Source organism: Epinephelus lanceolatus, chromosome 3 (genome assembly GCF_041903045.1).
Source record: "Epinephelus lanceolatus isolate andai-2023 chromosome 3, ASM4190304v1, whole genome shotgun sequence".
Classification (NCBI taxonomy): Eukaryota; Metazoa; Chordata; class Actinopteri; order Perciformes; family Serranidae; genus Epinephelus; species Epinephelus lanceolatus.
Genome location: NC_135736.1, coordinates 508189 through 652367, shown reverse-complemented (window position 1 = coordinate 652367; position 144179 = coordinate 508189). Strand labels below are relative to the sequence as shown.

The 144179-nt window shown below is 42.1% G+C and overlaps 1 protein-coding gene and 1 long non-coding RNA gene across 6 annotated transcripts; one reads left to right on the top strand and one right to left on the bottom strand.

Moving 5' to 3' along the window:
• The first annotated feature begins 15775 nt into the window (after window positions 1-15775).
• Window positions 15776-27820, top strand: LOC144459398 (uncharacterized). The gene is made up of 2 exons (XR_013488379.1): window positions 15776-16484; window positions 24628-27820. It is a non-coding gene; the product is annotated as an uncharacterized LOC144459398 (long non-coding RNA).
• A 24386-nt stretch (window positions 27821-52206) lies between these two features.
• Window positions 52207-134375, bottom strand: pcdh10a (protocadherin 10a). 5 transcript variants are annotated; one of them, XM_078163319.1, is made up of 5 exons: window positions 131236-134371; window positions 130351-130409; window positions 129686-129792; window positions 54554-54714; window positions 52207-52422 (listed from the first exon to the last, which is right to left on the bottom strand). In XM_078163319.1, the coding sequence occupies exons 1-5, from the start codon at window positions 133780-133782 to the stop codon at window positions 52369-52371; spliced, it is 2928 nt and encodes a 975-aa protein (XP_078019445.1). In that variant the 5' UTR covers window positions 133783-134371; the 3' UTR covers window positions 52207-52368. The 5 variants fall into 5 exon arrangements, 3 of the variants coding, with proteins under 3 accessions (XP_078019445.1, XP_078019439.1, XP_078019458.1); XM_078163313.1 differs by having other exon boundaries at window positions 54331-54714; window positions 131236-134370; XR_013488370.1 differs by lacking the exon at window positions 52207-52422 and having other exon boundaries at window positions 54331-54714; window positions 131127-134374.
• Window positions 134376-144179: the final 9804 nt, after the last annotated feature.

Genomic DNA, 144179 nt, shown 5'->3' with positions numbered 1-144179 from the left:
CAAAAGTTTTAGACGATTTTTAGAGCTCTCTCCAGTCTAGCGCGCAGCTTTCCGTGCAATACACACCCATTATAAACTGACAATTTCTCCACTTTTGCTCATGGTACTTTGAGAGGCACAGATGAAAAACAGTAAAAGATATGAAAAAGATGAAAACATGAGTGAATAGATGAGACCTGTGGCAACATTTGAGAGTTGGAATGGAGTCTGTAGCACAAAGTATGGAGACGCTGTAAAGGCTAGAAAAAGCCCAAAGATTGGTCTCTGTCTCCCCCTGCTGCCATTCATTTCCTATGGGGCAGCTTTCGAAGAACATCAGGACGTTTTTCTGACATCTCACCTTATGGAACCCATAAAATCCAAACTAAGCGAGTAATGAAAAAGTTACGAATAACTTTTGATTAGAACGAGTTGATCTGTCATCTGTGCAAGTTTGAAGCCGATTGGATAAGCGGTGTATGAGAAGAAGATTTTTTAGGAAAGGCAGTTTTAAGGCAAAATCTTACTTTGAAAGGGCAAATAGCTCACTTCCTGTTGGATTTAGGTCAGGGGTGTCAGCGCGTGATTTTTAGGTCTTCATGAGACGAACACGCCACTTTTGGTTTCATGTTTCTACGATGTTCCTACAGGCCGTGGCGGCCATTTTTGTGTGCCTAGGTGGCGCTAGAGAGCCCATTTTGGCACTTTAGGGGTTAATGTCATGATTTTCTAAAATTTTTCACCAGTTCTGATGTGCGTGCCAATTTTGGTGAGTTTTTGAGCATGTTTAGGGGGTCAAATTCCAGTTCAAAGAGGCGGCGGGAGAAAGAATAAAGAATAATTAAAGCTGCAAGCAGCATTTGGCGGGACCTCACACTCGCGCCCGTTTCGGCCCCCAGCTTATGTCGTCACTGTGAATTATTTAGAAATATCAAACATGTTGCCACAAACATCAGAAAATCCTTACAGAGCTGAACGTTTTGATGTTTGAATGCTTTCTGTAGCTGTAGGTATGGATAAGTGATGTCACGATATGCAAATTAGATGAGTGAATTTATTCCCATCAGATTCCTCATCCTTTATTTTGAGGAAGAGACAACAAAAACAACACAAAACAAAATAAATTTACTATGTAAATATGTTCAAAATGTTGTTTTACTGAGATGTATGAAATCCAATATGGCTGCTGCCTAGTGTCATCACAATATGCAAATTAGATAAGTTAATTTACTCCCATGACAAACTTTGGGTCATGATGAATAGTTTTCTCATTTACAGTATGCCTTTATCTCTCACCACTTTCAAGCCACAGCCTTTTGAAATGTTGAAATGAAAATGGAATATTTTCCTCAATAAAGTCTGGCACCTAAAGGGTTAAAATGGAGATTGTGCCCCTGTCATGTCTGCATGTAAGATTTAGACACACACACACATCATGTTTCTGTGAGTTTGTGTGTGACAGCGGTTGCCATGGTGATGAAGTAAGTGCACCTGGCAGAAGAGCAGAGAGAGAGAGTGACAGAACACAGAGAGACCTGTTTTAGTGGAGATTTAACTCCTCGAAGAAGTTCTTCCCATTCCCAAACCGCTGGTCCAATCATCAAAATAATGTGATCATGAGAGAGATAAAGTTATACAGAAGATCTGTTTAGCAGCAGTTGAACTGGTATGTGTGCGTCTTTAAAGCCGACACAATAAACGGTGTAGGAGGAGATGTGTTTTTTTTTAAGAGCACGTTTGAGGGGAAATCTTACTTTGAAAGAGGAAATAGCTCACTTCCTGTTGGATTTAGGTCATGGGTGTTAGCGTGTTATTTGTAGGTCGAACACTCCAGTTTTGGTTTGATCTTGATACGACATTCCTACGGGCTGCAGTGGCCAGTTTAGTGCACCTATGTGGCGCTAGAGAGCCCATTTTGGCACTGTAGGGGTTAATAATGTGTGTGTTCTGTTTCAAATGAAGTTTCTGCTGCTGTAATCTGTCCTTTAAAGATTGTGAGACACACAGACCAGAGAGCCCTGTGGCTGTGTCTGTGTGTGCAGCCGTTGTCATGGCGATTAATGACTTGCCCACACCTGTGGCAGACACAGACACGTCAGGAAAGCAGATCACCAAAGGCTGTTTATAAAGGGATTTAACTCCTCGAACAAATGCTTCGCATACCCAAACCGTTGGTCCAAGCAAGAAAATAAAGTGATTTTGAGAGACAGCCACGTCTCGTGAACGCGCGTGTCGCGTTTTATATTTCTTGAGTCAAAAATGTGGTCAGGGGAGCGAGTTTAAAATGTGTTGCACCCCAGCTGTTTCCAGAAATTTCTCCTCTGAGTTTACATGGGAGTGAATGAGAAAAAAATCAGCGCTCCCTTCGCTTTGGAGCACCTCAGCAAAAATGTGTACGTGTGAGAGATTCCATGTCAACATATCTGTGAGCTGGACAAATTTGCCTACGTTTTGTGGTATAAATTGTGTCTGTACAGTGAAAATTGTGGCCATGGCAGCGAGTTAAAGACAAAAGTTTTAGACGATTTTTAGAGCCCTCTCCACTCTAGCTCACAGCATTCCATGCAATACACACCCACTGTAAAGTGAGAATTTCTCCACTTTTGCTCATGGTACTTTGAGAGGCACAGATGAAAAACGGTAAAAGATATGAAAAAGATGAAAACATGAGTGAATAGATGAGACCTGTGGCAACATTTGAGAGTTGGAATGGAGTCTGTAGCACAAAGTATGGAGATGCTGTAAATGCTAGAAAAAGCCCTAAGATTGGTCTCTTTCTCCCCCCTGCTGCCATTCATTTCCTATGGGACAGCTTTCGAAGATCGTCAGGACGTTTTTCTGACATCTCACCTTATGGAACCCATAAAATCCAAACTAAGCGAGTAATGAAAAAGTTACGAATAACTTTTGATTAGAACGAGTTGATCTGTCATCTGTGCAAGTTTGAAACCGATTGGATAAGCGGTGTATGAGAAGAAGATTTTTTAGGAAAGGCAGTTTTAAGGCAAAATCTTACTTTGCAAGGGCAAATATCTCACTTCCTGTTGGATTTAGGTCAGGGGTGTCAGCACGTGATTTTTAGGCCTTCGTGAGACGAACACGCCACTTTTAGTTTCATGTTTCTACGACGTTCCTACAGGCCGTGGCGGCCATTTTTGTGTGCCTAGGTGGCGCTAGAGAGCCCATTTTGGCACTTTAGGGGTTAATGTCATGATTTTCTAAAATTTTTCACCAGTTCTGATGTGCGTGCCAATTTTGGTGAGTTTTTGAGCATGTTTAGGGGGTCAAATTCCAGTTCAAAGAGGCGGCGGAAGAAAGAAAGAAAGAAAGAAATAATAATAAACACACCAAAAACAATAGGGTCCTCGCCTTTGGCGAGGACTGCTCTGTGAGCAGTCCTCTGCCTTAGGGCTTGGTCCCTAATAATAATAAACGGAGCAAAAACAATAGGGTCCTCGCCTTTGGCAAGGACTGCTTTGTGAGCAGTCCTCTGCCTTAGGGCTCGGTCCCTAATAATAATAAACGGAGCAAAAACAATAGGGTCCTCGCCTTTGGCGAGGACTGCTCTGTGAGCAGTCCTCTGCCTTAGGGCTCGGTCCCTAATAATTAAAGCTGCAAGCAGCGTTTGGCGGGACCTCGCACTCGCGCCCGTTTCGGCCCCCAGCTATTGTCGTCACTGTGAATTATTTAGAAATATCAAACATGTTGCCACAAACATCAGAAAATCCTTACAGAGCTGAACGTTTTGATGTCTGAATGCTTTCTGTAGCTGTAGGTATGGATAAGTGATGTCACGATATGCAAATTAGATGAGTGAATTTATTCCCATCAGATTCCTCGTCCTTTATTTTGAGGAAGAGACAACAAAAACAACACAAAACAAAATAAATTTACTATGTAAATATGTTCAAAATGTTGTTTTACTGAGATGTATGAAATCCAATATGGCTGCTGCCTAGTGACGTCACAGTATGCAAATTAGATAAATTAATTTACTCCCATGACAAACTTTGGGTCATGATGAATATTTTTCTCATTTACAGTATGCCTTTATCTCTCACCACTTTCAAGCCACAGCCTTTTGAAATGTTGAAATGAAAATGGAATATTTTCCTCAATAAAGTCTGGCACCTAAAGGGTTAAAATGGAGATTGTGCCCCTGTCATGTCTGCATGTAAGATTTAGACACACACACACATCATGTTTCTGTGAGTTTGTGTGTGACAGCGGTTGCCATGGTGATGAAGTAAGTGCACCTGGCAGAAGAGCAGAGAGAGAGAGTGACAGAACACAGAGAGACCTGCTTTAGTGGAGATTTAACTCCTCGAAGAAGTTCTTCCCATTCCCAAACCGCTGGTCCAGTCACCAAAAAAATGTGATGATGAGAGAGATAAAGTTATACAGAAGATCTGTTTAGCAGCAGTTGAACTGGTATGTGTGCGTCTTTAAAGCCGACACAATAAACGGTGTAGGAGGAGATGTGTTTTTTTTTAAGAGCACGTTTGAGGGGAAATCTTACTTTGAAAGGGCAAATAGCTCACTTCCTGTTGGATTTAGGTCATGGGTGTTAGCGTGTTATTTGTAGGTCGAACACTCCAGTTTTGGTTTGATCTTGATACGACATTCCTACGGGCTGCAGTGGCCAGTTTAGTGCACCTATGTGGCACTAGAGAGCCCATTTTGGCACTGTAGGGGTTAATAATGTGTGTGTTCTGTTTCAAATGAAGTTTCTGCTGCTGTAATCTGTCCTTTAAAGATTGTGAGACACACAGACCAGAGAGCCCTGTGGCTGTGTCTGTGTGTGCAGCCATTGTCATGGCGATTAATGACTTGCCCACACCTGTGGCAGACACAGACACGTCAGGAAAGCAGATCACCAAAGGCTGTTTATAAAGGGATTTAACTCCTCGAACAAATGCTTCGCATACCCAAACCGTTGGTCCAAGCAAGAAAATAAAGTGATTTTGAGAGACAGCCACATCTCGTGAACGCGCGTGTTGCGTTTTATATTTCTTGAGTCAAAAATGTGGTCAGGGGAGCGAGTTTAAAATGTGTTGCACCCCAGCTGTTTCCAGAAATTTCTCCTCTGAGTTTACATGGGAGTGAATGAGAAAAAAATCAGCGCTCCCTTCGCTTTGGAGCACCTCAGCAAAAATGTGTACGTGTGAGAGATTCCATGTCAACATATCTGTGAGCTGGACAAATTTGCCTACGTTTTGTGGTATAAATTGTGTCTGTACAGTGAAAATTGTGGCCATGGCAGCGAGTTAAAGACAAAAGTTTTAGACGATTTTTAGAGCCCTCTCCACTCTAGCTCACAGCATTCCATGCAATACACACCCACTGTAAAGTGAGAATTTCTCCACTTTTGCTCATGGTACTTTGAGAGGCACAGATGAAAAACGGTAAAAGATATGAAAAAGATGAAAACATGAGTGAATAGATGAGACCTGTGGCAACATTTGAGAGTTGGAATGGAGTCTGTAGCACAAAGTGTGGGGACGCTGTAAATGCTAGAAAAAGCCCTAAGATTGGTCTCTTTCTCCCCCCTGCTGCCATTCATTTCCTATGGGACAGCTTTCCAAGATCGCCAGGACATTTTTCTGACATCTCACCTTATGGAACCCATAAAATCCAAACTAAGTGAGTAATGAAAAAGTTACGAATAACTTTTGATTAGAACGAGTTGATCTGTCATCTGTGCAAGTTTGAAGCCGATTGGATAAGCGGTGTATGAGAAGAAGATTTTTTAGGAAAGGCAGTTTTAAGGCAAAATCTTACTTTGCAAGGGCAAATGTTTCACTTCCTGTTGGATTTAGGTCAGGGGTGTCAGCACGTGATTTTTAGGCCTTCGTGAGACGAACATGCCACTTTTGGTTTCATGTTTCTACGACGTTCCTACATGCCGTGGCGGCCATTTTTGTGTGCCTAGGTGGCGCTAGAGAGCCCATTTTGGCACTTTAGGGGTTAATGTCATGATTTTCTAAACTTTTTCACCGGTTCTGATGTGCGTGCCAATTTTGGTGAGTTTTTGAGCATGTTTAGGGGGTTAAATTCCAGTTCAAAGAGGCGGCAGGAAAAAGAATAAAGAATAAAGAATAATAATAATTAAAGCTGCAAGCAGCGTATGGCGGGACCTCGCACTCGCGCCCATTTCGGCCCCCAGCTTATGTCGTCATTGTGAATTATTTAGAAATATCAAACATATTGCCACAAACATCAGAAAATCCTTACAGAGCTGAACGTTTTGATGTTTGAATGCTTTCTGTAGCTGTAGGTATGTAGAAGTGATGTCACAATATGCAAATTAGATGAGTGAATTCATTCCCATTAGATTCCTCTTACTTTATTTTGAGGACGAGATGACAAAAAAAACACAAAACAAATGAAATGTACTGCGTTAATATGTTCAAAATGGTGTTTACTGAGATTCATGAAATCTAATATGGCTGCCATGTAGTGACACCACAATATGCAAATTAGATGAGTTAATTTATTCCCATCAGATTCCTCTTCCTTTATTTTGAGGAAGAGAAAACAAAAACAGCACAAAACAAAAGAAATCTACTGTGTGAATCTGTTCAAAATGCTGTTTTACTGAGATTTATGAAATCCAATATGGCCGCCGCCTAGTCATGTCACGGAATGGAAATTAGATGAGTTAATTTACTCCCATGACAAACTTTGGGTCATGATGAATAGTTTTCTCATTTACAGTATGCCTTTATGTCTCACCACTTTCAAGCCACAGCCTTTTGAAATGTGGAAATGAAAATGGAATTTTTTTTTGCTCAATAAACTCTGGCACCTAAAGGGTCAAAATGGAGATTGTGCCCCTGTCATATCTGCATGTAAGATGTAGACACACACACACATCATGTTTCTGTGAGTTTGTGTGTGACAGTGGTTGCTATGGTGATGAAGTAGGTGCACCTGGGAGAAGAGCAGAGAGAGACAGACAGAACACAGAGAGAGACCTGTTGTAGTGGAGATTTGACTCCTCGAACAAGTTCTTCCCATTCCCAAACCGTTGGTCCAATCATGAAAAAAATGTGATGATGAGAGAGATAAAGTTATACAGAAGATCTGTTTAGCAGCAGTTGAGCTGTCATGTGTGCGTCTTTAAAGCCGATACAATAAACGGTGTAGGAGGAGATGTGTTTTTTTAAGAGCACGTTTGAGGTGAAATCTTACTTTGAAAGGTCAAGTAGCTCACTTCCTGTTGGAATTAGGTCATGGGTGTCAAGGCGTGATTTGTAAGTCAAACACACCAGTTTTGGTTTGATCTTGATACGACATTCCTACGGGCTGCAGTGGCCAGTTTAGTGCACCTATGTGGCGCTAGAGAGCCTATTTTGGCACTGTAGGGGTTAATAATGTGTGTGTTCTGTTTCAAATGAAGTTTCTGCTGCTGTAATCTGTCCTTTAAAGATTGTGAGACACACAGACCAGAGAACCCTGTGGCTGTGTCTGTGTGTGCAGCCGTTGTCATGGCGATTAATGACTTGCCCACACCTGTGGCAGACACAGACACGTCAGGAGAGCAGATCACCAAAGGCTGTTTATAAAGGGATTTAACTCCTCGAACAAATGCTTCGCATACCCACACCGTTGGTCCAAGCAAGAAAATAAAGTGATTTTGAGAGACAGCCACGTCTCGTGAACGCACGTGTCGCGTTTTATATTTCTCGAGTCAAAAATGTGGTCAGGGGAGCGAGTTTAATATGTGTTGCACCCCAGCTGTTTGCAGAAATTTCTCCTCTGAGTTTACATGGGAGTGAATGAGAAAAAAATCAGCGCTCCCTTCGCTTTGGAGCCACTCAGCAAAAATGTGTACGTGTGAGAGATTCCATGTCAACATATCTGTGAGCTGGGCAAATTTTCCTACGTTTTGTGGTATAAATTGTGTGTGTACAGTGAAAATTGTGGCCATGGCAGCGAGTTAAAGACAAAAGTTTTAGACGATTTTTAGAGCCCTCTCCACTCTAGCTCACAGCATTCCGTGCAATACACACCCATTGTAAAGTGAGAATTTCTCCACTTTTGCTCATGGTACTTTGAGAGGCACAGATGAAAAACGGTAAAAGATATGAAAAAGATGAAAACATGAGTGAATAGAAGAGACCTGTGGCAACATTTGAGAGTTGGAATGGAGTCTGTAACACAAAGTATGGAGACGCTGTAAATGCTAGAAAAAGCCCTAAGATTGGTCTCTTTCTCCCCCCTGCTGCCATTCATTTCCTATGGGACAGCTTTCGAAGATCGCCAGGACATTTTTCTGACATCTCACCTTATGGAGGCCATAAAATCCAAACTAAGCGAGTAATGAAAAAGTTACGAATAACTTTTGATTAGAACGAGTTGATCTGTCATCTGTGCAAGTTTGAAGCCGATTGGATAAGCGGTGTATGAGAAGAAGATTTTTTAGGAAAGGCAGTTTTAAGGCAAAATCTTACTTTGAAAGGGCAAATATCTCACTTCCTGTTGGATTTAGGTCAGGGGTGTCAGCGCGTGATTTTTAGGTCTTCATGAGACGAACACGCCACTTTTGGTTTCATGTTTCTACGACGTTCCTACAGGCTGTGGCGGCCATTTTTGTGTGCCTAGGTGGCGCTAGAGAGCCCATTTTGGCACTTTAGGAGTTAATGTCATGATTTTCTAAAATTTTTCACCGGTTCTGATGTGCATGCCAATTTTGGTGAGTTTTTGAGCATGTTTAGGGGGTCAAATTGCAGTTCAAAGAGGCGGCGGGAGAAAGAAGAATAATAACTAGAGAAGCAATTTCTGAAGAAATTGCGGGTGTGAATGCTGCGAGCTGAAGCCACGCTGCAATGCTGCCTTGAATACAATGAAGTTTGAATGATTTGAATGTTTGAAAGTTTGTTGAAAAGCTGACTCCACACTGAATAGCTGCCTTTAATAAAATAAAGTTTGAATGATTAGAATATTTGAATGTTTTACTGAGATTTATGAAATCCAATATGGCCGCCGCCTAGTGATTCCACAATATGCAAATTAGATGAGTTAATTTACTCCCATCAGATTCCTCTTCCTTTATTTTGAGGATGAGACGACAAAAACAGCACAAAACAAAAGAAATGTACTGTGTAAACATGTTCAAAATGCTGTTTTACTGAGATTTATGAAATCCAATATGGCCGCCGCCTAGTGACGCCACGATATGCAAATTAGATGAGTTAATTTACTCCCATCACAAACTTTGGGTCATGATGAATAGTTTTCTCATTTACAGCATGCCTTTATCTCTCACCACTTTCATGCGAAAGCCTTTTGAAATGTTGAAATGAATATTTTCCTCAAATAACTCTGGCAACTAAAGGGTTAAAATGGAGATTGTGCCCCTGTCATGTCTGCATGTAAGATGTAGACACACACACACATCATATTTCTGTGAGTTTGTGTGGCACAGCGGTTGCCATGGTAATAAACTAGGTGCACCTGGCAGAAGAGCAGAGAGAGACAGACAGAACACAGAGAAGAGAGCTCTTTTAGAGGAGATTTAACTCCTTGAACAAATTCTTCGCATACCCAAAGCGTTGGTCCCATCATGAAAATAAAGTGATGGTGAGAGACAGCCACTTCTCATGAACGTACGTGTCGTGTTTTATATTTCTCGAGTCCAAAATGGGGTCACCAGAGCGAGTTACAAATGTGTTGCACCTCAGCTGTTTCCAGAAATTTCTCCTCTCAGATTACATGGGAGTGAATGAGAAAAAAATCGGCGCTCCCTTCGCTTTGGAGCCGCTCAGCAAAAATGTGTACATGTGACAGATTCCATGTCAACATTTCTGTGACCAGGACAAATTTTCCTACGTTTTGTGGTATAAATTGTGTATGTACAGTGAAAATTGTGGCCGTATGAGCAAGTTGAAGAGAAAATTCAAGTATGAGTAGAGGGCTGTGTGTGTGTGTCTGTGTGTGCAGCCGTTGCCATGGCGATTCCTGACTTGCCTGCACTTGAGGGGCACACACAGACAGCTCATGAGAGAGCAGAGGAGCAAAGGCTGTTTTTAATGGGTTTTCACTCCTCGAACAAGTTCTTCCCATACCCAATACCTAATAAAAGAAATCTACTGTGCAAATATGTTCAAAAGGCTTTTTTACTGATATTTATGAAATCCGATATGGCTGCCACGTAGTGACCCACAATATGCAAATTAGATGAGTTAATTTACTCCCATGACAAACTTTGGGTCACGATGAATAGTTTTCTCATTTACAGTATGCCTTTATCTCACACCACTTTCAAGCCCCAGCCTTTTGAAATGTGGAAATGAAAATGGAATATTTTCCTCAATAAAGTCTGGCACCTAAAGGGTTAAAATGGAGATTGTGCCCCTGTCATGTCTGCATGTAAGATGTAGACACACACACATCATGTTTCTGTGAGTTTGTGTGTGACAGCGGTTGCCATGGTGATGAAGTAGGTGCACCTGGCAGAAGAGCAGAGAGAGACAGACAGAACACAGAGAGACCTGTTTTAGTGGAGATTTAACTCCTCGAAGAAGTTCTTCCCATTTCCAAACCGTTGGTCCAATCATGAAAATAATGTAATGATGAGAGAGATAAAGTTATACAGAAGATCTGTTTAGTAGCAGTTGAGGTGGCATGTGTGCGTCTTTAAAGCCGATACAATAAATGGTGTACGAGGAGATGTTTTTTTAAGAGCATGTTTCAGGCGAAATCTTACTTTGAAAGGTCAAATAGCTCACTTCCTGTTGGAATTAGGTCATGGGTGTCAGCCCCGTGATTTGTAATTCAAACACACCAGTTTTGGTTTGATCTTGATCCGACATTCCTACGGGCTGCAGTGGCCAGTTTAGTGCACCTAGGTGGCGCTAGAGAGCCCATTTTGGCACTTCAGGGGTTAATAATGTGTATTTGCTGTTTCAAATGAAGTTTCTGCTGCTGTAATCTGTCCTTTAAAGATTGTGAGACACACAGACAGAGAGAGCTGTGTGTGCGTGTCTGTGGGTGCAGCCGTTGTCATGGCGATTAATGACTGGCCTGCACTTGAGGTGCACACAGAGCTCATGAGAGAGCAGATCAGGAAAGGCTGTTTATGATGGGTTTTAATTCCTCAAACATACCCAAACCGTTGGTCCAATCAAGAAAATGAAGTGATTGTGAGAGACAGCCACTTCTCGTGAACGCTCGTGTTGTGTTTTATATTTCTCGAGTCAAAAATGTGGTCAGAGGAGCAAGTTTAAAATGTGTTGCACCTAAGCTGTTTCCAGAAATTTCTCCTCTGAGTTTACATGGGAGTGAATGAGAAAAAAATCAGCGCTCCCTTCGCTTTGGAGCCACTCAGCAAAAATGTGTACGTGTGAGAGATTCCATGTCAACATATCTGTGAGCAGGACAAATTTTCCTACGTTTTGTGGTATAAATTGTGTATGTACAGTGAAAATTGTGGCCGTATGAGCGAGTTCAAGAGAAAATTTCTTGATGAGTTTACAGCTGCTCTCCACTCTAGCGATGACATCACCCACTCCAGCTCACGAAATACACACCCATTATAAATTCTGAGAAGGGCTGAAAACTTCATGTATTTTAAACTGACTTTGTAGAAAAACTAAAAGAGATATTGAAAATTTGAATTAGTTCCTGAAAGTCGACGGCAGCGTCAACGTTTGAGAGTTGGCCGAGGTCCCTAATAATAAACGTTACAGGAACAAGAGGGACTTTTTTTTTTTTAAGATTTTTTTGGGGGCTTTTTAGCCTTTAATATATAGGGCAGACAAGTGTGAATGGGGGAGAGAGAGAGGGAGTGACATGCAGTAAAGGGCCACAGGCCGGAGTCGAACCCAGGCAGCTGCGGCAACAGCCTTGTACATGGGGCACCTGCTCTACCACTAAGCCACCGGCGCCCCAATTCACGCCCACTTTGACCAATCATTACCAAACGTGGCGGCTGGCCTTAGGACTGACCCCACATCATGTTCACCAAGTTTCGTACAAATCCAATCAATTTTTAAATGATTTAATCTTTCCGTTCTTATAGCACCCCCTATTTGCTGATTTGCGCCAAATTTGGCAGTAAAGCCTCTGGACAACCTTTTGAACAACTGACTTAAGTTTGATGTTAATAGCAGTGACTTTGACAAAAATATGCAACAATATGTGTTTTTTAGTGAGCAAAAAATGTGTTTGTTTATAACTAGCGCATTTTTTGGACTACCAAAATTCTGCAGCTCAGACAAAATCTGTAGGAGGAGTTTCAGTCAACACCCTCACAGTGACATGCCAACCATGGATCTCACATTTAGTGTTGATAGCATTTAATTTGACCGAGATACGGAACAGTGGGCGTTCTTGTAGCTAGCTACAAAAATTTGTTTGTTAATAATTCGCACATTTTTTGACCGAGCAAAATTCTTTTCTCAATTCTTTTCTCACAATTTTGGCAGGAAAAAAGTTGGGCGGAAATGGGCGTGGCCCCTAATGATGAACAGAGCGATTACAATAGAGTTCTCACGGACGACTTCGTCGTTGCTCGGGCCCTAATAAACAGCGCGATTACAATAGGATTCTATGGACGATTTCATCATCACTCGGACCCTAATAATAATAAACAGCGTGATTACAATAGGGTCCTATGCAGATGACTTTGTCATCGCTCGGGCCCTAATAATAAACAGCGTGATTACAATAGGGTCCTACGGACGACTTTGTCATCGCTCAGGCCCTAAATATAGCAGTGTGAGCATAGAGTGTGAGTCTGTCAGTGCGAATGTTTCTTCAATCACACAAGCACAGATGAGTGAGTGTCTGCTGCATGTCACATGCTGACTACAAATGCCCTGTGTGTGCCAGACCCCTACGTAAAGCCCTGCTCAGCCTCTAGTTCTGCACACTGCTTTTTGATAATCACAGCGATTTTTACAAAGCTTTTATTAACTTTTCACTCCTGCAGCTTTCAGCAGCTCAAAGGAGAATGGAGTCATGAGAAATCTGTTAAATTGCTAACAAAAAAAACAAGAAAAAAAAGACAAAAAAACAAAACAAAAAAAAAAATATATAAAATGTTCTGCTCTAGCCTATATCTGTTTTGTTTGTTAGTTCTGTTAGTTTGATAAGTTTATTTTTTATAAGACTAGCTTTGGTAAATACTGGCTATAGTGAGGTTATTGTAATTATTAGGTTCAAATTTATTTTTTTATTCATATTATTTCATATGTATAGCTGCCTAATGGCCATCCAATAAGATAAATGTTAAGATGTTGATTGTGCCTGGATGAAGGATATTTTTATTTTATTTTTTGTTAATTTTATTTTTTCAGTTTTCCTCCCTGAGGGATTGCCACCTTATTGTGGTCAGGGGGTTTGTGTGCCTCAGTGACCCTAAGAGCTATACCAGCAGGAGCTTAGTCTTCAGGTGGGACACCCAAGTTGGACAGGTCTTAGGGTAGAGGCCTGACAAAGTGCAATCCATTTATTTAGGTTGGGGGTTGGACACACAGCTAACAACAACCCAATTCCATGTAGAAAACACTGTTATCAACAACAAAACAAGCGGCGAGCACATTTGAGACCACAGTGCTTTGACACCCTCTATAGGGCACTCACACAGTGTCCCCACATCCTGTGAGTGAGTGAGTGAGTGAGTGAGTGACCTTTATTTGTCAGCTCTACCTATGGCAAAAATATGCTGGAGCATGATCCCCCCTGAGTCTGAAGAAGGGCACCTGTGGCCCGAAACGTCACTCCAGGTTGGTGGAATAAATGCACCTAAAGGGAGTTGAACTGTGCAGACTTTTCTTTGTCTTTTCAGCATGATGCCCATTCACATTTATGACTGCCCCCTCATATATGCCTACCTAGAACTGGGCTTGGTTGTTCCCCCTTGAGGTCAGGGCGTGAGTCAGAGGCCTGATTCCGTCACCCCAGGTTACCAACTGATTACTTCCTGCCCAGAATATAGAATGAGAGGGGATGGTGGGTGAGGGCAAGACATTTCAGGCCCTGTGAATGTGTATGTGTGTGTGTGTGTGTGTTTGTGGTGTTATTGGAAAAGCAGAGTAATAGGGCTGGGCGATATGGCCTAAGAAAAAAAACTCAGATTTTTTCACAACAAATCCGATTCACGATTTAAATAATAAAATTTAAAAAATTAATAGGTTACACTTCTTTCTCGGTATGAGACACAGGAAACAATTGATAATGCTGAAACAATAATATCGGTGTGTCAACACTACGCAGGCATTTTAAATCATTGGGATGATCTAATCTGACGTGCTGGAAGTTGTTATTGTCTTGCAGGAGCTATATAACCAGTACAATTCCAAATGAAGTGAGATGCCCTTGCAGTGTTGGCATACTAATATTGCTGATATTTCCCTGTGTCTCATACTGAGAAAGAAGTTTAACCTATTTTATCAAGTTGCTCACACCAGAAGAGTTTGGGTGAAGTCAATTTAAGTCAATTTTGTGTGCTTTTATACAGGTAATGGTGGGACATCTGGGACTCTATTTTGAAGAGGGGAAAAACAGGAAATGTTTGGTCTTAATTTGCAGGTGTCACTGTGTGTGTGATAACGTGGCACATCACTTGTTCAGCAAGTGCAGCCCTGGCTCCAGGTTGTTATTTTGCACCTCATATAAAGCATAAGTAGCCAACAGAACCCTATGCTACAGAAATACCTGAATAACAACTGAAGCGCATCATTATCCACTCCTATCCTGTGATTTCCAAAGACCATCAGGCGAGATCCTGTTCTCATAATTTCAGGATATTTACTCAGAATTAAAAGATATGGCGTCAAACTTGTTACTCGTCACAACATGAGCTTGAGCTCTGGTAAAGCTAAAAGGTCAGATTTCTCCCATTACATTAGTGATCAAAATTCAAAATACAATCAACATGGTTTCATGGTCTAAACCGCATAGCAGTGATCAAATTAACAGAAAAAAAATACATAACTCTCTCTTACAAAAACTACAGTGTTTAATTTGAACATTACACCTGGTACAGTAAACAAGTCAAGTCACCTTGTTTTTCTCACATCACCAAAAGAGTACATGCAAAGTGTATACTCGAGTAATATTAACTGGCCTACCCCAGTAGTTTGTGTTTCAAAGTAAGCAGTTTTGGAGGGAGGTTTTTTTCCCCAATCCAAGCATGACTACTTGAATGAATCTGAGTGTGTTTGCCATGCATTTTGGGTAATCCAAGTGAAGGGCAGACATAACCCAGACTGCCTGGGGAAAGTCTCTAACATTGTCCATGACAGTACCTCCCTCAAGTACGATGGCAGTGGAGATGGGCTAGAAGTGCACTGCATTCAGACCCTGCTGCTGAGCAAATTCGTTGACACCTCAACTGTCACTGAGGCCAGTGCTTCTTCTGTCTCTGTACCCTGCAAAAGAAGCACACAACTACCTATTGAATCTGGTCTTCTTTTGGGGGGGGGGGTCACCTGGTGCAATCACCTGGTGATTTTTAAGTTGAGCTAATTTTAAAGACTTTATACACTGTTGGTAGACAATGTCTTTTCCAGCTCATCCAAGAGGATTTTTTATTGCCTCTTTAGCTTAAGAAGTAGGGCAATTTCCTCAACCGATAAAGAAACACCCAATTCTTCAGTTTATCACAAACATTCAAACTCAAAATCCCTAAATTTGGAGATACATGAACAGAAAAAGAATGAAGAAAAGTCTCAGTTAAATGTAGTGGGGTGAAAAGTACAATATTTCCCTCTGAGATGTAGTGGAGTAGTACAAGTTGTTGTGAACAGAATGATTTTATGTGTTTTACTATAAGTTGTGTTTCACTATATAAGTTTTAGATGTGTGAACAATGAGAATACTGAGATGATTTCAGCTGATCTAAATGTGTTTGCTTTGCAGAAATGGAGAAGTACAGGAGAGGAAGAGACATGAAGTCTGAGGAGCACATACCGCAATGCTTAGATAATTAGTTTCATATATGGTAAAAAAAAATAGAAAGTGATGTACAGATAGTAAGGTACAGCACGCGTAGGGAGTTGTGTTGTTCTCTTGTCTTTCAAAACAGGAACCACGCCCGCACCGTCAGCGGGAAGGAGTCAGATTAACACGAGGCAGGGGCGTGGTGTGGCGAAGGAGGAAGTGGAACCGCCAGTGAGAAGAGGACAACACCTTGCATGCACAATGACTCATGTGACGCTTAAATACACTGGGTCAGGAAGAGATAGTGGGTCAGACTTCGTGAACTGGCACATTTTGTTGCTTGTCAGGGAAAGAAGTTGAGACCCAGAGCTCTGTAATTTTATTCTTTTACTGCTTAATAAACTACATTAACTGAGACCGAATATCTTCTCCTATTGCTTCATTAAACACGCAGGACTGAGCTCACACATAGCACACTGGAGAGTAGGGCGAGCCTCGAGTCTGACAGATTGGTGACCCCGACGTGATGGAGATGGAGGAGTGACGGGACAAAAGACATTCAACAGCAGAGGACAGCAGTATCGTGACAACACTTGCCGCGGCCTAAAAAGAAGGTAAGCAGACGCCTGTTTTATCGAAGTTCTGCAATTGGAAACGCTAAAACTTGTGCTGTCATTGTACTAAAGTCTCCTAGTCTAAAATGTAAAGGAATAAAATTACCACAAAACACAAAAGTATAATGCCCCGGGGCAGAGGGTGAAACGCCCTGGAACAAATCATAAATTTGACTCCCATATACGAAACATAGTCAACACTTCAACAGGACAGGGTGAAAGGCCCTGGAGCAAATCATAAATTTGACTCCTAAATATGAAACATAGTCGGGTGTAAGGCCCTGGAGTAAATCATAAATTTGACTCCTAAATACGAAACATAGTCAACACCTAGACAGGACAGGGTGAAAGGCCCTGGAGCAAATCATAAATTTGACTCCTAAATATGAAACATAGTCGGGTGTAAGGCCCTGGAGTAAATCATAAATTTGACTCCTTAATACGAAACATAGTCGGGTGAAAAGCCCTGAGATTAGGTTTTCCATCTAATCTCTAAAAAAGAAAAAGACGAGTGTCTGGAGGTCAATAAGCTTGGGGAGGACCCATAAGGTTGCTCCTTGGACAGCTGAGAATATAGTCTGAAGACACGGGTTGTCTGAGGTTGAAAGACCTTTGTGTAGATTGCTACAACACAAAAAAGAGGTTACAGAGTTCTGCGGGCAGGGGAGCGTTTTCCATGTGATCCCTAACACTGAATACTATCGTTCATGTTGAGACATCTATTCAATGGTCCGCAGAACCACCCTGATATTGGGAGTGTAAATAAAACAGTATTTTAAATAAGGGAAAAGTGTTGTGTGGGTGGTTTACCGACAACCAGCTATTTTACGGGACGAGAGAGTTGTGTAGAGTCTATTAGAGGTGACTCAAATTCCTGCTCTCTCAGTGCCTGAGCGGTGGTTGTGTTCTGTGGGGAAGAAAAAGAGGAAGCTGTGAAATTTTGCCTTAAGATAGAAGCCAATTGTCGCCGAGCCATAGGCATCCCGCACCCTCCTAGGAGAGCGGTGTAGAAGCTTGGGTGTGTCGGCCTGCAACTGGTGGAACTTAAGCAGCGAAATCACAGCGATAGAAGGGGAATAATAAGCCCGCGTGGACTGCATTGTAGAGTGGTCACGTGGCACAAAGCATTGTGTACAGTTTTGTTTTTTGAATAATAAGCCCGCGTGGACTGCATTGTAGAGAGGTCACGTGGCACAAAGCACTGTGTACAGTTTTTTTTTTTTTTATTGTGTGCAGCAGTACCTTACTGGTAGAAACAAGTCAGAGTGGAAGTGGGACAGAGAAACGTGATGATCGGCGAATTCAACAGAGACTGTCGCGAGCAGGGAGGCTGCCCTCCCATGCTGGTAAAAACTCAGTTTAGGGAAATTAGAAAACAGTTGTTGTCAGGAGTAGAGGATAAGCAGAGACAGGAAGTTGGTAGGGTGTTTGATGAGCTGTAGAAGGCATTACAGGCACAAGGTGAGTTGCCTGGGGATGATGAGGCAGGAGACGTCACAAAGAAATTGCAGGCTGCAGAAGTAAAAGCACGAAATGATTTGGAAGAACACGCTAAAAAGGAGAATGAACCTAAATTTATAAAGAGAAAATGGAAAAATCAGAAAGAAATGAAGGAGCGCAAACAAGCTCTGCACCATCAGATGGCAGTTACAGCCATGGCCTATTGGAAAAACACAGACAAAAGTCACAAAAAACAAAACAAAGATAAGCAACCTCTGTCTGCTCCTGCACCGGATCCAGCCTCACCACCACCAGAGCCCACCTCTAATAGGTTGTATCCTGAGCTACCCCAAACACCCACAGCTCCAGCTCCCCCACCATATTCAGGGAATAATATGCAAATGTCAATGTTGATGATTAAAGACGGTGTGCTTAATACAGATGTGATAGGGGAAGAAGAGTATGTGAGGGCCAAAGAGGAAGTGATGAAGGAAATAAGACAGGGAATAGTGCAGGTGGAGGCATTGAGACAGGACGTGATGAGTATTGTGGCGGGCGCGCAGAATGTGCATCAGGAGACTCTGAGATCCGTAGACAGGAGTAGGGACATGCAGGATGATGTGCGCAGCATAGAGAGCAGAGACAGCAAGAGAAGCATGAAACAGAGCCCTCTTTCCTCCAGCACCCCTAAAGTGGAAGCAATGGAGGAGGAGCCGAGGCCACTAGCAGAGGCAGTGTTTCAGTTGAGGGCACAAAGAGAGAGGTCACATAGAAGCAACAGAGAAAGGAGAAATGAGGAAAGGATAGAAGAACCAGAGGAGTGTTCTGAGATAGAGGAGATGGAGGAAAGTCAAGGATGGTCAGGGTCAGACTCTGAGGGCGACTATGATACGAGGGCTGTAAGACTAACAGGAATAATGAAGTCAACCAAAATGCCACACAGTGCTGCGAGCTCACGTTCAGGTCATACACGTTCTCCTTATAATCTCTGACAAAATAAGAACAAGCCAAAAGCATTCACCATGCCACTCCTGGAAAAGACCCCAGGAGGAGGAGAGGTATACCAACCCTTCTCCTTTACGGATATGCACTGCATCCTAGATAAGATGCCCCCGCCCTTAGAGGGAGGAGGCCCCTGGATGGAGCGTTTCTGTAAACAAACCATGGGTCACAAATTAGCATTAGGAGACTGGAGAGCGCTACTGGGACAACAGCTCTCCAGCTGGGATTTAACTGCACTTGAAACGTTGGCAAAAACAGTTAACTTAACAGATAAAGAGCCATTCGCCCACCATGCCACTGCTATCGGTTGGGCCATGCGACAACAGTTTCCCATTCCGTCTGGCGCCATGCACACGCTCACGTTTCACATCGAACCTGACGAAAACGCCGCAACATTCCTTAGCAGATGTAAGAACACATGGGTAGATGTGGCTGGAGCACACCCAGGGTCTTGTGACCTACAAACCACCCTGTTCAGAAAGGCCATTTTAGAGGGACTGCCCACGAAGGCAAAAGAATCCTTAGAGAACAACCCTGACCTTCCTGGCTGTTCCACTGAACAGTGGGAGAAACACCTCACACACCACATGAAAAAACACAGAGCTAAACAGGCAGAAGATAAGGAAAACACAGACTCAGCACAGGTTCAGCTGCTCAAACTTCAATTGGAGGATGCACGTCGTAAAACGAACGATGTGAAAAAAGACAAAAAATCAACCAATCAAATGGTTCAGCAGCCTCAGCCATCACTCACAGTTACCCCAGATCTTTTTCCAACCCCTGAGTGGGTAGACCCTCGCCTTCCCCATTGGAGCGGCTCCCGAGGTGGTATAGGAAGATTCAGAGGCAGGGGGGGAAATCGTGGTGGCCCAAGAGGGGGTCAGGGCGATGGGGGGTGCTTCCATTGTGGAGACCCGTCGCATTGGCAGGAACGCTGTCCACACCAGACCTGCTCATGTAATGCTGACCCTGAGTGGTTGGAGGACAGGATACACTGGATGCGAGGCAAGCAGCTCAGACCTCCCAGGGGTGGTGGAAACAGACCCCCCAGGGGCGGGTATCAGGGACCACCCAGGGGAGATTATCAAGATCATGTGCATCAAGCACCCAATGCCACTGTCGCTCCACAGGGTCAATATCCTCTGATGATGTGGGAAGATTCCCAAGGATATTGACGGGGCCCAAGAACCCCTATGCGGGAGGGGCTGGCAGACCCCTACCTGCAGGGCGTAAAATTAACACCCGCCAAGCGCCAATGGTGGGTAAAAAATGAGTTTGGCATGTAAAACAAAAAACATACACCCGCCAGTGGCCGATGGAAAATTTTGAATTGCATGTGGGTTTTTTATGTGCTTCGACCATTTCTGCCAGCTGTGTCAGACCATTTTGACCCTCACGGCTTATTGTACGTGTGCCGGGAACACATGACATCAGCTACCGGAACCCCGGGCATTTTATGGTAACTTCTGAGCAAGATGTGGCGACATCTGCCGTGAAGCCACCACCAGAAGAGGAAAAACAAAGATGAACATGTTGGATTTGAACAGGAAGAACAGACAGTTAAACGGAGTACAAATGTCGCACTGCATTTTATTGAAAAATGGAAACTAGACAACGCTGGCCAGCCGCGGTCATGGCTGACCTACGACTCCCACACCAACACGATGAGCTGCAGCCTTTGCCGCAAGCACGCCAAAGAAACACAGAGGACAGGGTTGGATTTTCCTAAAGTTGGATTTTCATATGAAAAACGTAAGGTAATTATTTAAGTCAAACAAGGAACGATTTTTTTAATTTGGCTGGTGAAAAATATGTTTGGCCGGTAAATTTTTGGAGGTCACTAGCCAATGGCAGATGAGGTAAAAAGTTAATTTTATGCCCTGCCTACCTGCGACTGAAAGTACTGAATCAAGAACTGCCTTTCATGCTAGGGCACGGTATTCCACATTAAACCTCCCTGTGTCGGCTACTCACATGTCATCATCAGCGGTTGAATTAACTGGGTTCTCGGGTCAATCAAAAAATCTGCCACTCACAAAACCACTCACCACTACCATACTCCAAGCAGATCAGACATTTCCACACACATTTGTTTCCTCAATGGCATGTCCTGTTAACCTTTTGGGCAGAGATGTGTTATTAAAGTGTGGAGCCTCCATCCTGTGCAGCCCAGACGGACTGATAGTGACATTCCCAAACGGGTACACTGTGAACTGCTCATTATCAACTGTACATTCCTCTTCACAAATGTTGTTATCTGCAGACACATCCACCACAGCTGAAGGACAGTGGGCAGATATCTACTGGGGCCTCCTCGAGCCAAACACCACGGCAACTCCTGGGATTTGCGCTCTCTATCAGTCATGGCGCCCTTGGGTTCAGTCATTAAATCCCTATTCCCCTCCTCCTGATCCCTTCCATGTAACACTCTATTATGATAAAAAAGGGGATGAGATGTATCAGCAAGCATTTTATAATGAAATTGAAGGTAACAGGTGGGATATACAGTCGTCCTGTATACTGGTGGGTAATGAGGGAGTGGCTGCAGCTGTTGACCTCGCTTCAGAACAGCAACATTGGTATGAGGGGGAGGAAGAAGCCTCCCCTCACATATCTCTGGCAATCCATGCAAAACATCAGGCCAAAGACTTGGGCCCTATGTGTAAGAGGTTAATGCAACTCACTGATTGGATCCGCACCGAAATTCCTCAGGTGGATTTCTCACCCTCTGAGAAAGCATATCGCATCAGGCAGGGAGCTACAGACAAGGCAATCCTGGAACACCAACAGATAGAGAGGTTTCATGGTAGGGAAAAGACTGACCATCCAGATGCAGAACGCATGTTACACACACTTCCTGACTCTCTCTGGTCTTCTGGGCCCACTGATTTGGGCTACTGTGCACAGGTCACCCCCATTACATTCGATTTAAATGATTGGACACCGATTTGGCAGAATCAATATCGTCACAAGCCAGCGGCTGAGGCTGGTATTGCAGATACTATAGAGGGTCTGTTACAGGCTGGAGTGTTGGAAGCCTCAAACTCCAGCTGGAACACACCCATTCTTCCTGTGGAGAAACAGAATACAGGCAAATATCGCATGGCGCATGATCTCAGACGCATTAATGCAGTAATCTCCACGCCCACAGTACCAGTGCCAAACCCATACACCGCCATGTCTAGCCTGTCCCCAGAACATAAGTGGTTTTCCTGTATAGACCTTGCTAACGCTTTTTTCTGCCTACCTCTTGTGCCGCCCCTTCGCGACATTTTCTCATTCACTCATCGTGGTAGTCAGCTACGTTACACCCGCCTCCCACAGGGTCTCATCCTCACACCTGGTCTTTTCAATCAGGTTCTCAAACAACAGCTGGCCAAATTGCCACTACCAGAAGGGGTTGTGGTAATCCAGTACGTCAACGACATCCTCTTGGCTGCACCCGATCCCTCCACCTGTCTAGAGGCCACACGCTCTCTCTTACTACGCCTACACCACACAGGGTTCAAAGTCTCTAAAACCAAGCTACAATGCTGTAGGCAGCAGGTCTCGTTCCTGGGTCGCATAGTGTCGGCTAAGGGCACGGCTATGTCCCCGTCACACAGAGAATCGATTCTGCATCACCCAAAACCACACACCGTGAAAGACATGTTGTCATTTTTGGGCCTCACAGGGTACAGCAAGCACTATGTGGCCTCTTATGGCGAACTAACCCATCCTTTGCGTGCCATGGTTAAGACACAGGGCATGCGCAATCTTACTGGTTCCCTGGTGTGGACCACTGACGCTGAAACCTCATTTATCTCCCTCAAACAGGCACTCTCTACTGCTACTGATCTAGCCATCCCCGACTACAAGCTACCGTTTTTTCTTGACGTTTCTGAAAGGGCACATACCACCTCTGGTGTGCTTTTTCAGAAAAAAGGGGGAGGCAGACAGGTGCTGATGTATGCAAGCATATCCTTAGACCCAACCGAGGAGAGACACCCACCGTGCACACGACATGCAGCAGGAGTGGCAAAAATTTTGCAGAAAATAGCACACATAGTGATGGGACACGCACTGAATGTACTAACAACGCACAGCATAGTGGCATACGTAAACTCAGCGGCACTGACCATGACATCACTCAGACAGACGAGGCTGGAAAAGATCTTAAATGCACCACACATAACATTCACACATGAAGGTGTAAACATGTCAGATAACATGGGAGAGGGCGAGCCACACAGATGTGAGGAAAAGGTGCAGAAAGACACCAGGGTGAGAGAAGATTTGCAGGCGAAGCCCCTGACTAACGCAGAGGAAACACTGTTCACAGACGGATGCTGTTTCAGGCATCCAACTGAGGGACTGAAAGCAGCATATGCAGTGGTGAGACAGACAGAAACAGGGTTTGAGGAAGTCCTCATGGAAAGGGTGACAGGGAAAGAGTCCTCGCAGTTGGCTGAGCTCCAGGCAATGATTGCAGCTCTAGAATGGTCAGAAGGGAAGAGAGTGAACATCTACACAGACTCTGCATATGTTGTAGGAGCAATCCATGTGGAAATGACACAGTGGATCAGATCTGGTTTTTTAACAGCAGCAAAAACCCCCATTAAACACGAAAAAGATATGAAGAGGCTACAGGAGGCATTGATGAAGCCAGCACAGGTAGCAGTCATTAAGTGTAAGGGCCATGATAAAGCAGGGATATTGCTAGGGGAAATGAGGCTGCAGACAGGGCAGCCAAGAGAAAGGCAGGATATAGTCAACAGTATATCATGCTACAAACAGAGAAAACAGTACATGATCTCCTGCCACCATGTGATGTAAATATGTTAATAGCAGAGCAACAGAAAGCTTCTCCACAGGAGCTTACAGTCTGGAAAGAGAGAGGAGCAGTGAGAACAGAGGGTGTGTGGAGGTCTCCGGACGGAAGACCAGTGTTACCCCCAGGGCTGATGAGATCAGTCCTCCAGGAGGCTCACGGGGTGACTCATTGTGGAAAGATGCAAATGGTGCAAGGTCTCACTCATTGGTGGCACCCTTTTCTGCCAGCCATGATTGAGAATCACATCAGAGAATGTCAAATATGTACAGAATATAATGTCAGACCCACAGTGAAACCACACCAAGGGAAATTTCCTCTCCCTAAACTCCCAGGTCAAGAGGTCATTATTGACTACACAGATATGATAGAAAGAGTGGGAGGACACAGGTACCTTCTGGTGGCGGTGGATGCATATACCGGCTGGCCAGAAGCCATACCTGCCAAATCAGAGGATGCAAAGACAGTAATCAAATTTCTGATAAATCAATATATCCCCAGGCACTGGTTTCCCAAACGAATCAGATCTGATAACGGGACTCACTTCAAAAACAAAGACCTACAGCAGGTAGAGAAGGCATTGGGGCTAAAACACAGTCTATCATCCTCAGTCACAGGGCAAGGTGGAAAGGATGAACCAGTCTATTAAGGGAAAAATAGGCAAAATCTGTGCTCTGTGCTGTGACTAAAATGAGCTGGGTAGATGCTCTACCCCTAGCTCTACTGTCAATCAGGAGCTCAGTGAACTCATTGACAGGGTTCACGCCATATGAACTAAAAACAGGACACCAGTTCCGGGGACCGGGAGCTGGGATCCAAACTACAGAAGAAATAGAAAGCCCTATGCATTGCATTGTATGTATTATGACCAACTAACAGCATTGGTGTCAGCTTTCTCCAAACAGGTGACCACAGCTCGGGAGGGAGCAGAAGGGAAAGACCCCCCAACATCAGAGTGGGTCCTGCTCAAGGTGATCAAACGAAAGTGGTCAGAGCCAAGGTGGACTGGTCCCTACAAAGTTGTGGAACAGACGTCCCACGCCGTCAAACTCCAGGGAAAAGGTGACACATGGTATCACTGGAGTCAGTGTGCAGTGGCAGACACACCTGCCCGAACACTGGAGGACATAGGAGACACTGAAGATTTAAAAAAAAAAAAAAACACGGCTGACTCACACAGACATTTATTCATTTAGCTTAGCATAAGTGCGGAAGAGATATCCTGTGATCAATGTGAAGGTTTGAAGCTCCTTTGAAGCAACACTTTGCCAAGACTACGTTTGAGTAATATAAAGCCAGGATACAAGAAAGACTCGCTTGCAGCACATTTACACTCCATATTTACTCTTATATTTTACACGTTTATATTTACCTGTTTGCAATACAAAATAAAGAAATGAAATTGTTGGGATTAGAACCACGCCACCATAAGTGGTGTGTGTTGGGAGTTGTTGTGTTAACCTGTGTCATTGTTTTACCTCTGTTGTATTATAAGTCTTCCCTCAGAGACAAAGCCATACAACCTCCACGAAACTGAACCAGGAGAAACGCACCAGGGAGTGGAACGTCAGACTCCTGCATAGCTAAGTATGGTGGAGTAGAATTGACATACATCATGGGGCAAAGTACAGGGTTCCAGTTTGACTTGTGTTCCATAATAGACTGTAAAGGAAAGGATCCAAATTGGAGGGGGTACGATGTGTATTTATGTATGCTAACACATAAAAGCAGGTGGTGTCCAATCTGGAATTTCGTGCTCACGTGGACTGGTGTGACTTGGACGCCCAGGCCATGTGAGCAAGGACAACTGTGTATGAGGGACAGGGTGAAATTGCGAAGACAACAGTACCAACCACTCCAAGGCTCACATAAGCAGAACCCAATATTACTCAGTGTGTACAACCTGACACAGAACCCTCTCCCACACAGTCCCTGTAGCACAACAAACAGGACAGCTTATTTCATCCTAGGAGTAGACCACCCAGGTACAGACACTATGGGACTGATTAAATTAACACTGTTGAATCCTCCTCCCCCAAACAAGACCGCTCCGGCGGCTACCGACAGCACACTGAAACCTGAACCCCAACAGAACACAGGCGTGATAAACACTGACTACTCTAAATTGACCCGCAGTGACATAGTCAGATTGGCCACAGGCTATGGAGACAAAAACCTATGGTTAGACTGGGTGGCGGCTGGCAGCCCCTTTGTATCCTGACACAGACCGTACTGGTTTTAACTGTATGATAAAAATGACCATGCATCCTGATCCAGACGGCTGTAAAACCCTGAGTTCTCTGTTTCCGCCCACAAAGAATCACACCATCCCACCAACGTTTAGTCCCAGAATCGCCAATTACACTTGTTTCCATAGGAACCTCTCCACCGAGGTAGTAACTGATATGGGACAGATGCAAGCTGACTGGTGCCAGAGAACACTGAATGTGAGTACGTGGCAGAACACCAGCAGCATGGTTCAGGCCAGAGGGGACCTGTTCTGGTACTGTGGAGATAAGACCCTCCACTTGTCCCTGCCATCCTCCTGGGTTGGTACGTGTGCACTGGTCCGACTGGCTGTACCCCTGGTCCTGTTAGGGATGAGGGATACCCAGACCAACTCAGGTAGACAGAAAAGAAATGCATTTGATATGAGCCAGGGAACAACCACGTATATGGACGCCATAGGTGTTCCTCGCGGGGTCCCAGACCAGTACAAATTGGCTGACCAAGTGGCCGCTGGTTTTGAAAACATACCCATACTAGCTGCACTGTTTCCCATCACCCCTAACAAAAATGTGGACAGAATTAATTATGTGCATTACAATGCTCTTAGACTGGCCAACAGCACTAGGGACGCAGTCAGGGGACTCTCTGACCAACTGGCAGCCACCTCCCTGATGACAGTACAGAATTGAATTGCGTTAGACATGCTTTTGGCATAGAAAGGGGGTGTCTGCTCTATGTTCCAGGGCCTCTGCTGCACCTTCATCCCAAATAACACAGCTCCAGACGGGTCAATAACTAAGGCGCTAGAAGGGCTGTGCACGCTCTCTGAGGAAATGCATGAACAGTCAGGTATTGATAAACCCCTGGGTGGTATCTTTGAGCAATGGTTCGGTAAGTGGAAAGATTTAGAGGTATCGGTATTCTTGTCTCTGGTGGGAATGCTCGTGGTGTTAGTATTATGTGGTTGTTGTTGTATCCCACGTATCCGGTCCCTCTGTGAAAGAATCATAGTGTCAGCTGTGGAGAGAAAACATCCACAGCCCCCACCATATCAGATGACTCAAATGGAGACGGCCACCCTGTTAGGAGGGCCGCCTACTGATTCAGATTCGGACTCAGATTCAGGAGAAGACAAGGTGTGAGTGGTCTCATGTGTATGAGAACAAAAGGGGGAGTTATAACTTTTTGTTTCAAAAGAAACAAAAAGTGCAGTAATCACAAGACCTAAAAAGGGGGACCTGGATACATTGGGACTGAAAAAAGTGGCCTCAGTCCTATAAGGCCAAAAGGGGGACTGTTGGGAATAGAATGATTTTATGTGTTTTCCTATAAGTTGTGTTTCACTATATAAGTTTTAGATGTGTGAACAATGAGAATACTGAGATGATTTCAGCTGATCTGAATGTGTTTGCTTTGCAGAAGTGGAGAAGTACAGGAGAGGAAGAGACATGAAGTCTGAGGAGCACATACCGCAATGCTTAATTAATTAGTTTCATATATGGTAAAAAGAATAGAAAGTGATGTACAGATAGTAAGGTACAGCACGTGTAGGGAGTTGTGTTGTTCTCATGTCTTTCAAAACAGGAACCACGCTGTCAGCGAGAAGGAGTCAGATTAACACGAGGCAGGGGCGTGGTGTGGTGAAGGAGGAAGTGGAACCGCCAGTGAGAAGAGGACAACGCCTCGCGTGCACAATGACTCATGTGACGCTTAAATACACTGGGTCAGGAAGAGATAGTGGGTCAGACTTCGTGAACTGGTACATTTTGTTGCTTGTCAGGGAAAGAAGTTGAGACCCAGAGCTCTGTAATTTTATTCGTTTACTGCTTAATAAACTACATTAACTGAGACCGAATATCTTCTCCTATTGCTTCATTAAAGAACACGCAGGACTGAGCTCACACATAGCACACTGGAGAGTAGGACGAGCCTCGAGTCCGACAAAGTATAAAGTAGCATAAAATGGAAATGCATTTCAAAAAACCAGTGATAAACTGAAAATAATTATATTTTAAATATTTTACAATGCTATGAGCTACATAATAAATATGTTTCTTTTACTTACAAAGCAAGTCTTGTAGACTTCATTGGAGTCATCACCAAGTACAATAGGAAGGCCTTTGAGGACAACAGAGCGAAGTGCCGTCACATCTGGCAACTAAAAATACAGAGAGAGAACAGATATAAGTTAAGAACTTTGTTGATATACTGTTCTGTATTTCATCTGACAGTGCAGGCTTATATTAGATACAGGGTTTAAAGTTTTTAAGTATATTTGGTAGAGGTGACCCCGAATAGTCAATGATTCGGTGATTCGATTCGGAGAAGTCTGATTCGACTGCCAGTCTTGCCGTTGAATCGTCGCAAAATGTGGTTATGAAACAAGACTGTACCATTCTGACTATATGGGGGTGCTCACTGCTGCTGAACATCTTGATTTGACATAGAATGTATTTGTTTTCTAGTAATTCATGATATATAGCCTATTTTGATACAAACATCAGCCTAATTTCTGTTAATAAAAAACTGAAAATGACGCGTGCGTTTAATCAGTAGGCATAATCATTACTACGCATGAATAAATCACCCAGTTGCTCGATCCAAATAAGCTGAGGTGAGTGAGTGCACTGCAGGACCATCAGAGCAGCATCGAGGCCTACGGTGATTAATGAATGAGAGAAGGAAAAGGATGGCTGGAGATGAGAATGTCCTATAATTCGTTTACCTTTATTTATTTATTATCACTAGTCTGTCTGACCAGGGCGGGGGGGGCAACACATATCCCCCCCGTCCGTGGATACGTGTTGTGCGAGGGAGGCCAGGAGTGCGGCCGGGAGTGGGGATTTCAGCACCACGGACAGCGCAAGTCAAAAAACACTTGACAAACATCTCCTTTTAAATGTGTTTGCTGCTAGCGAAATTATACATAATAAATGAAGACAGTAGCTGGGTTTCCATCCAAATGTATTGTATATGGAAATGTATAGTGTTTGATGCAGGAAACTCGATATGGACTTGAAAATCAGTTTCAGAGTGGGGAGGTTTGGGAGTGGGGTTGGTTCAGAACGGTGGTGTTTCGGAACGGTGGTGTTTCAGAATGGAGGGCTGTCCCCGGCTGGGCAGCGCGTCTGCGCTCATCTAGAGCATCATACCTTGATGAACTGAAAGGAATAAAGATAAAGATAAAATGATAACCATTTTACTTTTATTATTATTATCTTATTATGCCAACTGAAGAATTAAATTTGTTTATTTGGGTGTTTTAGCTCTTTTCTCTGGAGCGGAAACTGATGCAAATGAGCTCATTAATCAATGAGGAGGAAAACAACATGATTCGACGATTAGTCGGCTAAAGGAAAAATCGGTCAGATCAGATTCGACTATGAAATAATAACTATAATAATAATAATAATAATAATAATTGGTAATACCTAAATACCTAATTTTACACATCCCACTTTCCCTGTAAACATTTTCCTTGTGTTAATACAAACTCAACATTTCAATTAAATTTCACTGAGCAGAAAAAGCACACACTTGAAATGTGCAAACTACCATATTGTTGTACGTTCTTGTTACTAAGAACATCAGACAGAGACAAACAGAAACCTGCTGAAATCGAACAAAACCATGTTGGGATGAGTAGTCCACAACAGCTGGTATAAGTGGTGTGAAAGGATTTTAAATAGCATGATTAAGTTTTTGAAGTGATTAAATTAGTGTGTTTATGGGTACATATCATTGCAAAAGTTATCCATATTGCACTTTTAATTGTAATTATTTGGTGAAGTAAATTCATACCTGCAAACTCCTAAGCAATAAAAAAGGTGACGTGACATATTTGTAAACCACGCCCTTCCTCCTCCAGAATATTTTTTGGTGATTTCAATATGTGTATGAAGCATAATGATGCACTTTTAGAAAATAACGGAAAATACAACGTTCACTTTCAGGGGAAAAAACACGGGGACACCATGTGAAGTGCGTGCCATATAGATGCGTTTGACTTAACGCCAAAACTGTATTCATTGATGAACTTAAAGTACTGTGTATCCAGAGAGTGAATGTTAACAATACTTATACACAGGGTCCAAAATTAGCACCATTTACCAGCCAAATATGGGTAAAATATGCAAGTGGCTGGTAGATTTGTTTCACTCACCAGCCAAAAAAACAATGGTAATCTATTGAGTGGCTGGTCAAGTTTTAACATTTCACTTGCCATTTGGCTGGTGAGTCAAAAAGTTTTCATTTCAATCCTTACCACCCAGTTGATGTGCTGCATCAAGTCGGTCAGTTTTTGTCCCATAGTTCCTTTTTTGGACTTGAAAAGATGGATGAAGCGTGGGGTGTGTTGGTCTAGGGCTTCATAGAAGTCTCCTTCAAGATTCTTATTGGTAATGCAATTAAACTCAGCAAAAACCTGACAAATGGAGAGGGGAAGGAGGAAGAGGGATAGCAACATTAAGTTGACCATCATTCAATTAATACTGCAGCAAATGAAAGAGCTTAACATATGAAACTACAATGAATAATACATTACTACTTATATTATTTTCAAACAAATAACATTATGGGCAGAGACCGGAATGCTCTCAGATAGACACTGCACTCATTTGACACAAAGACATTCATTTCCTTTGGTGAGTTTTATTTCTTCTGTGACTTAAACTTTTAACCTGTGTTTGAAATCTGTTCTTAAATTGTGTTTTAGCTTATAGATGAATTGTTTTCAGTCTCAGTTTCTGTTTGCATGCTGTTTTAGGTCAGCACAACTCCCCAGTTGGAATACTAATTATAATACTAATTATAACAATAATTGGATATCCTTTTCTAAGGTTATTGATACGGATTACATGATATGAGGAAGCTGAAGAGGGCAGGACTGAACTCCAACATCCTCAGCTCCTTCTACAGGTGTGTGGTGGAGAGCACACTGACTTCCTGCATCACAGTGTGTTATTGCAGCTGCACAGTGACAGAGAAGCAGGCACTGCAGAAGGTGGTAAAGTCTGCACAGAGGACCATCGGTTGCAGCTTACCAGCCCTCTCGGACATCTACACCAGCCGATGCAGAGACAGAGCAACCTGCATCATGAGAGACTCCACCCATGGACACATGGACTGTTTTCCCCCCTCCCCTCAGGCAGGAGGCTGTGCAGCATCCGGGCAAGGACCGCCAGGCTAAAGAACAGCTTTTTCCTGGATGCTGTGAGACTACTGAACTGTTCCAATTATCTGTTAACATGGCAGTAGGCCTTGCGGTGATATTTATTTGAATTTGATTTAACTGACAACTGAAGCACACAGTACTAATACTACAACAAAACAACTCAACAGTTTACAAAAGAGTAAAATATGTACTTACCAAAACAGTGTGCTGACCACAAGTAATCCCACAATGCCGACAAAAATTGAAAATGCTGTTGTAGAAAGCTCCAGTTGACCGTGGTCATGCGCAAGCATGTTCTGTGAGGAGAGGAATGTGCGAAGTAGATGAGGCAGTTCTGCGCATGTCTGAAAGAACGCCCAAAGGACTCTGGGACAATAAATGCTTTTTTCTAATTAAACTTAACTGGGGTATATCAAGTTAAGCATGTTTTCCAACCCCAAATTACTACTAACTTATTTAAAATTAGTGTTCAGAACAGGTTGATGAAAACTGAGTTTGATTCACTTATCATTTTTAATTAATTTGTATGTTAGCATTTACAGTGTGCAGTAAATTGGTAGTACTGCTACCTTGGGTAGCAACAGTCTTCAAACACACTTTGCAGCGGGGTGCTGTTTGTTCTGTGTCTGACGCCACAAAACCGAACCAATTCCAAATAAATGAAGAACTCGTTCCCAAGAAAGTTCTTCTTCTTTTTGAGTTCATTTTGCTATATCCTATAGGGTTGCTATACCCTATTGTTGAATAATTAAGCTGGTATGAGCAAAACTTTTTAGAAAAGTAGCAAACTGGTCTGTCAACTCCATCCTTTTCCTGTAACAAAACTGCACCTGTGCCGACCTGACTGGCATCCACCTGGATCTTAAAAGGCTGATCTAAACATGGTGCAGCCAAGAAAGGAGCAGAGCACAGGAGATATTTTACATGTTCAAACACACTTTGACAGTGAGGGGACCACTCAAACTTCACATTGCCTTTTAAAAGATCTGTGAGGGGTGCGACTACTGTGGAAAATTTTTACAAAAGCTACGGTAGTAACCCACCAAACCCAAAAAACGCATCAACTCTGGGGTATTGCACAACAGCTTTGACCTTAGCATCCATCCACCCGACCGAGGTACGTCACCATCGCCCTGGCAAACTCACACTTTGCCAGATTGACAGTGAGGCGCGCCTCAGCCAAGCGATCGAACAGGGCACGTATGCGCTGGACATGAGTGTCCCACGTGTCGCTGAAAATGACAACATCTTCCAGATAAACTGCACAACCCTCAAGACCAGATACAACCATATTCATGAGCCGTTGAGAGGTCGCAGGCGCGTTTCGTAGTCCAAAACTCATTACCGTGTACTCATACAATCCAGTTGGTGTAACAAATGCAGCTGACAGGGGCACTTGCCAATATCCTTTTAGCAGATCAAATTTGCTAACAAATTTTGCTGCACCGACCTGATCAATACTGTCTTCCATGCGTGGTAAAGGGTACAAATCTGGCTTGGTTACTTTATTAACCTTATGATAATCCATACAGAATCGTGGTGACATCAGATTTTTTAACCAACAAACATGGAGACGCCCAACTGGAGGATGACTGTAAAGCGATATTGCGACCCAGCTTATACTTAACTTCGGACTCAAACACTTTATGTTTGTGTGGTGCACATCTATAGAAATACTGTCTGATTGGTGTACTGTCCCCAACATCAATGTCGTGCTCTATGAGATGTGTACGAGATGGTGTGTCACCGAACAAAGTTGGATACTCCCTAATCAAGTTGGCAAGTTCATTACCTTGGGACTAAGATAAATGAACAAACAAGCTCTCCAGCTTACTCAATGTATGAGTTCTTCAGTCTACCACAAACCACAGGATCATCTGGAGTTCTAAAATCTACCCCCTCACTCAAACCAATTGAGGATACAGAATTGACCGTGAGAGTGGGGCTGACACTCAAGCTCTGTTCACTGGAACTATGTGTGACAAGAGTAGGCGCAACACGTGAGTAGTAAGGCTTCAACAAATTTACATGGTAAAGGCGAGAGGAGGTCTTTCGCTTCGGGGTGGCGATGTAATAGTTCTGGTCTGTTTCTCCCTGTCTATCCACATTTGTAGTCCAGCTTTCAAGATGCAAATATCTCCATATTGTCCAGCTGACACTCCATCAAACTTTGTATGACAAGACCAGCGCACTTCACCTTTGCACACACAGACAACTGAGGCCTAATTATGCATGCCTCACAGGGCAGTAGTCACCATATACATTGAGGGGGACTCGAACTACTTTCATCCGGCTCCCCGGGAGCAAGCGGTTTTGAAGTGACCACAGGAGGAGGCGGCCCATCTGCCCACACTGCACCACCAGCCAGATCGTTCCCCAAAATCATGACCACACCATCATTTGGCAGCGCTGGGTGCACCCCGACAGCCTCAACACCACGTATCAGATCACACTCAAGATTCATGTTATACAGCGGTACAGGTATCAGCTCCATACACATCCCCAGCATGAGGACAAAATCCCCTGTCTCTGCCGCAGTTGAAAAAGGAAAGACTGACCCCACAATTGAATGAATGCCTGGCACCAGTATCATGCAAAAGTTTTATTGGCACACGCTCTTTACTGCCGACCAAAGACACCACAGCATCAGCAATGAAGGGCTCAAAACCATTACCTGGATCAACACAAACAGACAAGAGCAGCACCAGGTGAGACAGATTTACATTTACCTCTAGACCTCAAAACAGGACACTGATCTTTCCAATGTCCAGTGCCTTGACAATAATTGCACACTCTAGTCCCCTCATCTTTACCATGCGGGCTACCATAGTTACTGCTCTTACGTCCCACGTCACCCTCAGAGCACACATCCTCAAAACTGCCTTTATGCGTCAGGACAAAATCATTGGCCAGCTCTGTCACTTTAAGCACAGTTGTTGGTTTCTGCTCACTCACATATGTCGCAATCCGCTGAGGAATTGAATTTTTTCACACAAGTTGAAATCACTGACATTAGCAGAGGAACACCAGCAGTTAAAGTGAGACAGCAAATCACGAGCAAATTCCACATTGGTCTGCTTATCACCTTTTGCCCAAGTCCTAAATTTTTGCAGATAAGCTTCAGGGACAAGCCCATACGCTTTCAAGACAGCAGATTTTACCTTAGCATAACTCAGACAATCAGTAGCACTTAAGGCAGAGTACGCCTCCTGAGCTCTGCCAGTAAAGACGCACTGAAGCATTAATGTCCTTTCTGCATCAGGCTAGCGCTGTACATCTGCAGTCCGCACAAGTAATGTAAAAAATGTATCGGGGTCCCTTTCATTAAATTTAGGCACAAACATAAATTAACACCAAAACATTGTTCATGCCCTGATCCCTCAGCCACTGAACCACTGTGGGACAGCTTGCCATCCTTAATCAAACTCAATTTACACCGCTCCAATTCCAACTTAATTTTTTCCATTTCCAAACGAATTTTTTAACCTCAAGTTGCCGTTCTGTTCCAACCCAAAGCCACAATTTTTTCTGCTCAAACTGCAAAATCATCAACTCTTTTTTCTGCTCAAATGTCAACTCTGACCCTGGCACAGACACCGACGCGGACATTGGCACCCCTGGTGCTGCCATGTCCGACAAAGGCTCTCCCTTTCACAAAATACCTCTCTCCAACAACACAGATAAAATAACATCTTTAATCTCACCCTTACGTTTCTTACCTTCCACATCAATGTTATAATGCTCCGCTATCTTTAACAACATCTCTTTTGTGCAGCTCTGAACAAGCACCTCAGAGGGCGCATCAAAAAACTCTGACACAGAAGCCATGATCATTTACAAGGGAACCCAACAGAATATAAAGCATTAACCCTCCCAAAATGCACATATGAGGCAAAGCTCACCTCACGGAGTATTTCCCCACTGACTACCTAGCCCAGGTCTTACCTAATATTCAACCCTAGGCTTCATGTGGCTTGCGGTGGGTATTTACGCATGATAAACCAATGTGTTTTTGCGAAGCGACTTGCAAGCCGGCAACCCCACAATACCACACGGATGTGCCCCCGAGACAATCGCCCACAGACAACTGACACTGACCACGTCACCACAACACTATTACAAAAACAAACTGACGCAACCCAAAAGGGAAGCACGACAAACCTAACAGGGGAAGCTCCAAATACAACGCATTCAGGGTGGCAATACTTACATTCTCTTCAGGACCCCCAGCTGATTTCCACAGAAGAAGAAGAAAAACAAGCACCACAAATGATTTCCACATGGTGTATCTCCCAGGACCCATGCGCAACCCAAACAAAGCCACTGCTGACAGGACCAAATGCACACCAGGGCCCAATCAACTAATTAGTGCGCACTGCAAGTGCCAAACCAACAGGCAACAATGTATCCAAAGATCAGCTAACTAACTAAATCTAAATTAACAACTATGACGAGCCCCCCACTTTGTCACAGCCTGGCTTGTACAGCCATGACAAAGAGGGAGACACACCATTTAAAGTGTTAACAAATGCTTTTATTTAACAAAATAACTGAAAATCTGCACAAATAAAGTATGATAAAGTATGGGCTGTGAATGTAAAAAAGACATGAGGTGCATGTTGACATGTTGCGTAAATGGAGTGTGTGTGAATGTGTTCGATGCATGAAATGATCAGAAGGTCAAAAAAAAACCAAAAAAAAAACTAATGGCTTCTACGTCTCCCAGGGTGCCTGCAGAGAGAGGAAGAGAGAGAGATAATGATTAGCAGGCCTAGTTTTATAAACTGGTGGACACCAGGCCTAGGTGTCACCAGGAGGCACTGATTAATGTCACAGGTGTGGCAAGCTTAGGTAATGCTACACAACAACAACAACAACAGGGGTCGCTACAGGTGTGTGTGCGATGAGGAGAATGTGAGCAGTGTGGGAGGTGTGTGCTGTGTGGGGAGTGTGTATAGTGTGGGGAGTGTGTGCAGTGTGGGTTGTGTGGGGAGTGTGGGGATAGTGTGCAATATTGGAGGTTTGTGCAATGTGGTTGTACAATTCAGAGTTAAGGAATTCAATAAAATGGGGAGGCCTAGCTAATACTACTAATAACATTTCAAACCATATTGACTATTTCTGGGAGGGAGGAGGACAAACAAAAAGAAAAATACAGAAAAGGGCCAAATTTTGTAGGTGACTGAACATCAACTGCCTACTTTGGCGTTGGTTGGGACAGTGGGCCTGAACCTTGCGACTGTAAGATGGTTGTCTCCCACTGCTCTCTCTCTTGGAACAATTTCAAGAATAAGAAGAAAAAAAGTAAGCATTTGACCCTTTTATTAAGCTGTTTAGTCACGGACAAGCCTACACGTAATTTTCCTATACAGTTTTATCATACAGAAATGGAGTCTGCATGGATTTTCTTGACTAGCTAGTGATGGTAGCTAGTTAGTTAGTTAGTGCTAACGTTTTCTCTATTTTCAGGCAGATTGAATACGCCTATACTTACTAACCATGGGAAAAAGCACAAACTGTAACACAGCTGAAGTGCCTCAAATGAAGATTTGATCCCTATCATGTAGTTTACATGTCCCAACTCTTTCTGAGTATGGTCATTTTAACACACTTAGCGCATGTACACACAGTATTCGTGATATGAGACTAGCCACTTCGCCATACCATATGAAAGATATTTATGACCAGATACCATTGACATTATAGGGCTAACTAACTAATTTTTTTAATTTAATTTTAATTTTATATACTTTATTAATCCCAGAGGGGAAATTCAATTCTTTCACTCTGTTGTCAATTACACACAGGTCCGAACACACACATGCACAAACAGGACCTATACATGCACTAAGGGGAGAGATGTCAGAGTGGGGCTGCCCATGACAGGCGCTCCGAGCGGTTAGGGGGTTGGGGGCAGTTCGGTGCCTTGCTCAAGGGCGCCTCGGCAGTGCCCAGGAGGTGAACTGGCACCTCTCCAGCTACCAGTCCACGCTTCATATTTTTTGGTCTGGACAGGGACTTGAGCTGGCGACCCTCCGGTTCCCAACCCAAGTCCCTATGGACTGAGCTACTGCTGCCCCTACCTATACATAAACTAAGTGGAGAGATGTCAGAGTGGGAACTAACTAGCTACCATCACTAGCTAGTCAAGAAAATCCATGCAGACTCCATTTCTGTATGATAAAACTGTATTCATTAAGACCACATGATGTCACAGTGTTTTCACGCCGCCATATTTATGTCCGCCCACACCAGTCAGGTCACAGGTCACAGCGTTGTCACATTACAGCGACAGACCGAAAATTTATCTTAATTTAACGATGCCAGGAATATGTTGTGCTGTTGGCTGTGATACCAGTCGACAAAGGAACCCCGGACTGCAGTTTTATTCAATTCCAAAGGATGTAGACCGGCGGAATAAATGGTTGGCTGCGATACGGAGAGACCACTGGCAGCCAACAGCTAACTCCAGGTTGTGCAGTCAACACTAAGTGTCCAGTAAGTCCTCAACTCTAATTTTTATTTTAGTCTTTGAAAACCCCTTACAAAAAACATGATTAATTCAGATGCCATATGATTAACACCAATTCACATTGTCTTATGCTAACGTTAGCTAACTTTATCTGATTATGGTACACTCAAAAGCTTGCAGTTTGAGCTGATGTCAGTCACTAATTAACTATTATTCATACCTACACTTGTCGTGATGTGGGTCCCAAAATATAATGCACACTCACCGGCCACTTCATTAGGTAACACTTGTGCGGTCTAATGCAATCCAATCCAATGGTTATGCCATAAATGCTATTTTTACAAAGCTTATACATTTTAGGTTTTTGTTGAGATTGTCAAAAAGGTGATAATTATACATTATGTTTATTATAGAGGTCATAGTGGATGGTGCTGGTGTACTGGAGTGCATTATATTGTGTGGTGTTCTCATAATTTTGCCCAATCCATTAACATATATTGAGGAGGACAAAATATTAGGAACACTTTAATATATTACACTCCAGTACGCCAGCACCACCCAGTACAACCTTAATAATAAACATAAAGTGTAATTATCACCTTTCTGACAATGTCAACAAAAACTGAAAATGTAAAAAGCTTCATAAAGTAGAATGTATGACAGAGCTGTTGGATTAGATTGCACAGGTGGACCTAATGAAGTGGCCAGTGGACAGACACACACACACTCACACACACACACACGTTAAATAGACTATTTGATGAAAAGGAGCCTGTTCTTAATTTCAAACTTCTCCCTAATTACCTTACCTGCACTTTATAACATCCTACAGTAGCCATCACCTCTAGACACAAACATGTCTGTGATTAAAAAGTTGCAAGTAAAATGACTTTGCTCAGATTGGTCAATGTTATGCTAACATGTTTTGTCTTTCTGTGTGCTTAGGAAGAAAACAAGAGAACCCCATGAGCCCTGATTATGTGCCCAGTGTGTTTCCCCACACTCCAGCTAGACAGCGGCAAAAAAACATCTATTCCAGCAGCAGATTTGAACGAACGCAACAGATGAAACGGAAAAGAACTGAGACTGTGGCCTCTAAAAGTTACGACCATGAAACTGTCGCCCCTTCCAGCACCAGCGATGCCACTGAGCAGGACACCACCACGTACGACCGCAACACCACCACAGACGACCACAACACCACCACAGATGAGCATGACACCACCATGTATGAGCACAACTACTCCCATTTCATTCAAAGCCCTGGCATCACGGGAGCATGCTCAAATGTAGCCTGCCAGGCTACAGTTAGAGCTTTGACGGATGAGTGCACACAACTCAGAGCTGAGGTTCATCGTTTGAGGAACAGAGTTGATGAGCGGTCTTTGAATGAGGGGGCCTTTAAAGGAAATGACGACATGGTACAGGAACTCACAGGCCTTCCAAGCTATGCGAGAGAAGGCAAAGAACTTGAGAGCTTGTACACAGACATCCTCTCAGTACAAGCATCACAATACTGTGAAATATTTGATCTCAATAACACCACAAGGTGTTATTTCATTTGTATCAAAAGGCTGGGGGGGGACGCACGAGTGACAAGCGCATCACAGAAAACTGTGGCTATCTGGACAAATTATTACCAGGAGATGTCATTCTTGCAGACAGAGGCTTCACTGTCAAAGATACAGTAGGCCTCTATTGTGCACAGTTAAAAATACCAGCATTCACCAAAGGCAAGGAGCAACTGCATCCACTGGAACTAGAAGCAACAAGGGGACTTGCAGCCGTCAGGATCCACGTGGAAAGGGTCATTGGCCTGGTCAGGAACAAATACACTATCCTTCAGACCACCATCCCACTGTCTCTCTGCAAGGCAGCTGCTCAAGGACAGCCTACCTTGCTTGACAAGATGGTAACGTTTGCTGTGCACTTTGTAATATTTGCCCATCTGTTGTCCCCACTGAATAGAAATGCTGTGTTCGATTATAACTCGGAGGTCAGAAATTCCGACTTCCCACTAGGAAATTCAAAATAAAACGAACCGACAACTCAGAGTTCCGAGTCAAAAACTTGGGTATGTTTCCGAACCCCCAGTTGGTCATATGACGTGGATGACGTGGATTTTCGCCATTGCTGAGATTGTTTTGCCTAGCTGAAGAGATAAAGAGACTTACTGACAGCGTTCTCTCTGCTGATGATCAACACACTCACTCAAGAAAATATCAAGTACCTTTTGCGCATTGTCTTCTCCTGTTTGGAGTTTTTCCCCAACATACGACTTCTGAATTCCGACTTGTTACTCAAACGCATCTAGATCAGAGATGCTTTTATGTTTATGTAACAGTAAATGTTCAGTTGCTTAGTTATTGCATATATTTGAATGCCTTATTGTGATATTTGTATCCTGTGTCACAAACAAGATCAATCTTTCTTTTCAGTCTTATAAGCAGTAACTGGTCCTGAGATTGTATATGCTGATATTAAATATAATATGCATTCTGTTTAGCTCACATTGCATTTTCTGATCCAATAAAGAATGTTATTATGCAACTACATATATTTTAGGGTATTGATTCATTAAATTGTGTTTTCTAAAAAAGAGGAAATGTGAAGAGTAAATACCATCACGCCCCCTAGTGGTCAATGCGTGTCAACCATCCTGGGTTCAAATTTTTCTGTTTTAGAGCTAAAACTATCTTAACAATATTGTGCAATTTGTACTTATAAGAAAAATTAATGATGCCATGACTGATGCTGTTAAATTCACTTAATTTTATTCATTTTGGCAAGGTACATTTCAACAACATGCAGCAAGTAAAAGCAATAAAGGAAACATAAAAATACATTTAAGACAATCAGAGTTACATTGGAAATAATATCGTACAATAAATTAAAAAGAGTTAGAAATAAAAAAGCTAGAGGAGAAGACAAAACAAAAGTTACAGTACAATGTGACATATTTATCAGAAGCCTCAAGTTTGATTTCATAAAAAGTGGTGGCAATACTACTGAACAAAGATAAGAGAATTCATTTAGAAAAGTGTTATTGGACACTACCTTTAACAACCTCACTTACATTGTACTACAAGAGAACTACGTTACAGACTGAGTGTGTGTACAGTCTTTAACAACCTCACTTCTTTGTTTGCTTTTTGCACTCTAAGCATATCCATCTCTTTGGTATCCTGCTCAGATTGAGACAAGACTTGTGGAAGTGTTTTCACTTGCACTGCTTGGATGTGCAAGAGAGGACATTGTCTGGATTATCAGCAGGCGTCCCACAGTAACATCCCTCAGGTGTGTTCTCAGAGGTAGCAGTGGGGGAGAGGCGTGGCACAGTAAACCATTTACCCAACAGCTCAGGTAATATCCCTGTTCTAATAAAGTTTACCACTCTCAGATATGCATCATCAAAAAATGTCCTATCAGACTCGATGCGCTATGTAAAAAGTTCTTGAGGTGTCCACACCACAAAACCACAGTATTTTACCTCTGCCACACACATTTGTGCCTGCACTTGGTACATGTAACTGTGATCTACCTTATGGGTCATCCCAACTTCCTCAGTGTCAGTCAAGCAGAAACGTGAGTCTTTGACACATTCACGCAGAGTGCGGTCTTTCGCACTAAAAGGACATTTGATTTCCAATATGCCAGGCCCATGGCAAGCGCAGGTCACCGCACCATCTGGTGATGCACCAATCCATGGTAGCTCTGGGTTGATGATGAGGCCTGATGCAGCAACCTGGAGGTCCGCATGGAGATCTTGCATCGCCATCAGGTACGCCTCTCTGGCAGTGTCCTCTTTTTGTAGTCCCCACCTGATAAAACAACACAAACACAAACACAATATTCAAATTAATATGCATGTTAATTTGAACATTTTGGAAAACAACTCCATTATCCCTTATAAACTGCAATGAAATGTTAACATCTTAATAATTGACATTCTAATATAATTTCTCAGTAGTATTTATTCATGATGAAGTAGGCAAAAATGGCATAATTTTGTCGTGTTCTCTAAACTATATACTGATACCTGGTTGCTTCAGTTGAAAACTGAGAAGCGCGAGAATAGCAAACTCTCTTTATCAGAGAGGAAGAATTCCCTGTCCTGGCTGTCTCATGAAATGTTGATGCAGTGACTCTTCCTGCTCTCTGATCAAACCACACTCTTGACTTCTTCTGCTCCCTGGTCTTCTCCTCAACTAACAAACACTATAAAACCAACTGTAATTATCACAAAGGAATGAACTTTTTCTTAATGAGTGGTGATATTAAAACAACTGCAAGAATGTCAGTATCATTTCTTACCTGCTCTGCGGTGAGATGCAGCTCCTCAAAGACCTTTGCACCCTCCTCCAGCAGTGTGGGCAAATCCAATTCAAGTCTGGTGCTTGAATACAGGTTGGTCAGAGGTGGTGGCAGATCCAGCTGTACAGTCTTGGGCATGTATCTGAGGGAATGGCCTTCAATGACTGACAAGATGGCACTTTTCTTGGGTTTTACCTCTTGGTCTTCACTTCGATGGAGCTGTTCACAGAAGGACTTGAACTCATCAGTGGATGGTCTCATATGCTGCCAGTGGTCTTTTTGAGTTTCAGCTTGGTCCTGGTTGGCAAAGATGTGTGACAGCTCCTTGTACATGACATTTTTGTCGCTTGGCTTTGTCCATGCGCAAGGCTTCTCTGTGCATGTTTGTCCTTCTCTTTTATCAACAGCAGCCAAAACGGAGAACATCAGTGCTGCGGCGTGAGAGCACACCTCTCCCAACCCTGCCATGCATGTACAGTGTGCCATCACCACGGTTCCCTCCTCTTGCACCACTATCCATGGCCATGTTGACTTTGTGCTCAGAACCTGGGAATGATGGACCTGTTAAGAAAAGAATAGAATTTTGAATAATGAATGTTTTACCAAAGCTAAACATGCACAGAGAAGCCTTGCGCATGGACAAAGCCAAGTGACAAAAATGTACAAGGTCAATTTGTTAACCACTTCTATTCTGTAATATTTTATGTAAAATTTTATTAAGCACATTATGACTTATTTACTTGCCCTGATTATTATTTTAGATGACCCAAATAAAATCTCCTGGGACCCTCCTGTGGGTCCCGACCCAGACTTTGGGAATGACTGGTCTTCATGAAGTCACACTTGTACTTTTTAAACAAAACATCTGTGTTGTGGTGTTTACTTGACTTATTTATTGCTTAATGGTGTGGTACTAACCTGTGCAAAATTAATTTCCCTTAGTGGACAATAAAGCCTATCTATCAAGGAAATATCTTATTAACAAAGTGACTGTGTTCATGTGTTAGTTTGTCTTTGAGCATTTTGGCGAGGAGCCTCTCGGACACAGGTTCAGAGCTACCTGATTGTAGACCCATGATCTAGGTTAATGACAGCTAGCTGCATGCTAAAGTGCAGATGTTTAGCAAACAACTCATTTGCTAACATGATCAGAGTTAACCACAAACAGTCTACATGAAAAGTCACACATACATTTCCCTTCATGGATGATAAAGCATGGATGTCAGCTGGCAGCGAGGTAAGTGGTAATGTAAACGAACTAGCAAACTGTTAGCCCCGCAGCTAACAACTTGCTAGCTAATCAGGGTAACATTAACAGTAAACTACTAACAAAACCACACTTTTAAACATGATTGTTGAATTACTTACATGTGCTGTGATGATATATAATTTCTTTGGCTCCCAGGTGCCATATCCGTGCTTCCTTCACCCATCCAGCTACAGCATACTGGTAGGCATCCGTGCTCTTAAAAGCCTTCAGGCTGTCTCGGCTGTAGGGGGACGGATTATGAATCAAATAAATATAAATATCCGGAAACCTGAGTTGGGGCAGGCATTTTTCAGGGGTTAGCGGACAAAATACTGCAGAGGGTACTAAATATGGGTCGCAACCAATAATGGAAATTTTTAAAAAAAATATTGTCTCTCCGTCTCGTTCAAGCGTGAGGTGTGTACTGCCATAGCGAAACTGAGGGGTACGGTCAAATTGGACACAAATATGGCGGCAGTCTCGTCGACGTGACGTCACTGGTACCCATGAATAGGAAAATTACGTGTAGGCTTGTCTGTGACTAAATATCTTAATAAAAGGGTCAAATGCTTACTTTTTTTCTTATTATTCTTGAAATTGTTCCAAGAGAGAGAGCAGTGGGAGACAACCATCTTACAGTCACAAGGTGCAGGCTCACTGTCCCAACCAATGCCAAAGTTGGCAGTTGATGTTCAGTCACCTACAGAATTTGGCCCTTCTCTGTGTTTTTGTTTTTTGTTTGTCCCTCTCCCTCCCAGAAATAGTCAGTATGGTTTGAAATGTTATTAGTAGGCTAGGCCTACCCATTTTATTGAATTCCTTGAGTCTGAATATAGGAAAATAGGAAAAAATAATTAAGAAATAAAGTTGTCAAATGTCAAAAGTAACCATTCCATTGAATTCCTTGTGTCAAAATTGTATGGAAAAATGTGTTCATTTGTCTCTCTGTGTTGTTTACTTCAAAAGCTGAGCTATTTTCAGTTTCTTTGGATTCAGTATAGGTGTAACAAACTGTTAAAAATAAACCCCATGGGACATTATTTCAGTCTGCTAGCTAGTATAATCTTAAAATATACACTTAAATGATAAAAAAAAACAGGTGGTGATTTTTTTTTCACCCTAGGTGTATGAAAAAAAGAAAATGTAGTTGTAAAATTAACTTTTTTTTTTTTGTTGCCATTTTTTGTTGTTTTTGTCCAGAAATAGAGTCAAGATGTTGTCAAATGTCAAAAATAATCATTCCATTGAATTCCTTGGGTCAGAGTTGTATGGAAAAGTGTGTTTATTTGTCTCTGTATGTTGTTTACTTCAAAAGTTACACCAATTTCTATATCTTGTTTTTCTTTTTCCGGTTGGGGATAGGTACAATAAAGGGTTAAAAATGAAGCCTTTGGGACATTATTTCAGCTTGGTACCTGGCAAAATCTGAAAATAGATACTTAAAGGATTACGAACAATCAGGTGCCACAAAAAAATCCGGGGGGTGTGCGCGTTCCTTCCAGTGTCAGAAGCAAAAATCCAACACATAGTGCAAAAGTGCATTTTGCATCATACACCGGATTTCAGCTAGCAGACATGTGAGGAGCTTTGGACATGGGGGGGGGGGGACCTTACCACTGTACTTCTACACACACTCCCTACACCAAAGTGACACAGACCTGGTTGAAAATTGGCAACGTATCCCTTTAAGTTTGCCTGAAGGTAATGTATGCAAGACACTGGCAGAACACTATGTCTTAGGAGTATCAGACAGGTTTGGAACAAATGTGTGAGGACAGACGTAACTGTCTCCTCAGTGGTTTGGAGAAGGTCATCTTTTTTGGAAACAGTACCTGACTCCAATTCATTGGTGGGAACAGACAAGAAATGCACAGATCATGATTAATTTGGGCCTGGATGGCTCTCTGGTACAGCGTGTTCACACTGTTATGTAGTTATCAAACTGTCAACAGCATCTTTAATAAGACCTGAGAAAAAAAACTATAGACAACATGAATGAAGTAGAGCACGCCTGTTTGACACTCTTTACTTTCCATCGGGTTGAACCACAGATTAATTAAACATGTTCTGTTTAATCAAAAACCTAATTAAAAATGTTTTGCTCTAAAAACATTCACATTCAGAGGAGTCATTTCCAGAAGTGATTTAATTAAAAAATAATCTTTGGACTTATGATGCCATATTATGCATTCAAGTAACTGTTTCGACACTTATTTTTTAGATTGCAAGTTTGAAGGTGTGATTCCAATGTGCTTTTATTGTGCTGTATTGAATGACATGATTTGAGTGAAGTGAACCTGACTAATGCCAAAGTCTTTCTGTAATGTCTTGACATCATGACATCATTCAGAAAACCTTTGGCACAGGTGGCAAACACAATGTCACACCTGCCTTACTTGAGGTGAAATGAATAAAATGGACAGTTGTTAAATGGAGTTTGGTGGGTGGGAAGATGTCAGGCATTCCATTAAATGCACACTGGGTGTATCCAGGTCGAAGGGGTGGCGAAGCTATGTCTCAGGTCAATAGGTTGTTGCAGACCTAGCCCGCTGGCAGATAAGGTAAGAGATGGGAGGAGAAATGGGCATCAGAGCGCAGACTGTAATAGCTGTCTGCTCTGGCCTCATGAGGTGGCTGGGGAATAGAGCCCAAGTGTGTGTGTGTGTGTGTGTGTGTGTGTGTGTGTGTGTGCGCGTGCGTGCGTGCGTGCGCATGCATTGACTGATGGGCTAGTGAGGGATAAGGAGGCAAAGGAGGAAGGTGAGCAATATGTGCGTCCACTTTGTACGTGTCTGCATGGTTTGTAGCGCATGTGTGAATGGCGGGGTGCATATGTCTGATGAGGTGGCTGCAGTGAAAGGTGATAGGGCTGGGCTGCGTAAATGATGGCTGATGGGGTCTCTTGAAAGTCTATTTAGCCAGAGTAATGAAGTGCATCAGCCAGGGGAAGAATATGAGGTACAGGCTCGGAGGATCAGACAGACAGGTAGATCACCTCACCAACCTTGTATGGAGAGGAGAGATAGACGAGATGATTCAGTTAAAATGACTTCATTCTCTGTAACTGCCATAGACATGCCCACTACATACAACGACTTGCCACGTGCAGAGGTGAAAAAGAAGGCAGGGTTTGAATGTCTCTCAACCGCTCTTTGTTATTTTTCACACAACTACTTCTGTCAATTGTCATATGCACAAACAAGCATAACACCATGACTGCCTTCTCAAAGTGTCCTCTTAAAAAGGCAGACTCACCTCGTTTGTGGTGTGCTGGTGCAGACCAGTGATCAGCTCTTCTAAATAAGGATCATAGTGCAAGAACATGAGTCTCACACTGAGTAAAGGTTAAGGACTGAAGATCACAGTAACAATACGGGAACAGGGCAATGATCAGATAATATGCTTACCTAATCAGGTTATGTCAAGCTAATCCTGTCAATAATAATGGGATAATATCACTGTAGAATCTAATTAGAATGGTTACTGGGACACTGATGTCGTGAGGAATTGTTTCCATAAAAAAGGGGTAATCAAGGAATACCACAGTGACACAACGTTGTTACTAATATATTAGCCCCACATTCCCTTTTTTATTACCAAGCTTAACCAAGCTGTGACCTCTTGTTTTGTTCCAGTCTCATGAATGAACATATGCTGGATTGTTTCTGGGGGACACTTTAATCAGAACCCCAGAGGCCATTCTTTCACAAAGCTCAGAAAAGAAGGCTATCTTGTGATAGACATAAACAGATCGTCTCTGTTTCATGTCTCATCCATGACCCCAGACTTTTGAAGCAGTAGATCCGCACTCCAGCGTTCTTCTTCTTCTTCTTCTAGTGTCTGTGAACTTGTGCCAGGCCGTGCTAAGATCACACTGTCGGACTGGGATGTAGGTGGATGGTGATCTATGATTTTGAAGGAAAATGGACAGAAGGCTCGAGTGACAGGCACCAGAAAAGTTTTTTTTTTTTTTTTTGATGAACTATTGAGGTCGGGAATGAGGAAAGTGGAGCAAAACCATAGTGATTTCATCTTGAAAGTCCATGAGATTCTTTTGGGATAGCTGGATGTCTTTTCATGAAAATCCATGTGTGAAAAACAACAGTGAAAGCAGTGGATGTGCTCTGTGAAGATTTTAAGCAACGTAAGTTTACAACATTATTTGGTCCATCACTTTGGTCCAGACTGAAATAATAACACCTATTGGATGGAATGCCATGGAAGTTTGTATGTTTTTGGACTTTCCTGATCTCCCAGGGATGAATCTATTGTTATTTCCCCCAGCAGGTTGAGATTTTTGGTTGTAACTGAAATGTCTTAACACCTAGTGAATGGATTGCCATTAAATTTGGTGCACACATTACTGGTCTCCAGAGGATGGATCCTAATGAGTATGGTGGCCCCCTGACTTTCCCTCTATCTCAACATCTACTTAATGGATAGGCACAAGAGTTTGTGCAGACATTCATGGTTCCCAGAGTGAATGTGAGGAACTTGGTGATCCCTTACTTTTCATATAGTGCCACCATGAGTTTAACTTTTGTGTGTGTGTGTGTGTGTGTGTGTGTGTGTGTGTGTGTGTGTTTAATATCTCAACAACCATCGAACTGCCGTGAATTTTCTAACAAACATTATTGGCCAGCTCAGGATGAACTGTACTTACTTTGTTGATCTCTAACTTTTCGTGTAGTGCCATCATCAGGTAATATTTTTAATGTATTAGTGGTGCAGTGGTGCAGTGGTTAGCATTCTCACCTCACAGCAAGAGGGTTCAAAAAACATGCAGATAAACTGATGACTCTTGGCCATAGGTGTCAATGTGAGTATGACTGGTTGTCTTTCTGTATAGCCCTTTTTAAATAGGAATTGTGCAAATCTGCAAGAAAGCCCAATCAGTCTTCATTCAGCATTGGCAGTATAAAAACAAAATGGGGAGTTCAGCAAAATGCCGCCTGCCTACTTTTGTTCATACAGAATGTGCATTTTCTGGGGCAATGGGGGGCGTGAGCAAGTAACAAAATGTGTGGCTCAGCATGTGACGTAAACGGTGGCATACAATACATGCCGCAGCTGGTCAGTCCTTTGGCGATTCTCTCATAAGTTGGCCCGTCCTTCACCGTTCCCGTCATTTGATGGTTAATGGCCTCTTCGTTTGCGAGGGCAAGGAGGGCTCGCAATTCCTTGTCTCCCCAGATGCTCATCTTTACAGTGTCTTTCAGGTTTGTGTTTCTCTCTTGCTACTAGCTGCTCATTCCTGCTATCAGCTGTTTCCTGTTAGTCTACCGCCAGTGGGTCGCACGTGCGGCGTCATCAACAGCTCCTCCCACAAGACATCAACAGCCACTCCCGTGGTGATAGGGCACCGCATTCTTTTTAAACCAAAAAGGTTCCGCCAATATGTTTACCCCTACACAGCGGAAAATTGGGCACCTTGGATCAACTCACCAATCCGGCTCTGTGTGTCTAAATGCTTGCAGCTTGCCTGCAAAACAGCAGTGTAAAAAGGGCTTATGTGTCAGCCCTGTGATAGTCTGGTGACCTCTCCAGGGTGTACCCCACCTCACGCCCAATGTCAGCTGGGATAGGCTCCAGCCCCCCACAACCCATAACAGGATAAGCGGTTACAGGAAATTAGTAAATTATTTTAGTGTATGACCAAATACCTTCAAAACCAATGGCATTCCCATCAGCCTCAGCTATGTTTTGTGCTAGTGCTAATTAGTAAATGTTAGCCTGCCAACATGCTAAACGAAGAGATGAACATAACTATTATACCTGCTTAGCATTAAGATGTTAGAATTATGCTTGTGAGTATGCTAACATTAGCATTTGGCTCAAACTGCACCTTCACAGAGTTGCTGGCATAGCTGTAGTCTTTTTTTTGTGATGCATGATATTATTCCCAAGTGAACACAACAAAACACACATTAGAGTAAATGACACTGTTTATTTATCACCACTTGACCTGTGCATATGTATGTGTGAAATTAATTTTTCGCCTCACTATGTATTGTCTGTTGATGTCCATATGTATCTGTGTATACCTCTCCTGTATGACTGTAAAACCTTTGATCTCAAGCTCAATTATGTTAGTCCCTCCTTCCTTTACATGAACACATATTCTGCTAGAAAAATACACAACAGGCCAAACAACTCAACTGGGCCCTATTTCAGGAAGCAGGTTCAACAAACTCTGAGCCTAATCCCGATCTTCGGGTTGACTGAGCCTGAGCTGTGAAAGTTTTCAGTTCCAGAACAGCTGATCACAGTCAGCTCAATCAACTCTGAGTATGTTCAGCCTGAGAGAGAAACGTTCACGGCGAGCACTGAAAGACATCATCAGTGGAATGCAGATAACGTGATATTCAGTGGCCGAAAGCAGAAAGCCGCTTGTTTCATCCCAGCTGAGTTGGAGATTTTAATGACCGCGAAATTAAATAAAAAAACAAAAAACAAAACTAACACGTCAGCTGCAGCTAAACAGCATGAGGTGTGATGAGAACAGACTGCAGTGTGTTAATAGGTAATGTGAAGTGATGTCATGTAATGTGATGTGTTAATGTGTCTAATATAGCTACAGAAAATACAGAAACATTACACAGAGTTAATATATTTTAATATAATTTGCTGTATCATCTTATTCACCTGTAATCTGATGGAGCCCAAAGACACTGGGCAGCATCAAACACAAAAATGTTGTAGCTAACAGACCGGTAAAAGTTTTGCTTATACTTTCTTAATTCTGTCAATATTAGGCTGAGGTTAATTGAATTGCTGAACTGCTGTGAAATGACTTCTGATTCACGTAATCTCCTTTATGCTCTGATGGAGCTATTATGGGGTGTTGAGTCCCGTAAATGAGCCAGTTACACCGCGAGATCTTTGAATATATGAAAAGTATTCATGAATCATTGCATCATTAGCGTAGCCTAGATTAATCTCTGATTAACACTGACAAACCTGCAGTTCTGTGGAATTCCTCTTTTTTAAGATTATTTTCGGGGCTTTTGTTGCCTTAAATGGCGAAACAGCATAATGTTGAGGGAGAGAGGGAACGACCCGCAGTGAGAGGCTGTAGGCTTGGTTTGAACCCGCGGCTGCTGCATCAGCGTCTTATCACGGGGCGTCCACTCCATCCACTAGGCCACCGATGCTCTGTTGCAAATACTTTGATAATCAATTCTGATTTATGTCCAGCGAAAACCACAAAAAAGGGGCAAAAGTCTTTTCAGAGTCACTTTTCTTACGGCCCAACAAACCGCTGTCTCTCTGATGTGTTCAATGTCTCTGATGTTTTAAAGAAAACTGCCGCTGCCGAAAAATCAAAGGGCAGTGCATAAAATTTGCTCCGATGATAATGTAAATCCACGGTGTGTAATATTTGATATATCTGGGTGGAACAGATTGTTAGATAAATGAAAGACTGTGAGGTCAAACTGTAGCCTATCTTTCATACAGACACTGTGCCCCAACATCCACAACTTAATTCACTAAAGGACATGCCATGTCTCTCCTTCCTGCTACACGCCCCTGCTACAACCTCCGAACCAGCAGGTTTGCTTCACAGAGTAAGTTGCCATAGTAACTAACTCCGGGTTTGGCTGAGCTGGCTTTGTGAAACGGAAAACTCAGTGTTTCCCTCATCTCAGGCTCGACATACTCAGAGTTTTCACTAATCTTGCTTTCTGAAATAGGGCCCTGGTGTCTTCGCTACACACAACAAGGCCCAGTGTCTGTTAATGGTGAAAAGTAACAATCAAGTAAGAACATTAACTCAATCCATGGTTGGTGTGAAGGGGTTGCTCTTTAGGCATAAGCACTCCTCCTCATTTGAATTGATACAAGTCTTGATTTTGTAGCACTTCGTATTATTAGATTGACTGACATTATGAGGTGTAGAAACTAACCAATGGTTACACAGTTTTAGGAAGAAAGTATATTGTGTGTATATATCTATCTATCTACCTATCTATATATATATATATATATATATATATATATATATATATATATATATGTATATATCACACATATAGTTATATATAGATTTATATTCATTTATAAGCTTTTTAAAATAGCACAGTAAACACTTTGCACACATGATAAAAACCACTGAGTGTGTCTGATTGTTTGTGTATCGGCCAATGTCGTCAACAGAACCACGTCACTTTCTTTACTGTCAGCTCAGGAAGGAACTCGAGAACTGTTAGTCACTAGTTTAGAAATGAGAACATTCATTTGTGATATTTTATTGATAAACTGCACATTGTTTGATTTCTTTTTGTCTATGCAGTGTATTTGTTAAAACTACAGAGGACTGAACCCGGCTCCAGACAGCATGTTCCTATCTGTAACGTTAAGTAGGAATACTTTAGTCTGCACATTTTAACCACGCAGAAAGAACAACAGAAACAAAAAAGAGAGGTTATATAAAGACAGTCAATTAAAAAAAATGGAGATTCAGAATTTATAGTACTGCACATCATCTCTGCTCGACCCCTCTTCCTTCTTTTTTTCACATCATTTTATACTCTGTCTCAGTCCCGTGCTTCCTCTCTGGCTGTCAGTCTCCATAACCCCCACCCCCCCACCCCCACATAGTCTCTGTACAGTTGGCTTAGTGGTGACCATAGAAATAGCTAAAGGGTTCCGTGTGACATTGGTTGACGTTTGTACAGAAACATTTGTATTTTTCTTCATGTAAACAGGCACACACAGAGATCTCTAGAGGCTAACTCCTTAGTTAAAACAAAACCCACCTTTGTGAGTTCATCGGCCCCTCTCCTTGTTTTGTATTCCTCTGATTGTGTCAGTTCCTCTCCATCTGTCTGCTGATGACTTTATAATTTTCACATGTCAAGTATTTGGGCCCTGGTCTCAGTCCTGCTGAGAGGAATAAGGCCTTGGATTGCTCCTCAGATATCTAGAGGTTTACAGCTACTCAGTATTTAGTTGTCCTCTGCTCCCTCGGCGACCACTGCCAAGGCTTCGTTACAGTTCGCCACCCAAGATAATGATGCTTAATCATCAGTATTTAGTTGTCCTCTGCTCCCTCGGCGACCACTGCCAAGGCTTCGTTACAGTTCGCCACCCAAGATAATGATGCTTAATCAAGGTTGCTGTTGTCCAGGTTGCTGTTTGTGTGGTTTTATGTCGCTGTCTCCAGCATCAGTGTTGGTGGTCTAGCACAGAAATTCACGCTGTCTCCGACAGGTCAACGTGAAATGAGCTAGCAAATCCTTTTGTGGGCTGAAAAGACAGAGAACACTTGTTAAGACAAATGGCACCCCGTCCCTTGAACCTCTTTAGTAACACAGTTGGCTCAAAATACCATCTCTTGAATGATACATGCTACTCTCTGTGAAGTTACTTATATACCCTAAAGGCTGGTCCGCACAGTGTAATGGTGAAACAATTTGGGAATTGGGTTAAAATTTGTCCATCAGTGAAGATAAATGTTCAAAATTTGGTGGCTACATAATGCATGCATAGAAAATACACAGAGCACTAATTGCTTCATTAATTATCTATAAATGGATCATTAAACATTTATAAACCCTTTATCAAGGCAACCGTGGTGATCAAAGCATTGCCAAAGCTGGTAGTAGCATACGGTAGCCTACTATTTTTAAAAGTAGAACATGATGCCAATTAGTTAATAGAGTCTCAGCCTCTGGAACTGTTTCATCTTTTTTACAGACTGATGAACAACAGGACCTTTGCTGTGGCAACCTGGGGTCTATTTATTTTAAAAGACCAGGAAAAATAGGTGAAATTGTAAATTAAAAAAAAAAAAAAAAGCGTTGAGCATTTCGGACAGTGCAAATATGGAGTGCATTTATCCAGACATGATGAGCAGTTGCGCAGGCAGCTATATTTGGAGCAAAGCAGGCTCTAGCCCCTACAGGCTAAATACAAATGATCTTTCACACAGACCTGATGTGCAAGAGAAAGTTTGCTTGGCTCTGTTTGCTAAGTTGTAAACAAGGAAAAAAAGAGCAGTTAACAGTCATCATGGTTTACCTGCGAAACAGCCCACAGTCAGCATGCAGTATCATGGAGGATGGTGGTTAACATGGTGGTGACTTGACTGGAAATGACTTGTCTACTTAATGTGTATACCGAATCCACTCTCTACTCTTAGAACTAATAGAATATTCATGTAATGTGGGAGCTGGAAAAGCAATTGACATCTGCAAGATGTCCTATTCTGCTTCTTTAGAAATGCAAACTGCAATTCAATTTTATTCCAATGCATATCGATATGTGTCATTGGCCAAATTAAACCCTTCTCATATTGGAACAGTTTCACTCCTTTCTTGTACACAAACTTGTGTGCGTGACTTTTCCAACTGAAGAATCTTGACCTCAGGGTTACAGAACACCTCACCCACCCTCCTTTATGTCAGGTATCGATCCTCAAGCAAGAGAGTATAGATACTCAACACTTCTTTTTTTAGAACAAAATGGACTTCAATCCTTGTAAAAAAGAAGCAGCGTGGGTTGTGTGCTTTACCTTTCAAGCTATTCAGTAGGGAAGTCATCATGCTTGAGCAAAACTCCACGGTTGAACTAATGGAAAAGGATGTCCTTTGCAACATGATATGATCCAGCTTTTTCCTCTCTATATGCTCAAATTATGTTTTAAACTATAAACAACACTTCATTGTAGGTATGTGATGATATCGAGAATACAAATGTTGGATGTGCTTGTGTTGGTTACTTTCATGAGCATCAGATAAAAAGGCTGATTGGTGAGGATTTTTTAGCGGAAATTTTGAAAACAGAAAAGAAGGAAAAGGGGCCAAAGAAGTTCAACATGAGTCCAATTCAATTTATTATATATAATAATATAATTAGGGTTAGGATAGGGTTAGACTGAATTTTTCAAAGTGGGTTTTGGAAAAGGGGAGTTAGCAGTAATAGATTACATTTTACATTTGACAAAAGAAATGATAATTTACAAAAAAACAAAACATCACAATTTTCAAGTCGTATTTATAGAACTCCTTAAAAAATAGAAGAATGAAAGTTGATGAACAACATAAAAAGTCCAGATCAGAATCAAAAGGCAGATTTATGGTCCTCTCCTTTAGTATCTGTACTGGACCAGACCAAAGTCATAGGGTCCCAGTGAACTTTGATACTGATACTCACAGAGAAAGGAGGGTTTGTACGGTAGGGTCCCCCTATCATACTCTTTCCTCTCTAGCATGCTGGAGCTGTACTGCTGTTGTTGCTGATGGAGGTGATGGTGAAGGCAGTGGTGTGACTGTGACCTTTGACCGTCCTTGCCAAAGGTGAAGAATGACCTATCGTTGGACGAGACGGTAGACGAAGTCATGGTGAGTTGGTCGGAGAGGTTGACAGAGGAGGGTACCTCAGTGTCAGGCAGTGTGGCGTCCATGCCAGGGACGTGCAGGTTGCTGCGGTAGTCTGGCCCCTGGTGCCCGTCGGATGGCACAAAGGATGGCATCCAGCAGCGGTCAGAGTGGCCTAGGGCCTTGCACTCCTCTGTGCAGTTAGAGAAGAGGTCAGTGCCTGCAGAGAGGATGCAGATCAGCGGATGGAAAGTTGAAGAAGGATGATGCAGGGAGAGATGGAAAAGTGGATATGTAAATGGAAGATTACAGAGATGTAAGGGATGATAAGTAAGGGGGGAAAAAGAAGAGGGAGCATGAGAGGAGGAGCGGTGCGGATATTTGAAGTGGGAAGGCGAGATGGAGGAGGAGATGAGAAAAGAGACCAGAAGAGAGAAGAGAAGTTAGCAATCATTTGCCAATGTTGCAAGCAGAAAAAGTGCAGCAAAAGTTTTTCATCAGAGAGACAATGCCACCATTGATGAAGCGAATTGTTTGTTTTCCTCCTTACCTCATTCATTCAAAATGAAATGTGCAATCAAAGTGATGTGGTGTTGCGAAAACATTTCACCTCCTCTCCACATCAGCATCCTCAGACTCACAATTGATTCCCAAACACCAAGAGACAAAATGTGAATCTATATTCCATCATCCTCACACACACAAAAAAATGACTATTATCTTAAGAAATGTGGGACAAAAACCTAGAAAATATTCACTGACTTCTCAATCACTAATGACAGTCATCCCTATACAAACTCACAAAGTGTGTGACTGACAGAATGACTGCCAACAACAAAACATTAACATAAAAAAGATTAAATTAACATCTGAAATGATATAAAAGAATAACACACACACTCATGCAAACACACAATCTGCATGAAAGGTACTAGTTGTGCTAATTCATCTTTCACATAGAATAAAGAGAGGAGGATGGGGGTGGGGCAGAGAGAGGCATATGAGATTATAAAAAGAAAGAGAAAGGGACAAGAGACTTAAACAGATTCATCACTATAATGAGACTCTGCAGCCATTTGGTACTCGTGGCTCATTGGATTTGTACAGTTTTCCTAGAGGGGCCATGTGAGAAAGGGTTCGAATGGCAAAATCAAAGCAAAAGAGAGGAGGAAAGCGATACATCAGTAAAGAGAGGCAGAAAGAGAGGGAGATAAACACAGCAAGTGGACAATGTGTAATTTCCCGAGGCTGAGGGCTTCAGATCAAAGACATTAGACTCCATTAGACTCCACATACACCAATCTATTCTACTGATCTGTTCCACTGATAACGCTACAGTTCCATGATTACTAAAAGCAGGCATGTGCGCACACAGCAATTTAATGTAAGCGTATCACATATAGCATATCACATTTCACACATATCAACAGATATTAGGATAAGATAAACATATATATATACAGTGGTGGAAAAAAGTTTTCGGACACCCTTAAAATTTTACACAATCTCAAATATTATCATGAAGTATTTATGGAAAAATCTTTTTTGTGTTTCAAAAGGTGTGGCTGCATTAGACAGATACAAATACAAATTATATTTTTTTGTTTATTGTTTACAAGAAAAACTAACAAAACTAAATTCTTGACAGTTTCAATATGTCAGTTCTCAACATTGTCGGTATCAAAGTCAACAAATAACAGAGAATGTGTTCAAAACTGAACAAAAAATAAATAAACCATCACATCATCAAATTAATATTTAGTAGTCCTGCCATTGGCACGCAGTAGAGCTCTAATCCTGGCTGGCATGTTCCCCACGAGCCTTTCACACTGTTGAGGGGTAATCTTGTCCCATTCTTCTTGAATTACTGCTTTTAATTCTTCTAAATTCTTTGGTTTATGCTTTGAAACAGACCTTTTGATAATCCACCACAGATTTTCAATGGGGCTCATGTCCAGGGATTGAGCTGACCACTCTAAGACCTGGATACTGTGCTCCTGCAGCCAAGTTCTACTGGCCTTGGATGTGTGGCAAGGGGCATTATCTTGTTGAAACATCCAGTTTTTACCTCGACGGAACAGTGCACACGCAGAAGGGAGCATGTGGGTTTCGAGAATGGTACAATACTTGGTAGAGTTAAATGTGCCATCACAGACAGTGAGATGACCAACACCAGCAGCACTCATGCATCCCCAAACCATGATACTGCCTCCACCATGCTTGACAGTAGGTACTGTACATACTGGAGATAATGCTTCGCTTGGCCTTCTGCGTACCCTCACATTAGTAGGAGGAAGATAAAGCTGGAAACTGGACTCATCTGACCACAAAATCTTCTTCCAATTCCTGGCTGTCCAGTTCTTGTGTGCCTGGGCCCAATGACGCCGGGCTAACCTCTGTCTCTCATTGATCAGGGGCTTCTTGATAGCCTTGTAGGACCTTAAGCCATGATCTAAAAGTTGGCCACGTACAGTGCGGGTGGAACACTGGACACCAGTTTGGTTTGACCACTGCTGCTGAAGCTCCTGTGATGTCATTCGGCGGTTTTGCCTGCACATGCGGATCAGGATGCGGTCATTTCTTGCTGAAGAAACCCTTGGACGCCCAGATCTTGGTATATGTGTATATATAATATATATATATATATATATATATATATATATATATATGTTGATCTTATCTTTATCTTATCTTATCAAAAGACCCTTCATGATGGAAAACAGCAAGAGTTGGCGTACCCGGCCCTGTGGGTTTCCGGGGCCCCGCTCTGGAGCCAGGCCAGGGGCTGGGGCCCATGGGCGAGCGCCTGGTGATCGGGCCTTCGCCCATGGGGTCCGGCTCATCCCCCTGCAGACCCACCACCCGCAAAGGGATCCAGAAGGGTTTGGTGCAGTGTGGATCGGGCAGCAGACCAAGGCGGGGGCCTTGGTGGTCCGATCCTCGGCTACGGAAGTTGGCTCTTGGGACATGGAATGTCACCTCTCTGGCGGGGAAGGAGCCGGAGCTTGTGGAAGAGGTTGAGCGCTACCGGCTAGATATAGTCGGCCTCACCTCGACACGCTCTGGAACCCAAGTCCTTGAGAGGGGTTGGACTCTCTCCTTTGCTGGAGTTGCTCCGGGTGACAGGCGGAGGGCCGGGGTGGGCTTTCTGATAGCCCCCAGACTCTCTGCCTGTACATTGGGGTTCACCCCAGTGGACGAAAGGGTTGCGTAGCCTTAGAGATAGGGTGAGGAGTTCGGACATCTGGGAGGAGCTCGGAGTAGAGCCGCTGCTCCTCCACATCGAGAGGAGCCAGTTGAGGTGGTTCGGGCATCTGGTAAGGATGCCTCCCGGACGCCTCCCTTGGGAGGTGTTTCGGGCATGTCCAACCGGGAGGAGACCTCGGGGCCGCCCCAGGACACACTGGAGGGATTACATCGCCCGGCTGCCCTGGGAACGCCTCGGGGTTCCCTCGGAAGAGCTGACAGAGGTGGCTGGGGAAAAGACTGTCTGGGCTTCTTTGCTGAGGCTGCTGCCCCCGCGGATAAGCGGAGGACGACGAGACGAAACGAGATCTTATATTTCTCTGTATCCTAATATTCGATAATATGTACATATATTTTTATATATGTATATATATATATATATATATATCGAGAGAGAGAGAGAGAGAGGCTCCTGTTTGTTAAATGAATAAAATGTTAAATTGCCAATATGTCTGGTTTCTTCAGACTTCAATCATCCAATCCACCAAACAACACCAAACAAGAGTTCACAGCAAAAAAAAAAAAAGTTTGGCACTGGCAGAGAGGTTTCAAATTTTTTCATGGGTGCAACCCACATACTCAGCTCTGCTGCTCATCCCACAAATGCATGTTCCTTACAAATGTGGCACCATTTAAAGGGCCAGTGTGTAATATTTGGCCTGGTTTATTGTCAAATCTGAATCTGAATCTGAATATTTTACCCATTAATATGGTTATATAAGTGTATAACTGCTAGAAAATAAAATTTGTTTGGTTTTCGTAGCCTTATAATTATGCTTTATATATATATATATATATATATATATATATATATATATATAGCAAGGGCCTTGCTTTAGCCGCCATGTATGTACGGCAGACCGAGCGGACAATCCAGCAAGCCAGAGAACGCGTTTCGCTTGTATAAATAAACCAACGAAGACAGCGGAAGGAAGGAAGAAGGAGGAGGAAACAGCAGAGAGTGTTCGTAGTTCGTTGATGGAGAGTAGTGAAAAGTTTTTTAGTTATAAAGTTTGCGAATGGACCACACTTACCACGCAACAGGAGAGAATGAACCCAAACCGTCATCTTCGAGGAAAAGAAGATGGTAGCACCGAATCCCCTTCTGTGCAGCAAAATGGGAGCGGAGAAGCCTCTCTTCTTGCCCGCTCAGCATCTAAGTTCCTCATCTGTATGCTCCGGCTCAAACAGGTATGGCTCTGGGTCTGTGTCCACTACAAGAAACTCTTCAAAATCGCGTTCAAAGTCGTCCATTGCAGCTACTATAGTCCAGAGATATTGCTAGGCTAAATAAACAGCTGAGCTCTGTTTACAGGCTACGCTGTCAGTCAGTGTGCTGGCTGGAGATTGGTGGAGCAGAGAGGGGAGGGGGTGCCCGCTAGGTATTGTAAACGAGTATGTGTGTATGGAGTGTGTGTGTTACGCTAGAAGAGTCAGAGTTTGGGACGGAGTCTTTTACCCCCTGTTACCGGAGTTTTTGGAGTGGTCAAATAAACGGGCCTTTTTCCCGAAAGCTACTCTGGTCTCCTGCTCGTGAGTGATTCATTACAATATCATAACATGGTTTAGATTTCTAAATAAACATTCACCTCATCGCTAGATAGACCTACTCCTAAAAAACTCGTCTGTGCAAAGCTTTTTGTCCCTACGAGGCCACCGTCATTTACCCGACGGGAGGGGTGAGTGAGTGAGCCCTGCAATCTAGAATTTGACCACTGATGTCACTGTTTTCAATGGTTTTCAACCCATTTTACACAGTGGCCCTTTAAATGGGAAATAAACAGGCTTTCCAACAGTATAAGATTTACTGCTAAGAAGCATTATTACAACAAAGAAATAATCTAACAAACACAAATTTCCTTACTTTTTGTGCTAAGTTTAAATATGTGTGTGTGTGTGTGTGTGTGTGTGTAACAACACAAGTATTTGTATTTGTATGCTCTACGTTCGCATTGCATATCTGACAAAAATATCAAAGACAGTAAAAAACGTATAGCATATGTAGAAAATAAAGTAATTTTGTTTTAGATAGCTACTTACTATTTTTAAAAAAAAAAAAAAAAAAAAAAAAGTCTTGCTGAACAAAATATGTATGTATCATAATTTTTTTGTTTGCCACAGGGCTTATCTCTGCAATAATCCAAAATCTAATGGAAAAATACCATTGGATTTTTGACGGGGGAATCAGGGCAACGCTAACTTCGGCACCAGCCTAAAGAAAAATGTCATAGCTGAAGCATTTCTCTGTCGAAGCTGATATGTTTTCGTAATGCCATTCATCATGTGACTGGAATGGGACTGGAGCATGCAAGACAGGAATCATAAAAACAATACTGATCTGTAGCAATGTGATATCAGCAGCTATTAGTTTGGTTCCAAAAAGCATAGGAGATATATGTCTTTAAGTGTGAGCACACAATCATGTGAGGTGAAATTGATCATTTGTTAGGATGGAACTAGACGAAAACAAGAAGCTAACGTTATCCACCCAGCATTTAGGCTGCCATTCCAACTGATTCAGACAGAGCAAAAGACAACGCAGTAATGGTTACACTTGTAGCCACAGATATGGGACACAGGCTTTATGAACACACTTAATGAATTTGAGCCCCGTTACACTTTTCCTTCATGAACCCATTTCAGCCAAACCATAATTCCTGCTTCATTAGAAAAAAAAAGATTATTATGTTAGTTTTAAAACACTTACAAATAAAAAAAGCATGTACATTTCTATGGCATTTCAGAAACAGACGTTTTCTTGTTTTTTTTGTGTTTGTTTATAATTGCAACAGTACATTTTATATTTTTAGGGAGTTGTGTTAGATTCATATGCTGCTAAGAAAACACCCCAGAAGATGGGTCACTCAGGTATAGCTCCATTATTGTTCAAAGTCAAAAAACATCAGACTTTATCATGTTAGTTTTAGTAAATTAAAAATGTTAAAAATCAAGGGCATTTCTCACGCATTTATATTTTTTTGCTGCATCGAAAATGTACCAAACCCTGACACCACTGTGAATTTTGTGAACCCCTAATACACTCCTAACACACACACACACACACACACACACACACCGTATATAACTTTCAATAATCAGCATAAATCAATACAGACATCCCACCGAAATACAATAATGTAACAATAATATGATGTGTTTGTTGTATTGCAGCCTCACCTTTACCTGCAGCTTCCCGGTCCGCGTTTGCCCTCCTGCATATTAAGACCACATCTCAAAATATCAGCCTGTCACAGATTATGTTTTATCTTCGCATGAAGTGAGGTGAGAACAGAGAAAGTGTCACTGGTCTTAAAAAACAATGATGCACGCTGCCTTAGTTGGTCTGTGCATTTCAGACATGATCCTACTGTATGATACCATTTTAACAAGTCCCAAGTTGTAGAAAATACCTACATTATTGTTGTAAAATCGTATTAATGGATCTTTTTAAGACAACTAGGCAAGGGTTTAATTAGGGGGACAAACATGTCAATGTGCACGCACAGAATAAGAGGGGCACTCAAAGCAATAAGCTCAGTGAGCTGCAGTGTTTAGTGTAGCAAATTTTCTTATGTCTTTGTTTTCCCTGGATTTTGTTTTAGTTAAAAAATAGAAAAATAAATCTGTATCTTTATTGGCAGTTAAAATTTTCTTTCAAAGACATTTGACATGTAATTTGTTTTCACTCCATCATACCCCCCAAAGCTCTGAAGCAAAGACTGTAACCCTGAAATTAGGCATTGAAGACTGAAAGGAAATAGGCTGAAAATTACAAGATTCAAGTATTGTGTTTAACTTGCCACGACATGTGAAAAGCCCTCTAAAAATAATTCAGTAACAGAGCAGCCACTAAACATAAAAGCACAGTTTTGACATAATTTACTATAATATTACAAGTTTAATAGCAAATATCATCCAGTGCACATGTACATATCATAGATTACTAATGAAAGGACTGCCAACGCGCTAAGACCTGCCACTACAGCTGACTCTATTTTTTGTGTTTGTGTGCACTGTGTTAATTTAATCATATTGCTAATATAGGCTTCACAGGGAGCGAGACAAGCAACAGAGACTGCGCAGAGGCCAGAGAGCCAGAGAGACGGCAGGCAGCCAAGGGACAGCAATGGGCAAACAGGCGGGGGCGTCACAGATTCCACATACAGAGACAGCAGGCAGGAGAAGCAGCAAGACTGCAGGAAGCATAAGGAAGGAGAGGGGAGACACAAGCACAGTTGCAGATGGAAAGAGCAACGGCCAGGAAAGACAGGGGGAGACCCAGGCCTCACAGATGGGGACAGGAGAGGGGTTAGATAGAGGTGGGCAGAGAGGGAGAGGAAATGAAAAATCTCTAATTAAACATAACCTTTTATGTGCTTTAACCCTTCCATTGGGGTGGTACTCCAACTACTGAAGGCTTGGAGGCTATCTACAGTTTAATAATGAATAGGAAAAAATGTAGAGAGAATGTAACAAATATTCAAAATGAAAATTTATTTTCCTGTGGGATCAAAGGATTTAACACTTATGGGTTATTTACTGAAGTAAAACTACAGACAATCGGGGACTGAGGGAAAGTAGCTGCATATAAGTGCCAGCAGCATTTTTTCTCTCTTTTATTAAAACGTGTGCAAAACAGCAAGTTTTAAATATGGCTGTTTGCTCGGTTTACCTCTGTCTGGTCTGCTCAGCCCACAGAATCAGCACCAATCAGTCCTTAAAGCCAAAGGGTTAATTTGTTTATTTCACCACCTTGCACTGGGGGTGGGAATCTCCTGATACCTCACAATTCAATTTGATTATGATTCAGAAAAGATTCAATGATAAAATTATGCATCGCAATGCATCAATTTTTTTTTACATTTCTATACATGATTTGTTTTTCTCACTGTGTGACTACTTGCTACTTTTAAAAGCTAGCATACTGTGTCTGTAGTGGTCCTTAATAAATAAACAGATAAATTTACTTGAATACAGTATGCATATTGTACAGGTCCTTTTTTTCATTCAACCTTACAGCCAAATCCTTCCATACCCGAGCTTTAAACCAGCAGGATTGTATCCATCTGCGATTGCTCATGGTTATCCACTGTGGGGTATTTTTGCCAGTATAGTGTCCAGTGTTTGCATACTGTAATATTTCACCAAAAATAGTTTCCAGTTCACACAGTGTTGAATAATGAAGGGTTTGCAGCTTTTTTATTTTAAAAGTTCACTACATTAATTAATGAATCAATTCACACTTTACAGTCTCCTGCCTGTATGACCATAATAAAATAAGAGGGAGGCAGCCCGTGTTGTTTTAAAGTCTCCAGCAGTGGTGAGCAGCCTCTCTGCTGCATATTAGCTCCTGGAAAAGTCAAGATACTGAGCAGGCTGGGTGAAGGCATTTCTGAGATGAAACAGACTGAGCAGAAAGTTCTTTTCTTCTTCACAGAGTTGGTTTAAGTTGTTAAATTCTGCAGTCTGTGATGGTCAGCCGGTCTTGTTTGTTAGCATTACTGCTGATTGCTGCTCCACTCCGTTAATGTTCGTCTCTGGGTGATGGCAGAAGGAAGTATTCACAATACACCTCATATTCGTCCCGCAAATGTAATTATTCAGACAATAAAAACTGCTGCCTTTTGTGAAGATGAATTACAAGTTAACTCTGGCGTGCTCGCCCTGTAGACGGTCAAGATGCTGCACTGCCCTAATGGTTGAGTTCCGCCTTTTTCATTCCGTCAATATCACGTTATTAGGGGCCGGGCAGCCTAAGCTGCCAGGACCTTATTGTTTTGCTGCATGTTCTTCTTCTTCTTCTTCTGAGGAAATCATACTTCCCATGCGCAAAAAATCACCAAACTTTGCACAAAGGTCCAGTCCCATGCCAGATTGCCTCAGCTGCAAAAACAGGCCAATAGTCTTGATGGTGGCGCTACAGCAAACCTCTAAAGTTCAAAATTTTGAAAATTCACAACAAATCAACCATATGTGCTACAGATTTGCAACTTTCACCAAAATGTAGCCCCAATACTGAAGAAACTTTTGTACATTTAAACCTATTGCAAATTATGAAGTCCATCACTCTGTTTTTTTCAAAAACTGTAAAACTTATTAAACCTATCTCCTCCCACAATTTTTGCTCAATTGACACCAAACTTGCTACAGAGCATCTTCAGACTGTCCTACAAAAACGATCCACACAGATTTTTGATTTATCAAAAATTGAGCCTACAGTGCATCAAAATGTTTGACTGTAAACGGTATTGTAAACATGTACTTGCAAATTCTTGCTAAATACTTGCTAAATACATTTTCAATGTTCATTAAAAAAAATGACAAAATTTTGGAGTCATGGTAGATGATGTTTGGAAAATATCAGAATTTTATCTCAAAAACAGAATTTTTTTACAGCATTTTGAATTTCGCTCTCATGCGAACAATTGGAGTCAATGCAAAAATGGCATTTTTAAACATCAGTTTTTCAGTTATGGAGCCAATAAATCATTGTTAAAAACAAATTACCAACATCTCCATGCTGTCTAGATGCAATTTGTGTATTTTTTGATTTTCGTCTTAATAACTGAATTTTTGACAGCCGTTTGAAATCTGCCTTTACACACAAACAGCTGCTGTCTTGCACACAGGTGACTTGCTTAGTCAATTTGTGAAGCTACATGTGACATTTCTGTTTGCCAATTAGCTCAGTGAGATAGAGGATGGTTCTTGGTGTTGAAGATTGTGAGTTCAAGCCTCACTCGTGCAACATTTCCATATGAGAAATTTACCCAAACTTTTCATGAAGGTCCAGTCCCATGCCAGATGGCCTCAACTGGAAACACAAGACAATAGTCCTGATGGTGGCGCTACAGCAAGCCTCTAAATTTCAAAACTTTGAAAATTCATAACAAATCAACCATATGTGCTACAGCTTTGGAACTTTCACTTTGAAATTAGCTTTTTTTCCATGGCATGGATGGCTACTGTCTGGCACCTTGATGCTTGGTTTAGTCAATTTGTGAAGCCACACATGAACTGTCACTTGCCAATTAACTCAGTGAGATAGAAGACGGACCTTAGTCTCAGAAGTTGTGAGTTCAAGCCTCAGCTAAGGCAGAACGGACATTCTAATGTGAAAGTACTATGTTCAGGCATCATGCTATGTGGATTAGAGACTACCAAGGTTAAAATAATTATGATCCAGGTGGTTTTGCGGAGAGACAAATACTCTTTATCAACACTTTTCCCTGTTATCCCTTGTCTCTTTTCCCTGTTTATTTGGCTTAGCTATCAGTCAATATGCAGAGTCTATCCAATAGCTACTTTTACATTTTAAAAAATGTTTTCATCTTTGTCACCATGGATAATGTTTAGCTTTAAGCTAGATCAGGCCAGTTTGTTTATAGTTAGGCTGACTTAGGCCTAGTCTGCCGGAGGACCCCCCTATAATACACCGGTCACCTTCTCTCCCTCTCTCTCTCTCTCTCTCTCTCTCTCTCTCTCTCTCTCTCTCTCTCGTATTCTATTCCCACTGAGCAAGCAACGTCTGTGGACGTCCAAGTCTAGTTGATATCACGTCCGTCCGTCCATGCCATAATCTGGACGTCTATATGACAGCCAGAATTAGTTGATAAATGACATTGAGTGAAGTCGTCCAGCCTGGCCCAATTTTGGACGTCTACAAACAACCAGAACTAGTTGAAAATAGATGTTCTGACAGGCCAAAATCTGGACGTCTATATGACAGCCAGAATTAGTTGATAAAAGACATTGAGTGAAGTCGTCCAGCCTGGCCCAATTTTAGACGTCTACTAACAGCCAGAACTAGTTGAAGATAGACATTCTTACAGGCCAAAATCTGGACGTCTATATGACAGCCAGAATTAGTTGATAAATGACACTGAGTGGAGTTGTCCAGCCTGGCCCAATTTTGGACGTCAACTAACAACCAGAACTAGTTGAAGATAGACGTTCTGACAGGCCAAAATCTGGACGTCTGTATGACAGCCAGAATTTGTGTATAAATGACATTGAGTGAAGTCGTCCAGCCTGGCCCAATTCTGGACATCTACAGACAACCAGAACTATGTGAAAATAGACGTTCTGACAGGCCACAATCTGGACGTCTATATGACAACCAGAATTAGTTGATGAATAATACAAAGAAAAGATGTTCAGCCTGGCCCAATTCTGGACATCTATCAACAACCAAAATTATTTGAAAGCAGACTTTCCGCCAGGCTGTAATCTAGAAGTCCAGTGATGAACTGTCAGTATGGAATTCTGAGAGGCTATCATTTGGACATATTGATAACCAGAATCAGTTGGTACTGTAAATAATTAAATAATGCTGGGAAAAAGACATTCAGGCAGACCAACCTAGTTAACAGACAGATCATGCCACAATCTTGTCTATAATGACAAGCTAGTTGAGAAAGAGGACATCCATTTTGACCAAAAAGATAAAAGAATATGCCCTACCAGAGGGACAGAGAAAGGCTGGCTGGCTGGCTGGCTGGCTGGTGAAATTGTCCTGTCAGCTATTGGTAGCATCAGGATGTGATATAGGCCTATACCTTTTATCCATGTGTGGGATTTGAAGGTCTTGAACAATGGATATGTTTACTGCATCCAAAATCATCAACCATCCCACACCCAACCTCACAGAACTCAACCACCGATCTGTCACACATCTTGCACAAACAATAACCAATGACTCGGATCACCCTCTCAACCCACACTTCACACTGCTGCCGTCTGGGCGCAGATACAGGACCCTGAGATGGAGACGAGCGCGCTTCAACAAGAGCTTTGTCCTGTCTGCCATCTCTGTACTTAACAACCTCCCCCAATAACCTCATATGGACCCAGCCCTCCTGAGTGTGATATATGTGTCGGTTGTTCATGTGGTGTTTGTGCATTGTGTGTGTATGTTGTTCAGTGTTTGGTGGTGTTTGTACATGGTGTTTGTTGGTGGTGTTTTTGTGTACCCAAATATTGTTGTGACAATTTGTGAAAACAAATTTCCCCGTGGGACAATAAAAGGCAATCTATCTATCAAGAAAATGCCTGGGCTAACCATTTCAAAACTTTTAATCTGGATTAGGGTTATCTGAATAAGATTACATCTCAAAATTGTGTATTTAAAAACCTGATTATGTGAGCGTACAAAAACGGGATACGAATTTGATCATCTTATCCTATCCAGAATCCAGATCAAATGTTTTTGGGTATTTCAAATCACACACTCACAACAAGCACAAATCATGTACAGTGGTGGAAAACCCATGCATTTGTGAAATATTGCATTAAGAATCACTCTTAGGTCTTCAAGTGCAATTTCTTTTAGTACAGTCACAGCCAAAATACTAAATAAATCCTAAAAAAGCCATTAAAAACTTAAAATTGATTGGTTCCATAAAAATACATAAGAAATTTTGAGTATTATGTCATTTTGGTACCAGTGATGAAGGTCGTTGTTTTTATTAAAAGACACAATTTTTGTTGCCAAGCTTTGTGTCTACATAAAGCCAGCACATTTGAAAGTTCTTCAGACACAAAAATGGCTAAAACAAGGAACCTAACGCAGGAAACATGCCTGAAGATAAAGATTCTCAGCCAGGAAGGGTACAGCTGCCGCCAGATAGCCAGGAAGTGCAGATGCAGTCCTCAGCAGTTGGATAGACTCTGCAGAAATACAGACGAACCAACAGCTTGGAAGACAAACCAAGATCTGGGCGTCCAAGGGTTTCTTCAGCAAGAAATGACCGCATCCTGATCCGCATGTGCAGGCAAAACCGCCGAATGACATCACAGGAGCTTCAGCAGCAGTGGTCAAACCAAACTGGTGTCCAGTGTTCCACCCGCACTGTACGTGGCCGACTTTTAGATCATGGCTTAACGTCCTACAAGGCTATCAAGAAGCCCCTGATCAATGAGAGACAGAGGTTAGCCCAGCGTCATTGGGCCCAGGCACACAAGAACTGGACAGCCAGGAATTGGAAGAAGATTTTGTGGTCAGATGAGTCCAGTTTCCAGCTTTATCTTCCTCCTACTAATGTGAGGGTACGCAGAAGGCCAGGCGAAGCATTATCTCCAGCATGTACAGTACCTACTGTCAAGTATGGTGGAGGCAGTATCATGGTTTGGGGATGCATGAGTGCTGCTGGTGTTGGTCATCTCACTGTCTGTGATGGCACATTGAACTCTACCAAGTATTGTACCATTCTCGAAACCCACATGCTCCCTTCTGCGCGTGCACTGTTCCGTCGAGGTAAAAACTGGATGTTTCAACAAGATAATGCCCCTTGCCACACATCCAAGGCCAGTAGAACTTGGCTGCAGGAGCACAGTATCCAGGTCTTAGAGTGGCCAGCTCAATCCCCGGACATGAGCCCCATTGAAAATCTGTGGTGGATTATCAAAAGGTCTGTTTCAAAGCATAAACCAAAGAATTTAGAAGAATTAAAAGCAGTAATTCAAGAAGAATGGGACAAGATTACCCCTCAACAGTGTGAAAGGCTCGTGGGGAACATGCCAGCCAGGGTGAGAGCTCTACTACATGCCAGTGGCAGGACTACTAAATATTAATTTGATGATGTGATGGTTTATTTATTTTTTGTTCAGTTTTGAACACATTCTCTGTTATTTGTTGACTTTGATACCGACAATGTTGAGAACTGACATATTGAAACTGTCAAGAATTTAGTTTTGTTAGTTTTTCTTGTAAACAATAAACAAAAAAAAAAAAAAATTGTATTTGTTTGTATCTGTCTAATGCAGCCACACCTTTTGAAACACAAAAATGATTTTTCCACAAATATTTCATGATAATATTTGAGATTGTGTAAAATTTTAAGGGTGTCTGAAAACTTTTTTCCACCACTGTATGTATGCACCAAATTAAACAGAACAACCTCAGCTAAAAGCTCATGTAAACCATTTTACCTACACCAATATCAACATCAAGCAAATTAATAACAACATATAGGCAAGGCAGGCCCCTTGGCTGTTTTGGAGAGTAGGCTACAATTAGAAAATGCTTTGAGAAGCAAAATATAAAACATTTATGGAAAACTATGAAGGGGATGACTGACTATTACTCAGAAAGTAGTGGTAGGTAGTGAAACAGATTTTGCAAATCAAGTGAACATGTTTTCTCTGGGTTTGAGGGAATTAGTCAGATCATAATATTCTCTTGCACCTAGACTGACAGAATTCTGTTTCTGTTGAACAGGTCAGCATTTTTAAACGCCTGAATCAGAGGAAGGCTACAAGTCCAGATAATCACAGTGCATTTATTTTGGCAACATTTGCAACTGAAATGCGGAAGACTTCACATGTAGTACCCCTTCTAAAGAAAGCATGCCTAAGGAACTAGCCTTGACCCCTTTTGTGATGAAATGCCTAGAAAGAATTGGTACAGCAACTGACTAAGTCTGTAGGTGACCCACTGTCTGTAGCCTAAGCAGAACTGCAAAGATGCAGTTACATTATACATCTAACCCTGAAACATCAGAATGAATCAATTTACGATCCTCCATGAATGCCTCACATGCAGATGTTGTGTACAAAATATCATTTTCAGGGAAGGGGTATGAAACATACCCCTTCCCTGAAAGGGACAATAAATAAAATGAACTTTGTTTAAATTTTGATCCAAAGTAAATTTTGGTTTGGATATGGTGCCAATGGGGCTGCTGCACCACTGGTTGTAGATTGTTTGTTTGTTTATGTATATTCAATTTTATTGTTTTTTTTTTTTTTTGTTTTTTTTTTTTTACGGTGGCTTATTGCATTCATTGAAAAAAAAATGTCCCTGTTTTTTTAGAGGAATTATCTCAACTGTTGAGATTATTATCTCATAAAAACGGGGAAAAAATTGTTTTAGAAAACATATCTCAAATGTTGAGATAATTATCTCATAAAAACAGGATTTTTAAATTTTTTGAATGAATGCAATAAGCCACCGTAACTGTTATTGTTGAATTTTTTCATTTTAAATCTTTTTTTTCTAATTAGGTGTGAGCACTGCATAACATAAGGTGCTGTAACTTGAGTCGAAACACCTTTTTGGGAGGGGAGGAGGGCTTACTTTCTGATCCCTCCGCTGTGAAAAACAGTTCTACTTTTGGGACAACACTGGAAGTTATGTCATGAGTAAAATTGCTTCCGACAACCTTTTTTTGTTTTAATTTGTGGATGCAAAGCTCTTTATTGATCAAATACTTGAAATTAAACCGGCTTTCTCTAACTCTGTGGCGGATTAATTTTCAGTGGAGGGATCTACCTGGACACTCGAAAATCCACGGATTCACCGAGCTGCCGCTGGAGAGGATTCTGCAAGGTAGAAAAACGTGTGACAATTGATTTCATGAAACTTTATCATTTGTTAGTCTTATTTGAAACACAGGTTATCCCACTGAAAGCTTAAATCATTCTATGTAATGTTGTTCGCTCCATAAGATCAGGAAAAGTTGTAAGTTATGTGTGCTTGTTTGTTCACGCTTTAGCTTCAAAGCTAAATGATAGGCAGTTGGTAAACAGTTTTCGGCACACACATGAACCACGGGCAACCGTAGCTTCATTTACAAACTTGTTGCTAACTGGGAATGAAGAGTAATGACCAAATAAACTTCTAACGGGCCAGACGTGAAAGGTAAATCTACTTGCTGGTTAATGCACAGACGTGGAGCAACAGCTAACGTTACCTAGCTACCCTGCTAACTCATGTTTGCCTTTTCTTATTTCCTGGTGAATGTGGCCACTTCAACAATGTAGGAGTCGTGTGTTCACGTTAGTGCTGACCTTCGACTTCATTTTGGAAAATCGAAGTTTTTGAGCCCAAAACAATTTTAAATCGAAGCTTCGACATTGCGCTGGGGGGCGGGGGTGGGGTGCGCTGAGCCGGCTCGCTAGCCACTAATTAGCCGCTAGGCTACAGAGAACAGTACCACCACAAGAGCGTCGTGAAAGTGTTGTTAGTTGTTGTTAAATACATTGTAGACATTGTTGAGTGTAAGAGGTTTTAGAGGTACCTGAGGAGGTGTCAGAGGTTTTACAGATCCTTTGGGAGGTTATAGAGGTCCTCGAGCAGGTTTTAGAGATCCTTGAGGAGGTATTTAGGGGGCTTTGAGTAGGTATTAGTCAAAGTCAAAGTCAGCTGTATTGTCAATTCTACAATATGTACAGGACATACAGAGGATCGAAATTGCTTTTCTCTTCAGACTCTCGGTGCAGACAGTGCACTTGACACAACATGCAAATATAAAATATAAGATATAATAAGTAGAGGCATAAATAAAACCTGAGCTAAAAAGAGTTATACTCAGAAAAGTAAAAAGGCACAGTGGTAACGACAGTGCAATATGAGAAACAGATCAGTAGTGCACAATTGAGCTTAAGGACTGGATAAAGTGTATGTGTGCATGTATAGTTCAGAAGTATAGTATAGTATAGTATAGAGGCACTTGATGAGGTTTTAGTTAGGGCTGGGCAATTAGGCAAATCTCAATTATAATTACGGCCTCCCACAATTATGAAAACAAGATAAAATTATTGTGCTGCATTCCATTTTGCAGTGATGCTCTGGTTTTGTGTTGTTATTAGTCGCACCCTATCCTTTGTAAATATGTGCTCTTGCCCCTCCATAAAAGCTTAAATTCACTTTAAGGCATGCTGTGGCATGTTTAGTTCAGCTTGAGCCAAGATGACCTAGAGAGAGCCTTTGGTCCACATGAAAGGTTGAAGCAACTGGAAACACTGAAGTTTCAAGGAGTCAGAAGATGAACAACAAAAAATACTGATCAGACCTTTAAAGACCTTTTTTTTTTTTTTAAAGACCTTTTTTTTTTTTTTTTCCCTAAAGTTAAATAAATGCATGATGTTTAATACATCAATTGTGTCTAATAACCGTGATCTCAATATTGACTATAATAAAACCTAAATGTGTTCCTGGCATCTTGATACACTGGCTGATTTTATCCTGTCTTTCCCCAACAGACAAATACACACAGTTATCCTGGTGGACAGTAACAACTCAACTAAGGTGAGTCTATAGTTAGGAAGAGTGTTCTTGACACTTGTTTATCATTCAGCTTAGCAGAAAAGTACGGAGCCCCTAAAGTTCCACAAAGAAAAAAAATATACATCAAGCACACGAGATAGTAGAGATGCACCGATCCACTTTTTTTGAGTTCCGATCCGATTCTGATATATATGTGCCGATACCAATCCAAAAAACGGTATTAGAACTCTTTTTTCTTAAATATTATCATTATTGTTGTTGTTGTTGTTGTTGTTATTGTGTAGGACAGGGGGTACTCAAATACAAATCGTAGAGGTCCACAAAGAAATTTTTCAATGAGTCAAAGGTCCATTTATTTAAGTGCTGGGTTTTTGCCCAAATCCCCCGTCTCTGTTTTAGGGACTAATATTATGTCATAGTAATATTATTTCAATTATTAATATAATTTTTACCTTTTGAAATACAATCACACAATATATCTCTGTAGAATATTTTTTTTCATCTGTCTAATGTGGTCTGGATTTGGAAATATCAGTGATAACACCCTTTTTCTGTTTTCATAAGCAAAATGGGGAGAGAGCTGTGCGCGCTCGTCACAGCCCTGTGCATGCGGATACTGAGTTGTACGCTCGCGGAGCAGAAATAGGCCCCAGCTGTGATAGTTTTCTGCTCATGGTGACTGTTCTGTGCGCTCCTATCACTGGTTTATATCTGCTCGGGTGTTGGCATTTAAACACCATAAAACCAACTCCATTTTATTTTCTTGAGTAGGCTACTTTACTGTCAGCTTGAAAAGGAAACTTAACGCATCCCCTGCCCTCGTCCGCCCCTCCCCCTGTGTCAGAGGAGAGGAGAGAGAAAGTGCACTGCAGCTTGAGCTCGTACCGGAGCAAAGACGTGCATCTGCCCCAATTCTGAAGCAGTGGCGGCAATAATTTAGCAGCACTGTGCCGCCGCTTCTAAATGAATGTAGCGGAAACACTGCGTTTCAATGGAAAAATGACAGGTTAACAAGAATTGCTGGCCAATGAAAAGTAACCTAAATGACACCCCTTGCATTTAATAAACAAGCTGTGGACAACAACAACAGACATCAATGTAAATGTGTGCGAGAATTTCCCGCATAATAAGTGCTGGATTTGTGGAAATTGTTGAAATTATGCACAGTACCTGCTATCCTGCAGTGAGATTCAGGCCCTGACTAATGTTTATGACTGAGTGATGTTTCTTTTTTGGATTGCTTAGGTTCATCGAAGTCTGTGGACCGGGACAGGTCAACTAGACATGAGTATCTCCAGTTACAGAATACCAACGCACTCAGATCACTAAGTATCTGCTCTGACTGACTGACATCTCTGGTTTAACTTGCTCAGGTACACCAAGGTCCCATGGCCAGGGAGGTTCAACCAACCATAAGTATTTCTATTAATTGCTTTTTTAAATCAGCAAGTGGAGCCATACCAGTGTTGCACTAGCCCTAATGTTTATGACTGACTGATTTTTCTTTTTTGGATTGCTTAGGTTCATCGAGGTCTGTGGACCAGGACAGGTCAACTAGTCGTGAGTATCTCCAGTAACAGAATACCAAAGCATTCAAATCACTTAGTATCTGTCATTTATGTTTCTTTTTTGGATTGCTCAGGTTCATCGAGGTCTGTGGCCCACGACAAGTCAACCAGTTGTGAGTATTGCAATTAACTGAACATTTAAGCATTCATATCACTTAGTATCTGTCCCGAATGACTGGCATCTCTGGTTTGACTTGCTCAGGTACACCAAGGTCACATGGCCAGGGAGGTTCAACCAACCGTAAGTATTTCTATTAATTGCCTTATTTCAAGTGGAGCCATACCAGTGTTGCGCTAGCACTAATGTTTATGACTGACCGGGACAGGTCAACTAAATGTTAGTATTTTAGGTCACCGATTGCCAAAGCATTCAGATCACTTAGCATCTTTCATTTTTGACTGATGTCTCTGGTTTGAGCTGTGCAGGTTGACCAAGGTCCCAAGTCCGGGGAAGGTCAATCAACCGTAAGTGTTTCTACTAATTTTCTATTTCAAATTGCAAGCGTAGCCCTAGCAGTGTTACACTGGCAGTAATGTTTACGACAGACTAACTGATGTTTATTTTTTGGATTGCTCAGGTTCATCGAGGTCCGTGGACCGGGACAGGTCAACCAGTCGTGAGTATTGCCATTCACTGAACACTGAAGTATTCATATCACTTAGTATCTGCACTGACTGACATCTCTGGTTTGATTTCCTCAGGTACACCAAGGTCCCATGAACGGGGAGGGTCAACCAACCGTAAGTATATCTATTAGTTTCATATCAGAAACTAGACACTAGTACAATTGCTCTTGACTGACAACATTTACAAGCAGAAAATATACCTGTTTTTGCCTTTATTCCAAAAAGACCATTAATCAAATTGTGTGATAAATTATTTTATTTATTCATTTATTTATTTGATTGACAGCACTTCTTTTAAAGTAGATGCGCTTCTCCTTCCCTACAAAAATGCGGGCTTTTCAAATGTGAATGCATCTCCAATCCAGCCCTGCAAAGTGTTGGCTGATTTGTGTGTCAAAATGACTCTTGTGAAAAGGGCCTGTTGTTTCTGGTTTTTGTACATACATTCCAATTCCATCTGTTGGCTACACCCCACTTTATTTCTGTTCACTTAGATCCTCCAAAGAAAAGGTCTTTACATACTACAGAGAAGTTCCCCATTCCAGAAGGGAGTAAGTATAAAAAAACAAGAGAATTTAAATGTCTCACCTAAAGTTATTTCCAACTGTTTAGCAAACCTACAAACTTGTTGCCGTTTGGCGAAAATCAAAGGTGTCAGTTTCTGTTGTGTTAAACCTGCTTATTAAAGTGGAGGTAAGCTCAGAATGTAGTAGCAGCTCACCCATGGTGGACAGAACTTTAAGGTGTACTAACTATTCTCATTTTAGTGAGTCTAGCTGGTTTTAACTGAGTATTTCCAAAGTTGTGGCCAGCCTCTTCCAGAATTATAAGGTGTTTCTGAAATGATTTTTAAATGTGGGAGGATTTCTGCTAATGTAAGGTTATGTTTCCCTTATCTTGTCATTTTTTGGACATGACATGAAGTACATTTCAATCTGTATTTCTTAGACATCACAGTGCTAACAGTTTCTGGGTGGTCTAGCCATGTTTTTTAATGTCTTTTTTCCTAAGATTATGTTCCCAAACTGTATTTTGTTTTTTCTTTGGTCTTAGGAGTTGTAAGGTATTCAGCCAACTCAATCTCTCTTTTTAGTCTTGGATAATAAACAGGTAACAGGCTGCAACGAGGAAACAGCTGCTCTGACAGTGATAACTGTGCACCTTTTTATTAGTACTAGAACATTGCAAATGTGTGCAAATCTGAACTCCTTCAAAAGTCGCTCCAGCTGTTAAAGGTGATTGACAGCTCCAGCTCTGCTGCGCTCAACAGAAGCGGACGTCGCGCCACATGACGCCGCAGAGGAGAGGATGTCTCATGTCTCTTAAATCATGTTTCCTCAGCTCCTCTCTCGCTGGTTTCCTAGCGTTTCTCCTCGGTGGGAGGGACTTAACTTAGACGCAAGGAAAGGAGGCAAGGAAAGGAAACACGGATGCAATTAGGAGACTCTGGAAGCAGCCCTCGTAAACCTGTGTAAAGAAGGATGTGTTTGCACCCTTTCACTGTGTCAGTTGCTATGTGCGTATTCAACAGTTTATCTGTGATGTTATTCATCACACCAGTTAATGTAATATCAGCCTTATAGTAAGAACAACAGCTGTATTACCACAGACTCGCCATATGCTAATTTGGCTATAGTTTGGATTTTATAGTTTCAAGGATGAGGCCTACAGTGGCATCATCATTCCTAATCCCTATTTGCAGTTTAAACCAGAAATTTGATTCTAGACATGTAAACAATGTAAACCAGGGCTATTCAACTGGCAGCCCGAGGGCCAGATCTGGCCCGCCAATCAAGTCGAACCGGCCCGCCAATAAGTTCTGTTTTAAAATGGAAAACCTGAAGAAAAAAGTCGCGCAAATAACGGACATTTTTTTTAACAATAAATCCTTCAAACTAAAATACTAATGTTAGTTTATCAGACAACATCCACTGTTCATCATTGACTGTAAAACTACCTACCCTTCCTCTCACTGTGAACTGAGGGAGGAAATGATCACTTTTCTCCGTGTTTGCAACCACATGATAGCTGACGTGTTTCTGCTGGATGATGGGTTAGTGTCAGAGATCAGAGATGTGCTTTTTAAGAGACAGGTTTCATCATTTGAATGTGTTTAATCTGGGACTATAGGGAGGATAAAACAGGTGAAAAACTAACTGATCTGTTCATCTATCAATCATTTGTAAATGATTCACTGTTTTATTTTTACCCTCACAGAAATCCTACTCATTTACAATACATTTGTTTATTTTACCAGGACTAAATTAAGTTACTGTCTGTTTACTTTTGGGGCTATTTGTGTTGCAAAGAAAATGAAATTAAACAATTTTCTTTCTATGATTATTTCACTGCAAAAACTCCAAACCTTACCAAGAATAGATGTCTTATTTCTAGTAAAAAATATCTCATAACACTTAAAATAAGACACAATCACCTAACAAGTAACTTGGTTTTTAGACATTTTTCACTAGTTTCAAGTGAATTTTTACTTGTGCCATCAGCAGATTTTTTTTTTTTTTTTTTTTAACTTATTACAAGTTTTTGCTTATTGGATATGTTGTTGCTGATGGAACAAGTGAAAATATTCTTGAAACTACTGAAAAATGTCTAAAAACATATTACTTTTTAGGTGATTGTGTCTTATTTTAAGTGTTATGAGATATTTTGACTGGAAATAAGACTTTTTTTTACTAGAAATAGGACATTCTTAGTAAGATTTGGAGTTTTTGCAGCAATATCATTAGGTTACTTTGGCATGTAGCAAAGTAACAGTTCTGAAAATGGCGTGTTGCGTTAAAGGTACATCCATAATGAGAATAATGGCTCAGGGAAAGGAGAAGGAGGAAGGAGGCTTCTCTGCAAGATCAGGGCCATTTTGATACCTTGGTAAGATATTTCCAAGGCTGTAATTTCTTCATGAAACTGAATAGAATGTTAATTCTCTCTTTAAACCATAAATATTCTGGTTCACATATCCATTTATCATAAATGACACATTTCAAAATAAAATAAAGGATATGTTACGGCTATTATATCTACAATAGACGTCTGTATCCTCTAGACCTTTGTGCAATTCAGGGTTTGTACACATTTTTCATGGTCAAATTCAAGCACTGTTAGAGCACTTTTAAGGGTCATTTTCAAATTTTTCCAGCACCTTATCACTTGTGGTAAAATGCATATCTACAAGAATACATATACTTTATTTATTATTTTTATTATTATTTCATTATTTTTTTCACTTTTTATCACAATGATGTACATTGTATTATGCTATCAACATCTAAAATGATGTTTCACACTTAAAGCCTTTACAGATAGACATCAGTGCCTGCTGTAACGTTACAGAGACAAACTGAACAGCCCCGTTTCTGACTCTGGCGCTTTCAACTCTGGTGTTGAATGCAACAAAGTCGGCTAAACTCCCGTTTAAACAGACATGTACCAGCATCTCTACGTCTCTCCTCTGTGTGTGTGTGTGTGTGTGTGGTTCTACTACCTCCGCAGCTCATTATGTGTTCACAGCAGAGGACTGCAATGTTTTAGTAAAAATACAAAAATAAAAATGCTTGTATTTACAGGTTTGTCAACTGTCAAGAGTGGGTGGGAAAGACGTTAAAGACTGCACGCACAAAGTTCTCGACAGGTAATTATTCATACATTTTACTTGTAATGTGTCTCAAGACAGATGTTTGGACTTTGGAGCAGAATGATCATGGTAGGCTCAGTATATGCCTACTGACTTCCTATGTGTGTGGCACTAAGAATAATTAAGACCTGAGCTCAGAGCGGTACAGAGGCTCTATTGCATATAACCCTAACATTGTTATAATTCCAGGGTAATCTGCCTTCCCTTGCATGGAAATAAATTAACTTTGCACTTAGTTCCAGTCCTATGCCAAACATCTTTGGCTGGCATTATGGGCTTATAGTTTTGGTGGTTGCATCAGAAAGCATTGGGAGTTTTAAAAAATCAAAAAACAAAATTCATCATAAATAAGTCATACGTGCTAATCACTTTGCAACTTTCACCAGAATGTAAGCTCAATTAAGCAGAAATGTACAGATGCAGGGATGCAAACCTGTCATCTGAGTGAAATTCAACAATGTTTTGAGATCAGAATAGATGACTTCGTAGTATGGGATTCAAAGGCTGTTATTTTGAAGAATCTTGTTTTGTTGGGTTAATTTTTTTTTTCTTTTTTGTCTGATACTTGTAGTTGGGGATACCTCTTTAAATTACAACCCGGTTCCCAGTGATGTCCTTCAGCATTTTCAGATATCAACCACAGTATGCCTGAAGTGCCAAAATCCCGGAGAAATAGATTTATGAGGTTTGTATTTCTGCTCATTCTCTTGAGTTTTGCCCAGTCTCCCAGGATTATTAATTTTTTGAATGTCTCTGAAAGGGTGTTTAAATGTGGGAAAATTTGTCTTTGTTGTTTTTTGACTTTTTTTACCAGCACTTTTTTCCTCAAAAGACTTGGTGGTTAATAGGGTTGGGACTCGTTAGGATTTTAACAATTCCGATTCCTTCTTAACGGTCCGATTCCTTACCGATTCCTCTTACAGATTCCTACATTATATTCATTATACTTGCTATACTTAAACAAGTATATAATAAACACAAATGCAATCATACAAATACAAAAAACTTTATTCTAACTGTTGTAAAGTACAATTAGATGAAAATACACATTTGTGTGTGGTGTGTATTTCAGATTTAGAGCTTGTATCATCTCCCTGAGAATATATAACAACAAAAAGTGATTCTCTGATTTCTACAGTAAAACTATTACCTCAAATTAACCACAGCCATGTAATAAAAAATACTTCTATGCATTCATGCTTGGGCACTGTTATTTATGTGACAACACCTGAAAAGAACACACACCGCTCCCCTTGCTGGAAGCCTCGGACCTCCCACCGCCAGCCTCCGCCTGGATTAAATGCTGAAAATTAAATAAAAGAGGGAGACAGGTTTTTCCTATTTTATCTTATTTTGTAATATTTCTCCTTCTCCCCTCGCTGGAAGCCTCAGACCTCCCGCCGCCCGCTCCCATCTCAAACACGCCGCTGAGCACCCACGGCGCATGCCCGGCCTGTTAAATAGCTTGTAACCATAACAACTGTGTGACACAAACTCAGTGCTTTAGTCATTAAATAATGTCGGGCTCGGTCAGGTTCGGACAGAAATATATGGCCCGTGCCGCACTCTAATGGAAATGCACGTGACTTTCTTTTTTTTTTTTTTTTTTTTTTTACAATCTCGGAACCGTTTGCAAGAACCGTTACTCCAAATGTGATGGAACCGGTTCCGGAACCAGAACTTTGGACCCGGTTCCAAAAAAGAACCGGATACAGATCCCAACCCTAGTGGTTAAGTTTTATACTTGTTCCAAAATTGTTATTATATATATGTTAAACTGTTATTATAATTATGGTGGAATGTTATAGAAATAAAGAGAGACTGCTTTTTCAAATTCAATGTTTACATGTGGTTTTCAATATGTCCAAAATGTAATTATCAGTGAAACTTGATTTTGTACAGATCATATTGACATCGGTAAATATTTATCGGCCATAACCGCAATTTTAATGTTATCTGTATAGGCTACAATTTCCATATCAGTGGATCCCTTGTATATTGTGTGTTTTCACCTTTCACACTGTTAAACAGGGTTGCCATGTGTCTGGAAAGAACTTGAAAGTGCATGAATTAAAAAGATAGAAATGAAGAACTTTAAAGTGCTTGGATTTACCAAAAGGTCCTTGATTTTGAGCTTTGTGTGGTCTGTCAACTTTGAACGATTCAACAATTTTGGGGCAAGAAAACTGGATATTTTTCTACCAAGATGTAGACGATTTTTGGCAACAAAAACCAATATTTCTAACGAGGCACAGACGATTTTATGGTGACAACTGGGCATTTTTATTGAGACATCAAATATTTTGTGGTGACTAAACAAGATTTACCAAGACGACAACGATTTTCTGTGTAAATTATTGGTCTTTAATTTTGAAACAATTCTTCTTGAACTGTTAAATTACAAAGAGTGGCAAACCTGGTTTAAGTCAGTCACATTTTACAAAATGTGAGATACAAGCACTTTGCTAAAGTTCAATTTTAGAATTTTCATGTTAATACACTGAGATTGAAGTAATTGCTTTCTGGAGTGGTCAGTTTTGCGGGTCCATGTCATTGGTTCGACAGCCCATTGGTTCGACATCCCATTAGTCCGACTGTCCGCGGTGCTGAACAGCTCGCGGCGGGCGTATGGTGTGCCGCGACCGGCTTGAGGCAGAGCAGGCTCACGGCTTATGTGTTTGTCACTTTCTTTTTCATTTTAACCCACACCATGATCTTTTCCTGACCCTAACCAAGTGGTTTTTGTGCCTAAACCTAACCAGACCTTAACCACAGGGCATCATGATGATTTCGGAACGGACTTCGGAACAACGAGTTTAATATGGTCGGAACAATGGGATGTCGAACCAATGGGCTGTCGAACCAATGGGCAGTTCCCAGTTTTGCTGTGGATGATTGAACAGCTGTCTGTATTTATTGATCTACTGAATTGTCATTTAGTTGTTGAAGTCAGTGCATTTCACAAGAGCTTGGAAGGCACTCCTTTTACTGTTCACCCCTGCTACCTAATTTCATCAGACTAAACTGAGGTCCATACTACATTTAAGGTTATCTTCATGGTCAATCTGTAGTGGTTCTAAAATGGGTTCAGGGCACCCCCAGAGATCTTTGAGGGTTCTTTTCTCGCAGAAAAAATGATAAAAGCAGTCATGACAATTGGTCTTTTGCATCTTCTCAGGATATCTTTTGGACGTCCTGTGGATGTCTAGAAATGATGTCTGCAGTAAGTACTTTGAACAACAGTCTTACAACGTCCAGAAAAGACTTAAAAAAAACCTTTAAATCGGGCTCTCCTGAAAACGTAATCTGGATGTCCAGAAATGAAACGTCCTAACAACGTCTAGAAAAGACGTATAAAAACTTTCATTCTGGCTCCCCTGAAGACATCTTCTGACGTCCAGAAGGAAACGTCCTAACAACATCCAGAAAAGACGTATAAAAAACTTTCATTCTGGCTCCCCTGAAGACGTCTTCTGGATGTCCCGAAATTACGTCTTTTAGACATGATCTGGACTACTTTTTGCTCACTGGGTTACTGCATCTTGCTAACTCGGCCATTCTGGATGTCACTAACTCGGCTTCTTCTCCGGAGCCTTTGTGCTCCACTGTCTCTCAGATTAACTCATATCGCAGCGGTGCCTGGACAGCGTGACGTGTGTGGTTGTGCTGCTGCCATCATTAGTCATTAGTCATACTTCTACTGTTATTATACACATATGACTATTGTCACACATGTATACTGCCAGATATTAATACATACTTTCAACATATTGTACCACAGTAGCCAGAACTATAACTATAATATTATTACTTTCAATAATGTTGTTGTAAGCTACTGTCATTACCGTCTGTCCTGCATCTCTCTCTCTCTCTCTCTTTCTCTCTCTCTCTCTGTCTCATTGTGTCATACGGATTACTGTTAATTTATTATGCTGATCTGTTCTGTACGACATCTATTGCACGTCTGTCCGTCCTGGAAGAGGGATCCCTCCTCAGTTGCTCTTCCTGAGGTTTCTACCGTTTTTTTCCCCGTTAAAGGGGTTTTTTTGGGGGGTTTTTGGGGTTTTTCCTTATCCGCTGTGAGAGTCCTAAGGACAGAGGGATGTCGTATGCTGTAAAACCCTGTGAGGCAAATTGTGATTTGTGATATTGGGCTTTATAAATAAAATTGATTGATTGATTGATAATTGCTAGCAGTTAATGTTATTCTTACTTTCTTGTTCTTGAGTTTTTTCTTTCCTTTGTATATTATGAGTTTGATCACTTCAGCCACTCATCCACATTTAGTGTGTGTGTTGCTCAGAATTGCCTAATTTTGCCAAAAATTGCCCGGCCCCGACCATTGCTGCGCAGCAGCTATACTTAACATTTAGATTATGGATTATTGACATTTGTGAGTCAATGCAGAATTGTCCATGTGGGCATCGCAATGCATCTAAGAATCGATTCGTTCCCCCACCTCTACCTAGCATGTGCGGGTTGTAGGACAGTGGCAGCTCTGTGCTCATGAAAAGAAAGTGTCATCAGGTGGAAAACAGAGAACAGTGCAGGAGACCTACTGTCTGTGACTGCTAATTCACATTCTGAGTGACGTTAACTTGCATTTACCCTCTGATTCATCACTGCAACTAATGTATATTCAAGTCTGTCTTTAAAGGCTTGGGGCATATAAATCATGGCATTTCTGTTAATTCCTACCTTACACTTAGCCTTTAGCATTTTAGTGGCAAATTAATTTCATCCCCAGACAAGGGTGTGGACCTCAGGCCCTCCAATCATCTCTGTGCTGTTGTGCAGATGAGGCAGTTGGTAGCCACAATGCATATACTTCAAAATGTACAAACAAAGCAGCTGAAAGTACAGGTGCAGAACCAAACACATGCTACGATGCAGAGAGCACATCTGTGCACTGATACAGAGTTAATGTGGAATTAAGAGAAAGCTTAGTTTGTTCCATATTTCTCATATAGCAGTATATTATTAAACAGGGATTAGGGCGAATTGAACTCTGAAGATGATGTGTAAATACAGTCTGCAGCAGTCACTGTTTACTGTATATCAGGCTTACAGAAACTCTTGTCACTAGCTTCCAAACTACTCAGAGATTTCTGTCTGCCAGCTCACTCTTAAAACAACAACAACAACAAAAAGACACAGAGATATCAACACATATGTTTGCCAACACACGCTTAAAAATACTCTCTTAACACGTAAATATGTAAATGTACACAAGTAAACGGACAGACAGGCCATGCGCACATGACACCCGGTGGCTGTTGATTCCCGTGAAGCACCTTTTCTTCCTCAGGCAGAAAGCAAAACAACAACCAAAACAGTGACTGGCAATGACAGGCCCTGCCAGCAGCCCTATCTCTCATTGTGACCTCATCAGGCAGAAAGATCACACACACACAACACACACACACACACACACACACACACACACACACACAGGGAGATGTAACTGATGTTTCACAACGCAGACACAATCTACTTGCTAATATGTAATCAGCACTTCTTTTTTCTTTTTTTTTCATTACATCTGTGAGTGTTTCTGAAATCCCACGTCTGTGTGATTTGACTAATTGCACTGCCTGACATACATCCAGCTACAGGGATAGGGGAAAAGTACAAAAACAAATCCTGGGAAAACATGAGCCCCATATTTGAATTCACTCTGCTGCAGGCTTGACATCGTTCCTCCCTGCACTCATCCATCTGTCTGTTTCCCTGTCTCTGTCTCAGTTAGTCCCTATGTGTCTCTTTCCCTTTCTCTGTGTCTCTGTCTATTGTAATTGTCTCCCACATTTGATCTTTTCTGCCTGTTTTCCCTCTCTCTATCCTTAAAGCTGCAAGCAGCAATGGCAGGACCTCGGACTCACGCAGACAGTGCGAAATATTAATCGAAACTCGAAATGTCAAGAAAACAAGCAATGTCAAGGGTACGCAAGGTCATTTTTGGCAATAGAGGGACTTTATATTACGTACGTTACAATATGTATTTAACAGTCATAATCACAAAAGTAACAACAGTATTATCAGTAATAAAGGCTGTAGTAGTATGTGGAAGATGGAAAACACTGATATGTGTAGATGCTGTTTCAAATGAAGATTGTGCTGCTTTAAGCTGTCCTTTCAAGATTGTGAGTCACGCACACACACAGAGGGCTGTGTGTGTCAGAGTGAAGCGCTGTCATGGCGATTAATGACTTGCATACAGCAGAGAGAGAGACAAGCTGTGTGAGACCAGAAAGATGGAGATGGCTTTAAAATGTCTTGAAGAGACAGCAGAGAGATACACTCGTCCCAAACGCAGACATATAGGTTTTATGTTTGTGGAGTCAAAAATGCGATCTTGGTTGCAAGTTTAAGATGTCTAGCTCACAGCTCCAAATCTCCAAATTTACTCATGTTACTTTCAGAGGAGGCACTAGCTCACTTCCTGTTGGATTTAGGTCATGGGTGTCAGGGCATGATTTATAGGACTCGATGAGATGAACAAGCCAGTTATGGTTTGATCTTTCTATGACAATCCTATGAGCCACAGCGGCCATTTTAGTGTGTCTAGGTGGTACATAGATTGTCAGGAGGTTTTGTGTCACGTCACCTTTAAGAGGGAATAAAATCCAAACCATTGGAGTAATGACAAAGTCATTCAGAGGATCTGTTCGGCAGGAGTTGGCCTGTCATGTGTGCATGTTTGAAGCCAATACGATAAACGGTGTTTATTAGGTGGTCAGGGGTGTCACAGTGTGATTTGTAGGTCTTGATGGGACAAATGAGCCAGATTTGATTTGATCTTTCTACGACATTCCTACGGGCCATACCGGCCATTTCAGTGTGCCTAGATGTCGCTAGAGAACACATTTTAGCACTTCAGGGGTTCATTTTTTCATTTTATCAACTTTTCCACCAGTCCTGACAAGTGTACCAATTTTGTTGAGTTTTTGAGCATGTTTAGGGGTCGAATTTGGGCTCAAAGAGGCAACAGGAGAAAGAATAAATAATAATTAAAGCTGCAAGCAGCAATGAATGGGCCCTCGCACCTTCACGCAACTCGGGGGGCTGGCAGGAGGCCTTCTGATGCTTCAGTTCATTTCAGTCAAAGTTAGACATCACATGCAGGAGTGACTTGGCATATCCTTGATACAATGCTGGAATGACATATTTCACATTTTGTGTCACTTCCTCTTTCCACTACAAGAGGATGGAGAGCGCACTAATTATGCATCATGTTTTTATACATCAAATATACACCACAGCATTTAACTTTCAGATAAATCAAAAGATAAGTGTTTGATTAGACCTATGTCCTGTCACCACTAGGTGGCACTATGAGTATCAGGAAATATGGTCATATAAATGTTTTCAGGGCAGGACTAATATGAATCATCTGAAGTTTGGTGGACATCGGACCATTTACGCCAAAGTTATAGCAATTTCCTGTTTCATGGTGAGACATCAAAATTAAACCCTCTGCAGCACGCATAGACACTAATATGTCATGTTTGTGTACATCAAATATAGACCACAGCATTGAAATTTCAGGTTAATCTAAAGATAAGTGTCTGAAAAGAAGTACTTCCTTTCGACACTAGGTGGCGCTATGACTATCAGGAAATGAGGTAATGGAAATATGCTGAGGGCAGGACTGATATGAATCATATGAAGTTTGGTGGATATCGGACCATTTATGCCAAAGTTAGAACACTTTCGTTTTTCATGGCGAGACCTCAAGATTCAACACTCCACAGCTGCCATGCCATTCAACATTGGGCAGATCCTGTAATAACTTTTGGTCACAATGTAGTCAGGCTCACATAAACCATGTTTGGAGGAAATCTCATTAAATCAGTCGGACAAGTTCGTTAATTTACAAGCCCTGGAAATAGGCAAAAATGTACAAAAGTGGCACAAGTAAATTCAAAATGGCGGACTTCCTGTTGGGTTTGGAGGATGGCTCCAAGAGGCTTTTTTGTACGTGATAGAATGTTACAGGCATATACTGAGTTTCATACATGCAGGTCAAACCAGCTTTGGGGGCTGCTTAATTGAAATATTCTAGGGGGCGCTGTTGAGCCATCTTGGTGCATCAAAGCACAAAAATCACATCAGACAATAGGACTTGCAACCTGTGATGTGTATGCCACGTTTGGTGAGTTTTCAAGCATCCCTTTTCCCTTCAAAACAACATCGTGTTTGATGGCGAACAAGGCGGCGCCACGGTGACAGCATTTGATGAAAACTCAAAAGCTTCATTTTTAAGTATCATCAAGGTCTAAGGACTTAGACCAGCAAGATTGAGGTGGGTCTGATTAACCTGCTAGAAGAGGGACATCAAAGAATGTATAAAGTAACTTTCTGTTGCCAGTAGGTGGCGTTATGGCGGTGATTCAAAATTCCTCTGTAGATGTATTCAGGGCTGGACTGTCATCATATATGTGAAGTTTTGGCAAGATATTCCCACGTGGAGTAAAGTTACAGCAACGTTTATCATCATGGCGAAATATCAAAGTTCGCCGCCAGGCCGTGGCCACGACCTTCGACAAAAACTCACAGTTTCCACAATAAAGCGTCATCAACGTCTTATGACTTTTTGACCAAGGTTTGAAGTTGATCGGATGAAATCTCTAGGACTAGTTCGTTCATTTAGGACCCCTGGAAATGGCCAAAAATGCATCAAAATTACACAGTAAATTCAAAATGGCCGACTTCCTGTTGGGTTTACAACATGCCTCCAAGAGGCTTTTTTGTAGGTTCTGGAGCATTACATAAGCCTGCCAAGTTTCATACATGTAGGTTAAAATAGCTTCAGGGGCTCTTTCCTAAAACTTTTGTAGGGGGCGCTACTGAGCCATTTTTTGGAACCCACACACGACACCATTAAAATATCAAATTTTTCACCAGTTCTGAGATGTGTGCAAAGTTTCATGAGTTTTCGGGTATGTTAAGCCTCCCAAAAAGGCAATTCATTTGGAGGAAGAATAAGAATAATAATAATAATAAAAAATCCTTGCATTTCAATAGGGTCCTCGCACTGCTAGGTGCTCGGGCCCTAATAAAAAATCCTTGCATTTCAATAGGGTCCTCGCACCGCTAGGTACTCGGGCCCTAATAATCATTTGAAAAATAATAGGGACCTCGCAGGTCTGTGACCTGCTCGGGCCCTAATTAAAGCTGCAAGCAGCGATGAACGGGCCCTCGCACCTTCACGCAACTTGGGGGGGCTGGCAGGACACCGTCTGATGCGTCGGATCATTTCTGTTAAAGTTAGACATCGCATGCACGTGTGACTTGGCATATCCTTGATACAGTGCTGGAATGACATATTTCACATTTTGTATCACTTCCTCTTTCCACTAGAGGGAGTTGGAAAGCGCACTAATTATACATCATGTTTTTATACATCAAATATACACCACAGCATGTAACTTTCAGATGAATTGAAAGATAAGTGTTTGATGAGACCTACTTCGTGTCGCCACTAGATGGTACTATAAGTATCGGGAAATATGGTCATGATAATGTGTTCAGGGCGGGACTGTCATCAATCCTGTGAAGTTTGGGCAAGATTGGACCATGTTTGCTGGAGTTATATACGACTTCCTGTTTAGTGGCGAGACCCCTAACTTTGACGCCATCCCACGGTCACACGCATTGACGAAAACTCAAGTTTCCAATAACTTTTCATCGTCAAGGTCTTGGGGTGGGATAGACCAAGGTTTGAACTCCGTTGGATAAAATCTGTAGGACTGGTTCGTTCATTTAGGACCCCTGGAAATGGGCAAAAATGCACAAAAGTGGGACATGTAAATTCAAAATGGCCGACTTCCTGTAAGGTTTGGAGCATGACTCCAAGAGGCTTTTTTGTACGTGATAGAGTGTTACAGGTGCCTACCAAGTTTCATACATGCAGGTCAAACCAGCTTCAGGGGCTGCTTAATTGAAATGTTCTAGGGGGTGCTGTTGGTGTATCAAAGCACAAGAATTACATTAGACAACAGGACTTGCGACCTGTGATGTGTATGCCATGTTTGGTGAGTTTTCAAGCATCCCTTGTCCCTTCAATCAATCAATCAATTTTATTTATAAAGCCCAATATCACAAATCACAATTTGCCTCACAGGGCTTTACAGCACACAACATCCCTCTGTCCTTTGGACCCTCACAGCAGATAAGGAAAAACTCCCCAAAAAAAACCCTTTAACGGGGAAAAAAAACAGTAGAAACCTCAGGAAGAGCAACTGAGGAGGGATCCCTCTTCCAGGATGGACAGACGTGCAATAGATGTCGTACAGAACAGATCAGCATAATAAATTAACAGTAATCTGTATGACACAATGAGACAGAAAGAGAGACACAGAGAGAGAGAGAGAGAGAGAGAGAGAGATGCAGGACAGATGGTAATGGCAGTAGCTTACAGCAACATTAATGAAAGTAATAATATTATCGTTATAGTTCTGGCTACTGTGGTACAATATGTTGAGTGTATATATTAGTATCTGGCAGTATACATGTGTGATAATAATCATATGTGTATAATAACAGTACAAGTATGACTAATGACTAATGATGGCAGCAGCAGCAGGAGGCATCTGGCAGGACCACGGCAGCAGCACAGCCACACACGTCACGCTATCCAGGCACCGCTGCGATATGAGTTAACCTGAGAGACAGTGGAGCACAAAGGCTCCGGAAAAGAAGCCAAGTTAGTGACATCCAGAATGGCCGAGTTGGCAAGATACAGTAACAGGATATGTGAGAGAGCGAGAGAGAAAAGGAGAGAAGGTGCCCGGTGTATTATAGGGGGGTCCTCCGGCAGACTAGGCCTAAGTCAGCCTAACTAGGGGCTGGTACAGGGCAAGCCTGAGCCGGCCCTAACTATAAGCTTTATCAAAGAGGAAAGTCTTAAGTCTAGTCTTAAATGCAGAGACGGTGTCTGCCTCCCGGACTGTAACAGGAAGATGATTCCACAGGAAACGAGCCTGATAGCTGAAGGCTCTGGCTCCTGATCTACTTTTGGAGACTTTAGGGACCACGAGTAACCCTACGTTCTCAGAGCGCAGTGTTCTGGTGGGATAATATGGCACTATGAGCTCTCTAAGATATGACGGAGCTTGACCATTTAGAGCTTTATAAGTTAACAGTAGGATTTTAAATTCAATTCTGGATTTTACAGGGAGTCAGTGCAGAGAAGCTAAAACAGGAGAAATATGATCTTGTTTCTTAGTTCCTGTTAGTACACGTGCTGCTGCATTCTGAATTAGCTGGAGAGTTTTTAAGGACTTACTAGAGCTACCTGATAATAGAGAGTTATAGTAATCCAGCCTTGAGGTAACAAAAGCGTGGACCAATTTTTCTGTATCTTTTCAGGTCAGGATAGGCCTAATTTTCGCAATATTACGCAGATGAAAAAATGCAGTCTGTGAGGTTTGTTTTAAATGAGAATTAAAAGACAAATCTTGATCAAATGTTACTCCAAAGTTTCTTACGGTAGTGGTAGAGGCCAGAGCAATGCCATCTAGAGAAACTATGTCATCAGATAAAGAGTCTCTGAGTTGTTTGGGGCCAAGAACAATAATTTCAGTTTTGTCTGAATTTAACATCAGGAAATTGGTGCTCATCCAGGTTTTTATGTCTTTAAGGCAGTTATGGAGTTTAGTTAATTGATAACTTTCTTCTGGCTTCATCGATAAATACAACTGTGTATCATCCGCATAACAATGGAAATTTATAGAGTGATTTCTAATGATGTTGCCTAAAGGAAGCATATATAGAATAAATAGGATTGGTCCGAGTACAGAACCTTGCGGACCTCCAAAACAAACTTTAGTACGTAGGATGATTTATTATGAACGTCAACAAACTGAAAACGATCAGATAAATAAGATTTAAATCAGCTTAGTGCAGAACCGTTTAGGCCAATTAAGTGTTCCAGTCTCTGTAGCAGAATTTGATGGTCAATAGTGTCAAACGCTGCACTAAGATCTAATAAAACAATTACAGAGACAAGTCCTTTGTCTGAAGCAATCAGAAGGTCATTTGTAACTAGTGCTGTCTCAGTGCTATGATGCACTCTAAATCCTGACTGAAATTCCTCAAATAAATTATTATCATGGAGAAAATCACACAGCTGGTCTGTGACCACTTTCTCAAGGATCTTTGACATAAAGGGAAGATTAGATATTGGTCTATAGTTGGCTAACACCTCTGGATCCAGGGTGGGCTTTTTTTAGTAGAGGTTTAATTACAGCTACCTTAAAAGACTGTGGTACATAACCTAAGGATATATTGATCATATCTAATATATGAGTGTTCACTAAAGGTAAGATCTCCTTAAGTAGCCTAGTTGGGATGGGGTCTAAGAGACATTTAGATGAAGAAATCACTGCGGTCAATTCTTGAAGAGAAATTGGGGAGAAGCAATCTAAATATATATTAGGTCTTACAGCTGTGTTTGATGTTAGATAGGTAGGCCTACTATCTGAGGACAGGAGGTCATGAATTTTGCCTCTAATAGTTAGAATTTTGTCATTAAAAAAGCTCAGAAAATCATTACTGCTAAGGGCTAAAGGAATAGAAGGCTCAATAGAGCTTTGATTCTCAGTCAGCCTGGCTACAGTGCTGAAAAGAAACCTGGGGTTATTCTTGTTTTCTTCTATTAAAGCTGAGTAATAGTTTGCTCTGGCATTGCGGAGGCCCCTCTTATAAGTTTTGAGACTGTCTGCCCAGATTAAATGAGATTCTTCCAGTTTGGTTAATCGCCAATTTCTTTCAAACTTTCGCGATATTTGTTTTAACTTACGGGTTTGAGAGTCATACCAAGCAGCGAACTTTCTTTGCTTTTTTAACTTCTTTTTAAGAGGAGCTACAGAGTCGAGTGTTGTTCGCAGCGAGCCTACAGCACTATCAACAAAATGATCAATTCGGGAGAGGTTAAAGTCGGTACGGGAAACCTCTGTTACTGAAGGACTTGGTATTGAATTTAACGACGGAGTAATAATTTCCTTAAATTTTGCGACAGCACTATCTGATAAACATCTAGTATAGTAACTGTTGCTGAGTGGCGTGTAATCGAGTAAAAAGAAAACAAAAGTAATCAAATAATGATCCGATAGCGAGGGATTCTGTGGAAAGACTGTTAGGTTATCAATTTCAATTCCATATATCAGAACTAGATCGAGGGTATGGTTAAAACAGTGAGTGGGTTCATGTACACCCTGACTGAAGCCAATGGAGTCTACTAATGAGATAAACATGGTAACCAGGGAGTCATTATCGATGTCGGCATGAATGTTAAAATTGCCTACAATAATAACTTTATCTGATTTAAGAACTAGACTGGATAAAAACTCCGAGAATTCAGATACAAATTCAGAATACGGGCCAGGAGCACGGTACACTATAACAAATAAAAGTGGCTGCGAGGTTTTCCAGGTTGGATGTAAAACACTAAGAATGAGGCTTTCAAATGAATTATAATCTAGTTTAGGTTTAGGGCTGATTAACAGACTAGAGTTAAAAATGGCTGCAACTCCCCCTCCTCGGCCGCTGCCTCGAGGAATGTGGGTATTATTATGACTGGGAGGAGTGGACTCATTTAGACTAACATATTCATCTTGACACAGCCAGGTTTCAGTGAGACTGAGTAAATCAATATGATTATCTGATATTAATTTGTTTACTAACACTGCTTTAGAAGAAAGAGACCTGATATTTAACAGTCTGCATTTAATTCTCCTGTTTTGTCTTTCTGTCACAGAAGAGGTTTTAATTTTTATGAGGTTGTTATGCACAACTCCTCTTTGTTTAATTTTAGATTTAAATAATTTAGGTGGTCGGGGGACAGACACCGTTTGTATGAAACTATGAAAACTATGGCTGGGTAACTGAACTAGAAGCTCAGAGAAGCGTATAGGACTGCGACTCTCTGTCCTGGTCTCAACTCTGGGTTGTCAAGGATTTAAATTACTAATAAAATTTGCCAGGTTCCTAGAAATGAGAGCAGCTCCATCCAAAGTGGGATGAATGCCGTCTCTCCTAATAAGACCAGGTTTTCCCCAGAAAGTTTGCCAATTATTAACGAAACCCACATCATTTGCTGGACACCACCTGGACAGCCAGCGATTAAGTGATGACATGCGGCTAAACATGTCATCAGTGGTCAGATTTGGGAGGGGTCCAGAGAAAACTACGGAGTCCGACATCGTTTTTGCATATTCACACACCGAGGCAATATTAATTTTAGTGACCTCCGATTGTCGTAACCGGTTGTCATTGCCGCCGACGTGAATAACAATCTTACTGAATCTACGTTTAGCTTTAGCCAGCAGTTTTAAATTTCATTCAATGTCGCCCACTCTGGCCCCAGGGATACATTTGACTATGGCCGCTGGTGTTGCTAACTTCACGTTTCTCAGAATAGAGCTGCCAATAACCAGAGTTTTATCCTCGGCGGGTGTGTCGCTGAGTGGGGAAAAGCGGTTGGAAACGTGAACAGGCTGGTGGTGAGCCGTGGGCTTCGGCTTGGAGCTGTGCCTCTGGCGAACTGTAACCCAACCTCCCGGCTAAACGGGAATTACTGGAGGACAGCTAGCAGAGGCTAAGGCTATGCTATGTGGCTCCGCACCGGCTACAGGGGGCTGGCTAACTACCGCAGCTACTGAATGGTTTTCCATGGTGCAGAGCCGCGCTTCTAATTCACTAAGCCTCGCCTCCAACGCAGCAAATAAGCTACACTTGTTACAGTTACCACTGTCGCTAAAGGAGGCAGAGGCATAACTGAAAATTTGGCACACCGAGCAAGAAAAAGCAGAGGGAGAAGCCATCGCTAGCTGTAAAGCTAATGTAGCTACCAAGGCTAGTAACGTGCAAACAACAGCTAAGAGATTAGCGAGAAAATCGTAGAAAGGAGGAGAGCTATAAGTGCTTAAACAGAACTAGTGTGGGTTAAGACTTGGAGTAGACGTTACAGCAACTGAAGTGAGAAAGCAGAAAGCAGGCTAGTATAATTCACCAGAGCAGTACAGAGACGCTGTCACAGAAACACCGAAAATGACACAACTCGCTTACCTCAATACGTCAGCACGTCAGCGTGAAAAGCATTGGCAACAACATTGTGTTTGATGGCGAACAAGGCGGCGCCACGGTGACAGCGTTTGATGAAAACTCAAAAGCTTCATTTTTAAGCATCATCAAGGTCTAAGGACTTAGATTAGCAAGTTTGAGGTGGGTCTGATTAACCTGCTAGAAGAGGGACAAAGAATGTATAAAGTAACTTTCTGTTGCCAGTAGGTGGCGCTATGGCGGTGATTCAAAATTCCTCTGAAGATGTGTTCAGGGCTGGACTGTCATCATATGTGTGAAGTTTTGGCAAGATATTCCCATATGGAGTCAAGTTACAGCAACGTTTATCATCATGGCGAAACATCAAAGGTCGCTGCCAGGCCGTGGCCACGCCCTTTGACGAAAACTACAATATACTATAAAATAATAAATCCTTGCATTTCAATAGGGTCCTCGCACCGCTAGGTGCTCGGGCCCTAATTAAAACTGCAAGCAGCTGTGATCGGGCCCTCACTCCCCCATGCAACCGTGGGGGCCAGAGGCATGTGGGGGCTGTGGCGCGAAGCGAGAAGGCAGAAAAAACCTGGCAGGAGCAAAAAAAACGCAATGTTTCATTATGCTCGTACACTACGACCGTAAGAGGATGTGGCCAGGTGTGTTCAGGGGTGGACCCTCATCACACGTGAAATTTCGAGCAAATCAGACAATGCACGAAGAATTTATACCAAGTTGATGTTCTGTGGCGAAGGATGAAAAGTCGCCACCACCGCCGCGGCAGCCTGCAACATGACAGGACACGTGTGTCACTGTGGAGATTCATCAACTTGATCGTCATGTAGCCACAAAATGTAGTTGATCAGGTCAGGAGCTTGAGGTTGGTGTTTGTCACTGTAAAAGATGGCATTTCCTGTTTCCACAAGGGGGCGCCATGAGCAAGCTTGCCTACGAGTATATGGAGGCGTTGAGGGCAGGTCTCTTATCATGTACAGAAATTTTGAAGCACTCTGGATGAATTATGTGGGAGAGAGAGCTGCTTGAATATGCATGGCGATGGATCAAAAATGGCAGCGCCATAGCAGCCATGCCCTTTGACCTACAGACATGCAGAGCACAACTTTTAATCAGCATGGTCTCTGGATGATCTGTAAAAAATTGGATGAAATCCCTAGGACTAGTTCGTTAAAATACAACATCATGCCAAAATGGTAAGTCAAAATCAAAATGGCCGACTTCCTGTTTGCAGTAGACCATTGGTGCCAGAGACTTTTATGTGCGTCTGGACAACATACACATGTGTACCAATTTTCATGTTCCAACTCCAAAAAAACCCTATGGGGAGGTGTTTTTGAAAATTCAAGGGGGCGCTATAGAGGCATTTTGTCCCCCCCATGGGCAACGCCCCTATCAGATGTAAGAGCTTGCCATTCTTGACCTGTGTATCAATTTTCATGAGGAGATGAGGTCGTTGAAGCCATCAAAATGCCAAACATATTTAGTGGCGAGGGATCGATAGTTGCCACGCCGCCACATGGACACCATTAGACGTAGCTTCACAGCATTCATAAGGTAGCTTCACCAACTTTTGCATGCATTAGAAGTGGAATGAAGTTGATGCGGTCAAGTTTGTGGCATTAGTACATGTTAAAGTAAAAACTGGTCACTTTCTGTTACCACCGGAGGGTGCTATGAGTGAGGTGGGATATTAACATATCGGGGCATTCGGGGCGGAGCCATCATCATGTTCAGCAAGTTTGAAGCTTCTGAGATCAAGTATGTGGGCAGGAGAGCCATTCGAAATTCGATGGCAAGAAAACGAAAAGTTGCCAAAATTTGTCACATCCTAGCGGCCACGCCCCTTGACATAAAGACAAGCTTTTAATAACTTCTGATCAGCATGTTCTCAGGATGATCTGTAGCCAATTTGAAGTCGATCGGACGAAATCCCTAGGAGGAGTTCGTTCAAATTTAAGTTGTGGAAATTGCTGTAACGAAAAAATTCAAAACAAAATGGCTGACTTCCTGTTGGGATTTTACTATGACGTCAAGAGACTTTTTTGTGCGTCTCGGTATGATATATATGCTTACCAAATTTCGTTTGCCTACGACAAACTAACCCCAATGGGGAGGGTTTTTTGAAAATTTGTAGGGGGCGCTATTTCAGCATTTTGCATCGACCATGTGCAACCGCCTATAAATATCAAATTTCGGATATGGACGGACGAATGTGGAAAGTTAGAAGCATTTTGAAATTTGGGAAAAGGGCGAAATTGGGGCACGGAGTTGGGTAAGAATAATAATAATAATTAAAGCTGCAAGCAGCTGTGATCGGGCCCTTGCTCCCCCATGCAACCATGGGGGCCTGAGGCACATGGGGGCTGTGGCGCGAAGCGAGAAGGGAGAAAAAACCTGGCAGGAGCAAAAAACAACGCAATGTTTCGTTCATCCACCAGGTGGCACTACGAGCGTAACCAGATGTGGCCAGGTGCGTTCAGGGGTGGACCCTCATCACATGTGAAATTTCGAGCAAATCGGACAATGCATGAAGGATTTATACCAAGTTGATGTTCCGTAGCGAAAGATGAAAAGTCGCCACCGCCACTGCGGCAGCCTGTAACATGACAGGACACGCGTGTCACTGTGGAGATTCATCAACTTAATCGTCATGTGGCCACAAAATGTAGTTGATCAGGTCAGGAGCTTGAGGTTGGTGTTTGTCAGTGTAAAAGATGGCATTTCCTGTTTCCACAAGGGGGCGCCATGAGCGAGATTGCCTACGAGCATATGGAGGCATTGAGGATGGGGATCTTATCATGTACAGAAATTTTGAAGCTGTTTGGATGAAGTATGTGGGAGAGAGAGCTGCTTCAATACGCATGGCGATGCATCAAATATGGTGGTGCCATGGAGGCCATGCCCCTTGACATAGAGAAAAGCTTTTAATAACTTTTGATCAGCATGGCCTCTGGATGATCTGTTAAAAATTTGAAGTCGATTGGATGAAATCCCTAGGACTAGTTCGTTAAAATACAACATGTGGAAATCATGCCAAAATGGTAAGTCAAAATCAAAATGGCCGACTTCCTGTTTGCAGTAGACCATTGGTGCCAGAGACTTTTATGTGCGTCTGGACAACATACACATGTGTACCAATTTTCATGTTCCAACTCCAAAAAAACCCCTATGGGGAGGGGTTTTTGACAATTTCAAGGGGGCGCTATAGATGTATTTTGTCCCCCCCATGGGCAACGCCCCTATCAGATGCAAGAGCTCACCATTCTTGACCTGTGTATTAATTTTCATGAGGATATGAGGTCGCTGAAGCCATCAAAAAGCCAAACGTATTTGGTGGTGAGGGATCGATAGTCGCCACACCACCACATGGACACCATTAGACGTAGCTTCACAGCGTTCATAAGGTAGCTTTACCAACTTGTTCGACATGCATTAGAAGTGGAATGAAGTTGATGCGGTCAAGTTTGTGGCATCAGTACATGTGAAAGTAAACACTGGCCACTTCCTGTTACCACTGGGGGGCGCTATGAGTGAGGTGGGATATTAACATATCGGGGTGTTCGGGGCGGAGCCATCATCATGTCCAGGCAAGTTTGAAGCTGCTGAGATCAAGTAAATGTGGGCGGGAGAGCCATTCGAAATTCGATGGCAAAAAAATGAAAAGTCGCCAAAATTTGTCACGCCCTGGTGGCCACGCCCCTTGACATAGAGAAAAGCTTTTAATAACTTTTGATCAGCATGTTCTCAGGATGATCTGTACCAACTTTGAAGTCGATCAGACGAAATCCCTAAGAGGAGTTCGTTCAAATTTAAGTTAACGAAAAAATTCAAAACAAAATGGCCGACTTCCTGTTCGGAATTTACCATGATGTTAAGAGACTTTTTTGTGCGTCTCAGTATGATACATGTGCATACAAAATTTCGTTTGCTTACGACAAACTAACCCCAAAGGGGAGGGGTTTTTGAAAATTTGTAGGGGGCGCTATTTCGGCATTTCACATTGACCATGTGCAACTGCCCAAAAATATCGAATTTCGGATGCAGTCAGATGAATGTGGAAAGTTAAAAGCATTTTGAAATTTGGGAAAGGGGCGAAATTGGGACACGAAATGAAGGAATAATAATAATAATAATAATAATAATAAACAGCACAATTTCAATAGGGTCCTCGGACGACTTCGTCGTCGCTCGGGCCCTAATAAACAGCACGATTTCAAAAGGGTCCTCAGACGACTTCATTGTCGCTCGGGCCCTAATAATAATAAACAGTACGATTTCAATAGGGTCCTCGGACGACTTTGTCGTCACTCGGGCCCTAACAATAATAATAATAATAATAATAAACAACGCGATTACAATAGGGTCCTACATGGATGACTTCATTGTCGCTCAGGCTATAACAACAATAATAATAATAATAATAATAATAATAATGATGATAATAAACAGTGCGATTACAGTAGGGTCCTCACAGACCACTTCGTCATCACTTTGGACCTAATAATGGGACTGCGCATGTGTTGGCTTCTGTAGCTGCCTGTCTGTGCTCTCCCTAACCCGCGTTTTTAAACTGATTTATTTTAGCTTCGGAGTGACTTTTAAGCTATCTGCTTGGACATCAGTTGTTTTTATTTTTGTTTTTATTTATCTCTTTTAAACGGACTTTATTTTAATCACTGGATGTCCAAGCATTAGGGGACAGACAGACACGGCCTGCTTGACAGGTGGGAAAACTTCCACCAGCTGACAGCACAGCGATAGCCTACATCTATGGCTACATCGCTGCGCGCGGATGTGGACCCCCAGCTTGTAAAAGCAGACAAAAAGATTTCTGACCTGAAAGAGGACATTCGCCAGCTCTCTGGTGAGCTAAACATCAAATCCTCCATGCTGACTGCCCTCCAGGAGGTGGCTCATGAACAGTCGCTCCAGAGCACCTCACTCACAGTGGCCCTTCAGGACACGGTGCACTGGGATCCCAACGCTTGGCCTCCACCATCCTCCAGCTCAACACAGAGTCGCCGGTGGTCCTGGGTGGAGGTGGTCAGCAGGGGTAAGAGAGCCCCTGGCTGCGCTGCCTCACCTCCGCGCCTTAGCCTGTCAAACCACTACAGCACCTTGGCATCGGACGGAGATCCAGACGCTGGCTCTGCAGCATCTGGATCTCCTTGCTCCTGCTCCGGCCGCTCCCTGCTTGGAGGAGTCGGCCTCGGCATCTAACGGTGCTGTGGCTCCCTCTCCTCCGGCCGGTGGTACTCTTGCGGCGCCCCGGAATGGATGGATCCACATTTTCCTCGCTGGCACCTGTTGTCGACCGGAGTGCCGCGGCTGCAGGACTCGACCATCGACTCCCATCCTGGGCATCAGCTTCCGTGGCGCGTCGGAGGCTCCTAAAGGAGGCTGTACGAAGACGCTCCGGGGGCACTCCTCTCCCACAGCCGGGTTGGTGCTCCTCCTGCCGGGGCCGGGACCGCCGAGTCGCTGCAGCTCCTGCCCCCCCGGTCACGCAGCATGGACCGTCCACCTGCCTCATGTGGGTCCCCCAATCCCCATCGTGTTCCTCTTCATCCTCTTTTCCCTCCTTCCACCGTGTTGTTTGGAGACAGCATCATCAGGAATATTCGTTTTTCAACGCCACAACTCACTGCTTTCCTGGAGCCACAGTCCCGGTCATCCTTGACAAACTTCCAGAACTGCTTCATTCACTCCCTTCCTCCATAAACTGGCTGATTTTCCATTTGGGTTCAAACGACACAGCCCACCGGCAATCAGAGCTGACAAAAATGGATTTTGTTGCTCTTTTTAACCTTTTAAAAAACTGTGGTAAGTCTGTTTTAATCAGCGGTCCCCTGCCAACACTGTCCCACAGGGCAGAATGCTTCATTCGGCTCATCTCCCTCAATTCATGGGTCCACGCTACCTGGATCGACAATTTTAACTTATTTTGCAACCGGTCCTCTTTTTACAGGGCTGACAGGCTTCACCCGAGCAGGCTGGGCAGCCGCATGTTAGTGGCTAACATTCAGCACGCTGTTCAGTGTGCCCCATGTGATTGACGTACATTGGAAGCACACGCCCCCCTGCTTTCCTCTCTGGTTCATCCCCAACCCACTCCATATCCATCCCAGTCAGAATTTCAAACAGATTTAACAGACCAGCTTCACCATGGATCAATAGCAACCCCAAAAACTTAGTTCCCCTCACACCTGCTCCACACTCACCACACTGTGATGATGAGCGCACGTTCGGCATTAACTTGGCCATGCTGAACATATGCTCTCTTTTAAATAAAACTTTTATCATAAATGACCTGATTTTAGATAACAAGTTGGACAGTATTCTTTTAACAGAGACATGGCTTGGCACTGACGCACCTGTTATTCTCACCAAGACCTGCCCACCAAATTTTTATTTTTTATTTTCTACTAGGGGAGGTAAAAGAGGAGGCGGAACTGCTTCAGTCACTAAAAACTCACTGCACTCTACTGAAGTTTCTTTTAACAGCTACTCATCATTTGAATATCATGCCTTTGTTTTTAGCAGTCCTCCTATTCTTTGCATCACAGTTTACAGACCACCCCACCATTCCACCTCTTTTATCACTGATTTTTCAGAACTACTAACAATCATACACACCACCTATAACAGAATTTTAATAACTGGTGATTTTAATTTACATGTTGATAATACCTCAGATACAATGTCCAGAGAATTTTTAAACCTTTTAACCTGCATGGATTTTAAACAGCACGTCACACAGCCAACTCACAACAGAGGACACACCCTGGACCTGGTCATAACCTATGGCCTGTCTACTGGTGTGTCCTCTGTTGTTCACCTGGCTGTGTCTGACCACTACTGTGTGTATTTTAACATAACCAGTTTTAGCCATCAGGAGGCCCCGGTGAGAACGGTGAGGAAACGCTACCTAACTTCTGAAGTGGCTGCAAATTTTATCGAGATTTTACAGAGCACTCCTGCTCAAATTTTACCTGCACACTGTGATTTTATTGTGGACAATTTTAACAGTAAATTAAAGTCAACACTTAACTCAGTGGCTCCACTTTTAATCAAAACAATAACAACAAAACCTACACCCCCGTGGAGAAATGATAACATCAAAAGACTGAAAAGAAAATGCTGGAGTGCAGAGAGGAGGTGGAGAAAAACCAAATTGACAGTTCATTTTGAAATATTACGGGAACAACTCAAATCCTACAATAAAACAGTCAAACAGGCAAGAATATCCCACTTTTCAAAACTCATTTCCGATCATAAAAACAATCCCACATTTCTTTTCTCCACCTTCAATCTTTTAACCAGCACCAATTTTAATAAACATAAACATAACAACAGACGCCCTCTGGGAGGACTTTGCACACCACCTCAGAAGTAAAATCAATGGTATCAGGTCCAGTCTTTTATCCCAACATAATGTAATTTTTAACATATCTCACAGATCGTTGTTTCTTTGTAAGTATGGATACATGTTCCTCCAGAACGCATGAAATCAGGTGTGGGGTGCCCCAAGGGTCAATTTTAGGTCCAATTCTTTTTAATCTATACATGCTTCCCCTTGGGGACGTCATCAGGAGGCACAGCATCAGCTTCCACAGTTACGCAGATGACACACAGCTGTACATCGCTGTGTCTCCTGATGACACAGAGGCAATTGATACCCTTTTTAACTGCATTTTAGATATCAAGTCATGGATGGCAGTGAATTTCCTACAGCTCAACCAGGACAAAACAGAGGTTTTAATTATTGGTCCTGAAGGCAAGAGAGAGAAACTTTTACCAAAACTACAAGATTTTAAACCTTCACAATGTGTAAAGAACCTGGGCGTCATTTTTGACTGTGAGCTTAATTTTATTCCACACATCAAAAATGTAACAAAGATAGGTTTTTATTATCTTAAGAATATAGCCAGAGTCCACCCGTTTCTCTCTCAGGCTAACACAGAGGTGCTGATGCATGCTTTTATCTCTTGTCGTATAGATTATTGTAATGCCCTGCTCTCTGGTCTTCCCAAAAAGACCATATCTAACCTGCAGCTACTCCAAAACTCAACCGCACGAGTGCTGACGAGGACCAGAGGGTGGGCGCACATTACACCAGTTTTAAAATTGCTGCATTGGCTCCCCGTGTGTTTCAGGATCGATTTTAAGGTTCTTTTATTAGTTTTTAAATGTCTCAACGGTCTTGGGCCATCTTATTTATCTGACCTGCTTTTATCATATATCAACCCTTGTGGATCCTGAGGTCCGCCGGCACCGGCCTTTTAATTGTTCCAAAAGTCAGAACAAAAACCCATGGGGAGGCTGCATTCAGCCATTATGGCCCTCATTTATGGAACAGCCTGCCAGAGAACATCAGGACTGCAGAGACTGTTGATGTTTTTAAAAGGAGGCTCAAGACTCACCTCTTTAATTGAGCTTTTAACTGATTTCTTTCACTCTTTTAATTCTTCTATTATATGTTATTTTTACTTTCTAATGTTTTTAAATAATTTATTTTTAAATCTTTATTTATTTTATTATTATTTAGTTTCTAAATCTTCATTTATTTTAATTTTTTCTAATCTTACATTTTTATGCATTTTATCATTATTTTATCTCATACTTGTTTTATCTTATCATATTGCCTTTTAGTCTTTTAGTCTTTTAGTTTTTAGCTCCAGTGTTTCCTCATTGGGGGCCTCCACACTGAGAGGTGTGTCTGGTCTGCCCGCGGGGACGTCGCCCTGGAGATCCCTCAGGCCCAGAGGACTGGGGGACTGTGGAGTCCACCCAGTCTGTCTGGGTCGGGGTGGTCTCTGTGGCGGCGCTCCCTGTGGCCGTAGGCTGTGGCGCCTCTCAGTGTGGATGACTTTCCTCACCTGGTTCCTCAGTGCCCAGCCATGTTATTAACTGTGTGTGTGCATGTGTGTGCATGTGTGTGCGTGTGTGTGTGTGTTTATATGTGGGGGTGTGAGGGGCGGGTTTTCAATATGCATGTAGTATTTTTGTTTGTTTTTATTCTGTGAAGCACTTTGTGCTGCATTTTTAATGTATGAAAAGTGCTACACAAATAAAGTTTGATTTGATTTGATTTGATAATAAATCCTTGCATTTCAATAGGGTCCTCGAACCGCTATGTGCTCGGGCCCTAATAAAAATAATAAAAAATAATAAATAGCGCGACTTCAATAGGGTCCTCCAGGTGACTTGCAGTCATTGCTCGGGCCCTCATAATAATAAAAATAATAATAATAATAATAATAATAATAATGATAATAAATAGTGTGATTACAATAGGGTCCTACGCGGAAGACTTCGTCGTCGCTCGGGCCCTAATAATAATAATAATAATAAACAGCACGATAACAATAGGGTCCTACGCAGACAACTTCATCGTCGCTTGGGCCCTAATAATAAACACCACGATAACAATAGGGTCCTATGTGGACAACTTCGTCGTCGTTCGGGCCCTAATAATAAACAGCGCGATTATAATATGGTCCTACGCGGACAACTTTATCATCGCTCGGGCCCTAATAACAATAATAATAATAAACAGCGCGATTACAATAGGGTCCTATGCAGACGACTTCGTCGTCTTTCAGGCTTAATAAAAAACCTGAACAAAAACAATAGGTTTCCCAGCACCACTGGTCCTGGGAAACGCTTCTGTTTGCATATGCCTTCCCCAGGCCCCGCAGGCTTGGACCCCTAAGTAAAGCTGCAAGCAGCGTTGGGCGGGACCTCGCACTCGTGCCCCTTTTGGCCTCCAGCTCATGTAGTCAGTGTGAATTATTTCTAAGAGTTGAAATGTCGATAAAACAAGCAATTTCAAGGGTATGCAAAGTCATTTTTGGCATTAGAGCGACTTAATATTATAGTAAATCACAATATGTATTTAACAGTCATAATCCCAAAAGTATCAACAGTATTATATATATAAGTAATAAAGGCTGTAGTAGTGTGTGATAGATGGAAAACACTGATATATTATGTAGATGCTGTTTAAAATGGAGATTCTGCTCCTGTAAGATCTGCCTTTGAGAATTCGAGACATGCACACACAGGCATGTGTTTGTTCATCACAGCATGGCTAAAAGTGTGGGCTGTGGTGCTTTGTTCTCTGGAAATTTTAAGAAAAAACGCGTGTCGTTTAAGGTGGAGTGGCTGTCGGAGTACATACAAACGTGAAAATCAAACCTACGCCCTTGGCCAAAACAATGTTTTGTTATTGTTAATTGTAACTGACTGAGATAGGCAGTAGTTCTTGTTGTTAAAATAATTGTATTATTAATTATTATATTAATTTTTATTATTAATATATTATTAATATTAATTTTTACAGTAATATTCACTTGTAATGATATTTGGGGTTGGAGAGGTGATGCCATGGCACTGCCATGTGGACGTGTAGTGTGTACGTGTCAGATGTCGCCCACAGTCGCTCAAGTAGGTGATCAGAGGAGTTGAATGTCTGCTCAGGAGTTTTCAAAATGAGAGGGAACATTGGTTATGTTAAGCCAACAGGTTTGGCTTTACAGTCTTACAGGACCACCTCTCCCACCCACCCTACTCAGACTTTTGTTGCCTTAACCTTTGTTGTTGTCCCACTACATTTCCCCCGACGCCGCTGGGCACTGTTAAACAATGACAGTAACCAGCAGCGTTTCATGCCGACGTGAAAGGATGGCTTTTTTTGTCGGTGTCTAACGCTTGAAGTCACTGACCAAGCGCTGGTTTTCGACAACTTCAGAATGAGACCAGGTTGTTTATATACCCTGCATGCCTATTAATGGGCTACCAAATGATTACATGGCTTCATATGAACATATGCACAAATTCTATAAAATAAAAACTGGGAAACTCCATTGTCATAGTTGAATTAATAACTGATGAGGATGAAAGGGCATCCATTTTATAGTTCTTTGATAATGGTTTTAAAAAACCTTTATGAATAATTATGGTTTTAATATGTTATGCTGTCTCAGCGGTTCAGAGGAAGCTATGGATTTTTATGTTTATATTGGTCTCTGGTTTATTAATGATATGAAAGTCAGACCTTGAAATTAAAGCAAAAATGTGAATGGTTTATTATTTATATTGTTTGTGCAGAAACTGCTTTGTTTTTTTACCTGTTGGGTGTGTGTGGGAGCTTTACGCACCGCCCAGGTATTAAAAGAGCAGGTGTGATTATGCAGAGACTGAATGTCAAGGGAAAGAGGCGGTGGTCTAAAAATGTTTTTTGACTGTGCTCTTTACGTTGATTTGTGGATAATGATTGTTTTGCTCATTTCCCAGTTTAATTTTGATAATTAAGAAGACATATTCATTCATTTTTGAGTTGAAGAACAAACGCAGTTACATTTTGAAATCTAGAGTTCTGGAAAGTTCTTGGACATGATAGTCTAGTAGCCAGCCCATAGAACCCCATTGTGAACCCGGAAATGTTGAGTACACCAAAGTTTTATTGCTGAAATGTGAAGTATGGGTCCCCAGCATACAGAAACTGCCGGATGCTAATTTGCATATATTGAGCAATTTGCATAATTAGCATAATTAGCATTATTAGCTTAATCGTCCATTTTGACCACATATTTTGCACTGTATGGCCAATTTCTACAATATGTGAGTGGTTTTAGAGGTTTTAGAGGGTGCTGAATTCAATTCTGGCACTTTCAGACTTCAAAATGGTAATTCTATAACAAATTTGGATAAATTTAGACACATTTTTTATTAATTTCGGCCAAAATTTTAGGTTATTTTCATGTTTCATTTCTATTTTAATCTCAACATGTTGAAATAAATTCCACCATGTTGAGATTTAAGTTGGAATGATATTTTAACTCTTGACAATTTGAGTATCGAAGTGTTGACTTTCAAGTCATGTTGACTTTCATGTCGAAATTCACCTTGCAAATATTTTTTTCTTCATATATCGCCTTAATATTCGTACAAAAGTCAGTCAAGGGATTTAATGTTGACATTACTTATGTTTTCACATTAAGATAAAAAGTGGACAAAGTGGACAGAGTTATAATGACAGTATTGTTACATTGTGAATTTCTAGTCAGATCCATTTTGTGGGTGAATCTGGTGTTCTAAAATTAGTTACCATTATTTTAAAATTTCGGATTCTTCTTTTTTAAAAATTCAGACTTCTCGTGGTTTGATAAGGAAAGGATTAAAAACAGTCGATATTCAGTGTGTTGTTGCTGCTTTCTCAAGTTGTTGTGGAGGATTATTTAACCATTCGACTCTAGGGTTAAGTACTTCCAAAACAAAGAGAGATGGTTTGATTAGGTCAAAATGTCGGGAAAAAATTGTCTGTTTGCACCATGCAGTGGCAAAGATGGGGACTTTAAAATATCTGGATCCAAAGGAATCGCTACTCTGCTAATTAAGAGCGAGGAGCTCGGAGACACAGCCATACATGAGACTTTGTCAAACATTATTGCTACTGATGGTGCTTCATCAGCTTCTGTGCTATGTCACAAATCTTGCTACAGCTCATATACTTCTCGTTCTAGAAATGTGAGCAAACGCAAGTCAGACTCATGTCAGAGTCAGCCCGGAAAGCGAATCATTTGCTCTCAACTCTCTGCCTTTGAATATTCAAAACAGTGCTTGTTCTGTGGTCTTATTTGTGAAGAAAAAGACTCTAAAAATCCTAACAGGTGGAATCCAGTTAAAAAATGTCAGACTTTAGATAGGCCAGGCCTTCCATCCTTCAAAGATGTGATTTTGTCTAAGTGTGATGAACGGCAGGATGATTGGGCAGAAGTTGTGAAGCTACGGGTGAATGGAATCATGGACCTTCCTGCAGCTGATGCTCAGTATCACTCCAAGTGTTACAATGCTTTCAGGAAGGTACCTATTGACTCAAGTGCAACTGCTAGTAAACCAATTGACAGCTGCCTAGCTTTGGTCATAGACCACATGAGTGCGAACAAGTCAGTGACTTGGACTGTCTCCGAATTATATGATGTTTTTGTAGCTAATTCTGGGAGTTTGTGCCAGAAGCAAATGCTAGCCAACCTGTGTGATTATTATGGTGATGCCGTTATTGTAGTGAGAGTTGAAGGATGCCAGACGATTGTTGGCTTTAGGCAGTACATTGGTAAATCATTCAAATTAGTAGGACAAACTGGCCTCTCCAATGACGATGATGATGATGTCAACAAGGTTGTCAGAAAAGTGCGGGCAGAGGTCCAGAATATTCCCTTGCCTCGTGAATACGACCTTGGCAGCTTTAGGCATGAAAGGGTCATTCAAGATACAAGTCCAACTCTCCTAACACTTGTCTCCAGTCTTGTGTCCAGGGAAGAAATGGTGACCAAACCAGCACTCACACTTGCTCAATGCATCCAGCAGCACATCAGTAAAAGCTGGAATCAGACAACTTTGGGGCTAGCTGTAAAACTTCATCATAAGCATGGTAGTTCAGAACTGGTTCGGAACCTAAATGAGCATGGTCTTGTTGCAACATATGATGAGGTCCTCCGGTTCCGGAAGTCAGCTGCCAAATATGCCTCAGATGATGCAGATAAGTACCTGCGGGTATTAGGACTGGAGAGGTGCATTGGCCCTATTCACAGTTGGGGTGATAATTTTGATCTTGTAGTCTTCACACCCAATGGTTGCCGCACAACACATGCCATGACCACTCAGTTTGTGCAAAATCCTGCAGGGATCCTGGACCCTGGAGTGGCAACTCCGGACGGTGGGATTACATCGCTAAAAGTACCTCATCTGACAAAGCTCCAAGCTGAGAAATTCTGTCCGGTAGCTAACAGCAGTCTTGCCATTGAACATTATACAGGCCCTAAGAAGCTGACTCCACCTGCTCTGAAAGAAGTGCCAAGAACAGCTACTGACCAAGAGAGCATCCAAGAGAGGATTTCTAGAGCACAGAGGAGGGATGCTGCTTGGCTCTGTCAGCTCCATTCTACTCCTCTTCCCCTGGACTGGTCGGCCTACAATGCTGTGCAAGATCTTCACAGTGATGAAGGTGTGTCTAAAATGAAGACTATAAGTGTCTTTGGACCACTGCTCGACTCACCTCCTGCTCATCCTGATACAGTGCTCCGTACCATTAAATACCTGGACACATCACTCAAGCTGCTTGACATGAGCTACAGTCATATAACATTTGACATGCAGCTGTACAAGATTGCTTGCCAGATCAAATGGAGTGACCCACAGCAATGGGCATCAGTGGTGCTCAGACCTGGAATGATGCACACCCTGATGTCATTCATTGGCTCAATTGGGGAGCTGATGAATTCAACAGGCCTTGAGGAGCTGGTAGGTGCATCATTTGGCGGCCTGGCATCTATCTTCAATGGAAAGGCCTGGCCTAAGGCCATGTGAGCCTTCCGTATGGTTATGTATGCTCTTCTTCATGAATTCTTAAAGGAGGGAGAAAAGAGTCATCAGCAGATACTGGAATTCCTGGAAAAGGCAAGACAGCACCCAACAGGCCGATTATGGGTGGATTGCTTTATCACTCCAATCTTAATAGCACATAGATTCTGGCGAGCAGAGAGGGAGGGTGACTGGCTGCTGCAACAACACTGCCTTGAAGAGATGCTACCCTATTTTTTTGCTGCTGGTCATCACCACTATGCTAGATGGATCACTTGGCATTTACATGAAATGCAGCACCTTCCTTCCATTGCAAAAGATGACCTTCTTGCCGGAAGTCATGTGTGCCGCCATTCAGATGGTGCACCTGCAGTGAGTGCCGATATGTTTGGGGAGCAGACATACATCAGGCAAGGGAAGGGAGCAGGGGGCATGAAGGGTATTTCAACCAACCCTGAGCAGGTTGCAGTTTGGATCCAATCATTTGGCATATGTTCACATCTCTCTCAGTCATTGGATGGCATGTACAGTGATACAGTAGCATCAGAGAAGACTGAGTCCAACAGACACAAAGAGGAGGGTGAAGCACGACGGGAGTTGGATGCTGAGGGCCGCTCTAAAATTGTGAGGATGCTGTGGGAAAACACAAATCCACTCATGACAGAGAGCACTTTGCTCTACCACATCATAAATGGACAGGTGGCTGATGAAAAAGTGAATGTGCAAGATGCGTTGAAGATTGGCCAGGCTATGTATGAAAAGTTTTCTTCATCACTTCCGGAGGCATTTCATGCACCCATCTCTAACAAGGTAGTGACTATGAAGTTACAGAAAAAGGGAATGAAGGTCAGTGGGAAGGTTGTTTGTGACCTTGAGTCATTATTTGCTCGACTGTTGGTGGTGGGAGGCCAGAGAAAAATGGAGCTCTCTTCTCTCTTCAAATATGAGCTTAGCCCAGTCCCCTTGTCTATCATTGATGACAATGGATGCCTCCGAAAGGGCAATAAGTCAGTGCTTGTCCAGCAGCTCGGAATTCCAGTCTGCAATCCCCAACCACCAGATGTTGTCATTGTGGATGCATCCCAGCTCATTTATCATGTGGTTTGGCCATCATCTGGGACAGTGGCAGATCTTGCAGCCAGCATGGGACGTCGGCTTAATTGTTACGACACCCAAACATTTGTCATCTTTGACAGATATTTGCAGGTGTCTGCCAAGGACCATGAGAGACATAGAAGAGCAGGAGAGAGCTCCACAGAGTACAAGCTCTCATTGACTACACCTCTACCTAGTCGAGACAAAGTCTTGAAAAACAAGCACAACAAACAAAGGCTGAGCGAACTCCTGTGTACTTTCAATGTAGGAAGTAAGATCATGATGGTCAGTAAAGCTGACAGCATTGACACTCATGATGAGGCCGATATATCACTTATATCTTACATGTTAGATGCTGTCAGACATGGGGCTTCAACTGTTCGCATTCTCAGTGATGACACAGATGTCTTTGTGCTTATGGTTTATTGGTGTTGGAAGGCTGGTATCACAACTAACCTACAGATGGAAAAATGGAATGGCACTGTTCTCAGCATAAATGCAACTGCAGAGAACCTGGGTGACCAATGTGGTTCCATTCTGGCCATGCATGCTCTTTCGGGATGTGATACCACCTCTTATCCTGTTGGGAAGGGGAAAGTGTCTCTACTCAAGGCCATGAGAGTCGTACCTGGTAAGCTTCTCCACTCTATTGGAGAGGCAGAAGCCACAGATTTACAGATCACAAAAGCAACAAGGGCTTTTTTTCTGGCTCTGTACAATCAGAGGAACTCTGTAACCTTGGATGCAGCCAGGTATGAAATTTACTGAAAGCGCAAAAGGCTCCCAGCACTGAAGACACTACCTCCTACAGAGCGCAATATGCGCCTTCATGGAAGACGTGCCCACCTACAGGTGCTGCTATGGAAAGCAGCAGACCAGCCTGATCCACCGGCTGTGGATATCACCTTGTTTGGATGGGACAAGAAGATGGGCCTAAAGGAAGGACAGGAACTGATTATGCCCACCCAGGATTCAAGTCCAGTTGCTCCTCCTGCTTTGCTAGATGTTGTCAGCTGTGGTTGCAAAGCCGGGTTGAAACCTTGCACATCAGCAAAGTGCAGCTGTGCAGCTGCAGGTCTGGCCTGTACCAGTTATTGTTCCTGCAAAGGCAACGATGGTATATGCTGCAACATACTCACACAACACCAAGAACACAAAGAGAGGGATGAAGGGTCTGGAGAAGACGATGACAGAACAGACGAGGATAGTGAAGATGATGAGGCTACCTTTTGTTAATTAACTGTGAGGCATAGCAGTTTGCCTGAAGGTGGTAGCCAGTGTGTGTTTTGTGTGGTACGGAGGTGAGGCCCTCTTGGTTAGCCTTGCGTCTGGCGGTCTGACCCGGGTTGCTTAGACTCAGTTTTAACTCTTGCATCTGGCTAAGTTTGAACTGGGTCCTCGTTGGATCTTGTGACTTGCGGACCAACCTGGGCAGCTCTTCTGCCATTCGGGCGTGGCCCTAGCGACTTGCGGGGCCTGACTTGTATGGCATGTATATAGTGTACAGTTGTACATAGTTCGTTGATCACACATGGTGATGCTCTTAGGTGATGTCATCTCATTGGGTGTCGTAAAGAGCTACCCCATTAATACCCCATTAATATGTATCGTACAGTTGCAAGATCCAAGTTATGTCAAATACCCGTATTGCTTTTTCCTCCAGAAATGCATAACATTCAGCCTAACAAAGATTCATCATTTATCCAAAAAGCATTTTTGAATCTTCAAAAGTGTCAGGAGGGGATTCAGCTTCACTACACCCTGAAAACAATGCATCAACATTCACAAGAGCACTCATGATTCTGAAATGTAAGATTATTGTGTTTACCATAAAAATAACCTAAAAATATGCCTGAACGTAATCAAAATTTGCCTAAATAAATCAAAATATATAATAAAATTAGCTCTTTGAAATCTGAAAATGCCAGAAATGAAATCAGCATCCTCTAAAACCTCTAAAACCACTCACATATTGTACAAATTGGCCATACAGTGCAAAATATGTGGTCAAAATGGACGATTAAGCTAATAATGCTAATTATGCTAATTATGCAAATTGCTCAACATATGCAAATTAGCATCCAGCAGTTTCTGTATACTGGGGACCCATACTTCACATTTCTGCAATAAAACTTTGGTGTACTCAACATTTCCGGGTTCACCTAGTTGGCTACTAGACTATGAGTCCAGCTGACCCTGCCTGCTCCACCCACGGCTGCAAACCAAGAAAAACAGCCGAGACTTTTAAGTCGAAAAACTTTTTGATTGAAGAAAAGAAGATCGCTCAAATAGAGGAGGAACACACAAGCAGAGGAGACAGTGGATAGAGTTGTGTTACCGACGCTAGAAAGGAAATTATGTATAAGGAAGGAGTGGATGGAAACAAAGTGGATATCTTTTTTTTGCCTTGGTCTGCAAAGTCAATACAAAGTGTTTAAAATATATCAACCTACATGTTACAATGTCTGTCACTGAAAAAGCGGGTGAGACGCTTTTGATAAAAACAATCGCCGTGCGCACGGGAAAACTCTGCATTTTAACATGGAAAAAGAATGAAATCAATGCTCGATTAGAAGCTGGGGAAAGTAAAGAAAATATCGCCAAGCAAGCAGAGGCTTTCAATAACTGTGGAAGAATTTTTTGAGTTGCAAAAGGCTGTACAAAACCTCCTTTTAAGCGAAGAGGAAAAGGAGGCGGATCATATGGACTGGTTTGACCCTAAACTTAAACATTTCAGAGAATTTCTAAATGGCATTAACATATGGATGAATGAAGTGGAAAGAATGGAGGGTATTGAGGAGGAAGAGGAGAAAAACAAGGATGGTGATGATGATGAAGAAGAGAAAAATGATGAGGATCTCAAAGAGAAAACTGTGGGTCCAGATGACAGTATATCCCAAACCAAAACAGTCCTAGGCAAAGCTGGCTCCTCTAGGTCATCCTCCAGAGCATCTTCTGCTTGTTTAAAAGCTAAGGCAGAACATGCTGCTCTGATGGCTAAAGTGAAAGCATTAGAGATGAAACATGCTCTGGAAATACAACAAGGTCAGCTTAAAGCAAAGGGAAGGCTTGCCATGGAGGCTGAATTGGCTGCTACTGAAGCCAAAATGAATGTTTTCTTGGAGAGTGAATCCTCAGCTGCTGGAAAATCACCACAATCAAAATCCAAACAACTAAAAACACCACAACCATCAATATACAAACAACTAAAATCACCACAACCTTCAACATCAAAGCAATTAAAATCCGAAAACCTAACACCAATACATCAATCGGAAGTGTCTGGAACATCTACTGAATACATGATTCCAACAACGGCCCAAAAGCCTCCGAAACCCCAAACCAAGGACCAAGAAGATGGAGATGCTAATAAAAGTGAAGAAAATGGTCTCACTGATGTCATGAGGAGACAAAATGAAATAACTGAATTGCTTGTAAAGCAACATCAAGCCCCTCTTCTTTCTGCCAGAGAAATTCTTACAATTTATGGTGACGCCCTGCAGTAGCGATCATTTCTAATGGCATTTGAACCAGGAATAGAGCGCAAAGTGGACAATGCACAGGATAAATTGTTCTATTTGGAGCAATACACAAAGGGAGAACCCAACCAGCTGGTTTGTAGCTTCCTCCACATGGACCCAGAAAAGGGGCTCAGAGAAGCAAAAGAGCAACTTGAATGGCATTTCGACAATGAAATGAAGCTGACATGGCCTCTAATAAAAGCAGGGGATGGACCAGCGTTAAGGTCGCATGTGCTGTTTCTGTGAAGCTGCTTCAATATAATGAAAGAAGTTCATTTTATGGAAGAGCTGGGGACACCATCTCACTTGAGGACAGTGATATCTAAATTGCCCTTTAAGCTGCAAGATAAATGGAGAACAATCAGGTGTGATATTCAAGAAAAGACCAAAAGGTGAGCAAAGTTTAAAGACCTTGTTGAATTTGTGGAAAGACAGTCACGAGTTGTCCTGGATCCTTTTTTTGGTGACATACATGATATGACTGAAAAAAAAGGTGTGTTAAAGGCAAAAAAGCCAACACAAAAGTAGTAAGTAAGTGGGAAGTAAACAAATCAGACCCAATTCAACCAAAATGGAAAGAGCAAACGCAATAAAGACAAGGTGGAATTTATGAAAAATAAAGGTATGTGCTTTGGATGTTTGGGAAAGGGGCACGTGAGTAGACACTGTAGAAACAGAATGAAATGCCAGATTTGCCATCAAAACCACCCAAGCATTCTGCACATCACTGTGAAGAAGGTGGAACCTCAGATCGCCAAAAAGGAATCTGGAGAGCCTGCTGGAGAATCAGCAAAGATCACAGCAAGCCTTGTCTCCCTGGATGCTGGCGGCCATATTGGGGCCGGTAAAAATGCATGTAAACTGTCTATTGTTCCTGTTCAAGTGAAGCTGTGCAAAGGAACCAAGGTTGTGCAGATGTACGTTTTTCTTGACCCAGGAAGCACTGCTACCCTTTGTACAGAGGAACTAATGACAGAACTAAATACAAGTGGAAGAAAAGTGAAGGTTCTGCTCATGACTATGGGTCAGAAGAAGCCTGTGCCCAGTTATAATATTTCTGGAATTGAAGTGGCTGTGCTCAAAGGAAACACGTTCCGTAATTTGCCAGATGTATTCTCACAAGAATCTATCCCTGTAACCAAAGACAACATACCTTCAGAAGAGGATCCACGAAAATGGCCTTATCTGAAGGATGTTGAGCTGGAGCCAATCAATGCCAGCATCGGGCCACTGATTGGTGCAAATGCCCAAAAGGTTTTGGAGCCATGGAGAGTCATTAACAGCAAAGGTGTAATGGACCATTTGCTATCAAAACCCTCCTAGGATGGGTAATTAACAGCCCACTTAGTCACAGGAAGAACTGTAGCATGAGCGGCTGTCACCCTGCACTGGTTAACAGGATAGCCATTTCCAACTTGGAAGAGATTCTAACCCAGCAGTACAATCAAGAATATGCTGAGCAGCATTATGAAAAGAAAGAAATGTCTGTGGAGGATAAGCAGTTCATAAGCATTGTCTCAGATTCAGCAGTGCTAAATGATGGACATTACTACCTCAAGCTGCCTTTTCATGAGCCAAGTGATCATACCCAACAACAAGCACATTGCCCTGCAAAGAACACAACAGCTGCTAAAGGAATTCAAAAGAGACCAAGCTTTCTTGGAGGAATACAGGGCTTTCATGCAGGATATGTTGGTAAAAGGATATGCAGAGGTTGTACCCCCGAACCACTTGGAAACCAAAAGCAGCAACGTGTGGTACATACCGCATCATGGGGTCTACCACCCACGCAAAAAGAAGTTACGTGTGGTGTTTGACTGTGCATCAATGTTTCATGGAACCTCTCTGAATAGAGAGCTGCTGCAAGGTCAAGACTTGACCAACAAGCTGATCGGGCTGATGTTAAGATTTCGTTTGGGTCCTATCGCTTTGATGACCTACATTGAAGGTATGTTTCATCAGGTGAGAGTGGCAAGAGAAGACACTGACTTCTTGCGCTTTCTTTGGTGGCCAGACGGAGACATCACTAAAGAGCTTGTTGAACATAGGATGACAGTCCACATTTTTGGGGCTGTATAGTCACCCAGCTGCGCCACTTTTGCCCTGCTAAAGACGGTGGAAGACAACCAAAATGAATACCCAGCTGAAGTTGTGGACACTGTCAGACAGAGCTTTTATGTCGACAGCTGTCTTAAGGCAGTGAGCTCTGTGGAACAAGCAGTGTGGCTGTACAGGAACCTCTAAAGGATGTGCAGCAAACAAGGTTTCCATTTGAACAAATGGATCAGTAACCATTGCTCTGTCCTTGCCATGATTCCTGAGGAAGAAAGAGCCAAAGAGGTAAATAGAGAAGAGATAAATTTCCCATGGAACGGGCCCTTGGAACTCAGTGGGATGTCGAGAGTGATGCCTTCACTTTCAGCACTGTGTTGAAACCTCAGCCAACAACAAGATACGGCATCCTGTCTGTTGTGAGTTCGATCTATGACCCCTTAGGGTTCTTGGCACCTGTCATGCTATCTGCCAAGCAGATCCTGCAGGAGTTATGCAAGGCAAGTTGCAATGCAAGTTGGGATGGGATGACAAGATTCCACAGAAACACGCAGACAGATGGCAGAGATGGCAGAGTCAGCTGACGCTGTTGGATGAATTCTCTGTGAGCAGACATATCACACCCCAAGGACTTGGTGAGATCTAATCTGCACAGCTGCATCACTTTTGTAATGCCAGTGAGGTTGGCTTGTGAACAGCGTCTTACCTCCGGCTCGCTATAAAAATGAAGTAAACGTTGTGTTCATCATGGGCAAGGCAAAAGTGGCACCACTCAAGCAGACCATCATTCCCAGAATGGAGCTTGTGGCAGCAGTCTTGGCGGTACATATAGGCCATATGCTGAAGACAGAGCTGCAAATTCCATCGGAGGAGTCTATGTACTGGACCAACAGCAGGTCTGTTTTGAAATATATCGCAAGCACGACAGTAAGGTTCAAAACCTTTGTGGCGAACAGAGTTGCCATCATACAGACACTGTCCAAAGTCACTCCAAGTTCAATCCTGCAGACGTAGCATCATGTGGCATGTGCACACACGCCTTTCTTTAATCAAAAACTTGATTCATGGCCCTGAATTTCTAAGGAAACCTTCATCCAAATGGCCATGGCATGATGAAGAGCTAGGCACGATCTCTGTGGATGATCCAGAAGCAAGAAATGTGGTACCAGTCTGCGTAGCAGTGCTACAGCCCATTGAATCTCCCACTACCACCCTCATAAGTTACTTCTCCAGCTGGATTGACCTAAAAAGGGCAGTGGGGTGGATCCTCAAGTGTAAAGAGCTGCTTAAGCAACTGCACCAGGAACGAGCCAAGGCGCTTGCCATGCGCCAAGGTGTCAGCAAGCAAGATGACCCGGTAGCCAAGCACATGCAGCGATTCAAAGCTAGCCTAAAGATGCAAAGGCTTGCTGCTGAAGACATGGCTAAAGCAGAAAAGGCCATAATATGCTTTGTGCAAAGACAAAGCTTCCCAGCAGAAACAAGTCCTTTGATCAAACTTGACCCAGTAATGGTGGATGGTGTCTTGAGAGTGGGTGGGAGGCTAAGCCGAGCAGCTCTTCCGGAAGAAACAAAGCACCCAGCAACATTGCCCAAAGCCAGCCATATCTCAAAGCTTATTCTTTGCTACATTCACGAAAAGGTCGGCCACAGTGGGCAGAATCATGTGCTTTCCACTCTTCGTCTTAAATATTGGATACTCTGTGCCAACGCAGAGCAGTCATCAGGAAATGTATAGTCTGCAAGCTTCACCGCCAAAGTGCTGGCAATCAAAAAATGGCAGACCTTCCCTCCATTCACACGTCAGAATGGACTACTTCGGGCCCATTGATGTGAAATGGGGCAGGAGTACAATTAAAAGATATGGGATAATATTTACTCATCGCGTGCAGTCCACCTGGAGGTGCCACACAATCTCGACGCAGGTGAATATATGAACACTCTCAGGAGATTTATATGTCGGAGAGGACAAGTGAAGGATATAAGATCCAATAATGGAACTAACCTCATGAGTTCAAATCAAGAGCTAAAAGAGGCCCTTCAGGAGCTCAACCAGTACAAGATCCAGAAAACTCTCTTGAAAGAGGGGATAAAGTGGATGTTTAATCCTCCCCACGGCGCACACCATGAATGTGTCTGGGAGTGCCTCATACAGCAGGTCAAGAGAGCACTCTACTCAGTGCTGAAGCAGCAAACTCTAGATGACGAGATCCTGCAAAACAGTTATGTGCGAAGCAGAGGATATACTAAACGACGGTCCCATTTCCCCAAGCAGTGACTACCTCAATGATATTGACATTCTTGCGCCCAACCACATCCTCCAGCTCAAAGTTAAACCAACAATGCCACCCGGCTTGTTCCAAAAGGAGGACATACATTCTCAAAAGATGGAGGCAAGTACAATACATTACATACATGTTATGGAAAAGGTGGGCCAGAGAATACCTCGCAATGATGCAGGAGCACCAAAAATGGCACATACCACGAAGAAACTTCACAGCTGGGGACCTTGTTCTTGTGGTGGAGGATACGTCACCCAGGAACTCGTGGCTCATGGGACGCATCACATAGACAATGATGGACTCTATAGGACACGTTTGCCATGTTTGTCTCAAGACAAAGAAATCTGTTTTGGGGCGGCGCGTCACCCGGCTGTGTCTCCTGTTGGCGGAAGAGTAAAACCTTTGCAAAGGGGCCATGTTTTTGGAGTCTGTCCCGGCTCTACACTTACATTGATATGACCATGCACACACATGCGCACACATGCGCACACAAGATATTGCGATGCTACCATGTGGTAGTGTGAAGAACCTTTTTTCACGTAACAAAAAAACCCCTGCCTTTTCTGTTGTTGAATGAACTGAATGGACTGTTAAGCTTGTCTTTTATATTAAGCTTACCCTTTTTTGTTGAGCCTTATGGTCAGTTATTTTTGGCTCTACTGGACTTTGAATACCCAACAATATTCTACGGAATGTAAAAAATATAAAAATATATGAATTGTTTTGTTACTGTGCAATAACAATAACAGCTGCTAAAATTGTTTGGTAATTGGTAATAGAGTATTACAATTAGGGGCCGGAATGTCACAGCCGTTCAAAGGAAGCTATGGATTTTAACGTTTATATTGGTCTCTGGTTTATTAATTATATGAAAGTCAGACCTTGAAATCTAAAGCTAAATTGTGAATTATTTATTATTTATATTGTTTGTGCAGAAACTGCTTTGTTTTGTTACCTGTTGGGTGTGTGTGTGGGAGCTTTATGCACCGCCCATGTATTATAAGAGCAGGTGTTTGTGATTATGCAGAGACTGAATGTCAAGGGGAAGAGGCAGTGGTATAAAAAAGTTTTTCGACCATGCTTTTTACATTGATTGGTGGATAATGATTGTTTTGTTTGTTTTTGAGTTGAAGAATAAACGCAGTTACTTTTTGAAATCGAGAGTTCTGGAAAGTTCTTGGACACGAGTCGAACTGACCCCGGGTGCTGCACCCACGGCTGCAAACCAAGAAAAACAGTTGAGATACAGTCAGGTCCATAATTATTTGGACAATGATACAGTTGTTGTCATTTTGGCTCTGTACACCACCACAATGGGTTTTAAATGAAACAATGAATACCTGCTTAAAGTGCAGACTCTCAGCTTTCATTTAAGGCTTTTTTCAAAAATGTAGTGTGAACTGTGTAGGAATTACAACCATTTCTTCACACAGTCCCCCAACTTTAAGGGCTCATAAGTATTTGGACAAACTAACATAATCATCAATTAAACAGTCAGTTTTAATACTTGGTTGCAAATCCTTTACAGTCAATGACTGCCTGAAGTGTTGGACACATAGGCATCATCAGATGCTGGGCTTCTTCCCTGGTGATGCTCTGCCAGCCCTTTACTGTAGCCGTCTGCACTTCCTGCTTGTGTTTTGGGTGTTTTGCCCCCAGTTTTGGCTTCAGCAAGAGAAACGCATGCTCAGTTGGATTCAGGTCAGATGATATGACTTGGCTGTTGCAGAACATTCCACTTCTTTGCCTTAAAAATGTCTTTGGTTGCTTTTGCAGTATGCTTCAGGTCAATGTCCATCTGCACTGTGAAGCATCGTCCAATGAGTTTTGAAGCATTTGGTTGAATCTGAGCAGATAATGTAGCCCCAAACACTTCAGCTTTCATCCTGCTGCTCTTCTCAGCAGTCACATCATCAATAAATACAAGAGAACCAGTTCCACTGGCAGCCATACATGGCCATGACATAACAGTACCTCCACCATGCTTCACTGATGAGGTGGTGTGCTTTGGATCATGAGCAGTTCCTTCCCTTCTTCCTTCTCTTGTCTTCCCATCATTCTGGTAGTTGATCTTTGTTTTATCTGTCCATAGTATGCTGTTCCACAACTGTACAGGCTTTTTAGATGGTTTTTGACAAACTCTAATCTGGCCTTCCATTTTTAAGGCTAACCAATGGTTTGCATCTTGTGATAAACCCTCTGTATTTATTCTAGTGAAGTCTTGTCTTGCTTACAAGAGCAGCAGGATGAAAGCTGAAGTGTTTGGGGCATCTGCTCAGATTCAATTAAATGCTTCAAAACTCATTGGATGATGCTTCACAGTGCAGATGGACATTGACCTGAAGCATATTGCAAAAGCAACCAAAGACATTTTTAAGGCAAAGAAGTGGAATGTTCTGCAATGGCCAAGTCATATCATCTGACCTGAATCCAACTGAGCATGCGTTTCTCTTGCTGAAGCCAAAACTGAGGGCAAAACACCCAAAACACAAGCAGGAAGTGCAGACGGCTGCAGTAAAGGGCTGGCAGAGCATCACCAGCGAAGAAACCCAGCATCTGATGATGTCTATGGGTCCAACACTTCAGGCAGTCATTGACTGTAAAGGATTTACAACCAAGTATTAAAACTGACTGTTTAATTGATGATTATGTTAGTTTGTCCAAATACTTATGAGCCCTTAAAGTTGGGGGACTGTGTGAAGAAATGGTTGTAATTCCTACACGGTTCATACTACATTTTTGAAAAAAGCCTTAAATGAAAGCTGAGAGTCTGCACTTTAAGCAGGTATTCATTGTTTCATTTAAAACCCATTGTGGTGGTGTACAGAGCCAAAATGACGACAACTGTATCATTGTCCAAATAATTATGGACCTGACTGTATATGCATTTATTTAAAATGTTATTTTACAGCCTTTTCTGAGGCCTTCATCATTTTATAGTTATTTAATACATTTGACCAATTAATTGGTCAAATGTATTAAATAACATAATAAATAATTAATTGGTCAAATAATGGTTTTAAATAGTCTATTAAAGCCTTTATGAATAATTATGGTTTTAATATGTCATGCATTTATTTAAAATGTTATTTAAAAGCCTTTTCTGTGGCCTTCATCATTTGTGCATACATACAGTCTGAGGTAGTTCTAAATTTGTTCCCAGAATAGGAGCAAATTCAGTTAGGAAAATATTGATAAATCCCGGATTTCTACTAAAACGTTTGTGTGTACGCAGCGTGAATGAGGCCCATTGTTACTAGTCAAAGGAATGGTGGCCAAAACTACAAAAATAAGACACACAATTTGTAACAAAGTGGAATTCTCCTTTTAACCTGTTGCCAGACTACATGCTCATGGACTCATGTGATGCAAATGTGCACAAAAGTGATGTAGTTTATGTTGTGTATCACATAAGAGAAGAGTATAAATGAAGCTGATGGTCACAGATTAGAAGATCTAACATGTGAGCTTTCTTTGAGCATTACCAACAAATATTTGCAGCCTGGTCACAGCAGATGTGCACTTCTGTGTGAGCAGAAAGGATGGTAAGTGTGTTACTTATGGCCAAACCATGTTTTATGACTCCCATCACTAAGACTTATATAGGCTTAATGTTCAACAAAATAGCCAAGGCCCTTGTTTGATACAATGAAAATCTATCTTTTTATGTCATATTTTGAGCAGATTTGAGGCATATTAAAGGATGCTTTATTCATTTCATTGAGAAAGCACAGTCTATTCATACCAAGCACACATTCATAAACACACTCGATGTTAGAAAGAAGTCATGCAAGATTTTTCCATGCTTAATTTGAGATAACAACAGCATGTTGCAGGGATCAAAGTAGCCTTGTCAATTAATTAATCAAATGGATCGATGTCTTCCTTTCTCTGCTAGGACTCTTATTGATATTCTACAAGCCATTCAGCTTTGAGTAACTCGTGACATCTCCACCTGTTACAGGCTAAATGTAAATTGATTTTTTTAATGAGGCAATGTTTTTGTCCTGTTTGCTGTCATAGATTTTTACTCTTTAATGTTACATTGAGATACCTTCTCTTGTTAGTGTTACTCTCTGCTCGTGGGATTTGAAGCTTGAGTGTCAACACATACTTTATGCACATTTTCACAATGTAAGTTCCTTTAGAGGTTGTATATCGTGATACTCGCAATATTTCGACGTGTTGACATGTTGACATGTTGACATCATACTGTCATGCATGGCAACAACAAGCATGCCTTAAAATGAAATTATAAGTAGCCTTTGCAGTGGTTCCAAAAAGAGGAGCAGCTTCAATCGTGTGGAATAAACAGTGGCGTCATTCGACCTAGGTGTCCTGAATGTTTTATCGGGCTCTTTTAGCAACTTACTTAGGCCTATCCTGACCCGAAAAGATACAGAAAAATCGGTCCACGCTTTTGTTACCTCAAGGCTGGATTACTGTAACTCTCTATTATCAGGTATCTCTAGTAAGTCCTTAAAAACTCTCCAGCTAATTCAGAATGCAGCGGCACGTGTACTAACAGGAACTAAGAAACAAGATCATATTTCTCCTGTTTTAGCTTCTCTGCACTGGCTCCCTGTAAAATCCAGAATTGAATTTAAAATCCTACTGTTAACTTATAAAGCTCTAAATGGTCAAGCTCCGTCATATCTTAGAGAGCTCATTGTGCCATATTATCCCACCAGAACACTGCGCTCTGAGAATGCAGGGTTATTCGTGGTCCCTAAAGTCTCCAAAAGTAGATCAGGAGCCAGAGCATTCAGCTATCAGGCTTGTTTCCTGTGGAATCATCTTCCTGTTACGGTCCGGGAGGCAGACACCGTCTCCACATTTAAGACTAGACTTAAGACTTTCCTCTTTGATAAAGCTTATAGTTAGGGCTGGCTCAGGCTTGCCTTGTCCCAGACCCTAGTTAGGCTGACTTTAGTGTCGCCACCAGACAATCAGAGATCTCCGCCTTCTGATAGTCTGGGGACACTCCTTTCTAAAGTGTGTTTAACACACCGGCGAAAACGGCCGGCAACAAAGCAACGCCTCTTGCATTTTTGAAAAGGACACGCCTTCTCGGAAATGTGCGCTCCCCCTTTTCTCGTCCACAAGGAAACAAACACACAGAGAGCTTGAAAATGGATGCCAAGGGATTAAACTCTGTTTTATCAAAAGTGTGCTCATCCGTGAAAATTTTTTTTTTTCCAGACAATCCCTTAGTTACAACGTGATTGAGCTAACTGGAGTAGTTTCATGTCGTATCCGACAACGGGAGTCTTTTAACAGATGACGTCCTGATGTTAGCTTTGCTGCTGCTGTTAGCTGTCCCTGTCAGCTGCAGCCACTGATGCTTTCTAGACATTGTGATTTCCCAAAACTGAATAAATACCACACATAGCAACACAAAACCGCTTTGCTAGCTCAATCATGTTGTAACTAAGATATCCGCTGGAAAAAATATTTTTTTCACGGACCGTTTAATGAGTTATTACCTATTACAGATGACACCTCTAACAGCTAAGAAATAGTAATGTTTGTTCAATTATTGTGTTTACAGACTTTACAAACATCGGATTAGTCTAAACGGTGATACAGTAATGTGAAAAATGTGATATATATATATATATACATATATATATATATATATATACAGTCCCTGACAAAAGTCTTGTTGCTTATCCAAGTTGTAGGAGCAACAAATAATAACTTGACTTGTAGTTGGTCATTTGGAATCAGAAATGGCTTATATGAAAGGCAAAGGCCTCTAGATTATGCTTATTATACCAAAATAAAGTTGTGCATCATTCACTGAATTTTATCATTTAATTAGGACAGAAAGGTCAGATCTTGCTTGGACAAAAGTCTTGTCGCATACAAAAATAATGTACTGTAGAAATGATACTTTCTGTTGAATACACAAACATGCTCCAATAAATTTCAGAACATAAAGTCATGGTGCCTTGGGAAAAAGAATTAATATCGTGTATGACTCCCATGAGCTTGGAGGACTGCATCCATACATCTCGGCAATGACTCAAATAACTTATTGATGAAGTCATCTGGAATGGCAAAGAAAGCAGTCTTGCAGGACTCCCAGAGTTCATCAAGATTCTTTGGTTTCATCTTCCAAGCCTCCTCCTTCATCTTACCCCAGACATGCTCAATAATGTTCATGTCTGGTGATTGGGCTGGCCAATCCTGGAGCACCTTGACCTTCGTCACTTTCAGGAACTTTGATGTGGAGGCTGAAGTATGAGAAGGAGCACCATCCTGCTGAAGAATTTGCCCTCTCTTGTGGTTTGGAATGTAATGGGCAGCGAGAACCTCTTGATACTTCAGGCTGTTGATGTTGCCATCCACTCTGCAGGTCTCTCGCACACCCCCATACTGGATGTAACCCCAAACCATGATTTTTCCTCCACCAAACTTGACTGTTTTCTGGGTGAATCTTGGGTCCATGCGGGTTCCAACAGGTCTTCTGCAGTATTTGCAGCGATTGGGATGCAGTTCAATGGATGATTCATCAGAAAAATCAACCTTCTGCCACTTTTCCACTGTCCATCCTTTCTGCAAGCTGTGGGCCTTGGCAAATGCAACACGATTCTTTTGTTGTCTTCTGTTTAATGCTGGTTTGTGAGCAGTAATTCGGCCATGGAGACCATTGCGTGAGAGAATTCGACAAACTGTTCTGGTAGATACAGGGATTTCTGGTGACCAGTTCTGATGTAGCTCTGCTGCACTTGAAAAAGGGCTGGCCCTGGACTGCCGAAGCAACAGTTGTGTTACGGGGTCTGCCTGACCTGGGCTTGTCATGAACGTCACCAGTTTCTTCAAATCTTTTTTTTATCCTCTCCACTTGATGTTTGGATACACTGAAGATGTCTGCCACCTCAGCAGCAGACTTGGTCTTCAGGCTCTTGATGATCAGCAATTTGGTCTGTGGTTGAATCTTTGGCATGTTGTCAGCGGTCAGGTTGCACTTCACATGAAGGTCTGGTGTGCTGGGGTTCTTTTTATACACAGCTGGGAATGTGTTAATTACAGTATTTGTCACAGGTGGAGCTCTAATCTGTGATTGGTTGAATCGTTTAAAGACACGACAAGACTTTTGTCCAAGCAAGATCTGACCTTTCTGTCCTAATTAAATGATAAAACTCAATGAATGATACACAACTTTATTTTGGTACAATAAGCATAATCTAAAGGCCTTTGCCTTTCATATAAGCTATTTCTGATCCCAATTGATCAACTACAAGTCAGGTTATTATTTGTTGTTCCTACAACTAGGATAAGCGACAAGACTTTTGTCAGGGACTGTATATATACGTATATATATAGCTAAAAGCTATGCTGGTACAGCGGAAGTATTTGTAAACAACAGGGCGATTCCCTCTATAGTCCGGCCGGACGGATAAGTCATGGCCTTGTAAAAGATTATGTTTGTTTCTTTTAGTTGGCGAGAATGTGTCGCCACAAACGCGACAAACATCCACTAACTTTGACGGCGTTTTCTGCAAGCGCGGCTGAGCCATTTTGTACCGCTACATGTGTTTCTAGTCGGACTATGTTTACGAGCACAAGAGTTCAGCGAGCCACCGAAGGACTGCCCTGCAGATTTAGTATTGGTTCTGCAACGTAGGGAGTTTTTTTAAACTCTGAAATTGTATCTGCCCACCTAAACAAAAAATCAGGGAGAAAGTCATCAGTCTTTAGTTAAGCAAAGCATCTAAAGACTGACTTGTGAGTCTAGGCTGACTTTGGCCTAGTCTGCCGGAGGACCCCCTATAATACACCAGGCACTTTCTCTCCTTCTCTCTCTCTCTCTCTCTCATGTCCTATTACTGCATCTTGCTAACTCGGCCATTCTGGATGTCACTAACTTGGCTTCTTCTCCGGAGCCTTTGCGCTCCACTGTCTCTCAGGTTAACTCGTATTGCAGCGGTGCCTGGATAGTGTGACGTGTGTGGTTGTGCTGCTGCCATGGTCCTGCCAGATGCCTCCTGCTGCTGCTGTTATCATTAGTCATACTTCTACTGTTATTATACACATATGATTATTGTCACATATGTATACTATCAGATATTAATAAATACTTTCAACATATTGTACCACAGTAGCCAGAACTATAATTATAATATTATAATTAATTATAATTAATAATATTATATATTATTACTAATGTTGTTGTAAGCTACTGTCATTACCGTCTGTCCTGTATCTCTCTCTGTCTCTGTCTCTCCCTCTCTCTTTCTGTCTCATTGTGTCATACGGATTACTGTTAATTTATTATGCTGATCTGTTCTATACGACACGTTTTAACTAGTTTCAGACACCTAACAGGCAAAAATATTACAGCACTGATGCACAGTGAGCAAGTTCTCCTTTTATTATGCAAGCTTTTGAAATCAACCTGAGACTTTCTTTTTTGGTCACATGGATCATAGACTCAGGGATCACGGCCTTCAGTTTCGTCAGTATCTACAGTAGGGCCTAAGAGGAGGGTGTTTCAAAACCCTGTATGCTATTCCTCTGACAGTTCACTGACATGGGAAACTGCAAAACGGTGCCCGCCATTAATTCATAATCAGCCATCTAATACACCGTTGCCACAGTGATTTAATTGTCCCAATTGTCACAGCTGTTGTTCTCACCAAAACAAACTTCATGATAATAATCATTTCCAGTCTCCCACCTGTCATGCAGCCTTCCATAGCTGATCGAACGTTTCTGAGATGCCAAGTGTTTTCACTGATGAACATTTAACCCCCTCTCATCTGTCTGCTTTTTTGTTTTGCTTGCACACTCTTGCTACATTCTCCTACTAGCATGATGAGGGAAATGACGAAACAGCGTCTAATTTGAATTAAACAACTTAAAAAACAGTGTGGGGAGGTGTAGAAGTGAGTCAGTGAAGCTTTGGCTTGTGACGCAGCAGTGCCTTACTCCAGACTAGGGTTGGGATCTGGATCTGGTTCTTTTTTGGAACCGGGTCCAAAGTTCCGGTTCCGGAACCGGTTCCATCACTTTTGGAGTAATGGTTCCTGCAAACGGTTCCTAGATTGTAAAAAAAAACACGTCACGTGCATTTCCATTAGAGCGCGGAACGGGCCACATATTTCTGTCCAAACCCGACCGAGCCCGACATTATTTAATGACTAAAGCACTGAGTTTGTGTCACACAGCTGTTACGGTTACAGGCTATTTAACAGGCCGGGCGTGCGCCGTGGGTGCTCCGCGGAGAGGGAGACCTCCGTGTTTGAGTCGAGAGTGGGCGGCCGGAGGTCTGAGGCTTCCAGGGAGGGGAGAGGGAGAAATATAACAAAATAAGATAAAATAGGAAAACTTGTCTCCCTCTCTTATTTAATTTTCAGCGTTTAATAAAGGCGGAGGCGGGTGGCGGGAGGTCTGAGGCTTCTAGCGAGGTGAGCAGTAGAAACAAACAGACAGTGTGTGTGTGTGTGTGTGTGTATGTGTGTTCTCTTCAGGTGTTGTCACGTAAATAACAGTGCCCAAGCATGAATGCATATAAGTTTTTTTTATTACATTGCTGTGGTTAATTTGAGGTAATAGTGTTACTGTAGAAATCAGAGAATCACTTTATGTCATTATATATTCTCAGGGAGATGATACAAGCTCTAAATCTGAAATACACACCACACACAAATGTGTATTTTCATCTTATTGTACTGTGCAACAGTTAGAATAAAGTTTTTGTATTTGTATGATTGCATTTGTGTTTATTATATACTTGTTTAAGTATAGCAAGCATAATGAATATAATGTAGGAATCGGTAAGAGGAATCGGTAAGGAATCAGACCGTTAAGAAGGAATCGGTAAGGAATCGGAATTGTTAAAATACTCAACCCTACTCCAGACACACTGCTCTCAGAAAAGCCATTTGCCCACTTTTTAAAGGTATCCAATGATATCCCAGTCTCACAAGTGGTGTCCCTTTGATTTAAAACCATGTCAGGAGACTTATTTTCTGAAGTGTCAGATGAGCAGCCGAGCGGGAAACTACGGCAGGTGTAGTTGATGATATGCCAACTGGAAATGGTTTTCCCTTGATTTGAAATATTCCGAGGGGCATCAAAAGGGAGAATGTGCTGCACAGTCCCTTGAAGAAACCTTGCCTCTAACCCTCCTTTGATAATTGCTATGCAAAGGTTCTTGAAATGAATTACTGATCAGCCGAGTGTTGCGGAGAGAGCGACTGTTTGGGGGAGACAGAATGAAGGATGAGACCCTGCCACAGGCCCTGGAAAAGAATATGCATGTGTCAAACACGCATACAAATTGCGAGTATGGATGCTAAAAATATGTGTGTGTATGCATGAGCACACTTGGATTTGCTTATGTACACAAATGCTGCAGAAATGCATAACAAAAGCATGTGGTCTCTACATAGTCTTGGCTCAGGCTTATTCAGTTTTGCTCTCTAACATCCTTATGCAAAACTGAAGAACACGGAGCACAGAACTCTTTTCAGTGCACAATAACATACACAAATATAGCATACAACCCACATGAGCCAACCAGTAATATTCTCATCCCTATATAGAAGAGTTTCACACATAGGTAGAGAGAAATAAGCCTATATAGAGGCAATGTACACTTGGCAGAGTGCCAAACACTAGCTACCACTCTGTTAAACTGAGTCTCATTTAGGCTTTCCAGAGCGCTGGCTCAAAGGAAAACTCCTTTTCAATACAGACATTATCACACAGGTGGAAAAAATACAGGTATCATGTATACGCCCATATATTAAATCAGACAATGACATACCTTTACATGCACGCTGTGGTGTAAGAATTAATCCCTAATCTAGTAAAAGTGATATACTGCATAAATTAAGAAATAAATAAAGAAAATAAATAAAGAAAAAGTCTTATAACCATCATATAACCATGTTTTATGCATACGTTCTTATAACACTGAGTGAAATGCATCTATATGTGTTAAAACACTGTTATACATAACAAAGTATTCATACTATGAGTTCACATTGTATCCATGCTAAAAAGAACACATATAACCTATCACACATACACCCAAATGTTTGTATTACCTGATGCACATTAAAAGATTATATTGCATGAAGGCACAAGGGACTTATAGAAATAGTTCCTGAGTTCCATATGTTTTTTAAAAAATAGTGCAACCTGAGTTCCAACCTAATGGTGGGAGAGTCTGGGGATTCACAGGCCGATGGAAAAAAGATACATCATTAAAACATGCCTGGGCATGTTCGGGCATGACTGGACAAAGGCAAAAAGGCCGGCCACCAATAGGTTTGGGCTCAGGTAGGAAGGGCTAAAGAAAGAAGGTGGAGATTCTCCTGAATCTTCACCAGCATAAAAGAGACACCTCAGAAAGTCAAACTTCAGTCCTGCTCCAGAGCGTGACTCGCTGAATTGTATGTGTTAAAATTTGTGAACACATTAAACTCGATTGCATCGGACTCTGCCTGTCTCCAGTGTTTCTTTGAGTATTACTTAGTTGAATCCAAGGTACCAGATTGACATCAAAGGGAAACAGAGAAGTCAAGTGGAGGACAAGGTCGGGAGCCTACAGGCCCACTTCCAGGCGCCGATTTTTGCCTCTACAACGCGCGCGCACACACACACACACACACACACACACACACTCCATCTGGTTTTGTTGTTTACAGAAGTCTGTGAAGTGTCCCTCTTTCCAAATACCAGTCGTGTGATATTACCTCCTATGGAGTGGTAAGCTGTTCCCTTCTAAATCCAACATGAGGAACAAATGTTGGTTTCCTCGTAGAGAGTACAGAGCACAGAACCAACTGGGCACACTCCCAGGCCAGTGCCAAATGAACATGCTCTGAGTCAAATGAAGCTGTGGAAACATGTTATTGCTTCATAAATGTGCACCTTTAACTGTGCTAGCAAACCCACAAGAAGGGATTCAAGGCAGCACTCAACACAGGATACATTTCAAAATACAGCTACCGTCATGTCAAGTCTAACGTTACCTGCTGGATGAATAGGTTGAGATACATATCACATCCTCATAAAACCTCTGTTCCCTCTGTTATCCCTCTCTTTCCTCTATGTCTCTAAAAATACAAACAGACTGCATGGCCGCGCTGTTCCAGATACTGACAGAGGAAGATGCCTATAGAGTGATAGTTTAGACATCCATGTTAATATTCATTCATTCATTTTCTGTAATCATTTATCCTGTTAAGGGTCACAGGGGCTGGAGCCCATCCCAGCTGACATTGGGTGAGAGGCAGGGTACACCCTGGACAGGTCGCCAGACTATCACAGGACTGACACACAGAGACAGTCAACTATTCACACTCACATTTACTCTTACGGACAATTTAGAGTCAGCGGTTAACCTGCGTGTCTTTGGACTGTGAGACAAAGCCGGAGCACCTGCAGAAAACCCACGCTGACACGGAGAGAACATGCAAACTCTGCACAGAAGGGCCCCAGCCAGCCAGTGGGTTCAAACCAGAATCCTCTTACTGTGAGGTGACAGTGCTAACCACTGCACCAACATGTCACCCTTAATGTTTATGTCACAAAACTCTTTATTCTTGCCAAATAAAGAATCAAAGCCTTTGGATTTCTTCCAACTCTGCATTTCAGTCTTGTACAGATTGACTTTCTGAGCCTGTTTCATCAGCGAGGGCAGGCAGTGACACCACCGCTGCACATTGGCTCTCTACTTTGTTCATTAATAACGTCAAACATTGTGGAGCCTGTGAGGACCATTCACTATCCTACTACACCTATCTAACCTGCTCCATTTGTATTCCCAACATTGATATATTTGGCAGGCTCCAGTCTAGACAGGGGTCTTACATGAGCTGAGTACATGAGTGTAGATCAATCCCTCAGAAGGAAAAGGGCAATTCAATATGAAATGAGATTTTGTATTGCTCCACTTTTTGTCTGACTCCACTTTGATAAATAAACAGGTACTAACCTAATAGAATTTTAGAAACAACAAAGGGAGGCTTATGATAAGCCCTAAAGCCTTGTCTAAAAAAATCTACTGCATTGTAGAATGTACAAGAGATTTTAGAGTCAGTAAATACACCTAAAGTGCAGGGAAATGTTCCCTAATTCCAACATTTTTTTGCCTTAACTTCTACCAAAGAAAACAAAAAATGCAAAAGCTGCTAATGTCCATGATCAGCTGAATCTATAACAAACAAAGGCAGTACAATACAACGACTGTGAGGCTGATTGAAATGCAACTCATTATATCAATTCAGCTCTCTTGCCTTTTCCTTTCACTTGAGTGAACCTATTGATTTGTGCCACTAAGGCATTACAGGCTTCAAACTGCCTTGCTGCGAGTCGCTGTCCTTTCAGCACCGCTTGGTGTTGGAAAGGGAGAAGGTGAACAGCGCGAGGCAGAGAAAAGAAAGAGCCTTTCCCAAATATTCCTCCCTTTCACCCGGGTGTGAAATACAATCAACACCTCTGGGGCCTGCTCATGCCAGCCAGCAACGCCGGAGCACAAGTCTTCACACACTCTCAAATTAAAGAAATTAAAAGTCACTGGTCTGCACCAACAATTCAGCATTATCCCATTCACAATCACAAACACACAGGATGGAAACAAAGGATTGTGGAGGGAAGGAGGGGCACTGAAATGACAGTGTAAATATGTGTGTGTGTGTGTGTGTGTGTGTGTGTGTGTGTGTGTGTGTGTGGACCTACCCGCTGAATGACCCCGGTTGGTGGCATCGTGGTCACTGTCACCCTGTTCGCTGTCACCGTGACCACTGTCTTTGGAGCTGACAATGTCTGCCTCTTGGAATGCCGAACTGTGAGAAGCGAGGAGGTGAGAGGAGTGAGAGTGGTGTCAGAGAAAAGAGAAAGTTATGAAAATAATGAAGGGGTCAGAGAGAGAGGTCCAGATACAATATTGAGAAGGGGAAGACGAAGGGAGATGAGGAGGATTACATGAGTGGCAGAGAGAGAGAGGGGCAGAGTCAGAAATCAACACCATATTAATACAGTCATGGTGGCCGTCAAGAGTCTAAATTGGATGTTACACATGGCATGTAATGAAATCTAGCATTAGAGCTGTAATAGGCACTGCTCTGTCAGTTATGGGACAGATGCCAAACTGAAGATGAACATTATGGATGCATTGGGAACCATGTAGCCTCATAAAGCCATAATTAACAGTGTGGAATATATGGGACTCACAGTGATGGATGTAATGTTAAATTTTATATACATATATATAAAAAGCCTTGGTTCCATGAGGCCATTTGGATGTTACAGGTCCTCTGATGGTGGATGCTATGTGGCTGACTAGGTTATGCACATTAGTAATAATATAGTGTGTGTGTGTGTGTGTGTGTGCTTTTCTCTACCTGTTGACCCGTCTGGGTCTGTCCACCAGGTAGCTGAGTTCTGCTCGTTGGTGTTTTGTCTAGAAAAGCCACAGAAACACACATGATCACTGTTAATGCTAAAAAAACACATGAAAGAGGTTTATATTGTATAAGAGTGACAACAATTGACCCCTTATTCATACACTGGCTGTCACTATGACTGTAATAGAAGAAGGTAAGGGACGTAAGAGGCAGGGTAGGCCACCGACAGTGCGTGCATCCACTTGGTGAATGAGTGGGCGAGAGGAGAGTGGGTTAGGGAGGCGATTGAATGGGTAAATGATTGAGCTGCCCAGCACTGAAACTGAAAAGCCTTTGTTCACGGTGCTGCCGTGCTGGGTCGTGCACGGAATACTTAACACCCAGCAAAGGCAAGACTGTGACTGGCAATCTAGCTCCTCTCCAGTCACACTGCAATCAACAAAACACTCATCTCCCCCCATCTTCTGCTCACATTATTTGACATACAACTTTATAATCTAATGATTTACCATCCAAAATTGTATGTGCATAAGGAAGTCCAGTTATTGAAGACTACTAATGTCACAAACTATCTTGGACGCACAAAAATGCTCTCTTGGTGGGATTTTTTCCCCCTAGGTTTCTGATAAATGCATGTATTTTGACCCCCCCCACCCCAGCATTATGCCTAACAATGATTAAAGGCCACAGAGCAGAACAGCCAAATCAATAGGAGATACCACTTCAATCCTCTCAGGGACCTTTGTTTCGCGTGATCTAAGTGGATAACATACCTTGACATGAAGCAGACACAGCTGCTGGTTTCTGGGGGATCTTTAAAATGGAGTCAACCCTTTGAATCACGCGCCTTGGGTGACAACAGCTGTTTTGGGCTCCTCTTACCTCATTAGAGAGAATACTTCCATTGGATATGATGTCCGGTTGTTGGTCACTGTAGCCCGTGACTATGGCGCCGCAGTGGTTGGTGTGATCCGTGTCAGTGCTGCGGGAGGGGCTGCACGGTTTGAGGAACATCAGATCCGTTTTGGCGGACTCTGGAGTCAGACACACCTGGTAGCAGTAGGAGTTCTGGTTCTGGTGGTGATGGGAGCCGAAGCCCCCTCCCACGCTGCCTATACCAGACTCCTCCACGGGCACCTGCCCCATGGGCCCGACCCCTGACGTCACGTTGGTGCTCTGAACTAACATGATGTCGGATTTACTCAGCTTCTTTTGTTTTCGGCCGCGAGCCTGTCTGCTACAGCACGAGCCACAGCACAGGCAGCAGTCACCGGCCAGCAGGCACGTGTACAGGTTGAGTTTCTTGTCCTTTTGACAACGCACGGCCAGCACGATCATAGCCAGGAGAAAGATGAATGACACGGAGCCCAAGGCGATGATGAGAATGAGGGTGAGGTCAAGGGAGGTATCTTTTGCCCTGGAGGCCGAACCAAGATCCCTGCTGCGGCCTTCGACCACGCTGTCCACAAACATTACGCTCACACTCGCCGAGGAGGAGAGAGGCGGCTGCCCGTGGTCCCTCACTTCAATCAGCAGGTCGTAGAAGCCCTGCGGGTCCCGCTTGGGAGAGATCCTGCGGGCTGTCCTCAGCTCCCCGGTCCTCCAGTCCATGCGGAACATCCCAATCTCGTTGCCCCGCAGGATGCTGTAGGACAGCCGTGCGTTCTCTCCATCATCTGCATCCATAGCCACGATGCGCGTCACCAGGTAGCCAGGCTCCGCAGAGCGCGGCAGGTGTTCTTTGGCTGTACCGTTTTTACCGATGGGGGCTATTACAGTGGGAGCGTTGTCATTTTGGTCAACTATAATCACATTTACAGTGGCATTAGAGAAGAGCTCAGCAGCACCCGAGTCTTTAGCCTGGACCATGAAGCTAAACTCCTTTAGCTGCTCGTAATCAAAAGAGCGCAGGGCGTAAAGGTAGCCGGTGTCCTGGTTTATGGATACGTAGGTATCCACAGACATGCCCTGTATGTCGCACTCCAATATGGAGTAAGTAATCAAAGCGTTTTGTCCTATATCAGGGTCCAGAGCGCTCACGGCATGAATGAAAGCACCGGGCACATTATTCTCAGTCACATACACATCATAAACAGCCTGAGTAAATCGGGGCGCGTTGTCATTCTCATCAGACACGTGCACTTTAATAGACTTGCTGGTGGCGAGCGACGGCTGACCCTTATCTTTGGCCACCACAGTGATGGTGTAGGAGTCTGTGTTCTCTCTGTCCAGTGATCCCTCTGTCACGATGGTGTAGTAGTTTTTAAAAGAGGATTTCAGCTTAAAAGGAACGTCTCCTAATATCTCGCAGCTCATATGTCCATTCTCACCCGAGTCCCGATCTGACACGCTAAACAGTGCAATCACGGTGCCTGGGGCGTCCTGCTCGCTCACGGATTCAGTCACAGTACTGAAACCAATTTCTGGAGTGTTGTCGTTCACGTCCACGAGTTTGACCAGCACTTTGCAGTGCGCGGGGACCGCATTAGCCCCCAGATCTTTAGCCTGGACATAAATCTGATGCGTGCTGCTCTCCTCATAGTCCACCTCACCTGCAACCTCTATCCTACCTGTTCTGGCATCAATGTTGAATAAGTCCTTTATCCGCGGGGCGTTGTGACTGCTGAAAGAATAAACTATTTCCCCGTTTTGCCCCTCGTCAACATCCGTGGCGTTGAGCTGAATGACCAGAGTGCCCACAGGAGAGTTTTCTCGCAGGTTAAGAGAGTACACAGACTGGTCAAAGGTGGGCGCGTTATCATTGGAGTCCAGAACTTTAACCACCAAGAGAGCCGTCCCCGTCCGCTGGGGCATGCCCCCATCCACAGCCGTCAGCACATAGCGGTGCACCGCCTGCTGCTCCCTGTCCAGCGGCTTCTCCAGCACCAGCTCTGCGAACTTGTTCCCGTCGCTCTGTGTCTGCACGTCAAGGTAAAAATAATTATTATTCGTGATGGCATATGTGCTAAGCGCGTTTGTGCCCACGTCAGGGTCGAAGGCATTCTCCACCGGGAAACGGGTCCCCGGGATGGCGCTTTCCGATATCTCGACGGAAATGTCTGTCTCAGGAAAGCTGGGTGGATTGTCGTTGATATCCATCACCTCAATCTCCACGCGAAAGAGCTCCAGTGGGTTCTCCAGAAACACCTCCAGGTGCAATAGGCACGGGATGGTTTGCTTACAGATTTCTTCGCGGTCAATTTTCTCCTTCACGACGAGCGCACCGTTCTCTAAGTTCACCTCCAGATAAGGTGTCCGTGAACTAGGCACCGTCTGAAAGCGGCGAGCAGAAAGTTTGGTAATGTCAAGTCCCAAATCCTCTGCAATATTCCCAACCACCGAGCCAGGTTCCTGCTCCTCTGGCACGGAGTAGTGTAGCTGAGAGAGAGCTCCATCCAGGATGGAGACCAGGAATATTAACCAAATCATCTCCCCTCCCTTTCACAAAGTGCACTTCAAGACGAAAACAAAAACGTGTTATTCATTTTTCTTACAACAAATGAGCATTTCCCATTTCCTTTGTCCGTAAAACGGCAGTGAAATAAACAGCAACAAGGCTGTCCCGATTGTGAAATTCCTCTCCTGTGCCTCGGGTCAGTGGAACATTGTGTCGTTTCAGCTGTGAGAAACACAGCCATTTGATCCGAGCTTCTCTGTTTTAATCAATTCTGCACCGGTCTGTGAGTTTTGGCGTCAGTGCAAACATTACAGGCTGGAGCCAAGACGCATAGCCAACACTCCCTGTGCTCAGAACAGACAGCCCCTTCTTCACACAAAGTCACACAGGAACAACAATACAGGAAATTCCACATGAGCAGGAAAAGAAGAATAAGCAAGAAGTCCTATTGGCGCGCTGCCGGCATCGATAACAAATGCAACTTCGACCTAAAGACTGGCAAGTTAAAGGACTTTCTCTCTGTCTCGCTCTGAGAGGATGTAATCACTGAGCCTAAGCGCTCAAAGCGGATGATGCTTTCAGCTCGGCTTCTGCAAGGCGAGTGTGAGCAGCGGGGTTGGTTTTGCGCACAGCTTTTCCCCCACCAGCCAATAGTATTCTCAAACACCGGGAGTAATGGCACCTGATTGGGGCTCCGCGACGCCAGCCAGAGCACACATCGGATCCTCATAACAAAACCGGTTAAGCGCCGCTGCGCTCTTTTCCTCGACCACCTCTCTCCTCCAGGCCTCAGCCTCAGTTATAGCAGGGAAATTAAATGTTTTACACATCCAGTGAATTAAGAAAGTCGAATAATAGTGGGTGACAGTCGGCATCGGGTGCTGTGCAGATAAGGCTGCAGCTGCCCTGGTAGTGCTGGTATTTCTAAAATATTATCTTGGGGGAAAAAAAGCCTTTACATATTATGACCACGACCCCCACCCCCAAATATATGAGTCAGGATGTAGCAAGGATGGCCACAGCCAAAGATCACTAAAGAGTCTGCGCAAGTAAAGATAGCTATAGTGACGCAATACCTCACCGTGTCTTGGCCATCCTCTCTCCCTCTGTCTCTTTTGTGTGTGTGTGTGTGTGTGTGTGTGTGGTCGTGGTGATGGGGGAGGGGCATTTCAAATAAGGTAATATCTCCAGTGTTGTTTGGGCGTAAACATCAGTATGACACAAGGTTCACAGCAGGATCACACATGACTTACTTTCATTCAGTGTAATGAAGCGTCATACTTTAGTCCTACCGTGTTTCTAATAGCCGAGAGTCTAATAGTTCCCCTATCTTCCCATTATCATTAACCCCCTCACATACTGGCCTTGACTGTAGTGCAGTTGCATCATGTACCAACTTAATTCATAAAGCATAAATTAAATATGCAAATGGAATAGTCGTAAGGGAGACACAAATAGTGGGGGTCTAACTATTTGCACACCATTTGGAGGATGATGACAAAAAGATGAAAAGGAGCGTAATTGAAGATAATTAGCACATGTCTCTAATTCTAAATGTAATAGACGGAGCGCAACAATATCGTCCGTAATGCAAAGCGATGTGCCCATTGTGCAGGGGATTAAACAGCAAGCAATACGCGATTCTGCATCTCGCCATACAAGTCAAAAGAAACAAAGAGGAGACGTTAGATGAATTTCCACCCATGTCTGAGCCGGAGCTGTGTGACTGAATCGAGCTGACACTGAAGTCGGATCTCAGAGCAGAGCGCTCAGTAGCTCTCTCTCTCTCTCTCTTTCGCTCTCTCTCTCTCTCTCTCTCTCTCTCTCTCTCTCTCTCTCTCTCTCTCTCTCTCTCTCTCTCTCTCTCTCTCCGACAGGGTGTTACAGAGACCAACGTCGCCCTCTCGCGTCTGCCCGCTTTCTTTTCTTCTGTCTGTCTTCGTTTCTCATTTCTGGAGATGACAAGGGGTTACTGAAACTCGCGTACTGGTTTCCACTGAATTTGCTCATTTTTGTCCATTTACACACCACATTGGTTTTAAATATCTCCTCCACCACTGTACATAGACCAGTCAACATGCCACTTCAAAAGACAAAAAAGAGTATTCAATAGGAAATAAAATTTTTACACACACACACACACACACTATATACATATATATAGCCTATATATGAGAGAAAGAGGAGTATGAAATAACAAACAAGAGTATTAAAACAATACAATAAAACATTTAATTTAAAATGTACAAAAATGTTAATTTTATTGTATAGATGAGTTTATTTTGTAATTTCGTTACACATACCTACACACACACAAAATTACTAAATTTTTTATTTATTTCTATTTATTTAGATGTGTTTATTTTGTATTTTTATCACACATTTTGTATTTTTATCACACACAAACTTAATTTGTTTCTATTATCTTACTCTCGTCTCTCTCTCTCTCTCTCTCTATATATATATATATATGTACATATATGGGTTTTTTTCTACAATGGGGGAATAAGGATCCAGTATTCTTGTAAAAATAGCAGCCATATTCCTTAAGAGTCCTGCATTAACTTACAGTAATTGAAAGTATAAAAGACACATGAACTTACAACATGGAAAGTACACATGGAAATTGTACATACACATGGACAAACAGAACATATACACATGGACAAACGGCCTGAGGGAGTGTCATTTAATTAGATATTATTATGGATTATTATTTCTGACACGTTATGTGTAAGTTTCATTTTACAGTCGGTCAGAATGGACTGTGCTGTAACTACATATATAAGAGGATCATTTGTACATAAAACCATGTAATTACTCAGGAAAGGAAAGTTTAGTTGAGTGTGTGTGTGTGTGTGTGTGTGTGTGTGTCTGTGTGTTCTACTACTACTAGCTACTTTGTATCATGTACATTTATTTATATATTTCCATTTATTGTGTAACCAGTAAGCAACTAAGTCTGTTTACAGTCGTGTTGGTGGCCTGTGTGATTCTGATGAGTGACCATTGTGACATCATCTGATGTCATATGAGCAGCTTTGTTCAATGTAATTAACTGGAGTACTTCTAACCATCAAATGTGAAGAACAAGTCCACCATGTCCCCATTGAATAGGAGGAGCACCAGGTCATTGGTCTTCACAGAGAAGAGAAGCATGAAAATGAAGCATCTGCGGTCCATGACAGACAACAAGAATACTGTTTTCTTGCTGAGATGACCCATGCAGACCTTGTCTTGGAACTCCTGATAATGCCTGCTGCACATGAACTCCACAGGTGAGCAGATAAACCATTGCCTGAGGAGCTTGACAGGTTCCTCTCCCTTGTATTGTCTGTTGCTTATGATTGTCAGTTTGAGAAGACTCGTCAACTTGTGCTTTCTTTAGGATAGGATAGGATAGGATAGGATAGGGCCTTTGCAGAGCAGTGACAAATGGCAAATAAAGACACTGCATTTGGCTATTGCAGGAAACAACTGAAACAAAACAGCAGAGGTTATATTGTTATATGAGCCTATGCCTGTTTTTTTTGTTTTGTTTTTTTACCAATAAAGAGTAGTTGGAATCAACTGAAGATGGCTGCCAAATGATCCCCACAGGCCATGAGCTGACCTTGGCAACAAGAAAAATTCTTTACTAGACACCATTAGGATCCAAAAAAACAGGTTACAAAAAAGTGCCATGTGGGTGCAGCTTTACTAAATGAACAGTTAGAGTAATGAACAGTTTAGGACACCTGTAAAGCAGAGTGATACATGCATAACTGGCAGAGTGATACATCCTTGAGGAACCTTTAGGGGTTCTTCAATATGACACTGGGGAGGAACCTTTTAAGGTGCTTTGAGGAACCCTAAGAAAAGGTTCTTCGAAGAACCCCTTCTTTAGGTTACTCGAGGAACCTTTAAAAGTCACTGTATATAAGCGATGTTTATTCATAATAAGAATAATATTAATATTACTAATAATATTAATACTACTAACAATAATAATAATGATAATAAATTATGATGATGAAACAACAGCTGTCTTTGAACAAGGTTTATTTACATATCTGATTTTGCAAAAATACTCAAATACAAAATATTAATAAATACAATTAAGTCAATAAATGCAAAATACTACACTAATAAATACAATAAAGTCAATACATGCAAAATATTACACTAATAAATACAATAAAGTCAATACAAATTATTACAGGAATCATATATTATATGATATATGATTCCAGAATAGATTCACTTAGAACAAGAAATTTGCCATTTTAATTACCCCTGCTGGAACTTTTTCATTAGATTTAATCCCAACCATACACCGCTGCAGAAAAATTAGTCTTCCTTAATTTTTCAACAAACCTGACTCCAAAAATGAAATAGACTGCAAGTAGGGCACCAACTCCCATTGTGATGTCGTCAGGCTTTGTTATTTCAACTCTGTCCAAACGCAGGGAGATGTCACTGTCTGCATTGAAGGGGTTCCCACTGACAAGCAGCACGGGTGTCTTCACCACCTACAACAAGCAGGCAACAAATAGACACTATCTGACATGAATATTCATTCATTCATTCATTCATCTTCTAACCGCTTCATCCTCTTGAGGGTCGCGGGGGGGCTGGAGCCTATCCCAGCTGACATCGGGCGAGAGGCAGGGTACACCCTGGACAGGTCGCCAGACTATCGCAGAGCTGACACATAGAGACAGACAACCACTCACGTTTACATTCACACCTACGGACAATTTAGAGTTATCAATTAACCTAATCCTAATCTGCATGTCTTTGGACTGTGGGAGGAAGCCGGTGTGCCCGGAGAGAACCCACACTGACACGGGGAGAACATGCAAACTCCGCACAGAAGGGCTCCCACACCCGGGATCGAACCGGGAACCCTCTTGCTTCTTGTCGCTTGTGAGGCGACAGTGCTAACCACCACACCACCATGCCGCCCCGACATGAATATGTTATATTTATTTTATTTATTTATATATATATATGTTATGCGGATGATACACAGTTGTATTTATCGATGAAGCCAGTAGAAAGTAATCAATTAACTAAACTCCATAACTACCTTAAAGACATAAAAACCTGGATGAGCACCAATTTCCTGATGTTAAATTCAGACAAAACTGAAATTATTGTTCTTGGCCCCAAACAACTCAGAGACTCTTTATCTGATGACATAGTTTCTCTAGATGGCATTGCTCTGGCCTCTACCACTACCGTAAGAAACCTCGGAGTAACATTTGATTAAGATTTGTCTTTTAATTCTCATTTAAAACAAACCTCACAGACTACATTTTTTCATCTGCGTAATATTGGGAAAATTAGGCCTATCCTGACCTGAAAAGATGCAGAAAAATTGGTCCACGCTTTTGTTACCTCAGGGCTGGATTACTGTAACTCTCTATTATCAGGTAGCTCTAGTAAGTCCTTAAAAACTCTCCAGCTAATTCAGAATGCAGCAGCACGTGTACTAACAGGAACTAAGAAACGAGATCATATTTCTCCTGTTTTAGCTTCTCTGCACTGGCTCCCTGTAAAATCCAGAATTGAATTTAAAATCCTACTGATAACTTACAAAGCTCTAAATGGTCAAGCTCCGTCATATCTTAGAGAGCTCATAGTGCCTTATTATCCCACCAGAACACTGCGCTCTGAGAACGCAGGGTTACTCGTGGTCCCTAAAGTCTCCAAAAGTAGATCAGGAGCCAGAGCCTTCAGCTATCAGGCCCCTCTCCTGTGGAATCATCTTCCTGTTACAGTCCGGGAGGCAGACACCGTCTCCACATTTAAGACTAGACTTAAGACTTTCCTCTTTGATAAAGCTTATAGTTAGGGCCAGCTCAGGCTTACCCTGTACCAGCCCCTAGTTAGGCTAACTTAGGCCTAGTTTGTCGAAGGACCCCCCTATAATACTATTACTATAGGGGGGTCTATTACTCTACTGTTATTATAAACATATGATTATTATCACACGTGTATACTGCCAGATACTTATATATACTTTCAACATATTGTACCACAGTAGCCAGAACTATAACGATAATATTATTACTTTCATTAATGTTGTTGTAAGATACTGTCATTACCGTCTGTCCTGCATCTCTCTCTCTCTCTCTCTCTCTCTCTCTGTCTCTCTTTCTGTCTCATTGTGTCATACGGATTACTGTTAATTTATTATGCTGATCTGTTCTGTACGACATCTATTGCACGTCTGTCCATCCTGGAAGAGGGATCCCTCCTCAGTTGCTCTTCCTGAGGTTTCTACCGTTTTTTTTCCCCCCGTTAAAGGGTTTTTTTTGGGGAGTTTTTCCTTATCCACTGTGAGGGTCCAAAGGACAGAGGGATGTTGTATGCTGTAAAGCCCTGTGAGGCAAATTGTGATTTGTGATATTGGGCTTTATAAATAAAATTAATTGATTGATTGATTGATTGAAGGTTGTTGCACACGTGTATTGTGGAAATCCTATGTGCCACTGACCAAATTTACATAATGCTATTAGACATGTTTAACCTTTGTTCAGTCTACCTTTTGATATAAGAAAATAATATTTGATATATTACATTTTTCACTTGTTTTGATTTGCTCAAAAAGAACAAAACATACCATTTTATAACCAAAACCACATGTTTACAGATGTCGCTTGTTAGTCAAGCATTTGGAGGGTGAACAGAAATTCATTAGTACCATCATGACCATTGGAAATTGTGGGATTCTCTTTTGCTTATGATAGTCTTGCATATTGATGAGCTCCCCATAGGTGTTTTTTCCTCACATGGTTCCTCAGTGCCCTGCCATGTTACTATACTGACGGTTACTGTAGTGTGTGTGTGTGTGTGTGCGCGCGCGCGGGTGTGCATGTGGGTGCATGGGTCTATGTGTGTGTGGGGGAAGGGGGCGGGTTTTCAATATGTGTTGTTTTTCTGTTGCATGTTTTTATTTTGTGAAGCACTTTGTGTTGTGTTTTTAATGATGAAAAGTGCTATATAAATAATTTTTGATTTGATTTGATTTGATTTATTATGTACTGTATGTTTGACTTAATGGAACTCTGGAGTGTATTACTTCTTTGGTGTGGTTCATTCTGATAGGTGAGGATGTCCTAATCTATCCCAGATGCACATTGAATATCAAAAGTGAGGCTTGCCTTAAAGATGTGATATTGGAGCAAGTGAACATCCAATTATACCAAATGAGATTATTTTTTAAAGTGAGAAGGCCATCTAAGATTCCAAGGACCAATTTTCACATGTCATCCTTCCAACCCTTGTAAAAGAATATACGGGTGTGTCTCGATAAATTAAAATATCTTGAAAAAGTTCAGTAATTTTTGTCGGTTATTTTAGAAAGTGAAAAAATAAAGATGCACTTGAATTTATGTTGCTCATAGCTTATGTTGTGCAATTTTCAAATTTCAGTTTAGAAGAATTAGTCAGCACATCTGATATGGAAGTTACCTTATCATGTTGACCATGCAGTGTAATAAAACAAAATGAGAAATATGTTCTGTCTTAAGACTATCATAAGCAAAAGAAAATCCCACAATTTCCAGTAGGCATAATGAACCACACCAAAGAAGTAATACACACCAGAGTTTCATCAAAACAAAGAAAACATGGCAGGCATGTAAGAGCCCTAGCTATGAATGACTGATGGTGCTCTTACCTTGTCAATTGTGTACAGCCTGTTGGAATCCTCATTGAAGAGGTGAGGCAGCAGCAGCATTGCAGCACTTACTTTGAGGCCTAAATTCGAAAAAACTTGGATCAGTTTTATAGCAATGATGGCTAAATTTATTTGAAAAACCTCAAATAAATACCTTTGTGTGTCTCCACACAGTCCTGGCTCAGTGTACTCTGGTATATGCGTAGGATATCTTCACCCAGGTTCCTTCTCCTGACCTCTGCAATGATTTTGTCCCAAAGCCCTCCAGCAAGAGTTTGTCCACATCCACTTTATGAATGTGTTCCATCTCAGAGAAAATCTAAAAGATAATTATAGCTGCTGTGCAGCCATGGGTCGGGTCCGGGCATTTTTAGGTAATTCTGAGCAACAAGCAGAAGAATTGGAAGACATTTAGGAATTTAGCAACACAATCTGCCTTTTGCATCAGCTGAGGCTTGAACTCACAACCTCTGAGACTAATAATCAATTTCTATCTCACTGAGCTAATTAGTTCGTGTCAATTCATGTGTAGCTTCACAAATTGACTAAGCCAGACATGCATGGAAAAGCAGAATTCAAACCACTGTAAAAAATTCAGTTATCGAAACAAAAATCTGAAAATACACATATTGCATCTAGACAGCATGGAGATGTTGGTAATTTGTTTGTAACAATGATTAATTTGCTCCATAAGTGAAAAACTGATGTTTAAATTGCCATTTTTACATTGACTCCAATTGTTCACATTTGAGCAAAATTCAAAATGCTGTCAAAAATTCAGTTTTTGAGATAAAATTCTGAAATTTGCCACACATTATCTACCATGACTCTAGAATTTTGTCATTTTTTTAATAAACATTGAAGCTTTATTTAGCAAGAATTTTCATGTATATGTTTACAGCAGAGATAGGGACTTGAGTCATTGTGACTTGGACTCGAGTCGACTCGAGTCACTGTTTTGATGAGTTGTGACTTGACTTGACAAAAAATAAAAGACTTGAGACTTGACTCGGACCTGGAAGTTAAACACTCTGGACTTGACTTGACTTGAGACACGATGACTTGAATGACTTGAGTGTTATTCGCATCATGTTTTCGGTTAGAATCTAAAATTAATAAATTAATTTAAAAAATGTTGATTACCCGGTAGGAGCGCAGGCTGAGAATGGCGATGTCATGATTGGATCACTACGCTGTCAATCAGTCATGCCCTCTCTACGTACCTTACGTGTTTATTGGAGAAACAGGCCCTCGTATATCAGATAGGCATCAACATGTCAGCGGGAGGGGTACCGAGAGTCATCGTCTTCGGCTTTCGGAATTACCATTATTACGGCAAAAGATGAACAGCACAGTGCAAGACATGCGGCGTAAACATCTCAGACAGCCAGGCAACAACTTCAAACTTTGTTCGTCATTTGAAGAGCCATTCTGCCCAGTAAGTGCTTGACAATTAGCTAATATTATCTGGTTAGTCGGTAGTTAGCTAACGTTAGCTTGATACGATACGGGGGTGGGGTGGGGTGGGGGGCTGGGTCGGTTCGGTGGAACATGTTTTTTAATTTATTTGCTAACATTAACCCCAGAAAACATGAGCGAACATTCCAACCGGTTCATCACAAGACCGGCCATATGTTTTATGAACGAGCAACACAGGGTTAAATGAGCTAAATGGGTGATTTTGGCCACTGCCTTGGTTAGTGTGTGTGTGTGTGTGTGTGTGTGTGCATGTGCGCGCGCATGCATGGGGGTCATCCCCGCAAAGTAAACATTGCAGCAATGAAGTCAATGTTTACTAACAGTTACTTATATCTTGTCTTTTCACTTTATTAAGATCAGATTCTGCAGGTAAAATTACAATAATAAGGTGACTTGACTTGGACTTGACTTGACCTATTACAGGACTTGACTTGACATAACCTGTGACTTGACTTGACTTGACTTGACTTGACTTGCCCAAGAAAAAATGACTTGGGACTTACTTGAGACTTGAAGGTTAAGACTTGAGACTTAATTGAGACTTGTACATGTGTGACTTGGTCCCATCTCTGGTTTACAGTACCGTTTACAGTCAAACATTTTGATGCACTGTAGGCTCAATTTTTGATAAATCAAAAATCTGAGAAATGTATTTCAGAGTTTTGGGGTATTTGAGGTCTAAGGCATAAGTTAGTCCAAGCAAGTAGCAGCAGGCTCTGCTGAGATCCCCAAGGTGGTTGAGTACGATGGAACCCTCAATGACGATCCCTACATCCCTGACTTGTCCGTCTTCATTACGCACAAGGTACAGAGCCATCGTCTCTGCTGCCAGCTCTTCTTCCACATTGACCGCTGAATCATCGCATTTCTGTAGACATTGTAAAGGAAACTGGTTACAGCAGTTTTCACCACTAATGAAGGTATTCGTGCATATTCTCATTCATCCAGGTCATAACTGAACTTAGCAATATGTCTGTTGGTGCCATAATGTAGTGGGGGGCCATAAACATTATGATAGCAAACTGCATACAGGTAAGACACAGGTGATGACCAGAAGGTGTATGAGAGGGGAAGCAAATAGTTTTTTGACAATGTCAGTGTGGCAGTGTTTTTTAACCAATAGAAACTATTGAAATTAAACATTATCTGTGAAGATAAGTCCTCTCTGCAGATTACATCTGTTGTTTAGTGGCACTATATAAATAAAATAAAATAGATTTGAACTGAACGTCACACCAATATGAAATTACTTTAAATTTAGATAATATTTGGTGTATTAGG

What these genes read in the sequence shown, in the direction of transcription:
- pcdh10a (XM_078163313.1), bottom strand. Translation starts at nt 133,782, where the DNA reads ATGATTTGGTTAATATTCCTGGTCTCCATCCTGGATGGAGCTCTCTCT. An exon ending in AGACCCAGACGGGTCAACAG is followed by an intron (nt 129,793 to 130,350) that starts GTAGAGAAAAGC and finishes CGCTTCTCACAG; the next exon opens with TTCGGCATTCCAAGAGGCAG. An exon ending in CAACCGGGGTCATTCAGCGG is followed by an intron (nt 54,715 to 129,685) that starts GTAGGTCCACAC and finishes TCCTCTCTGCAG; the next exon opens with GCACTGACCTCTTCTCTAAC.